General features: G+C 47.2%; 1 long non-coding RNA gene across 2 annotated transcripts; it reads right to left on the bottom strand.

Annotated features, from left to right (window-relative positions):
- Positions 1-75,503: 75,503 nt before the first annotated feature.
- LOC132248887 (uncharacterized) lies at positions 75,504-138,474 on the bottom strand. Of its 2 annotated transcripts, none has more exons than XR_009460343.1 (4): positions 137,586-138,474; positions 134,636-134,748; positions 79,792-79,898; positions 75,504-78,587 (listed from the first exon to the last, which is right to left on the bottom strand). It is a non-coding gene; the product is annotated as an uncharacterized LOC132248887 (long non-coding RNA). The 2 variants fall into 2 exon arrangements; XR_009460344.1 differs by having other exon boundaries at positions 134,636-134,743.
- Between the last annotated feature and the right edge of the window lie 5,705 nt (positions 138,475-144,179).

Raw genomic sequence — 144,179 nt, 5'->3', positions numbered from 1 at the left:
GGTTGCTTCTAATTAGGATATTCTTCAGGGTTTTGCATGCATTTTTTTTTCCCCCCACACTGGACTGGCCCTAGCTTATCTAATAAATGTACTTATCTTCCCAGCTACCTAAAAAGCATTTTAACTTCATTATGTTTGATGTCTCTGATGGCAAGATGTTGTTAGGGCAACAAAGGATTTGCAACGGAAGCCTGGTAGGATTGTTACTAGATCTAAACACTGAAGTTTGAGAGAGAGAATCTTTGATCCTAAATTCAGCGTCATATAAATAATTGCAGAATTTTTCACATGAAGGCAAAATCTCTTTTCAAGCAACACTTTCAACTAAACATTTTATTTACTTTTCCAATCCAATTTTGTTTCAGTTACTTGATGTTAGTCTCCCACTGTAGATTAACAGCAGAGAAGAATTGTCTTGATCTCAAAATCTGGCCTAAGATATCCTCTGTTTGGATTTATTTTTATGCTTGGCCCTGCCCCTCCTAATGAGAAGGGCAAACAAAATACAAATCCTCATGGCTATTTTCAGGATGCTTTCTTCCCCTGTTCTTGTGCTGTTTGGAAACTAATTATAACATTTTATTCAACATAATTGCAAAGAAAAACAAGTCCCTAGACATAACCATGTCTGAATGTGTTCCTCTATTACTCCAAGCACCATCAAGCCCATTGTTAGAAAACTGTCTCCATGGTCAATTTTATTAAGGAGTTACCCACCATCTACCCAAAGGAAACTGGTAATTTTAGCATTCAGATGTCTTCAACATTACTGACCTTTGTGTGTTATGAGGCACTGGAACCGTTCACACGCGAGTCTGACTGCGCAGTTGTTACTATGCAGTCATTCAGTATTTGACTTAGCTAAAGCAGCTACTAAGTGACTGCAAAGGATGCACCATTACTGCACAGTCCCAGTGGTGCACGGGTCATTCCTCACCCTGCTGTGCAGTGCTACTGCACAGTATGGCTATGTCGCCATAGTGATGAGCTCGTTGCTACAGCAACATAGTGCTGGCGGGCTACTGCACAGTAGCATCACTGTCATGGTTTGTGCACAGTAGCATCATCGTCATGGTTCGTGCCTGCCAACACTATGTCGCTGTAGCAACGAGCTCATCACTACGGCGACATAACATCTCGTGTAGATGTGCCCACTGTTTCTTTAACTGGTATCACTTCCATTGAAGCCAGTGAAGCTGGATGGAAGTAAGAATAGCATTGCTTTGGGGAAGCTAATCTAATCTAGAGTTCAGACAGAAAGCTACATCCTAGAAGACTTGTTAGCCTTGTGCAGGTTCAGCGTGCTGACTAGCCAAGTCTCAAAAGAAAGTACAGCCCATATTATCAGTCATACTTAGGAAGGAAGAGGGTACTTCTCAAATCAGCCTGGGTATGTCTACACATACATTAATGCACCATTGTTACTGCTCATTAAGTTTAGTAATGCTAATATGTGGTACTAACTAAATGAGCAGTAACCAGCGCTACTGCACAGTCTTTTTGTGATGTGCTAATGCATGGTAGAATTAGTCTATTGTGCATTAAGCGTCTCATGTGGACACACCCCTTGAGTCCAAACCTTATTCAGAATCTACGTTAAAGCTCCTATTGGCTTTGCAAGCAAAGAAAGACTATAACACCTATCAGCTTTACCTTCCGAGTGGAAGCTTAGCAAGAGGTGCTCACTGCTGACATGGTCTTAAATTCAGAGAGAGAAATTTGGGTTACAAGGGGCATGTCTACACATGCTTTTATGAGGACTTAATGCACATTTGCCTAATGCACATTAAGGTGATTTAGGTGTACATTTACACATGCACACATAAAGCAAGTATCAAATTTATTCACAAATAGCTAAATTGCTTTAGCAAATTTGTAGACATGCTAATGCACATTAGTGCAGGTGTGCAGACTCACTAAGGATTGAAGATAGTCCCAAGGTAATTGGCACACACCATGTTAATACACATTAGCACGTCTACATCTTCACTAATGTGATTTAGCTATTCACACAAATTTGATACCTGTGTTATGCAGGTATCAAATTTAAGCTTGAATAGCCTCAAATCACAATGTTTAAGGCACATTAAGGGCATGCACATGTAGACACATGCCCTTAATGCATCTTAAATTGAGCTAATGTTCCTTAAATGCATATGTGTAGATGCAAAATAAGAAATGTGGATGATTTCATGTGTAGACATGAAACAAGAAATCATCTACACACTGAATTGTGGCAAGTATGGTCTAAACAGGAACTACAGATGCTTGTGCCATTACCTGGATTAGCTTTTTATAATTCCTCTGTCTCTCATTGGGTCAACTGCTTTTTCTCTCCCCTACGCTCCTTCTTCCCCCATCACTACCTTGAAGCTAGATGTCAGGAGGCACTACGTCACAGTCAGGGCAGCTAGGAGCTAGAACCAGCTTCCAAAGGAAGTGGTGCTTCCCCTACCCTGGGGGTCTTCAAAAGGAGGCTAGACAGCCACCTAGCTGGGTTCATTTGACCCCAGCATGCTTCCCTGCCCATGGAGAGGGTCAGACTAGATGATCTGCTCAGGTCCCTTCTGACCTGACCAACTATGAAACTACCTTTTGTATTTTAATCACTGCTTTCTATTTAGCACCTCTGCTTCCTGCAGTCCCCTCTCCTGTTTATGGAAGCTTACGCTAGGGGTCACAGCGGGGTCCCACAGGACAGCCATGATCTCCCTGAGGTGCCTCTCACCGTGCCAAGTCGGCCCAAGGCCGCCCTCAAATTCTTGCCCGCCACGTCTTTGATGTTTGTATATACTTGGGAGGCTGCCTCACGTCTCCTTGGGCACGGTTAGCTGGGACCTCTGTCTGCGTGTGTTCCTGGACCCCCTGGGGGTCTCCCAGTATGATGGGTGCTCCCGAGGCACCCTAGCCTTATGGGCTACACGTGGCTCCTACCAACCCCTAATACCACACCCCAAGCCTCGCTGATGGGATAGACGCTGGTATGTCTCTCTATAGATATACTGCCCATCTCTTGGGCCTCCCCTACATACTCTCACCCGCTCTCTGGGGCCTCCCCTGCTGTACTGCCCTCTCTTGGGCTCTCTGAGCCCACTCGGGGCCTCCCTATAATGTTGCCCCTTTCTGGGGCCTTCTCTATAGTGTCACCCCCTGTCTAGGCCTTTACAATAGTGCCCCCTCCTGGGGCTTTCCCTGCAATGTCGCCCAAACTCGGGCTTCTAAAATACAGCCCCCATCTGGGGCTCTCTGAGCCCCCTCTGGGGACTTCTCGGCAACGCCCCCTGACTCTCGGGCCCACCGCGCTGCTACCCCCTTCTCCCAGGGCTCACCGTGCCACTACCCCCCTCTCGCCAGGGCAACCGCAGCACTCTACCCTGCTCCGGGGTTTGTCGTAGCACTAGCCCTTCTGCAGAGGCTCACCGTGCCCGCACTGGGCTTCCTAATAATATGGCCCCCTCTCTGGGGCTTGCTGTGCCCTTACTGGGCTTCCCAATAATATGGCCCCCTCTCTGGGGCCCGTCGTGCCCGCGCTGGGGCTTCTCAAAGCTGCCCCTCTCTGGGGCTGGGGTCTATGCACCCCGCAAGTTGCGCCTTCACTGGCGCCGGCATTCCCATGCCACTGGGGTTCCCCCTTAGAATACTGCGCCCTCACTCAGGCGCCAGGGTCCCACCCCCTGTGGGTCCCTATGAGGCCTCCTCCAACCCCTATAGCCTCACCCAAACCACCGGTGTAATAGCAAAGCCTGATCAAGCCTCCTGGCTATAACTTGAACATAAAGCCTCCTGGCAGAACCATGGTGCTCAAATCTCTCAGAGCTGCCATCCTTCTCTCAGCTAGAGCAGTTCCTGCATTGCTCACCGCCTAGCTCCAGGAGCTGGAGCTCCTGCCCTTCTGGCTGCTGGCAAGGAACTTCCAGCCTGGCCTCGGCCCTGGGCTTTATAAGGGCCAGGCCCTGCCCCCTTCTGGCCAGCTGACTCAAATTAGTTGCCCTGGCAACCCGCACCTGTGGTTATGTTCTGCCAGGGCTCTCTCTCCCTGGCAGTTTCTACTCCCTAGGAGCAGAGCACCGAGGTGCCCTGCGACACTAGGCATCTCTGATTTAGTTAGTCTATGGGTGTGTCTACATGAGACGCATTAGTGTGCATTAGCCTAATTTAATACACATTAAGGGTGTGCATGTACACGTGCAGGTCCTTCATGCAGATTTCAAACAGCAAATTAGGCTACAACATGCACCTTTGCACAACTGAAACCACTACCACAAAACCTACAGCTTACCAAGACCCCCCACATACTTCTCCCCTTGGGAAGGGGATCAGACAACACACAAGTAATAGATGCTGTCACTTTGCTTGGTGGACTGCTGAAAGATGGCGGGATGATAGGTATCAGAGCATGAATGGATTAGACCAGGTTTCACACAGCAAAGAGGGGACTGTTCATGTCTTCCTGGCTCTCCCCACTTCCAGCTGCTAAGGCTAATTCTTCTGCATCAGTTGCAATGGTTGCTGGAGGGGTGTACAGGACTGTGACTGGGAGGGGAGTGATCAGTGAAACAGTCCTCCCAACAAGAAGTGATTAAAAGTAGGGAAATGATTTTTACCCTTAAAGACGTAACAACACTTTATTACGCTTTCCCCACAGAAACAAACTATGAATAAGTTGGTAAACTATTTTTATACCCCCAAAATATTACATTAATATGCTGGTCATGTCGGGGTTTTGCTGTAACTGTGATTGTCCAGGGAATATGCGAAAGAAAGCTCATTTGAAATAGCTCATTTCAAGTGAGCATCAAATACAATATGCCCATTTGAAAGCTTGTCTGAGTCTATCCCAACCCTGCAGTTGGTCCAGTAAAAGATATCACCCACAGAAATCCTTGACAGGTACATTAATGAAGATACTCAAAACCTCTAAAGTTCCTTTTCAGTCATAACTTTTAAGGGTGGTGTGAAAAGGAGAAAAGGAGCTGTCCCTTTATTTCCTTTTCTCTGTAACATAGAAAGAAACCAGTCAATACTTTTCCTGGAGGACTCCTTTGTAGACTATAAAATTAATAAGGTGATCTCATCAGAAATGAAAACCCATGGAAAGAAAGATTTTTTTTTTTATTATTATTCAGCTGCTTAACATTTTCACTTTTCTTAGCACTGATGTAACTCAGACTCCTAACTCACACGTGGGAAAAAAGTTCTTTGTGTAATAGTCCCCCTACATATGCACACACAGATTTCAATTAAAAGCTGAGAACAGCCTTTTCTAATCCCAGAAAAGACAGGAGCTTATATTCCTGATGTTGTTCATCCCCAAAGCTAAAAGATTCGAGAGTTTATGAGCAACCGTCCTTAGGAATCATAATTCCCTTTTTCAGGCCGTCTGTGTACATCATAAAGCCACAAAAAGGGTGTCCTTTCTCTTTTCCAAATAATCTCTAATTAATGTAGTTATATTTATTACATGCAATTAAAAATATAACCTTGGGGCTTGGACACAGCAGAGATATTCAGTCTTGAGCAGTCTTATCAAACTTATTTTCATTGCTTGATTTTCAAGTACTCTGCTTATTAAAATTCATTTCTTGAAGATACAGTATTCAGTTTCATGAAAACAGTTTCTAAACGAAATTAATTTAGCAAAAGAAAGAAACTGTTAGAACATATCACATTTAAGAATATGGCTAACTGATCTGAATAGTCTTTTTTTTTCTAATGGAGGGAGGCTTGATGCAATCTAATTAAAAAAGGAGTCAGCCAGACTTAATTTATTTAATCACACACAAGACATTTGTCTGCCTGGCACATCTCAAGATTTTCTTCTGTGCTTCTGATTTTCCAGGAAGTAACTATAAATGTCACATTTATCATAACCGCAGGAGATTAGTGAATGTTGTTTATACCCTTTGAATCCTTCTTGCTTCACCACAAAATGTCAATTCTGCTTTTCAGCCTGATCACTTTGAACCATCTCTCTCCTCCATCAACTTTGTTCACATTGTGCGTGCTGCAGGATATATCCCACGAAGCATTACTTTTTTGCTCTTCCTGAAATTTGTGGCTTCCTCTTTAACTAAATGAGGTAAGTTTACAAAATGTTCAACTCCAAGTTGTAGAAAAGCAATGTAAAACATAACCATGCTATTTTCTAATCAACTTCTAAAGAGAATGGAGGCAATAGGTGTGATATAAGCTGTTACAAATCCATTCTTCTGTTTCTAGATGAAACCTATATTTAAACTTTTTAACAGCGCTCTGGCTTCAAAGACTTGTACACTTCATAGGCTTTTTGGGATGGCGGTTTTGGTTAGGTCTTCTATAGAGATGGGACCAGCTGCAAAATCCAAACCTAAGTTTGGACACTTATAAACAGCCCACATAGATATCCACATGGATGCAGATTTGAAAGTGCCCCTCAGCACACCAGGCCTGCCCCCAGTGTATAACATCTTAGATATTTGTGTTAGCTTAAACAAAACCAGCGATGGGGTGGTCAAGCCAGGACACAAAGGCTGTGTGGAGGAAGAAGTGTTGTAGCTGAAAAGGTTTCCAAATAGAAAAACAAAGTCATATTCCAGATGATTTAAAACAACAACAACCATGAAACCTCATAGCAGCTAAGGATGACGAGTGTTACCACAACCCGCAGCTCCTTCCAAGACACAAAGTCCCATCCCAGGAAACGGCCGCTGGTGTTCATGGTCTATGTCCAAACTGGCATGGCACAACTCTCGGACATGTTACTTGGGAGTGTAAGACAGAACGAGCTTCTTCAAAGTGCAGAAGGCCAGAAGTGCAAGCCAAATACCTGAGAAAAAAAAGGATTTGTATATTAGACAACATCCACTGAAGTTACACATCTAGTACTGTGATCAGGGAGGACTACTTTGCTAACTCATAGACTAATTGATAGGTGAATAATGGCTTTCTTGAATATACTGTATAACCAGATATGGCTGGAAGCGGTGACATCTCATGGGACATCTTGTAGGACAGATCTTGTACGCAAATCCTTCCTTATGCTTCTCCAGGAAGAAGAGATAATGAACCAGCAGTGATGAGAAGAGATGGATGATGCAATCAATGTATGGTAATTCTCTACCCCAGAGGAGCTATTTAAAGCACAACACAACCTTGGCAGTTGCACAGACAAAAATGACACTGGATGAACTGACACTTGTTCCCAAGCACGTGTCCTCCCCCAGCATGACGCTGATGTAATTTTACATGTGAACATAGATAACATTTCCAACCATGGCACTCAGTGGAAGTTTGTCAGTTGGTATTTGGAGGAAAAGAGCTGGCAACATCGACCAGCAAGTGCAAGAGTCAGATGACCTCCGCTCACAATACAGACATCGACCAGCACACCATCCTCTCTCATCAAGAAATAGCTATTTGTCCTCTGCCACACCATTGATCACATCACTGGCATCATCCGTAACTACCCTCCAGCCAAATAAAAAGTGTGAGAAACTAGGCAACAAAGCTGCTGAATGGAGCTGTGAAGGGAGCTCAGGAGGTCACATCTAGTCCAACCCCCTGCTCCAAGCAGGACCAGCCCCAACTACATCATCCCAGACAAGGCTTTGTCAAACCAGACCTTAAAAACCTCCAAGGATGGAGATCCCACCTCCACTCTAAGTAGCCTGGTCCAGTGCTTCACCACCCTCCTAGTGAGAAAGTTTTTCTTAGTATCCAACCTCAACTTTCCTTGCTGCAGCTTGAGCCCATTGCTCCTTGTCCTGTATCTGCCCCCACTGAGACCAGCCCAGCTCCATCCTCTTTGCAGCCCCTCTGCAGGGAGGTGAAGGCTGCTATTCAATCCCCCCCGGTCTTCTCTTCTGCAGACTAAATCAGCCCATTGCCCTCAGCGTCCCCTCACCAGTCATGTGCTTCAGCCCCCAACCATTCTCTATTGAACTAAGTTTTGATTCAATACGATTGTAACTTGTTATAAATTCCTGAAATGTGTATCCTTAAAATATCAGCAGTGCATGCTATGAATATTGGATTTATGCTAATTATTTGTGCAGACAGGCATCTTTTGATAACAGAAATTAAAGTAACATTCAGAATGAATCTACAGCTGTATACTACATTTTTCCTTCATATCACATACCCCCAGATAAGACATGACCTTGTTTTTTTGGAAAGCAGACTACAAGGAAGTAAAGATTTTTTTCCTGGCCTAGAGCTGGCTTTTTCATGAAGAAACTGTGCTATAAAGTGACTGCCAGCTTCTCTGTCCTGCTCTGTATCTTCTTGGCAGGAGGCACGCAGTGGTGTCCCGCAGAGTTCGGTTCTTGGCCCCGTGCTGTTCACATCTTTATCAGTGATTTAAATGAGGATGTGGAAAGCAGGCTGGCCAAGTTTTGGGGTAATACTAAGTTATGGGGAAAGTGGTCATGCTAGGAGGATGCGAATGTGAGCAGATGTGGACAAGCTGAAAAGGTAAGCAGAGAGGAACTGGATGCAGCTCAACAAGGATCAATGCAAAGTGTTTCATCTGGGGAGAAGTAAGTAACCAGCAACATGAATATAGGTTAGGAGGAGATTTCATAGATGTCATAGACATTAGGGCTGGAAGGGACCTCGGAAGATCATCGAGTCCAGCCCCCTGCCCAAAGGGCAGGAAGTCAGCTGGGGTCAGAGGATCCCAGCAAGATAAGCATCCAGTTTCATCTTGAAGGTATTCAATGAAGGCGCTTGAACAACCTCCGGCGGCAGGCTGTTCCAGACCTTGGGGGCTCGGACAGTAAAGAAATTCTTCCTTATGTCCAGCCTGAAACGATCTTGTAGTAGTTTATGACCGTTCGACCTAGTCGTCATCCCTTGGGGTGTTCTGGTGAACAAACGTTCCCCCGGATACTGGTGGTCACCCCTGATAAACTTGTAGGTGGCCATCAGATCACCCCTGAGCCTGCACTTTTCCAGGCTAAAGAGCCCCAGGGCTCTCAGCCTGTCATCGTAGGGTCTGCTTCCCTGACCTCTGATCATGCGCGTGGCTCTTCTCTGGACTCTCTCAAGCTTCTCCACATCCTTTTTGAATTGTGGAGCCCAAAACTGGACGCAGTACTCCAGCTGCGGCCTCACTAAGGCCGAGTACAGGGGGAGAATGACGTCCTGGGATTTGCTTGAGAAGCATCTATGGATGCAAGCCAGCGTTTTGGTCGCTTTACTAGCCGCAGCATTGCACTGTAGGCTCATGTTCATCTTGTGGTCAATGATGACCCCCAAGTCTCTTTCTTCCATAGTGCTAGCCAACATAGCACTGCCGAGCCTATAAGGATGCTGCGGGTTTTTTTTCCCAAGGTGGAGAACCTTGCATTTATCAGCGTTGAACACCATCAGATTCTCGTCCACCCACTTGCTGAGCCTGTCCAGGTCAGCCTGGATCACCCGCCTGTCTTCTGGTGTGGATGCTTTGCCCCAAAGTTTGGTGTCATCGGCGAACTTGGCCAGTCCGCTTCTGACTCCAGTGTCCACATAGTTAATGAAGATGTTGAACAGTATGGGTCCAAGGACAGAGCCCTGGGGGACTCCACTGGTCACAGGACACCACGATGAGTGACTTCCATCAATTACTACCCTCTGGGTCCGACCCCGGAGCCAATTTTCCAGCCAGTGGATCGTGGAGGACCCAAGGCGACAATTGGCCAGTTTCTCCAAGAGACGATCATGGGACACCAGATGGAAGGCTTTTTTGAAGTCAAGATATATGACATCAATCTCATCTCCCTTGTCCAGGTGATAGGTCACCTGGTCGTAGAAGGAAATGAGATTGGTCAAGCAAGACCTACCCGCAACAAACCCGTGCTGGCTATCCCTTAAGATGTTGGCGTCAGCCAGTCCATTAAGGATGGCCTCCTTAATAAACTTTTCTAAGATCTTCCCCAGGATAGAAGCGATGTCCTGGCCAGCACCTCGGGGACCTCGGGGTGATGGTTGGTCACAGGAGGAACATGAGCCGCCCGTGCGACTGTCGTCAACAGAGCGGATAGCACACCGGGATGCATCAGCCGATGCATCATGAGCAGGGCTAAGGAAGTGATACTTCCTCTATACTCAGCATTGGTGAGCCCAGCTGAAGGACTGCGTTCAGGTTTGGGCACCGCACTTCCAAAAAGATGTGGAGAAACTTGCAAGGATCCTGAGAAGTGCCACACAAATGATTAAGGGCCCGGAGGACAAACCTAATGAGGAAAGACTAAGGGATCTGGGACAGTTCAGCCTGGGGAAGAAAAGACTGAGCGGGGATTTGGTGGCCGTCGATAAGTATGTAAAGGGTGAATATTGGGAGCTGGGATAAAAACTGTTCACTAGGGGAGGACAAGGAGAGGACAAGGAGCAACGGCCATAAACTGTCAGAGGATGGCTTCAAGTTGGACGTAAAGAAGAGCGTCTTTACGGTAAGGGTGACCCGAATCTGGACCAGACTTCCCAAGGAGGGGGTGCAGTCCCCAACCTTGGATTTCTTCAAGAGCAGACTGGACAGACACCTGGCTGGGATCATTTGATCTCAGCCGTATTCCTGCCCAGAGCAGGGGCGTTGGACTTGATGACTTCTTGAGGTCCCTTCCAGACCCTCATTTCTGAGTCTGATTCTCTGTCCCAGGAGTGGGTGCTGAGGCAGACCAGTGTTACCCCTTTCACAGCTGCTCTAATTTGGCATCAGTTTTTGATATGTTTTATCCCATAACAAGGATATGGGAGATATCATAGAAATCATAGCGAAGTAGGGTTGGAAGGGGCCTCCCTTGGTCATCAAATCCAACCCCCTGCCTCAGGTAGGATCGTCCCTATCCGAACCATCCTATACAAATCCATAATCACACCTCTTAGTAAAACCACAGTTAGACGCGGGAGCGGCGAGAGACGCGCGGGTGAAAGCTCACTGCGCCCCCACTCCCCCAAAGCCCCCCAGAAACCCTCCAGCAGCCGCGGAGCCCCCCACTGACCCCCAGCGCAGCCGGGGTAAGCGGGGCCCGTGGAGAGAAGGGGCTAACCCCTTTAGTGTGTGTCTGGGAGGCGGCAGCTGAGTGGAGCCGGGCCGGGTCAAGCCCCGCCCAGGCCCCTACTTCGCCCAGCCCCCCAGGGAGCCGCACGACTGGAGCCACACGAACAGGCTGCACAAACAGGCGCGCTTCTCTGCCGGTGCGTGAGTTAGCGTGGAGTTCGCGCGGGAGGGAGTGCGGGAGGGCGCCGGACCCTGCCTGCGCACTCCCCAGGGTAGACAGTCCCAGCCGTAGCCAGCCTACCAGAGGCATGACACGGATGGGCACGCGCCGCACCCCGAGGGTCCCCTCAGGCTCCGCGGCCCCCCCCCTCCGGCACCTCAGAGACGGCCACCCAGACGGAGCCCCTGATTCCGGGCTCCACGCAGACGGAGCCCCTGGCTCTCAGCTGCGGGGGCTGCCTGTCCCTTTTTCAGGCTCTGGGAGCCTGGGAGCATGGCGACCTCCCCTTGTGGGTTCTGCTCCCTTTTGGGGTCTCTGGCGCGCCAGCTGGAGGAGCTCCAGGCCACAGTCCAGAGACTGCGTGCCATCAGGGACTGCGAGCAGGAGATAGACTCCTACTGCCAGGCCCTTCTCCCCCGGGAGGCAGAGTGTAGATCACAGTCTCCCTCCAGGCCAGAGGAGGACTCTGGGACCTCCTGCTGTGTCCAGCCAGGGGCACGGACCACGGTGCTCAAGGGCCCTAAGGCCCGCCGCACCAAGGCCCCTCCCCCGCCAGAACTGAGCAACAGGTATGCACCTCTTGCTGCCCCAGCAGAGCCTGCTGAGTTGCCGGCCCCCACAGGCAACATGGGCCTAACTGCAACTCCCGCCCCTGCTCTCCCCAAGACAAAACGTAAGGTGTTTGTTGTGGGAGACTCCCTCCTGAGGGGGACGGAGGGGCCAATCTGCCACCCTGACCCCTTAGCCCGGCAAGTCTGCTGCTTCCCAGGGGCCCGCATCCGGGACATTGCGGAGAGGATCCTCAAGCTCCTCAAACCCACAGACCACTATCCGATGCTCCTTATTCATGTGGGCACCAATGACACGGCTCGGAGCACTCCCAGCTGGGTCATGAGGCGCTACAGGGATTTGGGAGCGGGGCTTAAGGGTCTGGGGGCACAGGTGGTGCTCTCGTCGATCCTCCCAGTCTCAGGCTATGGGCTGAGAAGGGACAGGAGGATCTATGTGTTCAACCAAAGACTGCGGCGCTGGTGTCGTCAGGAAGGCTTTGGCTTTCATGACCACAGCCCGCTCTTTGGCGAGAGAGGCAGCGAGCTGCTGGGAAGAGATGGTCTCCACCTCTCTCCCCTAGGGAGGAGGCTCTTCTCAGCCAGACTGGCTGACCTGCTCCACCGGGCTTTAAACTAAGCCCGCTGGGGGACGGGGGCACTACCGCCACTGCTGGCCCGCTGAGCAATCCTTGCAAAGCCAGCGGATCACGGCACTCAAGGGAGCCCACCCCAGCCCCAGCCCTGGTAAAACCTGTGGGCAAGGAAGGAGCCCCCCGGGGGGCACTTGTCTGCCTGTACACAAATGCCAGGAGCTTGGGGAATAAGCAGGAGGAGCTCATCCTCCTGCTCAGTGCAAACAATTACGATGTCATAGGGATCACGGAGACCTGGTGGGACTCCACCCATGACTGGACCATGGGGATAGATGGCTATACCCTGTGCAGAAGGGATCGTGTAGAGAGAAGGGGCGGGGGTGTAGCTCTCTCTGTTAAGGAAAGCTACGCGTCCCTGCAAGCCGATATTGGCGACCAGGGTGGACAGCTGGAGACCCTCTGGGTTAAAATCCGTGGGGAACACGGCACAGGGGACACAATGGTGGGAGTCTATTACAGACCTCCCACCCAAAGTCCTGAGCTAGACCAGGAGTTTGCCCAGGAACTGGCTGAGGCAGCTTGCTCCAGGACCATGGTTGTCATGGGTGACTTCAATTACCCAGACATCTCGTGGGAGGATCGCTCAGCAAAATCTGAGCGGTCGCAGAGCTTCCTCTCGTGCGTGGATGACCTCTACCTGACTCAAGAAGTCTATGGGCCAACGAGAGGCAAAGCGCTGCTCGACCTGGTGCTGGCTACTGGGGAGGACCTAGTCGGCGACCTAGTGATCGATGGGAAGCTGGGTGACAGCGACCACGAGCTGATCACCTTCACCATCCGCCGAAAAGCTGGCAAGTCAGTCAGCAACACACAAGTCCTTGACTTCAGGAAAGCCGACTTTGACAAGCTCAGGAGGCTTGTCAGTGAGGCCCTAAGGGACTGTGACCACAGGGAGAGGGGAGTTCAAGAAGAGTGGTTGCTCCTCAAGGGAGTGATCCTCAATGCACAAACTAAGTCTATTCCATCTCGGAGGAAAGGCAGCAAGAGGGCACAGCAGCCCCCCTGGCTCTCCAGGGACCTAGCAGACCTCCTGAGGCTAAAAAGAAAGGCCTACAAAGGATGGAGGATGGGAGTCACCTCCAAGGAGGATTATTCTGCACTGGTCCGGTCCTGCAGGGAGCAGACCAGGAAAGCCAAGGCTGCAACTGAACTCCAGCTAGCTTTGAGCATCAAGGACAATAAAAAGTCCTTTTTCAGATATGTGGGGAGCCGGAGGAAAAGCAGGGGCAACGTTGGGCCCCTGCTGAACCAGATGGGGCAACTGACAACTGATGCCCAGGAAAAAGCCAACCTATTAAATAGGTACTTTGCATCGGTCTTTCATCAGCCCCATGGGACGCCCGTGCCCGCTACAGGGCCGGGAAGTCCAGGTGAGGGTGATCCCCTGCCCTCCATTAATGCTGACTTTGTGAAGGAACATCTTGAGAAGCTGGATACCTTCAAGTCAGCCGGCCCTGACAATCTTCACCCCAAGGTACTCAAGGAGCTGGCGAGCATCATAGCCCAGCCTCTAGCGCAGATCTTTGAAAACTCTTGGCGCTCTGGTGTAGTGCCCGAAGACTGGAAGAAGGCCAATGTGGTGCCTATCTTCAAGAAAGGGAGGAAAGTGGATCCGGCTGACTATAGGCCCATCAGCCTGACTTCTATCCCGGGGAAGATCTTAGAAAAGTTTATTAAGGAGGCCAAAAACTGATGCCAATCTGAGAACACTGAACTGTTCCCCTCCCTGATTTTTGAGAGAGAAGCTGGAAGTCAACTTATAGCACAGCATCTTTATCCATCTATGCCTCCATGCAGTGAAATTCTGGTGAAAAAAAATAATAATTTCTCCACTTAAGACACACACCTCCACTTTGGAGGCCACAGATGTGTGAGCAAATACAGTATACAGTATATTTGCCTGAAGTGTAAACAGAAATACTTAAGGGTCTTGTGCCCACACAGAGCTATTTTCAGAACCCAGCCCTAATTTGTTCATTTCTCTGGCCTTTTTTCCTTAAATGCCATGGGAAATATTTGAAACTTGAAGTATTCTTATGTGAAGAATAAGCATTTCTTGAGAAAAATAAAATGAAAAATGGTTATTTAGGTTTTTCTGGGAGAAGCTGAATGTAACTTTCTTTAACAGCATGCCATTTTGATCAGCACAACAGAACTTGACAAAATCAACATGAAATGGATTTAGAAGGGGTGGATAGGTCACAAAGTGTAACTTTAAACAGAGAATTATCAACAAGCAGTTGCATGTCAATTAGAGTCCCAAAGGGATTGATACTTGAACCTGTGCTATTTAATATTTTAATCAATGACCTAGAAGAAAACATAAAACCATTACTAACCAAGTTTTCAGAGGACACAAAGACTGAGACTGGGGTAGGTAAACAAGAGAAGAAGTCCCTGATACAGAGCCATCCTGGTCTCCTGGTAGGTGGGAAATGAGTGAGCATGCATTTTTATATGCCAGCTTTCTTTCTCCAGGAACAAAGACTCTAAAGACTAGGGACATTACGGTGCAGGGCAGTGACTCAGAAAAGTAATTTGGGTTCATGGGGAATAATCATTTGAACTCCAACTCCCAGAACAATATTGTTGTTAGAAAAGCAAGGGCAAATCTTATGATATATAAGCTTGGAAACACCATGCCAAAGTAGAGAAATTATATTCCTTCTGTATTAGGCATTTGTGCATGACTAGTGGGATGCTGTGTCCAATTCTGGTAACTACTGGAGAAGGTGCATCTTTACCCTTCCTTCCCATTTTCATGTACATAGTGTAAGACAGATGCTGATAAAGTGAAGAAGGTTCAGAGGACAACTGTGAGAATGATGAATATATTGAAAAGTTATGAGCAGTGAAAGACTTAACCTCTTTAGCTTAGCAAAGGGGGTTATATAATTACATGAGCACAGTCTATGTGTGCCTACATGGAAAACAGAAAGTCAATAATGGAAGGCTCTTCAGTCTATGAAACAAAGATATGACAATATCCAATGGTGGAAACAAAAGTGCAACATTTTAATACTGATAGCAGCTGTGGTGCCCACCTGGCCATCTGCCTGGCACACCATGCTGCTCCACCTCTCCACTGGACTCTTGCCCAGGACTTTTGACCAACCAGCCAGATCTGGCCTATGAATCTGGGAGTGTCCTTGGCAAACTGGGAGGTGTGGTAACCCTAGTTAAAGAAGCTGTTATGGTCACCCTAGTTAAAGAAGACTTAAAATGAACTTAGTGTTGTAGGGAGGGGAATATGGCAAAAGTTTGCCTGAGTTTGGATGGGTTGTCAAGCTGACATAGTCAAGGCATGCCAATTTGGGGAACCTACAACACTGCACACAGGGGTGCTTGCATCAGGATTGGCCACCTATGACTCCATCTCAAATGACTAGGTGTCTATTTACAACAAGACCAACTGGGGACAGCCTTCAGCCCATGTCTAGAGCAAGGCTCACACTGTTGGGACCCAGAGGCCTTTGGGCCTGGTTTTTAACTCTGACACTTAGCATAAGAGAATTAGCACAAGCACGCTCAGCTGCTGATTTAACCTTGGCTCTAAACAGCTGCAACTCATCAACAAGTTCTGGCATGTAATATGCTTGACTGTGACCTGTTCTTGATGAAGAAAAGGAAGTCTGGAAATACCCTGTCCAGGTGACCAAAATCATAGCAAGAAGTTGGCCAACCAACATAAGGAAATTTGGCTTGGGAAAATAAGAACAATAAGTAGCAAAAACAACTCCCACCTAAGAATAAAGAAGAGTACCTAATGTTAGGGTGACAATATTTGAATCTTGGGGAGCACTGGATTTGCAGCTGAATACAGGCTGTTACCTGTGGCCTAGCAGAGCTGCTGACCACAAGGCAGAATGATATATTAAAAGTATATTGCAAGACACTTAGGCAAGCATTTTTCTAATAGTATAGTAGTGTTGTAAGATGTATATTTCATTATGTATCATTAAGAGATAGAGCAGAATTTGCTTATGAATGTTGATGCTAAACCAGCCATTTGCTTATACTAAGTAACCATCTTAACTGTGTCAACCATTTTCAAGTGAGTCTGTGTAAGTCTGTGTGCTGTGAATGAGGTGAAGTCTTAGGAATGTGGAAGATGGTACAACATGGGACTGAAAAACAGATGGGAATGTGAAGACAACACGTAACTGGTAACAGAGTCCAAGATGAACATATGGGAAAAGGTGAACGGTGATTGGTGAAGAAGCCTCCAATATCTTCCAGGCTTTGGTCAAAGTCCAAATGACTAAGAGAAGCAGGAGTCAAGGTCTTAGACACGTGCTTATAGCAAAAAGGCATGTAAATGAATGAAATGCATAGGCAATTACATGCTAATGAAGTAAGCACTAAACAGAGGTGGAGTTTGAGATGGGAGGAGAAAGGGGTGGAACAAAGGAGGAGCAAGGGTGGAATAAATGGTAATGAGCATGAACCAGAAGTGGAAAGAACAATTGTTCAAGGTTGCTCCCCATGTTCACAGGCTGTGTGTTTGTGAGGGAGCTCGCCCAAAGCTGTCTCCAGTCTGAATAAAGCTGTTGTGAGCAATGTGTGCTGGTGTTTGCTCCCTGCTTGCTCTGGCTAATGAGTAACAGGATCCATGAGCAATTGGATTGTCATCTCCCTTGTCGTTGGGCACCGCATGGAGTTGGGGTCTAACATCTAAGACTAGAAAATTCCAGTCAAGGTTATGGCAAGCAGAAGTAAGCTTATCAATATGCATTATAGGGAATGGCTTCAGCTAATATGATAAGAAAGGCAGTAATGATAATAAGGTATATACGAAAAGGAACTGGAAGCCCTCCCCAGAACACTCCTGAAGAAAGCCAGAAGACATCTGGTCATTGAGCCAAGATCCTGCACAGACATCAGACATAGGAGCTGGGAGCTTCGAACAAAACCTCAGGGCCTGACCGACCAGTGATGTCGTGTTCATTATAACTTGGGTGGTGAGCATATTGTACTGCTTTAGACTAGCTACAGCATTAGAATTGTAACTTCTGAGCATGCTTTATTTAGTATTTAGAATTGGTACTGTTAGGGTTCAATAAACTTGCTTATAGTTAAGGATAATCGTGTCTTAGTCTCCATGCCTGGTAAAAAGACCCGTAGCGCCATTGGACATAGCAATAATTAGAAAGAACTTTGTAACAAGGAGGGTAATAAAACACTGGAACAAGCTTCCCAGAGAGGTGGTGGAGTCTCCATCCTTGGAGGTTTTAAAGACCCGGGTAGACAAAGCCTTGGCTGGGATGATGTAGTTGGGGCTGGTCCTGGTTTGAGCAGGGGGTTGGACTGGACGTGACCTCCTCAAGTCCCTTCCAGCCCTCATTTTCTATTAGTCTAACACTTAAGACTGAAGACCCATAACAAGACTTTGTCTCCTCAGCTGCTGGATCCTGTGTTCCTGGGAGGAGAGAATCTTAAATCTGTTAATATTTTTCTCTGAATTTAGATAAAAATGATACCAAGATAATAAAATCTGATCCAAACTGTTTTGTTTTTGTTTTTGTTTTTCCAGAGAACTGGGGAAGGAGCCTTCTTAGCTTTTAAATGAAAAGTTTAGAGAGAGAAAAGTATTTCACAAGAAGTCTCTCCCTCTCAAGTGTGCATTTAGAGTCCAAATTAAAGCAGTGTTAATAAGAACTAAATTCTATTGCTTCCATGTCTTCTTTTTTGCGATATCACCCTATTCATTTGCCAGTCAGTAAGGAAGGTCTTAAGGGAAAATATTGATCTAAGTCCCGGTGATGGTGGTTATTCAGGGCTTCTGTACATGCTACAATGAAGAGACAAACTCTTTTTTGTCCTTTTCATGATTCTCTGAAAATTATAACTGAAAAAAGTAACTTTAGAGACTTTGAGTATCTTCATGTTAACGTTCGTTTCCAGAACTGGTCAAGAACAGATGGCCAGACATGATTCATCTTATTTTATTTTTATGCAATTTTCCTTGTCTGTATTTTTTTGAGTAAAGTCTGCCTAAATGATAGACTGGATTCTAAGAATAAAATCTCCTCTTAATATGCTTATGCTTCTATAGTTGTCTAATCAAGTGCTGTCCATGTAAATAACAACCAGTGAAAATTCATGAAAGTTGAATTGATTTTCAACTTCTTGTTTTCCCATTGTACTGATGAACAAGCAAGTTATGCCATGCCCCACTATCCTGGCTGATGGGGCTCAGTGAAAGCAGAGATCATACTAACTGCTTCATTTTATGGGGAGAACAATACCTTCAAACGGGTAATCTATTCTCTTCTTGTAAATCCATTACTGTTTCAGTTAGCTGAACCAGGTAGGTACATATGCTAGCCTGAAGTCAGGCAGAAGGCCAGGGAGGGTGACACTTTATAGACTAGCTCATTCACAGAAACTAAAGCTTTCACAGGTTACAGCCACTTCATCAGATGTTATCAATATGATCTGAAGAAGTAGGTTGTAACTTATGCCTCTTTGAACAAGTTGGTCAGTGGATGTGATGTACCTTGATTTTAGCAAGGCTTTTGGTATGGTCTCCCACAGCATGCTTGCAGGTGAGCTAAAGAAGTACTGGATGAATGGACTGGGAAGGTACTACTAAGGAAGTACTGGGCTGGATGAATGGACTGCAAGGTGCATAGAAAACTGGCTTGAGCATTGGGCTCAGAGGGTAGTAGTCAACAGCTCGATGTCTAGTTAGCAGCCAGTATCAAGTAGAGTGCCCTGGGGTCAGTCTTGGGGCCGGTTTTCATCAATGTCTTCATCAACGACCTGGAAGAGGGGATGCAGCACACCCTCAGCAAGTCTGCAGATGACACCAAGCCTGGGGGGAGTAGTAGATATGCTGGTGGGTAGGGCTAGGATTCAGACACCTAGACACATTGGAGGATTGGGCCAAAAGAAATCTCCTGAGGTTCGACAAGGACAAGTGCAAAGTCCTGAACTGAAGAGTGAGCAACCCCCTGCACCGGTGCAGGCTGGGGGTGACGGGCTGGGCAGCAGCTCTGCATAAAGGACCTGGGGGGACGTGGGACAAGAAGCTGAACAGGAGCCAGCAGTGTGCCCTTGGTGCCAAGAAGACTACTGGCATCCTGCGCTGCATTGGTTGGAGCAAAAATATTGCTAGCAGATCAAGGGCAGTGAGTCTTCCCCTCTATTCAGTGCTGGGGAGGCCACATCTGGAGTTGTGTGTCCAGCTGTGGACCCCCCGCTATAGAAAGGATGTGGATGAGTCCAGCAGAGGGCAATGGAAACGGTTGTGGGCTGGGGGACAGGACTGGTGAGGAGAGGCTGAGGGAACTGGGCTGATTGAGTCTGCAGAAGAGAAGACTGAGGGGGATTGAATAGCAGCCTTCACCTCCCTGCAGGGGGGCTGCAAAGAGGATGGAGCTGGACTGGTCTCAGTGGGGGCAGACGACAGAAGGAGTAATGGGTTCAAGCTGCAGCAAGGGAAGTCGAGCTTGAGGAAAAACTTTCTCACGAGGAGGGTAGTAAAGCACTAGAGCAGGTTAACCAGAGAGGTGGAGGAGTCTCCATCCTTGGAAGTTTTTAAGACCCGGCTCAACAAAGCCTTGGCTGGGATGATGTAGTTGGGGCTGGCCCTGCTTGGAGCAGGGGGTTGGACAGGATGTGGCCTCCTTCCAGCCCTTCCTTTCTGTGATTTTATGATTTTCTTTGCTTCTATAAGATACCATGCTGCTCTCCCTTCTGCCTGACTTCAGTTAGTTATGAGCTTCATCCTGAAATGCTTTATCACCTGAGTTGCCCACCAACCTGCTACTTCTTATAAGGGTACCCAAAACGTACCAATGTTCTCTCCTGACCTAAGCTCTACTCCTGTAGCGACACAGTCTGCCCATCTAAGCTGAACTGATCCCTTTGCTACAGAAATTTCTGCTTCTCACCAAGCTGACTGCCCTAAAGAACTGCTCCACTTTTACCCCGGGACTGTTTCTGATCCCTACTGAGATCTTGTATACCATAACGCTTGTACTCATTTCCTCCCGTTCCATAGTGCAATACAGGTACAACAAATGCATGAGGGATTTTTTTTTTTTGGTAGGTTTTTTTTGGATTCGATTCAATCCATATTGTCTATGAAACAGTTCGGGGTCACTTGTTTGCATGCATGAAGCTTTCCATTTCTCTACACTTGTATCACCCTAGAAAACTTGCGATAAATTTAACTTTAACCCTCTTTTCTTAGAGGGAACAAAAGTGAGGGGCAACATTTCTCCTAAACCAATGGAGAAATTTAATCCTTCACCAATCCCATTGTACCTGTCCTGTATCCATTTGCCTTTATGTTTTCACAGCAGTTACAGCTCCGCCGTAGGCATCTTACTCCACGTACTATGATAATACAGAATTCACATCATTCTGTTACCGAGCACTGTAACCAGGGCATTTTTGAAGCACAAGGATGTGGCCTAGCATTTCATTTCTCTAAACCTTCACTCTCATTTCCATTATTATCTGTTCTTACAAAGCCATGTCAACAACCTCTGACTATTCGGCATTCCCGACACGTGAAAATCGGTTTCACCGGGCTGGGTAAATCACTGCAGAGTCCGGCCCCCAGCTAGCTGAGAACTGGAAGAGAGAAATGGAGCAGAATGGGGCGGGAAACCCTTTATCGTGCATATGACTGCTCGTCTAATTATTGATGGCGCCGTTTCACATCCATGAGCAGTACAATTCTGGAAGTCTGCAGATGAACTCCACAATGTAAGAAAAGAAATATGTGAAAAAGGAAAAAAAAAAAAGAAAAGAAAAGTATGCCAAGTTTTTAGCTAAATAACTTCTGCTGAGTGGGTTGCTCCCTGGGGAGGTAACTGCCATTCAGAAAGTTCTGCGTCCTTCAGACTTTCAAGTCTCTGATTTGCTGGGTACAGATGTTTTACTTGCCTCTTTGGAGAAAAATACAACAAAGAGGCACTGGACTTCTATGATGTTCTCTACTACCCTGACAATGAACTGGATGCAATGATAAATTCAGATCGAAAAATAAACAATTATATATGACAGACAATCTGTCTGCGGTACAGCACAGTAAACACGACGTTATTGAGTGTTTCACAGCACACTGAATTCCAGCTGATGAAAATAAAGTAATTCAACCAGCTTCTATACACTCTGGCATAAACTAGTTAAAACAATTTGCCTCTTTGCACTAGAAAATATAAGCAATGAATAGAAAATTATATTAAAAATTTATATAGTGTTTCCTTGCTAAGCTTTACATGCATTATAATCATATCATGAGATCCACTCTGATAGCATCGTAATACTAAATAAGTAGGATGACTCATCTGGCATACAGAAGAGCCAAGAGCTTGTGGCACTGTATTATTGCAGCCCTGTTTATAAGCTGTTGCTTCCAATCATAAATGGCAGCAATGCTCACTGAATAAAGGCAGGGACTGGAACATGGGATGCAGTTTTCAGACTTGGCACTGTACGTGGACTTCCACTAAAGTATTCATGATTTTAGCCTTTAGCAGATAAAATTAATTACCATCCATAATTAATCTGCCCTGTAGAATCCGGTTGTTTAATAAACATGGCATTTATTGGGTATGCCCTTTGAATTCATACCATAGGTTTTGTTTACTGGACAGTTAAATGTATGGAACAAAATCAGTACCTTTCATAGTGTGCCTATGATCTGATCACCTTTAAAAGCAGACTCAAAAGGACTGTGGGCTTTAAAAGCCAGTTGTATTAATCTTGTCACTCTAAGGATGGGGTTTCTCAGTCACCGCCGTGGCACAGGCATTCATCTCATTAACAAGTTTAGGGACAGCCACCTTATTCCAGAAGAAAACAGCCCTGAAGGAACATGGCTTTGTGAAGGACCAGGTCCTGGTGCAGAGCTCTGTGCATGCAGACTCTGATGAACGCTCCCCAGGCACAGCAGAGCTGGGATGCATCTGAAACCCCCGGAAAAAGCAGAAAACCAAGAAAGACACAAATACAAACTGCAGGTCACAACTCTGGCACGTCACAGATCTTTGGTCGAAAGGAAGGAGAAAACCCCTATAAGACACCTCCTCTTCTTCCCCTACCCCACTGTATGATGCAGGAGCAGAGCGGTTCCCCAGCCTGCAGCCCCAGAGGAAATCCTCATGCCCTTGTGCATGCACCACCCCACTTGAAGCCCTGGCCCTGGGACAGGTGTGGTGGACACGTGACACCACTGCAGGCTCCAGGATAAAGTCCTCAACTAATAAATAACTCTTAAAAACCACAGGCCAATGGTCACAGGCTCCCTTCCCTCTGCCCACAAGAGCCCCCTTTGCTGCGTGGCAGCAGCATCTCCTCATCTGCAAAGGGTCCCATCTTCCTCAGCCTTCTGCTCCCCATCACCCCTTCCCCCTCATCTCTCATCCTAACCACGAAGGGATGACTACTTATTGGTAGCATTTGCTTTGTTGGTCACTATCTATCCGACCACCGCTCCTACCACGAAGTAACTGACCCTAACTGCAGTGAGAATGACAGAAAGTAGCACAAGTAGGGGGGGAGAAGGGGTGGGAGGTGTTTAGAAACCCAGCCTTTGCTGCTTGGTCAGAAGCTGACAGGGGAAAAAACCCTGGAAACATTTGTCCAAGAACAAGTATATTTTTGTCAAACGGGAGAAAAAACTGCAATAAAAAAAAAAGAGGAAAGATTCAGCCCAGGCTAAAATTTCAGCACTCCTTGACCTTTGCCTGATGAACACTTCTGGTATCACTTAATGTAATGGATAGAAAAAGATCCTTGGAGGTCTCTGCCAGCCAAGACAGCCCATGCCCCTTGAGAGTGCACCATGGAAGAAAGGCCTAGAGGAAGATTAGGAGCAAGAGGCCTCAGATTTCAATTTCCATCTACACAAAAAGAGGAAACCAGAGCATTTTAGGACTTGCTGGGCACATCTACATGTGCACTAATGTGCTGTAATTACAGCACATTAAGTTTAGTATCTATAATAACAGGTATTAACTCAGTGCACTATAATGAGCACAACAGAGCAGTAGTGCCGGCGCACACCTTTTACATCATGCTAACGTGCAGTAGATTAATCTTACTGTGCGTAAGCGCATTAGCAGCACACCTTTCGCTGTGACGCTATAATACATAGTAGAATTAATCTACTGTGCTTTTAGCATCTGACATAGATGCACCCACTGAGGACAATTACAAATGAAGTTTTTAGCAGCAATAATTCTTGTCACACGTCCCCGGTCAACACTTCATGCCCCTTTTTCATGAGCACAATACCCTGGTTTAATACAACAGCATCCCTTGTAGTTTTCTATACAATTACTTCTACTTCCTATCTCTTTACTTGCTTTATGACCCATGCTATACCATGCACCAAAGTTTCCTCCAAGGTGTCCCGAGTGATGCCCAGGTCTCCCTGCTCCAATTCGCTCCATCACTGTCCCAGGTGCATCGCGTTTTCCAGCATTTACATTCCTCTGCTCTCTTGCTATTGAATCACCTAGCTTTGTTCCTTTCCTCCCGAGCAATTTCAACCACAGCTGACCTAAATAATATTATCACCTGCCAATTTACCACATCACAGTTCATTTCTTTTCCTGTAATTAATTAGTATGTTAGACAATAACGTAGCTAATATGGAAATCTCTGGGTCTTCCACTGTTAACCTTACTGCCATTCTGCAGTTGACCATTTCTTCCTATTCTGTGTCCTGGGGTTTTGCTGAAGACGTTTTGAAAGCCCAAAGAAATGGTCACCTGGTTCTCTGTTGTGCCTGCTTGTTCAAGTGCAAAAAAGAGTGATATTTCAGAGTAGTGGAACTAAATAGTTTGTTGCTGTAATCCTCAAGTGTAAGGCAGTGATAAGCCCATGCTGGTAGTATCCAGGACAAGCCAGCCTCCTTCATTTGAATAGTCTAAGGGCCTAGTTACACTTTGCACTGTGAGCCGCACAAATGTTGATTGGCTTAGTGCTAGCTTGCAGTCACACCTTCGAGTTGGGTGGCACATCTGTGGGGAGTAGCTGGGCCTTAATGTAACAGGAGTGGGGTTATGCGGATTAGAGATAATCCTGCCCTGGAGTGGTATAATGTTGAGGTGTATAATGGGTGCTTTAAACCATTTAAAGACTTTAACAAGTGGACAATCCAGGGGTTAAGAGCTCCAGGAGCTGCCCAACATTATCATGTAAAAAGACCCTAAGAGGATATTTTTGACAGATTATTTCCCCTGTCCATAGTTCCTCCACTCTGTACTCTGATATCCAGGAAAGGCTGTTACAAATACAAGGATTTAATTAACAAAGAAACTCAGACTTTAACTGCTTAAGTAAATGGCTATGGTGAATTAATGACAAGTAACAGATAACTGAGAGAACTGGGTAAATATACATCCAGAGATAAAGGACACATGCAAATATTACCAGCTTCTGGGCCATCGCTCTGGAATTAATGCAAGAGGGGCAAGGTCCTGCAGTGGTTACAGGGCCTGGGAAACTTGGGCTCAACATCCTGATATGCCATAGACAAGTCACCAAAACTTTAGTTACTTCCCCACTGATTTCAGCAGGAAGCCAGCACCTGGATAACTTGGAAGAGCTGGGTTAGTCTGTGGCCTAGTTCTCCTTCCGTAAGATGGCAATAGTGGCACTGCTCAGCCACACCAGTGTTTGAAGATAAAGATATTGGAGCTGGTGAAGCACTAGGACTCCGCAACACTGAGTGGAGGCCACATGAGTGCTTTAGACTACCAAGATGGACTGAACGAGACAGGCTGCACTCTGCACAGGTCCGGCAGAAAGGGAGGTTAATGAGCCACAGAAAACTTTCTGCAGACTTACAGCAGAGGCTGGTCATACACAAGTAATGCCTGATGGCCATTGTGAGAGCAAGCTCATTTTCAGTGCATCTACACATGCACATTTACTGCACAGTAACTGAAAATGACTATTCAGTAAGGGTGCACGTCTACACGCGCATGCCTGTACTGTGCAGTAAATATGGTGACTTAAGCCTACTTGGAGGGAAATTAGTTACTGTATCATGCAGGTATCAAATTTACACCCAATTAGTTACTGCACAGTAACGCACATGTAGACACTTTACTGCACAGTAGTACTGTGTATGTGGACTGACTTGGGACTAACTTTAGTCCCAAATCAGTCCACACACAGTGTTAATGGGCTTTAACAGCTGCAAGTGTAGATACTGTCCTAAAAACTGCTTACTGTGCAGTATCTTACTGCGCAGTGAGTTACTGCACAGTAAATGCACATGTAGATGCAGCCTTTGAGTCCAAACCCCACCTACCACATTACAATGGGCTAAATCTGCCAGAGGCAGTGTCTCGGGCAGAGAGTGGATCAAGAGGCCCTGAAAGAAAGTTTAAAAAGTGTCTGTGCTGCCCAACCTCAGAAGTCATCTTCACACGGAGAGAAACCATGGTTTGGTGAGTGGATCCTGAGCTTCTGTCTTTGTTACAGGTGCCCAGCGAGGGGAAGCTAGTCATGGCATCACCTTCCCACAGATGAAGAGCATCTACCAGAAATTCACAGGATGATCCAGGTTTCCCAATACTTATGTAAAATCAGCTGCAAGAAAAGGAAAAAGAAAAAAGAAAAATCAGCCTCTGACTCACAGGGAAAAAAGGCTAAAATGTATGAATAAAATGCTTGTACCACATCCAGTGATCAGCTGTAATCCCAGAACTAAATGTGTTTATATCCATCACGGTCTAATTATCAGTGGAGAGAAAAAGCCCCACAAACCTACTCTTATCAAGTGGTCCTAGCTCAGTGAGCTTTAAGCCTGTGATTTACTTTTATTTGACTTCCCCAGCTGCAGTGTAAACCTTTTGAAGTAGTTAATGACTATTTTAACAATTCGCATTGTTTTTCGAATGAATGTGCCAGGAAAATAACAATTTCCAACCTTTGTGCTTTGGATGCATCCAGCCAACATGCTGTAATATGTCATATAATTAAACCAGTCATTAAGGCTTTTACTAGATAGAAAAATCAAATCTCATGAGGCATCTGACCTTTTGAGCATTTCAGGCTTTCACACTTCAGTTACCCAGTTGCCTTTAAGATTGCCTATTAGTATGTGCCTGACTTTATAGGTTTTCTGAACAGTTTTTTTGAAAAGCAGATCTAATACCAAATAAATCTAATTCTAATACCCCTACTTCATATCTTTAATAATACAGAGTCATGAAAAACAATACAACCAAATTTAACTCCTTTTATATTTGCCCTAAAGTTGTAATTAATTCCTAACTGATATATGCGGGAGCGCAAAAAAAAAATTGCAGTCATTCATCCAGTTCTCTGTTTCTGATATTTTAAATATCCATGCTCCAGGGACCTTTGAATAAAGCAGACGACTTTCAGCATTGCCATCAGCACCTTATCATCATATTAAAGTCAATATAATATATTACCACTAAAACAAAATATAGCAATTCTTGCAGGTAAGCCATGGTCCCTGTCTCTGTGATCTTTATTTTCACTTTAGGATGTCAAAGATGCCCACAGATCCAATGTTACTTGGTTTCCAGCCCTAACCCAGGCAGGGTCTGAACATATGAGTTGTAGCCAATGTAAATGTAAGACCTGTGCCCCTCACTCCCTAGGGAACACCCTATGAATATCAATGCTAATATCTATATATGGCATGAAATAAATTAGAACAACAGATGGTATAAATATCAGTTCAAGAAGTGGCTGGATATATTTTGAGAGATGGAATAATTAGAGAAAGCCAACAGCAGAAAAGTTTTCGTTTCCGGGGGGGGGGGGGGGGGGGCGTATTTAGTGGCTTTAGAGTATTTATTTGGCTGTTTTGCAAGGGACTGATGCAAATTCCCCTAAATTTTGGTTAAACTCTACTTTGTCAGTAACAGCTGAACCAGAATGGGAATGAGCCCCTGAAATCTAAATCCGTTAAATTTGTACATCCTCAAGGACTATTTTAATAGACTAGGTCTTCAGTATTTGTTATCAGATTAAACAGCGCATTCAGTATGATCAGTTCTTGCATAGGCACAAATCTGTACTCTTCAGGTCTCCCTAAAGCGTGAAATGCAGAACGCGAGTCCCTGCTGCAAATAATACTCGCATGATTAATGACAGCTTTATATTACAGATCGGGGCTCACACAGGACAGCAGTATTCACAAACAGCAGACGGCTGGTGGTGGCATTTTTAGCGGGTAAATGGAGCCCTGTGCACCAGCGCTCCTTCCTCCCAGACCAAACATACCTTAACAATCACCCTCGACGAGTCCTAAAGCAATGGTTTGCTTTTTCCCCGTCCCACTTTATGTCTGGGTTAACCTTCGAGGAGGTCTTATACGATACTGTGGATGTTACAGGAGTCTGCCCGGACCAAGTCTATTCCTAATCTCTACTGGGAGAGATGATACAATTGTCGAGAAATGGGGCTGGAAGGGACCTCTGTAGGTCACACGTACGTCAAGGCAGGAGCATCCCTTCCCAAACCATCCCAGACAAGTGCTTGTTTAACCTATTCCTAAACCTGTACAATGCACCCTGCTGCACCGCTACGAGCACATGGTCGAAAAGCACCCCGAACACCCTCACCTGCTGCAGGTGAAGTAGGGGCACAAAGGCACTGTGCATGTTCTGCTACTGCAAGGTTGTTAAATACACTAAGAGATCCAAGTATGAAGAAGAAAGTCAATCCCCCCCTCCCAGCCTCATCCCCCGCACTGGTGCAGGGAACTGTTTCCTGAAGCAGGTGAAACCCCCCCTCCCTCCCTTCCCCTTCATGTTCAGAGGCATGTCCTCTCTGACGCAGACTCGCGTCCTGCTCCAATCCAAAAAGTGGGGTGCAGCCATGCCACTGCACCCCATCTGGATCCGCCCCAAGCAAGACCTCTAGCCACGAACCTCTGCGTTTGAGTCCAAGCACTGGCACGGCCCAGTCTGGGCTGCATCCAACACCCTCTGAGGAAGGCAAAAAAAAGCTGTGAGACCTGCAACAACAACAGGGGAAAATTGTATTTCTCTACTCAGGTGACACCCAGCAAAGCCCAGACAACTTTGGGGACAATCAAACACCCTCCATCATGCTCTGTGCCCTGGGGACAGCAAGAAGGATCCACACATCGGACCTTCTGCCTAGACAGTACTGCCCTGCCTGCAATCCCCCTCCACAATTTATCCCAGCTGCTTTAATCATGTCTATGGGGAGGCTCCCAATGGTTTCTCTTTACAGAGCTCTCCAGACAACGCTGCTCCTAGTTCACCCCTGGCCAGGGGCTGCCCAAACTCATCTTGAACCCCTCCAGCGAAGGACAGTCCACAGCTTCGCTAGCCAATCTGTTCCCCCGCCTCTCTCTTGTAGCAGTGAAAGGCTTTTCCTGTTATCCAGTTGAAACCTATTTTCCTGCAACTTCAAACCCTTGCTGCTCTCTACAGCAACAGAAGAAAAAGGTGTCCTCCATCTTCATGGCAGCCCTTCAGGTATTGGAAGACTACTATTGTGTCCCCTCTTAAATGACTTCTAGCCAACTGAACAAGCCTAGCTCCTTCAGCCCCTCCTCATAAGTCTTATCTTCCTCTCTAAGCTCTTTATCATCTTTGTCATCCACCTCTGGACCCCATCCAACTTCTCCACGCCCCTTTTAAAATGTTGAGAGCAGAACTGCACATAGTATCCAGATGGGGCCTAACCAGTGCTGAGAAAAGTGGCACTATTACCCCCACATATCTTGCACCTAATCATAGAGTCATAGACAATGAAGGCTGGAAGGGGCCTCAGGAGGTCACATCTAGTCCAACACCCTGCTATAAGCAGGACCAGCCCCAACTACACCATCCCAGTCAAGGCTTTGTCTACCCAGGCCTTAAACACCTCCAAGGATGGAGAATCCACTACGTCTCTGGGCAACCTGTTTCAGTGCTTCACCACCCTCCTCGTGAGAAAGTATTTCCAAATATCCAACCTCAACTTCCCTTGCTGCAGCCTCAGCCCATTGCTCCTTGTCCTGTATCTGCCCCCACTGAGACCAGCCCAGCTCCATCCTCTTCGCAGCCCCCCTGCAGGGAGCTGAAGGCTGCTATTCAATCCCCCTCGGTCTTCTCTTCTCCACACTAAATCAGCCCAGTTCCCTCGGCTTCTCCTCACCAGTCCTGTCCCCCAGCCACACAGCCATTTTTGTTGTCCTCCGCTGCACTCTCTCCAATGTGTCCACGTCCTTTCTGTATTGGGGGCCCATAGCTGGACACAGGACTCCAGATGTGACCTCCCCGGTGCAGAATCAAGGGGAAGGATCACTGCTCTCCATCTGCTGACAGCACTCCTACCGATGCAGCCCAGGATGCCGGTAGCCTTCTTGGCACCAAGGGCGCACTGCTGGCTCATACTCAGCTTATTGCACACTGTCCCCCCAGGTCCTTTTCCGCAGTCAGCTCCCAGCCTGTACCGGTGCATGGGGTTGTTCCAACAGAAGTGCAGGACTTTGCACTTATTCCTATTGAACCTCATAAAACTTCTTTTTGGTGCAATCCTCCAGTCTATTGAGGTCTCTCTGAATCTTAACCCTACCCTAATGCTTCTATTGACGCAGCCCAAAACTGCATGGGCCTTTTCTGCAGAGCCACGTCATACTGCAGACTCACGTTGAGTCCGTGATGTGCCAAGGTGGGGAGGAACGCTCCACCAGCTCATTCCACTTCGCGTCTGAGCAAGTGACCCCTGCTTTTTTCCTGGAGGCTGATCACAATTCTCTATACCCAGGACTAGCTGAGGGAGGTAGGGCCCTTCTGGGCAGAACGGAGAGGCGGGACTGTCACTTGACTCTTCCAGTCTTGTGCAGCGGCCTCGTTTGTTTAGAAATTACACCTTGGCAATAACAAATGGGCTGTGTACACCGCCTGCCCTTTCCACGCGCCAGGGCACAGCTTCACAACGACCAGGCGGAGAATTCTGCATTCGCCTTGTTGGACTTGCAGACAAGGGGCTTGGACAGCAAGGTCCCAGGTGGGGAGTGCTGATCCCCAGGCGTTCACCATTAGCATCTCTCATGTCCACTAGAGAACTGGACCAGGATCAGATGGTACAACGATGGGTCTGCCACAGAGGCAACAGTTTGATGGCTGTTCCAGCAAGTATGCCGACTCGTGCAACAAGTGCGGCACCAGGTAGGTCAGCATCAGTGCTCTCTTCGGAGCAAATATTAGCACCGGGTAATACAATATTCAGATCAGTTTGAGCAGAAACGCAGCACTAGAAATGTCCCCAGTGTGGCTTTTGAGAGTGAGAGTGGGTCTGAAGGAAGGTTAGGGTTACTAACCACAGTGAAAGGATTTCCCAGCCCAAATCATCTGCTTACGGAGCTGCATCAGGAAGCAGAGAAATAAATAATATGCCAGGCACAGAGTTTTGTTCACGGGTTGGCAAACATGCATCTAGCTTGACTGCAATTAGCAGTAAAGCACACACTCTTCCCCCATCAGTGGAGTATAAAATGTGTGCTTAGGAATTATTTGAATGGCCAGTGATTGATTTTTGGTTTTCTGCACCGCTGGGCAGTGAGTGATCTAAACCTTACCTTTTATTAACCTGTCTCTCCAGCACCCGCTTAATGAAGCAGGGGGATTGAAGTGAGCAACGAAAACAGAAGACTCAGTCACTCGCGGTGCGGCAGCTACAGGATCTTTTAGAAAGGTCAGCTTATTTCAAGCTACACTAGTTGACGAAGCTCAATGCGATTAGAAGGAAAAATGAGGAAGCATTCTGCTGTATAGATTGGATGCTGGAGCTCATTATAGCATGGAAGGTTAATGGCAGGCCACTTGACAAGAGAGGATTTAGATGCAATTATTAAATTATATTTAAATTGTCCTAGGCGCATAACAATTACTATATGTTTTGAGGGTTATGACAGCTAGAGAGTGATCTTCCTACAACTGAACTATTTATTCTCCTTGCAGTTATTTGTGGGAACTAATAGAAAGAAACTATTGAAAGAAGGTGAGTGATTTGTATTTCATTAGAAACAAGGAAGTTCGACGATAAATAAGATTGAGGGGCATCACTGAGTTTTACCAGCCACATATATAAACCCATAACTAGTCTAACTCCATCATTTTTCCGTGTCATCATAATTCCATGTACTGGAAAGTACTTCATAATTATCTAATAGGGACAATATTACAGGAAAAAACAAATAGGTGGCTTGATTTAAATATAAAAATGATAAGGGAAGGCTCTAAGATGGAAGACAGATTAAATAGGTAATTAACATTTGGTTACTTCATTGTTTTACACATGCATGGTAAATGCCCATGGTGAAATTGTGTTTATGAGTTATTAGTCATACTGCTATCTTGGGACCCATAACATAAAGAGATCTAAATTTATGATGCCAAAACGATGAGCCCTGTTCTTCAGCACAGCCACTGATCTGCCTATCATAAGACACTTGGTTCTTAGAGACATCTATTTTAATTGCTTCTTTTAATCTAGATTAGTTCCTCCATTCCTTTGACAAAGACGCTCTTTCCAAAGAATTGAAAAGAGCTTTCAGAGATGATAGAAAGACTCCTGTAGATTTGCCTAACAAACAGTCATTTGAATAGTTGTTGGTCATTTCTATGCAAAGTGGAACAGCAATCAAAGCTAAATGACTATCACCACCTGACGTAATCTCATTTTTTTTCCCCCTAAAGTGCTCAGAAAGACAATTTTTTTTCTTACACCCCTGGAAATTACAAGGTGTTCTGGGAATTGTAGTTATAGACCAGCCATGGATGACACTGCTGCTGGGGAAAGAAATGAGCCCCATTTTTGGCTGCCAGAATCACCCTTGGTTTTTTTGCCCTCCCAACACAGAATCATAGGAAATGAGGGTGGAAGGTTGCTCAGGAGGTCACATCCAGTCCAACCCCCTGCTCACAGCAGGACCATCCCCAACTACATCATCCCAGTCAAGGCTTTGTCTACCTGGGTCTTAAACACCTCCAAGGATGGGGTGTCTACAACCATATGGGCTTCACCAGCAAAAAATGGGGTAAAAGTTCCCCCAGGCAGCAGTAAACTATACTGTGACTATAGAGAACTACACTTCCCAGAACACCTTGCACTCAGTAACACACACTGCCCGTGCCACTGCCTACTGCTGCTCCTACTTGCTGCCTCCTGGGGGAAGAGTGGAGAGGACTTCTTTGGGCGCATTGTTTGCACATCTCACACCTCTGCTTAGGGCACCTCTGTCTTCTGCACCCCCAAAAACCTTCACAGACATCTTACTTGTGTAACGTTTGCATCCAGGAGTGCCTAGCGTGCAAAGCACCCCCATGCTGGGATGCCCGAGCTCAATATACATATGCTTATCAGCAAGCGAGGCTCATGCATTACCTTTGTGCCAGGAGAGAAGCCCTTCTCCTGGCACATACAGTCATTGGTGGGCTTTCTTGCCAGGAACTGGCTCTTCTGCAAGAAGTTAGATCAGATACACACCAGGAAGATCTCCCTTCTCCTGATCTAACTTGGACATCTGTATGCTTTTCTCGGGACAGAGAGATACCTAATATCCTGCAGTCCTCTGCTCTTTCAAGGCAGAGGGAGGGAAGGAGAACGCTGACTTTCTAATACCCTTCCCAGAAGTGAGCTGTCAGAGAGTCCTATGGGGTCCCTGCCTTGAAAACTTCTACCCACTCCTGCCAACCAGTTGAATGTCGGAAATGGGGGAGGTGGGCTCCCCCAGGGCTGGGACCCTCCTGGGCTGCCTCCAACAGCTGCTGCTATTCAGCAACCGCCGACTGCCTACTGACAGCCTGCCCCCCTCTCAGAGGAGAGGATGAGCTGCCAAGTATTGGGCTCCCTAAGTGCTAAGGAAGGACCCAGGGAGCAGCCCACTAGTGCCCTTGGCTGGAGAGCTCACCGGTGTAGCTCTGCAGCTGGGGGTCAAAATGCATGTGTGCTCAGTTCCCGGGTTATTTTTCTAGAAACAAGCACCTCTCCATGGTCTGTAGCTATGTTGGTGCATGATGCACCTACTCTTTGCATAGCTAATTCAACGGGGCCAAAGCCCGTGTCAGCATGAGAGCCAACATGCACAGAGCTAATGCTAGGCATCACGCTCCCTTGCACTGTGTAGATACCAGGGGTGCTCAGGACAGAGCTAGGAAAGGCCCCTTCCCCAGGAAACTCATTATCAAGGGGTTAGACAGGACTTGACCAAACCAAGAATGGCAAAACAAGAAGCAATGGCCTCAAGTTGCAGCAGGGGATATTGGGGTTGGATATTAGGAAAAACTTTCTCACTAGGAGGGTGGTGAAGCACTGGAATGGGTTATCTAGAGAGGTGGTGGGTGAAGCACTGGAAGAGGCTTTGCAGAGCGGTGGTGCAGTCTCCATCCTTGGAGGTGTTTAAGAGCCGGCTAGACCAAGCCTTGCCTGGGATGATGCAGTTGGGGCTGGTCCTGCTTGGAGCAGGGGGTTGCACTAGATGTGACCTCCTGAGGTCCCTTCACACCCTCATTTTCTATGACTCTAAGAAATGAGGGCAGGAGAAAAAGAAGGGCATGGAGACCTTCAGCCCTGGCACACAACGAAGATTTAAAGAGGGATGTGAAATAAGACAAAGGGGCCTTTGAATGGCACAGACCCTGCTGAGCCCGTGTGCTGTCACATTCACCTTGGCAGCTCGTCATGTAATCACCATGCTCATTAAAGCACTCAGTCCTGAGATGGCAGGTGACAGGGAAAGGCAACTGCTGCTTTGCAGAGGCCTCTGCACTACCTCCAGAGCCTCATTTTATTACCGATGAAGCCGAGAGGCAGACGACAGTCCCTCACTCTTCCTTGAAAACAAGCAGGAGAAAAAGGCTTGTCAGGCCACCCGTTTGCTCCCTTCCCTCTCAAAGTCTCACAGGCCACTTCACATAAATCATGAAACCAGATGCTCAAGAGCCTTCTGCATTTGGGGGCATTATCCAAAGCCCACCAAAGTTATATTATATTTCTATGGGCTGTGCATCAGACGCTAACACTGCTGGACTCATTATGCATTATGCCCATGTCTCTTCTCCTCTCCTTTTGGTTTGAGCGAGTGCTATCACTTTAGCCTTCATTTCTTCCTCCCTGTTGCATTCATTGCATCATGTGCTCTTACCCGATTACATCAATGGGATTGCAGAATAAAACAGAGCAAAGTATCCAAGCTCGTGTTTGCTCGGCAGCTCTAAAGGGCTCTGATAATTTCAAGGTCCTGAGAGAATCAGCTCTGCCGCACTATAATTACTTTTCCTTTTATCTGTACCTATCAAGTTTGTTATGCTTTTACTGACTAGCAAAATTTGGACTTTCCAATTACAAAGTGTTTCAATGCTTTTTAAAGAGAAGAAAAACATAAATCTCAGGGGTTGCGGTGGTGAATAAATCCTGCGTGTGTGTGTGTTGGCCTGCAAAACTAATCCGTGTGGAGCTGCAGTCAAACATCTCAACCAAATTTCCATCACTGCACATGCTCTATTCGTAAACAGGACCAAAGAGAAATGGGGAAAGTGAGCCAAACAATCACAGGTCTGGTAGCGTGTCCCAAGGAATATGCAAGGCTTTGGTACAAATTTGGAAGAAAACAATAATTAAGACACAGAAGCAAATAGAAAAACAGGATAAAATGTAAGATGGCCTTATCAAAGATAAGGTTGCGGCAGGCTAACCCTGTATCTTTCTTTGATAAGCTAACTGATTTTCGAGAGAAAGGGAACACAGTAGATCTAATTAATTTGGACTTGAGTCAACCATTTGATACCATCTAAATGATATACACTATATAAAACATAGAAGGGTTCGCGAGTGTAGCACACCGCTCCGGACACACCTCCTGTCTCTTCCCTTACACTTGGATTTTAAGCTCTTTTGGGGGAGACTATACGTTCACCCTGCATGGACAAGGCCCAGCACTGTAGGACTGGGCCCGGGGCTGGGATTTCCATGGGCTACCACAGCAAAAATAAATATGAATAATGAATATCATCACATATGCTTCCAAAGAACTGCTGTTTTGCTTAGCTCCCAAAGCCAAAATCCAGACGGCCGCTCGGAGGCAGAATTTTTTTTGTCCTGAGCATCTAGATCTAAGTCCTTTCCTCCAGATATCTTAGGGAAAAGAAATACTACATTTTTAGATATAAAATACTCATAGAAAGAGGGGGCTGGCAGGGACCTCAGGATGGCATAATTAACCCGACCCCTCTTGCTCAGGGCAGGATCACCCCTCACTAAAACTTCCCAGTCAAATACATGTCTAACCTGGTCTTACAAACTTCTTATGATGGAGAGCCCACATATTTAGCTACCAAGCTGCAGTCCATTGCCCTTCGACAGGGATTCAGCTATTTAATTCGTGAGCAGCAGTCCTCCATGCAATTTCCTCGGGTATCTTTTCCACACGTTCACATCACCCAGGACATCAAGGAGTAATGCTATTAGCAATGGGCTAGTCCTCTCCACGTGCCATCCATGCCCACAGGGTTTTGCACGCACGCTGCTAAAAAACAAGAAGCTGCTCAGCGTTGATTCCTCCGCCGTTTTTTAAGAAATGTATCCTTGGTTTTTTGTGTGCTTCAATGCATCAGGAAACAGCTAACCTTTGAACGGTCTTCAGCATGCAGAAGACATCGAGGTCTACCTACCGTTCTCTCGATCGGACCGCGTGACTACCAACGTGGCCCGGTGCATGAGTAGGATCAGACTGTGGAGGAACAGCTAACGAAGGCTGGAGCTCAGGAACAGAGAGGGGATGCTGCCAGGAAGACGAATGCCCTCCTGGAGAGTTAGCAGCCACGTTGCCATCTCCTGTCATTGCAGTCACACATATACTACTCAGCTGGGAGCTCAGAGGCTCCAGGATGCCCCATTCAAACTATGCTTTTCGGCTAGCGACAGCAATGCAGCAGACCTAGGCAGAAAGCCTCTCCATGCTTAGAAAACTCCAGCTCCAGCTGCTACAGAGCGCCGCAGCAGATCTTCGCAGCAACACGGGCTATTTCATGCACGTCAGTCTGGTCCTCCCCTCTGCACACAGGCTCCTGTGGATCTCCAAATCAAGTTCAAGATGCCAGGGGCGGCTGAAATGTCTGCAATTAAGGTCATGGTCAATGCCTGCGCTCCAGATGTCTCAGCAGGGCTTGCTGCAACGAGGGTAGATACTGCAGCAAGGGTAAAACCCTCAGGACTCCCAGGAACTAACGAGCATCGCAGCCCTCGGCACGTCGGCAAAAGTCACGTTGTCTAACGCATATGCGCAGCGATATATGTCTAGGACACGGCAGCATCCCCAAACCAGGCACTCAGCTCCACAGGTTTCTCCCCCTGGGGAGAGGAGAGAACAAACAGGTGACAGATGTTCGGCATATTGCTTCATGCATTGCAGAAGGTGCTCAGTTACTATGGTGATGGGCAGGATAAGCACCGATTTAGACTCCAGTAAATGACATTTCAGAGCAAAGTTGATCAGAAAGTTAGAGTCTGTTTCCATGAAAAGTGCTTCCCCCCCAACCCCCATCACTTCCCTGCCTTCTCTCCCCTTCTGTTTGGCAGAAAAAAAGGCAAAATGAGGGGAAGGGGTGCACAGAAAAGCAGAAATGGGGGTGCCCCAAATCTAAAAGCACATTGTATCGGCTTCCAGAAACCAAAGTCAATAGAAACGGTTCTGTTTCGCTCAGTATGCTAACATGAAACAAGCTTTCTGTGTTACGTCTTCAAGTTACTGCCAAATAAAAGGAGTCTCAAGCTCCGCGGGGACACGCTGCCGGCTCTGACACTGGATTTCCTACCTGAAGCAGGGCAAGAGATGGAGAGGAGCTGTGAGCAGAGGCAGCTTGCAGAGAGGACGGAGAAATCAGCTGGATGTGGTTTTGGGACTGCAGCAAGTATCGCAGATCTAGGACAGGTTTGCAGCTAGCTGCAGCATCAAAGACCCCACCAGCCACCTGCTGACCAGTGGTCCAGGCCACGGTGCAATGCAAAAGCACCTTCCAGGGGACTCAACGAACATGGATAGCAGAGTTCAGGGAAGGGAGGAGCAATGGCTGTGTGCAGTGATGCACCAACACCCATCTCTCCAGGATGGCCGGGGTCTCCAAGTGAAGTTGCACGTTTCCACTTCAGTCACCTCTGACGCTGCCACCCTGCCAGGTAGCCGGCAGGCTCCTCTCCCGCTGCAGCACGGGAGACCACAGCTTGCCCTCGCCAGTCTTCTCCCCTTCCTCCCAGCGCTACAAATATTGTGATGGTAGCAGCACCATCAGCCTTGGGATGGAGAGACGACCTTGCTGTATGAATAGTGAGGCCTCTCAGCAGTAAGATTCAGCCCAGACAAGCTCATCCCCATGACTCGTAGCCACCAAAGGGAAAGCAGGGGGTGAAAAAATGCTGGGACTAAAATAAACTATAAACCCTGGGACGGCACACTGCCCCGGGAACAAAGCTACACGCTCTCATTATGCATTCCAGATGAGGAGAGCGAAAGGAAAATTAAGTGTCTGAAAATTAGGTTGGTTTTTTGACTTATTGCTCCTGCAGCTTGCCAAAGGCTTATACTTAGTGAAGCATCCTGCTATCAGAGGAGAGAAATATGAATTATAACATCACCGATAGATGCACATTACTTTTGTAGCAGAGATAAAGGTGAAAGAATGAAATTAGATTATTTGCCTTTATCTCCACTGACACCAAGGGCCAGACGCTGTGGTTTTCAGTAGGCAGATTTGGCTGGGCTACAAAATACAAAATACCTCAAAGAAACGGGACGGGGGGTGTGGAAACCAACAGCGCTGTCTGGTCACATCGTGGGAAAAAAATCGTCGCTATGCAACACTTCTGGTAGGAAACCAGGCGATCACAGCTTCCACATGGGGATGGAGGATGAGACCTTTGGGGCATGGGAGAGAGAGGCTGCATTTAATTGGAGAAGGATTTGGCAAATCTGTGGTTTTTATACTACATGCCAGAAGAAGTTGCTGACTTCAGTTATCACTCAGACTTTCTCGAGCCCATTACCACCGCTGTGCACACTTTTACTGCCATAGACGGAGGCCAAGCCCTTGGGAGCAGCCCCATGCCCAGGTCCAGGGGCATGCAGGACAAGGATGCATTGAAGGATGAGAATCAAGATGTTGGCCAAAAAAAGCCAACCCAAAGCAAACATCACTTGCTTTTCACTTTGGCTGGTTATTCTCCTTCACTGCAAAGACCTTTGAAGCAGACATGGATGGATGAACTGTCCTAATTATGGGGTCATCTTCCACTTGTACTTTAATTTTCCTACATCCCCTTTCCATTGCCAATGCACTTCTCTAAATGCAATCAATGTTCCTTCAAAGACAGAGAGAAATGGGAAAATATGTGTTTCTGGGCTTTTTTAACATGATGACTTCTCTGTATCTACCTATCCCTCTATGTCCTATAGGGTGTAGTCTATAGGAAGCAGAAAAGGAAAATGAATATTGAGCGCTTCATTGAGTCAGCCGTCCCAGTAAAGAGTCCTCTTCCAGTAGGGTCTGCAATGACCCCTGCTAATGCTACCAAGACAGGTTAGAAAGAATATGTCACTATGATGTAAATACATTGTTTTGGGGTTTTTTTAAGTGACTTAAAAGAAGGATACGGGACGTTTAACGTGTCAGGCATCTTTGCATAGCAGACTTCTGAGAGGAGGAAGCCTTTCTCTACATCCCTCTGCACTGAACTTGTTAAGTGCGGTGCTGCACCTCCTTCTGAGAAACTGATTGCAACACAACACTTTCCAACACGAAAATTAATCCAAAAAATTAATAAATAATACCCACCCGCCCAACAGTGTTGTCAGATCACGCCGAGCTCTGCTGCGAGTAGGACCCCCGAGGACGGGGCTAGTGGAGGTGTACCGACATTTCAGATTCATAAGCCTCTGCTCCGAGGCCGAGGCAATCTGCTCTGTGCCTGCATGAATCCATCGCTCTCCGCATAAACTATTTTGACATTCCCGGGTTACAAAAACTTAATTTTTCAAAACTCAATTTTGGTCTCGAGAGAAAGAGACTGTTGGCAGGAAACACGATTCCTCTTTCTGGCAGTGAGAAAGACCTGGGTATAAATCAGAGCGGGGCCCTGTGATAGCCCCTTTGGAGGGCATCAAGTGAAGTGCTCACCACGGTGGGCTGCAGGCAGCAATGCCTCTCCTTGGGGTTAGCCTGCGTGCCTCCAGGGCGGGCACAGCCCCCGGGGTCTGTGTTTGTACAGCAAGACTCGTACAGCAAGACCCCGATCGATGCCACAGCCCCGCACTGTCACCATGAGCACTGCATGCATTGCTCGCTGCTGGACCACGGCTGGGCCTCTTAGGACAACTAATGGGATACCCTATAATTCACCCTTACTTGCTGCTATAACCCAAATGCACACACAGAGTTGCTGTCACGACTGATTGATGGCTAAACAGGGCCTTCTCCTGGTCCCCCATGCCTCACCCACACGTGCACACACTTCTGCAAGGCTACCCGGCTCGAAGTGTCGTGTTAGTCTTCCCGGTATACGTGCATGCTTATTTGCTACCAGCACCTAAGCTATGGCTGGCCTGGATGGTTATTCATTTTCCATCCAACAAAAAGGAGCAACCCACAGCACTGAAATCCTGTTGTATTATACAATACATCTGCTATAAAGATAATAAATCGGCCCTAATAATCCGCTCAGCTCTACAGAAGAACGGCAGTTAGCTAATAAGGCTTACAGACCCAGTTTTATACCCTCTGTTTCCAGGCGAGTCAAACTCTTCTTCAGTCCAAAGTATCACAGAAATGACCTTAACAAGGGCTCAAAGGTCAGCCAAATTGGCCTCTAGGCAATTAAGGTACTGCTCTACTATTTTTGTGGGGTTTTTTTAAAAAAGGAAACAAGGAAGGAAGGAAACAAGGGAGGAATGATATAAAAATAAATCATGTTGATATATGCTCAGACTTCTTTACAAAAAAACAGAAAAAAGAAAGAGTCAGTGTTGTATTGACTGTTGTACATTATTCCCTCTGGCCAGACATCACACGAGCCACAAAACTTAAGGCCATCAAGGAGGAATTGCACATTGGAAGAGGACTGGTCCGTACTGTAAGGCTTCTGTATGATTTTTCCACCCACCAAGAAGGGCTTTTAAGGCTGCGACCATGCCACATGTTCATATGTTTATGAATTGGCCTCTCTGAGGGGCCGAGACCCCAGTAGAGCCGGTCGACGCAAGCATGATGAGGCCGGGTAATAATTCCAGTCAAAGTCATCCAGCTGATCAAAACGCGCTCTGAGCTCTCAGGAAAATGAGAGCGAGCCGTCTGAAATGCAGGCGGGAGCAGCAGGGGGGCCATGCATCTGCAGCACAGAGTTCGGACTGGTCTCCAAGAGTGCTGCATTTTGAAGGATCAAACACATTGGCACTGATTAACAAAGCGGCTGAGCGTCAGGCTGCAAGCAAGCTGCTTTTTTCTTAAAAGGGAAAGCGAGAGGCGATCGAAATGGCCCGGCGTCGTTCTCTATGTTAAGATGCGACTGCTTGCTATTTTGACGGCTTTGATGTGTGGAAAAGAAACACTACAGCAGTCATTTAAGTGCTTATTTCCTGCTCCCTCTGCAAGGGGTTGGTGCACTTGGAAGAGATGGGAACAAACAGCTGAGCTGGGTGTGCAATGAGCACCTCGGCTCTGCAAATGTCATGGCTGTTCTCCTGCCTCCCCTGGAAGGGAGCTGCTGGCCTTGCAAAGCAATGCACACACGTCTGATGGCCCCAGAGCTGGGTTGTGTGGAGGATGGATGTGGAGGATGCAGCCTGCAGGCAGGGCAGCGCCGTCTTCGGAGAGCCATGGACCACGCTCCAAGGTCTGCTCTTCGGGCCTCAGTCTCCTGCTCCGACTTAGCTGCACTTCAAGAGGCAAGTCTTGTGGGGCTGCTAGACACGCGCAGAGACAGACGGGCCTCAACGCACTATTTCTCCTTACTTAAAAGACCGAGTGCAGAAGAAGGCAGCTCTTCAAAATGTGCTTGCTAAGATAGCATGCTGCTAAGAGTACAAAACCCGCTCCGATTATCTCTATATGCATGCTTGAAGTTAATACTTTATGGTGCTCAATAAAACGAAGGTATTAAAAAACACCAACTGGGCTCTCGTCGGGAGGAAATAAAAAAAATAAAACAACAACGGGGATCTTGTTTGGAAAGCTAAATAAATAACTGGGCTCTCGATTGAAAACTGAAGCATACTTTGAGGCAAAATAAATCCGGCTGTTTGCTCCCTCTCCACTTGGGAGGGGAGCCAGATACCCCTGGGTCTTAGGGCAACAAAGAGGGGCACGGAGGCCCTGGATGTGGTGGCTCTCACTAGCTCAGCCTTCACATGTTATGGCTTCCTGTGCAAGCAGCATCCCATCAGCTTTATCGAGTGAAGCACCCACCGAGGAAGAACAGCTCGGGTCTGACATGTAAGACCCTTCCCACCTCTGCGTCAGGTACCTCCTGCACCATCTCTGCGGAGGGTCGCGGACACCTGCCAGACGACGCTCCTGCCCACGGGATGTGTCCTGCTCCCCTGGGCAGAAGCGAGCTCGGGAGCAGAGGGTCATTTGCACTGAACAACTCCCTGCCTTGGGTGCTGTGCCTCCCCCTTTGGGAAATCCAGCCCAGATGTGATGGGGTTAAGGATACGGGGTACATGCAGCTCCCCACAGGAAAACTACCCATGCACATGCGTCTGTGCACACAGGTGTGCACGCATGTCTATAAAATGCAACCACGTGTCTTACAGGCACAGTCATTAACTGCCATCTAAAACATAGCGACTTTTGGAGAGAGGTGCCACAGCTATGACAGCTCTTGAAAACATCTCCCAGTCATCTAGGACAGGAAGCCAATGCCAGAGCCGGGGACATCGCAGCTGAGATTGGGAAGGCAAAATATTTAGTTAGCTAAATATACTATACCGAAGACCCACGAGAGATCTGTCTTGCATGAAACCATGGGCTTTGTCATGATAAAAACCACCGGATGCAGGTCTCAGCCAAGAGATCATGCATGGACATGGGCTGCCTGGTGCTTCAGCTCTTTGGGGTAATATTTCTCATTGTTAAGCCTGATATGAGGAGGGAGCCTGTGATATTTTTCTCTCTCCCACCTGAATACATGCTATTGAGACCTCTTGTCTCATGCACGCTCTTGTCCTCTCTCTGCTAGCATCCCTTAATGAATATAGAGAAGAAAGGTACAAAATGCAAAATCTCCCTGGCACATAAAATACGTCTGCCTTAGCAAGTGTGTTATTAGGAATTCTATTGCGTGTTATTTATGAGTCTCTCCCTCTCTGGTCTCTGTGTGTGTGTGTGTGTGTGTGTGTGTGTGTGTGTGTATATCTATAGATATAGATATAGAGATATATATGATATAAAATCTGTACATTTTAAAAATGCAAAACTCTAAAATGCAGGCAGAGGAGTCTGTCACTTCCAATGTGCGGAGTGCTCTGAAAAGGCAATTATCTGTCTGATTTCCAGCGATCACCTCACTCGGTGAATGCTTTGTGCTTAGTTGCATTGTCCTGGTGGGTTATTCTCTGTGCTCTGTATGGGTAAGAAACAGAGAAAGACTTTGGGCACAAGGAGAAGGCCGAACAAACCCCTAGGTGCGCTGGAAGCTTTATGAGCCAAGTTTCCAAGTGCCTCAGGACTCTGGACCATGACCATGACCAACAGCCTGCAAGGGGTTTGGGCAAGGCAGGCAGGGGACAGCCATGCCTATGGATCCCAGTGGGTTTTCATCATGAAATAAGTGCTTCACTGCTCAGCGTGGTCACTCTTCAGGTGGTCAGGTGGCCTGGACGCAGGCATATAGGTGTCTGGAGAACTTGACTGATGGAAACTTGAGCTAAGCGGCTGCCTAACGTGCTCATTAGACCACCCTCGGCATGACGTGCTTGACTTCCCAGGGTATCTAAATATCTAGTGGGGCAGGCCAAACCCACTGACATCACAAACGTGCTGAAGGACATGCTTTGCTTTACTTTGTTCCAAATATCTCGTGGTTCGCAAATGCACTTATGGCTTTCAAACCCGAAATGAAGCACTTGCTTTTCATCATACGGATCAGCCTTCCTAAGGCTTTTTTTTCTCTTTTAATCTAGTCTCACATCATTTCACACTCCTGGTTCACCTTGAACATCAGAGGACATGTAGACAATGTACTTCACAAGCATGTCTATCTAACCCTTGGCCCTCTCTTCTGCGTCAGTTCATCCGCCTGCCCCTTCATACACCGCTGTGCTTCTGCCGCTGCCCCTGGACATGCACACATGCTCAGTGCTACCTAGGCCATTTCCTTTCTGGGCAAGATTGAGCTTTGCTGGAGTCTGGGAGACACTGCAAGATTTTGGAGAACAGGCCTCTTCTGTGGGAACGACACTGTGATTTTAACTCCAGCAATTTTCCCATTAAATATGTTCAGAAAAGTCATGCCAAAGATGCCTCGTATCAAGCAGGAATGATTCATCACTCTTCATTCTCTAGTGCGTCGGCTCTTATCTATATAACTAAATGCTCTAGATTATTTTTAGTGAAAGAAAGCTCATTAAACCAGGATATATACAAACATATTACTCAACAACAAATTAATTCACTATACTCATCATTCAATTATACTCAAAATTAAGGACTCAAAAGGAAGTCTTCAAACATCAGCCTCTTTAGTCTAATGCAGGAAGCGCATTTCCTTCCTGATGAACATATCAGCTCTTCTCCTTTTACAAAGCCACATACATATACCAGGGGTCAGGTACAGGTTCCTTGTATTGACCGCGAAGAGGGGACCGGATGGGAAAGTGCACCGCGTTTCCTATTTCAGATGATTGAAGAGGCGCGTGGGGATTAGAAAGTGGGAATGCCACAGGCAACCTATGCTGAAGCAATAGGCCTGGTTGACTGAGGAAGGAGTTTAGTAGTTGAAGCTACAAGAACCTGTCGTGCCACATCCAGCCTTCATAAACTCACCTTGTTCTTGGTCATCTTCCGTTCTTGCCCTCCAGGAACATAAGGCTGCGCCAGCTTTCTCCGAAAAGGCAGAACACTGTCTACGTCCTGGAAATGAGAAGCCCCAGGAAACATCCTAAGCTATTAGGGAAGTAATTAAGTTTTTTCTTAATATAGATAGCACTGTAAGGAAGCATAATTAAAGTAAACCCTGCAACTCCTGGGTGTCGGGAGACTCGGCTTCCTGAGACCATGTGCTAATGAAACAGCACTGAGGCTTGGCGGGGAGAAGAGCCTCCGAGCTGGAGCTGCCAAAAAAGTTAAACAACAAGGCACGTAAAATAAGCCACTCCAGTATTATTCCACATTGTACATGGCCTTTTCCTATTTACTGTCAAGCCGTGTGACTTTTGTCTATTCGAGGTGCTTCGGGATTGAAACGAAGACACGCATTATCCGAAGAAGTCAAGTTTAATTACCTTTGATCCTAAACCCTGCATTTAGGACATCCGTGATTTTACTGGCGATGCCAGATACAGCAGTGGAAGTGCTAATTGGTCTCTTTAGGATGAGCAAGAGTTTGGGGGAGAGGGAGAGAGAAGAGGGAGATAAGAGGAGCATCTTCCTTTGTTATAATCTATGGGTGATGATAAAAAAATAAAATAAAATCACTCTTGCATTCCCTGCGGTCACGGGTCCTGAGTCCACAAGACACGTGAAGAGGCTGTTTCTCTATGCCATAGTCATTGCCAAATAAGTATTTTATTTAGGCATCATAATCTGTGGGGTTTTTGCCTTCCCCTGGAGCAGAGGGGAGGGGAGGGTATGGTCCTCTTCCTCGCATCTCTTGAGTATATTTAACAACTACATCCTGTCCGCGCAGAGGCAGGACATTGCCAGCGCCCCCGTCCCCTCGTCCCTCTGCTTCACCTGCAGCCAGGTGAGCTGTTTCGGGCACTGTGGCCGGGAGCTGGGTACGACGGCTTGTTTCCAAAGGGTTTATGAACAGGTTAAACAGGCTTTTGTCGAGGAGGATTTAGAAAAGGATGAGCCTGCCTTGAGCAGAGAGTTAGACTCGATGCGACCTCCTGAGATCTGCGCCAGCCCTGCCTTTCTAATACTTTATTGCAGATCCCCGCACCATTTTGACAAAATCAGCCCGAGCTACATCCTCAACGGATCCCATCCTCTTGATCCCCTTCCTACAGCTCTTCTGAGACAGTTTATCCTTGAGAAGTTTCGTAAACTCACTTTGGATCGAATGATCCCCTGAGAGATCCCTGCCAGATCCACTGCATTCCACTGCTTGTGAAGCCCTGAATGCAAGGAGGGGAGCAATTACTGATTGCTAGATCAGGAGTGTGAGCTCGGTGGAAAGGAAAGAGTTATACAAGCTAGGTCGGCACAAAAACAAATGGGAATGAACTAGTCACGAATAGATTTAGGCTGGAAATGGGAAGGTTTCTACCCATCGAAGCAGCGGGCTTGTGGAGTAGGAGTGGGTTTGATCAGTCTATTAATGACTGGGACCGGGATGAATGATTCAAGATGCTTTTTGGAGACTGATCTCCCTATATACTTGTACGTGTTTTGGGGCAGGGACCACCTTGCTGTTCTGTCCTTGTTCAGCAGCTAGCACCGAACCTGGTGAACATCAATTCATTCAATACCCAAGCACACTAATCGCTGTTTTATTGGGAGGAAGAATTGTTTCATTAAAACCTTCCCACTGTGATTCTTGTTAGCATGACGTTACAGTATTGTTGCATTCACCAGTTAGTCACAGATTTATATCTGCCTCTAGCAATGGGTTGTGCAAAGTTTCAAGAGCATGCACCACACTTTGGGTCCAGGCACCTGCCTATAGTTAGCGCCTCTGAAATGGTTTAAACTGCTGGTGGGAAAACATGGTAATGCTTTCAAGTCGAGGAAGAGAGATTTCACTGTGAATTTATTTTGTCCACACTTTTGTTACTGCAGGGTTAGTGATTTTCCACATTACGGAACAAAATCAACTCATCTTAATCACCTGCACCTTTTCAGTGAAGCTACTTGTGTGCATAAGACGAGCAAGATGCGGCCATGTCTTTTCCATCTCATCTTAGGGTGCTGTGAAAATAACTCGGAGAAGGGCCAAAAAAGCCATTGCTTTGAGCTCGTGTGGATGGCCTGCCCTTGGGAAGCCTCCGTCCAGCTGTGATTACAGCCTTCCTCTGGACAGCGACTCTGTTTCTTCGTGCTTCTCTTTTACCACCTGCACAAGAGAATATTTATCCACATCACAGGAAGCTTTGAGATGAGACGAATACATGCTCACATACTTTTTGAGATAGTCCAGTGGGAAAAATGGTAGCGGGTCACGAACAGAAATATGGACACATTGCGGGGTGGAGGTAGAACTGGCTGGGCATTTTCTATTTATATATTTATTCTGCAGTAATTCCAGCTTGCAAAACTCATGGGAAAGTGTTGATTTTGCCAGGTTGGGGGGGAGATGGGGTGTTTGTTTGTTTTCTAATTTTCAAATCAAATCAAATCATTCCCATTTGTCAAACTGATACCAAATGGAAACAGAATCTCCTTCTGACTTTCTCCTTTCCCGCTGGCATTCATTTCACTTCAGCAAGGACACATTTCACTACATTTGCATGCCCTTTATCTCTTATATAGTCATATCTAGTCGTTCAATGTGCTATAGCAATGTTTCTGCACTGGCTCAACTGACACAGTGTTTCAATCAGTCCTTGTCAAGCTTTTCAAATAAGGTTTTTCAGAATTTGTTCTATGAAACTTTTTTGAAATTTTGTTTGTTTTTTTTTTGTCCCAGTTCAAGACAAAGCCAAATTAGGAACCTCAGAGTTCCTCTTCAGACCAGAAGGCCATTTTCAGCCAAATGCCCATCAATATTTTATTTTTGTGGCACCTCTTTAACTCTTCTTCTTCTCAAAGTTAGCAATCTCAGTTGTTTCAGCCTCTCCTACTTAGAGCTATTCCAGGTCCAGACCATTGCTATGAATATGACAGCCTCTGCTGCCTACGCTCCCTTAGGACGGCCCACTTTCAGACTTGCAAGAAAACCAAACTTTGAAGTCTGGGAACCATGGCTGGCAATACAGACAAGAGTTTTAAATCACCTGCTGTGACCAGTCGTAATGGACAATCCTAGTATGTCATAGATTCATAAAGGTAAAGAACCCTAAAATACCTTTATTATGAAATACTGATGGACATTAACCATTACATTTTACACATCTGCCAATAGCTTATGCTTGCCTAAAGCATGCATTCAGATGGCAGGCAGTCAGGCCCTTGGTGGTGCAAGCGGACAATATCTAGACGGATCCAGGTGAGGGCCGCTAGTGCAAGAGTGATGTTGTAGTCGATGGTCCAGAAATTACGCAAAAAGTAAGGATTTCTTAGGGTGATGTATTTTATTGGACCAACAGTGTAGTTGGGAGAGAGTTAGACAAGGTTTTAAATGCAAGATTTTCTTCTTCTGGTTGGACCAGAACAAGCCAAAGCAGCATAGTAAGACAAAGTAAAGTCAGTTGCTCTGGAAATGTATGCGTCTGCCTATTAGTATTAGCAGGGCTTTCATCAGCTGGGTGGCTTTAAGCCAATGCCACAACAGAAATTCAGCCACACCAGGAAGATCCAGTCTCTGCCATTGTGAGATGCAAGATGCTGAGCTGGAGGGACCCATGGTCTGACCCATGTTCTTATTCCAGGACAGGAAGGAGAGACGTATGATAGATCAAAACCAAGGTTATTGATAGCCTTTGGTTGGGAACCTTACACCCACCTCGAAGAACTATTACTTCACTAAAGGTACTGCAGAGAAAGACCTGGGGCTCTGGGGGTTATGGTGGACCATATGCTGAATAGGAACAAAGAGTTGCCAAAAAAAGCCAAGAACATCCTGGTTGCATTAACAGGTGTCATTTCCAAATCAAGGGAAATGATGCTTCCACTCTCTTCAGCTCTGGTGAGGTCTCACCTGGAGTCCTGGTCCAGTTTTGTGCCCTGCATTCAAAAAGGAGACGGACAATTTAGAAACAGTCCAGTGCAGGGATACAAAAATGATCAGGGGTCCGGGATACAAAATGTATGAGGAAAAGGTGAAAGAACGAGGGTTACTTAGACTAGAGATTGCCCGGGGTGGGGGGGTGTTTGATAACAGTCTTCAAAAACTTGAAGGACGATCACAGAGAGGATGGAGATGGGCTTTTCTCTGTGGCTGTAGGGGACAGGGCTAGGAATGAGGGTCTCAAGCTGCAGCAGGGGAAATTTAGGTTGGGGATGAGGAGGAAATTTCTGACTCGGGGGGTGGTCGAGCGTTGGAATAGGCACCTAGAGAAGTGGGGGAATCTCCATCCTTGGAAACTTTCAAAAGTAGTTTGGACAGACATTTGGCTGGGATGGTCTAGTCTGGGATAATCCTGCCTGAGCAGGGGCTGGATTAAATGACCTCATGACATTGGTGATGTGTAGGGGGTGCATGCAGGTGCACGTGCACCCCCTACGACTGGCCGTGTTCCCCCTGAAAATGCCAGCTGCGAAACCTAAAGTGCTGGCAGAAGTGCACTTCCAACTTCCAGTTTTGCTGCTGGCTTGGCAATTGGCCACTGGGGGACTCCGCCCCCAGTCAGCAATTGGCCATCGGTGATCTGGCGCCCCCCCAGACTCGGAAGGCACCAGTCACCCATGCCTCATTCAGCCCTATTTTAACCCTATAATCCTAAAAGATGACCCTGCTGGTTGAGCTCTGCATGCCATTCAGGGGAAAAGGAAGACCCCCGTGCTCTGGCACTGGGAGAGACTCCTGGCCATAGTACCAGTAATAAAAGGGTGGCTCAGTAACACCAGAAATAGTTACAGAAATAAACTTCCCCTAATCTATCACTCCACTCTGAACAGATGCACCTTATCCATTAAATATAAGATAATATATGGACAAAGAGTAATTGCAAAACAGTAATTTAATCAGAAGAATGTTCTACCATCGTAAACCAGAAGAATGATGGCCCTTTCTACAATATAATTCATTGTTTCTGCTGCTTTAGATCATATGCATATCTGCTTAGTGGTTTTGTGGGATTCAATTTATACTATCAAATGAAACAACTGAGCACTCTGGTGAAATATGCCCTTACATAATAGTCAGCATTTGAAAGCACATTCCTCTGCATCGCTGATCTTTCATAAACCATCAGTCACTTTTTTTTTTTACAAACCACTGCCAAATGTCTCTTCTCCACTGGTTCCCTTCCACGTGCTGTTAAGAGCCTCCCTCTCACCAAGATGCTTACTTTGGTGCTATTATGCACCACCTCCCCATCCCAGTTTCATTGGAACTGCATTACCCTATTGCACATAAAGCACAATTTTGACTGTTTCCCCTCCCTTAGCTACCTAGCTGCCAATGCCAGCTGTCCCCAATAAAAACGCTCTCCAAGACTTTCAGGCTGATACCAAGTCTATGTGTGGCTTTCCATGATTACCATTTTTCAGATTTTAAACACCAGGCTAGGTCCAGACATTCAAAAAGCCCAAAGCTGAATCTAAGTTCTGCGGTTTTCTAGAAGTGACATAGTTTAAATCGGCAGCGAACAGAAGCCACATTTGCCCTTTGTGGGGGAATCTTAGACCAGATTCTGCCATTTTTAAACTAGTCTGTGTGTGCTGAACTTTTCTTCTGCTACGGGTATAGACTAGGCCTGCGCAAATAGGCAACTATTTGATTCAGATTCGGCTGATTTGTATTCGGCCGGTTCAATTCAGAGATTTGAATCACTTTTCTGATTCAATTCGGATGAATCAATTCGGAAAAGATTCAAAAAAGATTTGGCAATTCGGACATTCGGCCACAGGGTATAATGGGGAAATATCTATAACTTTGTTGTTTTGGGCTGATTTGGATTAAACTTGGAGGGGTGGTAGCCTCTGCTGAGGGCATGACGCCTACCAAGTTTCAAGGTGATAGGTGCAGGGGATTCTGGGAAACTGCACCTCAAACTGCTGACAAGCAAAACTCATGACATAGGTGACAGTGAGTGTGTGTTAAGGCACAGGGGGGTGAAAACTGCAGACCTGCTAGGCCCTGCTGCAGCCAAAAAGCCTGCCAGATGTCAAGGAGATAAGTGCAGGGGGAGTCTGGTTCTGGTGCCCTGCACCTCTGGCCACAGGCAGGCAAAACCCGTGACGTGGGTGCTTGTGGGACTGTGTGTGTGTTCACGTGTGCCCTTCCTGGCACTGGGGCCTCTGCACAACATGGCAGTGTGCCCCCATGAAGCCTCCTCCTCCCCTACAACCTCGGCCCGGTCCACCACTGTAAACGGCGGCAGGTCAAAATAACGTAGCTGGCTCAGCACCAGCAGCATCAAAGATACCAGACGCCTTTCTCTTTATAAAGGAATTGACACCAAGAAGTAAAGATGTTGTGCTGGATATATGTTACTCATGGTGTGGGATGGCTTATCTTGTGTTTTTATGTGTATATGTTTATTATAAAAAAAAACCCCAGACTAGTTAGAAAAATATATCTTAGGAAGCTTTCGGGTTGAAAACCCTTTGTCAGGCTGAGGAAGTATGTGCAGTTGGTGCGTCTCCTGGTCCTGGATGGAAGGAATAGTAAAGAAGTCAGAAGCTGGCCTGGCCTGCAACACAGGTAAGAAAGGCAGTCAGTGAAAATGGAAATGGAGGCGTCAGGGGGTGAGGGACAGGCTGGGATGAGGGGGAAAGGAGGATGTAGCAGCGGAGGTAAAAGTGCAGAGGTGCCTGGGGTGTCAGATGTCCGGCCGGGCACAGTGTGTCAGAATTCCACTGTCTAATCCAGATTGAGTCCATTCCCCTTCACTGTGGCTTAATACACACACGTGACATGAGTTTTGCTTGTCAGCAGCTTGAGGTACAGTTTCCCAGAAACCCCTATAGCTATTACCTTGAAACTTGTCAGACTTCATGCCCTCCACAGAGGCTATCATCCCTGTAAGTTTCATCTGAATAAGCCAAAGAACAGCAAAGTTATAGATATTTCATTGATTCCACATTATACCCTACGGCCAAATCTCCGAATCACCGAATCTTTTTTGAATCTTTTCCAAATCGATTCAGAAACTCCAAATCAATTCAGAAAGCCTAAAGCTTCTAGTGATTTGATTTGGATTCAGATTCAGCCTCCGAATCTTCCGAATCATCTCCGAATCCGAATCACGATCCAAAGCTTTGCACAGCCCTAGTGTAGAGTGGTTTTGCATGTCAAATGTCTGGTTCTGTTACAGGTATAGACCAACTTCTGATCACTTCTACCAGTGAAAGTGTAATGTCTGTACCTGGCCGAGGTGGGCATGAATACTTTCCCTGATGGGGAAACCCAAAGCTACCCTGAGCCAGAGATGTCTAGGGTTCATTGAGAAGTCCATGAGACAATACGGCCTTTGAACCCTACCATTCAAGGGTCTCTCTGTGGCAGTGCACACACAAGTTTTCACTTTTAAACATGTCAGGCATTGCAAACCATATAGAAACCAAGGGCCTAGTGGTACCAGGTATGTCTTTCTTTTGTAAGTTATTTTCCCTCTGTATCCAGTCCCCAAATGTTTACTTTTCATTTTGTCTTTTTGATACCCAGTTGTTGCTCTTTTTTTTTTTTTTTTGCCCAATAAAGTCAAGTACCACATGCTGTGCTGGATAGGAGCAGCAGTCCATCATGTCCATTAGCTTGGATGACAACAGAAAGTAATATGTGCTTCAGAGGAGGGTACCCCGACTGCAGGGAACTCTCATCCTAGCATTAATATCTTGACATGGGCTTGTATCCTAAACAGGAGTGTGTATAAGTCTCCCATAGATCTTGTTCATACATAATTTTTTACTATTAATATTCTTGTTTGTCCATTCAGCTTCTCTACATCACCTTCTGTCATTTTTACATACTTAGTCATTACATAATGAATGGTCATCTCAGTAAAAAAAAGAATGTCATTGCTATTGAATCACCCAATTATCTGCATTAAATATCAATTACTGCATTAATTAGTGCTGTTACTTCACAGCTTCTCACCAAGTTAAAGCAGAAGGCTACATAAGCATTTAACAAATCGCTCTCATTGAGTGAAATGCTCAGCTAAGGTCAGTCAGCACTGGTCCCCTGACTCCAACAGAAGCACACCAGTGTAGATGAGCGGAGGGTCTCACCCAGCACGAGCACTGGAGTTCCTGGTGCACAAAGCAGTGCTTTTCACAAGTAACAAGTGCAGACGGGGGACAGAGGAAGAGTTGGCCACAGAACCACCGAAGCCACAATCAGCTTCGGCTGAGACGACAGCAGGTGGAAGAGGACACTGATAAACGGGGTCAAACCACATGTCTGCAGCCCAGCCCATGCAGCCCTTCACAAGTGGGGCAAGGAAAGGACCAGCTTTCCTTTCCCTCAGAAGGCAGATAGCTGGCTGAGAGAATGGATGATGTCTCTTGAGGTTTCATGCCAACTTTGTGTCAGGCTGCTGGAGGAGAGGGTGCCCAAGCCCTACCTCTTCTAGACTAGGGAGGAGCCCTACAGCTTCTCTACCTCTTTGTGGGCTGTGGGGAACAAGGAAGGGGTGTATTATTTTCTATGCCTCTGACTTCATATTTTCTACTAACTCCAGGTACAGTCAAGCAAAGGAGGCTGGAAGGAACAGGGGCAGATTAAGATTCACTTGGGCCCTGGGGCCAGGCTTAACCTCCCCCCCACCCATGGCCCAGGCTCCCCTGACCCAACCCCTGCCCTGCAGCCACAGGCTCCATCCCCAGCCAGCACAGTGGGATCAGTGGCTGGACAGGGATGAGCTGCCCCCCCAGGTCCAGGGTGGGAGGCACTGCCACCCCCACCTGCAGGTCCACGTTGGAGCTGGAGCCAGGGACGTGGAGCCGCTGCCCAACAGACACATGTGGTGTGGACCAAGCTCCGGGGATGGCCCATTGCCCTGCCATGGTCATTTCAGCTGCAGCCGCACCCAGCAAATGGTGCCCAGCAGCCACGGTCCACCATGTTGTGCACACCTAGCCTAACCACTGGTTTTGTCCATGCCAAGGTGGGGCCCCTGGACCCAGGCCCATGCATTAATCTGCCTATGGGAAGGAAGCACACAGGAAGTGAAACAATGTCAAGGATCAAGGACTGTCCCTGTAAACACCCACGGTCCTTAATGAAACAACAGATGTGGGGGGATGCGAACTGGCTAGTGCCAAATCTGCCTAGACTGACTGCGTCTTCTCACCCCACTAAAGTAGTGTGGCATAGGGTAAGAAGGGAGTTGGTTGCCAGTAGGCAGCCAAGAGAGTCCCACTTAGTGCTGAGAGATGTAAGGAGATGCAAAAATAAAAAGCTTCTGTGTTCCTCCTCCACAGATGGAGGTTGCTGGACTGGGGTCAAACGTGCATCTTGCCTTTTGGTCCAGGGTTGCCAACCCTCCAGGACTGCCCTGGAGTCTCTAGGAATTAGATATACATCTCCAGGAAACTACTGAGAATCACCTGGGAGATAAACTATAGCATATTCATTAAAAGAAATATTAAATGTTGAATCCAATTTATACAGTAGTACGTTGGGTTTTTAAAAAGTAATATTAACGTGCATTTGCCTTCCTGGCAAAGTCTATGCACTGTAATCCACAGCTGATACATGTAAGTATGTAGGCATGTTCGTGTTGCATCACAGGCATGTTGGCATTTTGGAAACCTCCCAGAATAAATTCAAAATGTTGACCTGCTGAGGTCAAAAGTGCATCTTGCCTTTTGGCCATGGGACAGCACCCTATGATGAGGTAAGACCTGCATGCCCCAATCTTAAAGGCAGTTGCAATCTGAGTCCAGGACAGGTTTGCAAACTGTCCCTCTCAGATCTCCTTTTGGGCTGCATCTGAGGTCCAGCGCTCAAAAACCAACACATTCCTATAAGAATTTGTGAGGTCACGAACGATTTCATCTGCAAGTGTGAGTGCATTGAAAACAAAACTATTTAGTGGAAAAGGGTCAGCTTTTATGATTAGCCATTAAAAAAAACAAAAACATCAGGGTGTCAAGGTATCAATTTTGACACCTTAGAAACTTGAAAAAATAAGTTTTCTGTTCAGAAAGCCTTTTGAAATGTAATTGTCACAATCAAAAACAATCATTTTAACAATTTTTTTTCAATTAACCCCAGCTGAAATAGTTCATATTTTTCTTACACAAAACTTCTAGTGTCTTATGCTTTTGACAAAGTATAGAACAAGACATTTTTTCATAACTTCAACGTATTCCTAGAACAGGAACATAATTTCCAACCCAACTCTAGTGCTCACAGGATTTTGCCTTGTGATGACAGAACTTGATGAGACGTCTCTCCTGCGAGTCCCACTCTTCTGGATGGCAACTCCATCCCGCATCCAGCCACCCCACCAGTATGAGCTAACCAGTAACTCTCAGCCCAGTCCCAGTCTTACCTGGGCCCATTTCTACTTTCAATCAGGGACTGCAATATTCAAACGACATCTCAGTTCTACGAGGTAATCCATTAATTATAAATGACATGCAAATATCCCTGTCTGTGAATCCTCTGTGCAATGTTAAGAGCTGACTGAAAATGGGAATTTCCAACTCCCTCCCCCACAAAAAAAAATTAAAAATAAAATTAAAAACCTGGCATTGAAGCATTAATTTTCATCATTATTCACACTAAAAAAAAAAAAAAGCTAGATAGACTTTACCAACCATGACATTCAAAGAAATGTTATTGAGAAATGTCACAATATTTTGTTTCTGGCTGGCTCAACATTAAGAGATATTTGCTTCAAACGCTGTAGTGACTCTCTGCAGTTTTAGTTTGCCAGCCCCAAGGCCAACTACATTTCCCATGATACAATGTGGTTTCCATTCTGGTTGAGCTTTAGCTTCTGGAGGCTTTAGTTTGGCAGTAACTGAGCGCAGGGAAAAGGACTACTTAGAGCACAAGGGATGTCATGGCTTATGCAATGTGCACCGTTTCCGGAGACCTCAAGATCCATTATGAGACCATAGGGCCCTCAGGGCCCTAACGTTGGAAGATATCTTCACCACGCAGGACCAGAGAGGGGGACCCATCTCTCCTTGCTTCAGCATATATTTAACATGGCTTGGAATATGCAGTTTACCTTCCCACTCTTACCCCTTTTCTTGAATCTCTTCTTCCTTCCTCACATTATTTATTGCCTTCCTTTTCTTAGCTTTAAAAAGTGCCTGAATTATCTGACCAATACTGCTGCGAGCCCTTGACAGAAAGGGCCACTAAAAGCAATGTCTTAAAACATCCCACTTCTGGCTCAAGTTTTCCAGGTCTTGCTGTGGCTGATAGAAAGACAGGGAAAGCACTTGTTCTTTCTTATTATTTCCTCTCACTTTTTGTACACTTTACCTTGCCTTGTGTTCAGGATCACACCTCAGCAAACAGTCCCAGCCCATCTCCACTTGCCCTTTGCACGGAAAGGATAATTAACAGCTTAGATCAAAGAGTACATTTCCCCTCCATGCTAAAGGAATAAGAAATATTGTTACAAATCAAATCTTCATTTCCTTCATTTTCAGTGTCTTTACAACTAGGTTTAATAGTGATGTTGACATGGGAATTAATAGGCCAAAGTCCCTGTACTTCCTGTAGTCCCTTTTCAGATGTTTAGGATTGCATGGTGACAGTGTTCTTGGACCATATTTCATTTAATATTTTCTATTTAAAAAGGGGAAACAACATTATTTACAAAAAAAACTAAGGGTTTCTGGTTTGGATTTTGGAGAAGCCACATTTTCTGTTGCAGGGGTGGGAATTTCCTGACCCATTATAGCACCTGCCATTTCACTTAAACTAAACGTCCCTGCAGCCACTGGATCAGATTTTCCAACAGTCTTTACTTTATACTCTCTTTCCCAAATACCACATCCCTCCTGTTGTATCCTGCCACAAGGGCCCCCAATAGTAGGCCACTGCATAGGAAGGAATAGCTGAGATAGCCGTAAAATTGTCCTTATCAGCAGCCTCAGCCTCAGCGCTGCATGCTTCCCATACGGGGCAAATTTGTGACCTTCACTGTGTGTCTGTGCTGGTGCTCCTGCTGCTGCCAGCTGCAATGATCAAAAGGGAGCTGCCTCACACAATTTCAGCCTAAGCAGAAGCAGAGCATGCAAGTGCCAAGAAAGTGAGCTAATTGGTCAAAATCCCTTTAATACACCCCAACCAAAGAGGATCACCAGGAGATGAAAGCAGCTATTCTGTAGCACCGTCTTCTTGGAGATCTGTCCGGAAAAGGAAAGGCAAAGAAGGAAAATGTGTTGGCCTTACCTGGAGAGCATAATTATTCATTACAGGGAGAGTGCAATGCTTGTGCTATAGCCATAGCACACAACTTGTTAGGGCAGGAGCTGAAAAGAAGAAATCCATATGAAGAAGAGGAGCACTGGTCTTCAAAGGTCTGCCCTCTTCATCACCATCTCTGGGATTCCCATACCTTCCAGTTTCCTCCTACAGTAATGGGGAGGGAGGCTGGGAGGAGGGGATGGGAAGGGCAGGGAGATTTGTTCTCTGCATTTCTCCACTGTAGGACTACATGCTGAATGTAAGCTTTTAATAAAATGCATTTTTAATGAAAAAAGCAATATCAGTGACTTTCCCCAAAGAACGTAATAACCACAAATATTAAAAATCTAGTGCTATAAATTACATCTTAACTAGACAAAACACTTAAATAGTGCAGCAAAATGTACTGAAGCCCCCGCGGGGAAAGCGGTATTTCATAGCAACAGAAAGGCGGTGATGCCATCTTTTGATGATCTCTCACTGCTCTCATGCACACTTCTCTCATGGGGATGCAAACAGGCTCAGACTGATCCTGTGCCAAAAATGAACCTCAAAGCTGAGGTTTTTCAATCTGCTAGGGAAGGTTTAGAGAGGTTCCTCCACCCCAGCTGTGCGTCAGACTCGGGGAGTCAGGCTTCGAGCACAGGCCCCCGGCTGTATTTCTGTGGGACCATACGCATGAAGCTCACCCTTCCACTCGAGGGCAGCAAATCCTTGGCTGTATCCCCTCGCTCCTCAGGAGGAAGGGATTAGCCTGCTGGCCTTGCTGACATCAAGAAGAGCTAATGGCCACGGGAATACAAGGACGGCTGGATCAAGCTTGATTCATCCCCATAAACTACTGGGCATGGCTGGCCATAGTCTAGCTGTTGCATTTTTCCCTTGTTGGCCAACTGGAATCACCTACTGTTCTTGCTAAGCCATGTGAGTGCACCGGGTTGAATCAGGGATGGCGATGTATTACCAAGCCGACTGGGAGCCTTTCCCCCTACACTAATTCTCATATGACTAGTCAATCTTGCGAGTTTATGGTTAGACGCACACCAGACGCACACAACCAGAGCTCATGGTTAGACACACACCAAACTGGGCCACCGTAACGCCGGGCCTACCTCTGGTTTTGCAGCTGCCTCCGAATGCCAGGGGCTTTCACCATGCCATCACGTCAGCCAAAGCACCAGTAGGACAGTGCCGGTGCATGCAATAAAGCACAACAGAGGAGAGGCCTCATCCCCAAACTCACCAGAGTCAAAAGGATCCAGCTCTGGATCCACCCTTTGGATGCCTCTGCCGGCACTACCTTGATCGGACCTCAGAGACTGGCTCAGCAGGATGCTGCACACCGTTCAGCGGCCTCCATGCCAGCCCAAAGAGGAGCTCTGCTTTCCTCTCCCAAGCCCTTAACTCTGGCACTTGGTTACAATCCCATCAGGTTAGCTCTCATGAATGCAGGGACTCTAGCAACTGGTATTTGGCTTTGGTTAAAAAAAAAAGATGTTTTCTTTAATAGTCTAGAGATATTATTTTTTTCCCATGCCAACAGAAAGACCCAAAATGGGGGAGCAGGGAGATGCATTTTTCCATCTCCCATTAGAAGCTAGCTTTTTCTGGAAACACCATTGCCATCACCTCCCGAGCCCCTCTTCATGCTAACAAGTTTTGATTCGCACACTGGGACTCTACATAATTTGCATTAGTTCAAATGAAAGAGCTGCATTTAGCACCACGTTCTCAATCCAACCTCATGAAAGTCAGAGATGCTGATGAGAGTGAAGGAGAAATTAACTGTAGAAAAGGAGCTATTTAACTTGTAGAGGTTGAGTACAAAGCAGGGGAAGGGCATGTTAAAATCCTTTGCCCGAAGAATAAAAGTGTTGTCTCTGTTCCTTGGAAGTCCTCAGCGTGGCAAATTCTAAAAATAGCACGCTAGCAAAAAAGGAGAGAGATTAATGGTTATTGTTTCATACAAATGGGTAATCAGGAAGGAAGTAGCTCAAGCCCAGTATCTAAATTTAATTTAAGCATATACAAATCTACGCCTAATGATTCACTGGCAAATATATTCCATGATTAAATAAGAGATTGGATGTCAAGAAAGAAATATTTACTGACTTTCACCAGAACATCACGGGCAGCAGGAGTGACTAACACCCCGCTAGTAGCAGAGGGCGATTATTCTCCTGCATTATTGCCAAGTGCATTACTGCTTTGTACAACAATAAATCCCCAGCACAAAGATTTTACAGTCACAGATCGGTGCGTTGCACGTGGATCCGCACAGCAGACTCGTGGCCGTATCCCCTGGGATTCACAGGGACCCAGCTGCAAGAGCAAGGGCTACTCTTGACACGTAGAGGAGGAGTAATATGGCACATATCAGTCCCTCTTTGTGTGCATCCTTCACACCCTTTGCTAATGCCACTTAACTCTTGCCTGTGTAATTTGCCTCCTGGTAGATGCTGTCCGCAGCCAAAAGTGCAGCTTCAACTCTCCAAGGATTCCTCTTAACATGAGCACACACAGCAGCTCAGGCCAACCCTAACCCTACCCCTGATGCTCTAAAACCTATGAAAAACCCACTGAACTCCCTGAGACACCCTGAACTAGACCATGCTTCCCTCTTGCAAGCAATGAAACAGTGCTTAAAACAGGGGAACTGTATTAGTGTGAATGCAAAAAAGGACCATGGCTTTATTTGGGACACCCCACAGCAATAAAGAAGTATATCTGTGTGTTTTGGGTACACACTATGCAGGAGTGGGACCTTTCTAGTGGGGGGGCATGGCCTCTTCCTTGGTCTCTACAGCATATTCTAACAACCTCTGCAGCAGCAGGACGTTGGCTGTGGTGGTCCCCTTGCCTGACCTGTGGCAAGTTTGGGTTTGATGTCTTGTGTTGTGTCAGAGTTCACTGTGTAGTTTTGTAACGAGGTTGGACAATGGTTTTGTCTGTCTGGGACAGTATGGACAGGGCTGATCCAGCCTCAGGCAGGGGCTGGACCATATATGACCTCTGGAGGTCCCTTCCAGCCCCACGGCACTAGGATTTTATGGGTGGTGAATGAAACCACTCTCAGCATCTCTGAAGCAGAATTGTTTGGCAACCGCTATTATCAGGCCAACTTTAGAGTTGCAGAGATGCCTTTCATCACTGGTCTCAGAAAAGATTTTTTGTGCCTGGAAGATCATCTAACAGCTCTCCCAGCTATACAATTGGTCCAATAAAACATACCACTGAACAAACTATTGTTACAACAGCAGTACAGCACTATGGCAAAAGACTGACCTGGGCCTTATAGCCATGCAGAAACAAATCATAGGGATCTTCAGGAAAAGTAGCCCATAGACAGCATGTCTATCATGGAGAGGACAGTCCAGTCCTGATCCAGCATGGATACACCAGCACTATTTGGTATCTTTGGCAGTGGTCTTCCCCAGTTCCCCACTGACGATGTGAATGCCAAACAAATGCATCCCCTTGCCCCTGTCCTCTTGTGCCCACCTCACCTCATTCAGTTCATGGTGGTCAGTAGTTAGTAAACTCCCAGATGCCTGAAATGCAGTACACAGGTCTATCTCCACCTCCCTGAGCCTCCTGAATCGCTGCACAATTTTGAGCCCGTCTCCGCAGCCTCTCATCTGCCCCCGTGAGGCAGAAAGGAGAGGAGAGGAGAAGAGCGAGCATATGTCCCAAAGAGAGGATGCACAAGTATACAAATCCCAGTCACACTCTGGCTGGATCCAGACACGCAGGTATATGTGGTTTCTGGTGCTGCAAACCTCTTTGTAGCACCACAAACTGCATGAGTTGTACATTAATCAGTGTGCGGTGCTGCTCATTTGCGGCACCAGGGCAAAATTTCCCAGTAGTAAAAAAACCCAAAAAATTAAAAATGGTGCAAACCACATGAAAGTGGTGAGCACTGGGACAAACACAGACAGAGGAGTAGGCAACCCTGGGCAACCTGCTGTCCCATCTCTGTGCTGTGAACCCCACATGCTGAAGCAGCCTGCACCCTAGCTGGCTGGGGTGCAGGGTGCCTCGAGATGGGGGAGCAGGCATCCCTGGGCTGGCTGCACCCCTGTTTCTATGTGCCTCAATGCAGGGGCTCCAATGCAGAGCCCCCAACACTGAGGCACCCTGCACCCTAGCCAGCTGCTCCCCGCCTGGCTGGGGTGCAGGGTGCCTCAAGATGGGGGAGCAGGCTCCCCTATCTCAAGGCATACCGTGCCCCAGCCTGCTGCTCCATGGCTGGTTGGGGTGCAGAGTGCATCAGCTGCAGGGGCTTCATATGCTTCAACATGGGGGGCTCTGCAATGGACCCCCAATACTGAGGCATACAGAGACAGGGGAGCAGCCAGCTCTGGGCTGCCTTCTCCCCCATCTCCATGTGCCACTCCCCAGCTGGCCAGGGCACAGGGGATCTGTCCTCCGGATGTTTATTACCACTTTTCCTAGTTCTTGTTCCCATGATTAGTACCCAGCCCATCAGCTGCTCTGCACAGGGAGACCCTTGCTCTGCCTCGGTGAAGCTGCAAGGACCCACCGTGTAGTGGAGATGCCCAGCCCAGGTTAGAGAGGATAGCCCAGGGCTATCCCCAGGCTAGCCCCATCCAGCCCCCCCACAGCACGTGGAGCAGCGGGACAATGTGTCCTGCTGCAAAGCACGCAGGCAGAGGCATGCACTGAGGCACAAAGTAGTGGCACAAATTTGTGCTGCTACTATTTGAGCTGCTGTAAAGGCATGCCCCTGCTTACGCGGACCCGGCGTGAGTGTGAGAAGCAGTTGGTGCATGGGCTAGCCGACCCCATTGGAGCAGAGTAGATTAGCACCGGACTCCACATGGGGTAATGTGGCAGTTCTGCTTCAGGGCCTGAATCCAGTTCATTCAGAGCTGGCTCGAGTATAGTTACACACGCTGCATCGTGCTATGAAGGCAAACCTAGAGAGACCAGAACATGGGCCATTGGCCCCATAACACTGTAAATGGCTTCTAAAGTGTCTGTGCTCTCTGATTCCCAAAATACTCACAGTCACAGACAAGGAGGGCTGGAAGGGAGCTCAGGAGGTCACATCTAGTGCAACCCCCTGCTCCAAGCAGGACCAGCCCCAACTGCATCATCCCAGCCAAGGCTTTGTCTGTCCAGGTCTTAAACACCTCCAAGGACGGAGACTGCACCACCTCTCTGGGTGACTTGTACCAGTATTTTACTATTCTCCTCATGAGAAAGTTTCTCCTTATATCCAACCTCAACTTCCTTTGCTGCAGCCCATTGCTCCTTGTCCTGCCATCTGCCCCCACTAAGACCAGCCCAGCTCCATCCTCTTTGCAGCCCCCCGGCAGGGAGGTGAAGGCTACTATTCAATCCCCTTTCAATCTACTCTTCTTCAGACTCAATAATCAAGCATAATCAGGTTTTTCTGATATTGAAATTAAGAAAATTTAAACATTTTACATTTTCAAAAGATGGGAGAAAATGGGCAATATCGATGTGACATTCCCTCCTCACTTACTTTTACAACCATTTGTACGGATGATGGGAGATCTACCAAAATTTGGAAGACCTGGGGACACATTTCCCAAAAACGCTTCACAAGGAGTTGTCTGTCTTGCCCCCTGTACTTCCCCCAATGCCCACCCGTATCCACAAGGCTCAGCATCATGTCAAAATCGGCCAGAGTTTTATTGCCCAGCAAATGAATTCCTTGGGCCCATCCACGGGCTATATTCCTTGCCCAGAATTATGCAAAGAACAGAATTTGGGATGTTGAAAGATTTCCAGTGACGGGTCCCATGTCAGGTTTTATTTTATTTCATAGTTTATAAGGCCCTCGCCTGCCTCTCTTTAGCTCAGTTCCTCAGGGTTTCTCATACCAGAAGAAAAGTTGCTTTGTGTTTTTGGTGAGTGAGGATGGGAAGGAAGACACTTGCAATACCCATGTCGGTATCCGGATGCCTGGGTCTGCACTGGCTTTAGTGCCCGGTGGGCTGTCAAGGTCTCCATCCCCACCTGGGTACCAGAGATTGCATTCTCGCTTTGCCTAGTCTGCCTTTGTGCATTGTACTTCTTTAACAAGCATGAACTTCAACGTGGCACGCAGGACCCACCGGCATTTCGGGTGGGATTCAAGATGTTCTGATTGCCTGCAAACACAGGAGATGGGGATCAATGGCCTGGAAGGCCCCTTCCAGTTGTACATGCCTATGAGAGATGGAGAAAAAATGTGCAGAGCTGCATGAGCAAACCAGCCCACCCCCTGCCTGTGCTTCTCCGACTCGGGTGATGCTATTAGTATTTCAGCGACGGGAGCACTTAACGCACTGACAGATGAGGAAATTATATTTTGCTGCCTCCTAAATGACTTGAGAGAGGGCGCAAGGATTATGACTATCCCCAGTGTATATAGGAAATGCACTAAAATATACCTGGGCTAAGACAGGTGTCTGAAGAAAGAAGCGGGTGGTGGTCTTGTCATTCCAATTCAACATCTGCATAAAAAGCAAACAAGCCCTTTTTTGACAGCTGTTCTTCCTTGTAACATGGATCTCTGATTATTACCTTCCTGTGTAATACCTGATCTCGTCCCAGACCCCAGGCTGCCATCCCACTCCCTGCTTTGATCCTCCTCTTTATAGGCTTGCATGCATCTTCCGATGGCCAAGGTCTTCAGACTGACAGACGGCTCACTTGGAGGGTGGAAGTCTTGTGGCAGAGCGGGAGGCTGTTTTGTCTAGTTTTTGCATTTTCCTGAGCTTAAATTCTGCATTTTTTTTTTTTTATCAGTAAAAATACTTTCCTAAGACACCTCTTGGCATCATGAAGTTGGTTCCCCTGACAATTTCTTTAGATAGTTCATGATTATGTAGACAGGATTCATGGAGCAGCACTGCATGCGGATGTAAATTGTCCCGTCTTTCTGTTTTGCTCCCGCCTTTTGTCTCATCTGGCTCAGAAAGCTTTGGAGCATGGAGCGTGCGGGGCTCTGACTCGAACTGCCATATGGAGGAGCTTATGCTAATATGACAAGCGCTGTATGCAGCTCTTTCTTGTCAATACTTCACTGCTATAATATAATTTGTGAGCGCAGCCTTTTTGAAGCTACCGGAGTGTGGGCACAAGGATACGTAGAGGACTTGAGACCTGTATTACTTGGAGGAGAAAACCAAGCAACTCCCTGCCCTAATGAGCTCTCCCTAGAGTCACACAGTGTGTAAAATAAATACATTGTCTGCTCTGACTACTGGCATAGCACAAGCCATAGACACTACCCCACCAGGTCCATGGCAGGGTTTTGTCTGCAGCAGCCAGGTCTTGACTGGTCAAACTCTCCTCTCTCTGCTGGTATTGAGTGGTTAATCAAGGGTGTGCTGGCACTGCCAAGTCCAGGTTTTATCAGGGATGGGAGGTATGTATGGAAAGGTAGCCGTCTCACTTCCCCTGCCCCACAGAGTAGTTGTGACGTGGAAGAGGTGCCAACATGGGAGCTTGCTACAGACAAATACTGACCACTCTTGGCTTTGATAGCTCTTCCCAACAACATCCAACATGACCAAATGGTTGGTCTAGTGCAACAGAGAGTCTGCAAAAGCTTTAGTCAAAAGGCTCACGGCATTCACTGGATGTACTTCAAAGCCGCAATGTGAATCACATGAATGAGATGTGAATGGGAGGCATTTCGGAAGCCACACGGATAAAATCCAAATCATGAATCGTTCACATTAGCAAGTCTTGGTCTAAGACTTCTGTGCGCTGACCAGCCTGTTTTCAAAAGTTCATATTAACTGAGTCAAAACTGTGCATTTTCCTTCCAAAAGCTTGTCAGCTCAGACGATAAGGAAGCAATCTCTTGTCCTGCCATTGCATGCTTTCCCCAAACCAACACTAGGCAATCTAAGACAGGGATGGTGGAGGAAAGAGAGGCAGGAAAGACGTCTGTCCATCTGGTATGTTGAGATGTGCTACACGAAAGACACTTGAGAGAAGTTTGCTTTCCGTAGCAGCCGGCTGCCATTTACTCATCCCTGTCCCCTACTTCCCTTGTCGTTTTAGTAGCAAGCACCCATTTTGAAACCATTTCCAGACCCTTCTGTTCTCTAACTTTATAGGACTGAAGCCACTTGCTGTTTAAGGAAGAAATATTATTCCTACTGCTTTTGGTGCTGTATGCAGGTAGTATGTGCCAGGTCTCTTCTGGTCCCAGTTACTACATTCATGATCAAGCACTCCTTGATGCACCATTGCAGAGAATGCTGTGCAGTTGAAACCATGTTTTTTACAAGACAAAAATGCACAAGTCTCTCCTGAAAAAAAGAAAGTAGCTCCCAGATATTCTCAACAAGGCTGAAGGGAAGCATCTGCAGCTCGTGGATGCTATCACAGGTGTCAGTAAGTGGTGGGACCGGGGAGGTGAGGACTAGTGGGGATGGATAACCTGGACTGCCAGTAGGCATCCATCACCTGGGCTGGGCATCTCCACTACACAGTGGGTCCTTGCAGCTTCACCGAGGCAGAGCAAGGGTCTCCCTGTGCAGAGCAGCTGATGGGCTGGGTACTAATCATGGGAACAAGAACTAGGAAAAGTGGTAATAAACATCTGGAGGACCGATCGGATCTGGCTACCTGAAGGTGGGGTAAGTATCCGCTCTTGGAAGGGAGGTGGCTGAGAAACCGGTTACCACCAAAACCAGGGCATGGTCAGTAAAAACCACCACCGCTCTCTTGCATCGTGTCCAGTGAGGTGCGGAAACAGAACAAAAACGACACTAGAGACAGGTCAATGTTGAGCAACAAGGCTCATAAAAACATGCAAAAAGCACTTTTTCATACAGTGAGCAACAAACACAGAGAAGTACGTACCAGATGGGCCAGCTGTACCCCAGCAGTACGGATGGGTATCCTCTCCCTCCCTCCCGCCGCCCCGGGAATTTTCAGCCAAAAAACCCTTCTTCTCCCAGACTGGAGTCTTTAAAAAGAAGGATGGAGACCCAAAACAATTGTTTCATTAGGGAAATCTGATATTGTTTATTAGACCAACACAAATAAAAGGTATTAACTCAATAAAAGATGTCCGATTTACCCAAAGAACCTTGTCTGCCTATGTCCTTAGACCAACACGGCTACAACTGACACCCCTGCATTGGTTCATTATGAACTTTCGCTCGTTTGCATTCATTCTCTAGAAGCCGTGTGTCTGAAGCAACAAACCTCAGTACTTTTGACCCAAGTCTTTTCTGAAGTCACCTGTCCGCAGGTGTTGGTGCAGCAGAAGGCAACATTAATACTCACTGCCTGACTCTTCACCATGTACTAACCTTCAAAAAAACTACTTTTGCAAAGTAGTTTTACCTTTGCAAAGGTCATTCCCTCCACTGAAGTTTATCTGTTGGCTTCTCAAACCCCCCCCTCCCCCCCAACCACACAACCAGGTGGCAAGGGTATTACGATGCTCAGAAAAACCAAAGGAGACCAGTTGGAGTCTGTCTGGCTTGTCTGGACAGTAAAAGTCTGGGTAGAAACCCCTCTTCCTTGCAAGGACTGTGGGTGAATTTCTTTGCATGTGCAATGGTCAAATGATCGGATGGCTCCCACATGGATGTTTCATCTAGTTTGCATTTAAATGATTTGTGAAGGCTGCTCTCTCTATATTTAGGTCACTCCAGGTTTCCTAGCCAAGCTGTGTGCACGTGGGCACCAGACCTCTTAATGCAAGCATCCTCCTCCATGCACACACATTGCTCCCGTCCTTCTAATGGGAAAAGACTCCTTCTCTGATCACCAAGCACTGCTCCATCTTCCTTCCCGCTGGACTCCCAGATGTCCCAGACTTGCTGAAGTCTGCCCGTTGTTACAGCAGACATTAAAAGCCCGTGTCCAAAGCCGTACTTTGCATTTACCATTACTCCAGCCATAGCATCCTCCTTGGTATTTCTTTTAAGAGTTTGTCTTCAGGTCCCACTTGCAGTAAAGCTGCCTGCATTGCGCTCTTCCAGGTTGTGCAACGTAATGAAGTCCTGACTTCTCCATTTGCAGGGAGACTCCTTTCCTTCAGACAACCAGCCCCAGAGCCCTGTGCTGTAAAGAGGTGATTTAGGGTTGAAAATATTCCTGTGCTCTATCTTCAGGTACCATTTGGGCCTTACTTGTACTCCTAATGCTGTGTGTGAGATTAAAACCACAAGAAAAAGCATCCTTTCAGCTTTTCCATCTGAATAGAGATAGTCCATGGAGCCCTCTCCATCGCATCCTCACGAGGCCCAATTTAATCACATTTCTACAGGTACAAGAAAGCTCCAAGTCCTTTCCCCTCATGCTGGGAAAGCATCCTTTTTCTGAACATCAAATGAATTTCAAATGCTTGCCACATTTTAGTACGCACAGGAACATTCATAAAAGGTTGGATTTCTCCTGCATTTTAAGACTAAAGGGCCCTGATCAATTGGTATTCATATTTCTAGCAAAGCATTTCCTCTGTAAGACAGCAAACAGCGATATGTACCTGTCACTCTGCAAACTGCATGGGGAATTGCACACTGAAGCACCAGCAAGCCTGTGAACCCAAGACATTTGCCTTTATACGAAACATGGCACTCGCTACCTGACCTGAATTGAAAAAAACATTTCATTATTGATTTGTTAAGCATTGACAGTGTCTTCAAAGCTTTGCAAAGCTCAGATGAATACATGGCCTCTATTTCATGAAACTCACAATCTCAATAAATGACCTGGAAGCTTACAACTAACAACAGGTATCACATGGCTACCAGACACCCGGCAAAGCTGCTGCTGCATTGTATTACAGCACGGAAAAAAAAACTACTATACGAACGATTGAAGAGCCACGCAGTCTGGCCACGTACCTGGAGCCAACACACGAAGCCTATTTGGTTGACAAAGGTGCCTGGCAGGATGTAGGAAGGAGGGATCATCATTATGTTGTGCTTCCATATGGTAAAGCATTTCTGATTAAACTCCAAAACATGGACCAAATGGGTCAGTGGCTTCGGATGGAAAAGCTCCCTTGTAGCTGACACAACACACACTACTCCAGGGCACCTGCATGCTCCTTCCCCTCCAGCAGACAGCTTTTTAGCTATATGCCATCACATACATTTATGGGAAGGCACACTGTTTGCACCCGGGACTTATAGCCTCTGCATCAGCACTACATCAAAACTATGGTGCTAATCCATGTGGGCTAGGGAACGATTTGTTATTTGTATGAGAGAAAAGCATAGATTCGTGTTTTTAAACTCAGGATTGAACTGAGACTGCGGAGCACAGAGGTGAGAGCCGAGTCCCACCAAAGGACTTTGGTGTCCAAGCCCAAAATTCAGCCCCTGAGAATCCCTATGCAGGAGCCATCCTGCCCAAGCACCAAGCTGTAGGCCAGGCTCACGCTGCCCCTCCAGCCCATATAGCCTGGGGGCAAGGGCACCCTCCTGCAAGGGGGGAGTCGCGTGTTCAACTGTCCTCAGGCTAAAGCAGGATTTGACCCTTGGTCTGCCCCTCTGCAAGGGAAGCACTGGCAGACTCCTGCACCACACAGACAAAGCTGGCAAAGTACTGCACCGCATGGCGTTCACACCGAACCCTGCCAAAATGTGTCCAGTGTATGCCATCTCCACCATACCAGAGCCAAAAAAAGAACCCAACATCTATAGGGGCGGTCAAAGACTAAAGCATGCTCCCAACATACTTGGGAGGGTCTTTAGACAGAAACTTTCCAGGAACGTCTAAATAACACAGCAGTAAAGGTCAGATCCTGAAAAAACGTGCTAGCCAAGCTTGCTGGATCAACGTGGGGAGCTGCGGACCTCAGCTCTTGCCCCGGTAGCAGAGTGCTGTGCATCGCTCTGGCAAAGATCATCCCATGCACATCTTGCTGACACTCAGCTGCATGCAACCACGCGTATCCTAACTCCGCTCAAGTCCCCTCCCCTGGCTCCCCGTCCTTGCCCATATCACTCTCCCACGCATCCGGCAACTGATGATGACCTGAAAATTGGTCAAAACCATTCATGCTGCACCTTACCTACCCCTTTACCATGACCAAGTTATTCCACCCAAGGCCCTTCCTTCACGACGCCCCTTATGGAGCAACCTCCCTGACCAGGGTCTATTTGCAGATGGGAATGGGAATCACGGGAAGTCACAAACGAGTTCTTTGTGACACACCCCACTCGTTAACGTGCTGTCTTTGGATGATCATGGTGGGAGTGACCCTGCTAAACAGGTTTAGGACAAGCCAAAACTCCTGAGCAGCCAACATCTACTTCTGGGGCCTCAGTGCTAACCCATCGTGCACTTGTGGAGAGATGCAAACAATGCTGTACATCACATTGCAAAATTAAGAGGTGGATTAACAACTTTGATCTCAGCTAATGATGAGGCTATTCCTCATTAAATAAAATAAAAAAACCAAAAAAAACAAGGGAAGCGCTCCCACTGTAATGCTTCGTAGCATGGCGGCAGTACCACCACCTTCTCCTCTTCCTCGTCTTGGCTGCAACACTTCATCCTCAGGAAGACTTCATGGCTGTGAACCCCGGTGCAGAGACCTCCCCGCTACAGCCTGTTTTTATGGGCTTCATGCTCTGAAAGGGCCAAATGCTTCTCCTCACCATTTCCTGCAGTGTCTCTGATGGCACAAGGCCACATGGGTCCCATTCCCAGACACCCACTCTCCCTGTGCTGTGTATGAGCCTGGGTGCCCAATTTGGAGGATGCAACAAGACACCTAGGAGCTGGGTGCAGCCACTCCAAGATGAGGAGCCTAACCCTAAACCTCTCTTCTAGGTACCCCCTTTATCACAAGGAGGAACTACCTGGCTACGTCACTCTTGCAGTTACAAGGACGATAAGTTTAGTCCTCAAATTACTCTGAAAATGGCAACTGCCTCATTAGCAGAACATAGCCGATGCCTGAGGCACAAGCACTGGGTGGGCAGAAAAACGGCTCTGCTCACTCGTACCGTGGGGCTGAATGAACCAGTTGGGCTCACACCAGCCTCAGCAAAGCCCGTGAAATGCAGCACGTGCCGCCCCCTCTCTTCTTGGCAGACTTGTGGCATAGGATGGTGCTACGGAGCGACTGTTTCTCAGGCAATTACAGGAAAATGTTTTACGACCAGAGGCAACAGTCCTATAATTTTGCCTATGGATTAACTCCCCTCTCGGGCTGCATTGCAGTTGAGGCAACAGAGACAATCTGAGTACTCCTAGCGCCGAGAGGAGCAGAGGATGTTTCTGGGAGGATGTAGAGAAGCCAGGCGCATGTTGGGAAGAGGCATTGGGTGGGACTGTGGGTGTAAGGAGCCTGCCCACCTCCCAGCATCATCCTCTGCAATTGCAGACTACAGTCATCATCCCGCCTAGGACCCCCAGCAGCCTCCCCTACTCTGCACTTGTCCGCTGCCCACTCCCTCCCATTCCCCCGGCACCTCTCCCCTGCCCACCTTGCATTTGAAGCTCCAAGCAAGGAGCTCATTTCTGCATGTGCACCTATGCAGTCATGCCCCGTGCTCTTCCCTCGAGGAAGCGTGTCCATGGACAGGGAGACAAGGCAGAGGGGCGATGGGTGGCAAAGAGCCTCTGTGAGCAGAAAGCAGCATGCAACTTCTGGTGAGAGCCTGGAGATGGGAGCCTCGGCTGGGGGGAAAGGGGTTCGGTTCTTCCACACCCTTCTCTAGCAGGACCCCTATTCACACTGCACACCCCAAGGGAGGAGCCGTTCTGGGTCTCTCCGGGGCAAATCTGCCCCCTGTAACATCATTGCAAAGGGCCCGTGGGGGCGAGTCTCGACCCTCTTTCTCATCAGCAGGGAGACAAAGTGCGATGACAGGTAATGCACTTGCATTGCTCCCCGACCCTGCGCCTTGCTTTTAAGAGCCTTTCTCTCTCTATGACAGCAATTTCTACCACTAATGTCTGCCTCTGCCCCACTGAGCTCAATTAGCCTTTCTGCAATAAGCACATCCTGGCAGCAAGCAAGAGAGGAGGCAAAGGGAAGCAAGAGGAGAATTGGGAAAATTGGGTCAGAGAGGAGGAAGAGGAGGAGGGTCTTGCATCTAGCTGCAAACCAAGCCTTGTGTTTGCAGCTAAACACAAACAAGCCAGGCACCAAAGGCACTGGGTTGCAAGAGGTCCCAGTCCCTGCAGAAGGTAGCCCATGTGCTCTGCTTGGTGCCCCCTTCCCGATCCCGTTATTATCCTGTGACCTCACTTGTTTCCCTATTTTATTTTTCATTTGTCCCAAGGAATCTGTTGATGTGTCTGTAGTGGCCTCACTTATGAAGACAGGTTTATAGTTTTTTTGGTGGGCATTGGCCCACATCCTCCTTTTGGATGTGGGTCCAATTAGGCCTGTAAGTTGGAGGAGATGCACAAGATGCAAAAGGAAGCAGACCCCGATCGAAGCAGCAAGGCTGCTGAGCTCCCATGAATGGTTCCTGGTGTGGCTCTTTGGTATAGCTCCCACTTTGGCCTGACAGTGGGTTTTTTACCACGTCTCTGGGCAGCCACCATCCCTTGTCAGGTTTGGCATTGTGCCGCCATTCCCCCTTGCTAACACACCCCTTGGTCCTGCTCTGCCCAGGCTCTCATCCTCCTCAATGATAATTAAAAAAGCAATGCAAACCATCTGCTTCTTAGCTCTGCTGCATCTGCTTCTGTCCCAGAGGCCTGTGGAAGGGTATTGTCATACCCAGACACTTGCCTATGTCTATCCCAACCCTGCAGTTGGTGCAATAATAGATATCACGCACAAGAACGCTTGCCTCTAGCATATTGCTTGCATATTCAGCAACACCACTATAAAAACCAGGGCCATCTTGGAAGACCTAGACGGAACAGACACCAACACTCAACCCATGCTCCAGTCAGTCCCCCCCAGGCCTGGTTGTGTCCATAACAAGGACAGCGTCCTTGCCAGTGAGTCCCACTTCTGGCCACTATCCAACTTTGCACAGAAGCAAGTAAATGCCTGCCCTCTCCTCACATAAACCCAACAGAGCCCCTCTCCCCACAGGAGACACAGAGACAGAGAGCTCAAGTACAGCCAGGGGATGGGGGGATGGCCTTGGTGGGGAGTTTGCTACCTCCCACCAGGGTTTGAGGGGTGTGCAATGGGTGTTGGGGGTGCCCAGGAGGGGCAGACTGAGGCAGGGGCGTAGACATGCGGAAGGGACTCAACACTATCACTGGATGTGGGGACAGGGGACTGTTAGGTAAGAGCAGGGAGTGTCGCTGCCACTGTCTGTGGTAGCACGGAGACCCTTAGCAGATCCCGTGGCAGGTCCCTGGTGCCCACACTTGAGGCAAGTAAGGGACCGTGACAGACCTACCATGCTTTCCCACGGTGATGAGCCAAGATGCACTGGCATTGCAAGTCCAGCTGGAGAAGACATCATGAAGCCATCATAACCCACCACCTCTGGCATCGTGGCATTGCTAAATCAGGTGTATACTCCATAACTGGATCCCAGGTCTGCCCCCACCCCGAGCTGAATGCCTCAGCCACGGGCTATGGGGCCATGCTCCCTCCTTGGGCCCAAAGACCCTTTAGCTATCCCAGAACAGCTTCCAAAGGAAGGGTTGAGCCTACTCTCCCCAAAATATCCCACAGCCTGGGAGCGAACACCCTCTAGTCTTGGGTATGAGGAATCAATGCTCTACATTAAGCTGGAGGCATGGGGCCTGCTTTACGCCCATTTGAATTTGCCCTGGAAATTAGTATTAGAACCAGGATACATCTCATAGATTTCATAGATTTCATAGAAATCTGAGAGCACTTCTCTAATTCCCTTGCACTAATGCTACCTGATACACTAGTAACATGACGAGTGAGAAATCAGATTTGTATACAGGTCCACATCACGCATTAATGAATGTCGACGTGGGATTGCACCTCCAACACCCCACTCCCCACTTCCTCAAGGTCACAGTGAGAGCACCCATGCTCCAAGTTTGACCCATGCCGTAGTAAATCAGAGCTATGGCGAACTGTCCCCATACTCCACAATCACTCTGCATCCCGAGCAAACAGCCAAACAAAAGACATCCTCATGATATGATTCTGCAAATTAGCAAACTAATGCTTTCATCAGGCCAGCAGTTAAGCAAGCCCCAGAGCTGGGTGGGGTGCTCCACTGAGATCTGATTTAGAAGATGCTAAAATTAATCTTATAATTGGGGAGGGAGGGAAAGAAAGAGAAGATCTTTGCTCGTCTTCACAGAGCAGGAGTAGCAATCTGCAGAGGACCTTGCTCTTAAGGGAGTATTGCTGAGGCTGGGAGACCTAAAATTAGACCTACTGCTGCATTTTGATTTCTAGGCGAGTGCTGGCATATCACAGTTGCCTTTTGATTTTGCCTGCCAGCTCTGTCCTAGTTATCCGGCAGGATCACAGACTCATAGAAAACAAGGGCTGGAAGGGACCTCAGGAGGTCACGTCTAGTCCAACCCCCTGCTCACAGCAGGACCAGCCCCAGCTACATCATCCCAGCCAGGGCTTTGTTGAAATTTAAAAATTTCCAAGGATGGAGACTCCACCACCTCTCTGGGTAACCTGCTCCAGTGCTTTACTACCATCCTCGTGAGAAAGGATAGCAGTGCAGGTGAGGTTTCTCTCCCCAGCATGCAGGATGAGCGCCCTGCAATGCCTTGCCTCGGCAGAGACATCTCCATGCAAGCTGAATGAACACCTTTCCGACCATTTTGGGGCAAGGCACAGCAAGTCAGAGAAGCTAAACCAGCTCTGAACAAGCTGCTCAGACACATCCGTGTCAGCTGAGCACTCTGATCAAGCTAACGAGCCCTGCTGAGAAGCAGGCTTTATTACCATGATGCCATGCAGATATCTCTTTTGAAGCACAGTACATTTGAGGGGGTGCAAGAAGGGCAGCTGGCACCGCTGCAGTCAGCCCAACACCTGCCAGCCCTGATGCGTCCACTGCTGCCCGGGGCACAGGCCCCGGTAGTTGCATCTGGTCCCCGACCTCGCCGTGCACCGCATGCTCTTAAACTCAGAGCAAACTGGAAGGAAAGCATGGCACATGAAGGGACATAGCCACAGCTAAAGATCCAGAGACAGGATCACAAAAAAGCAGGGCTGGGAGCACCCTCATAACATCAGCTTGTCCAGCTCTCTGCTCAGGGCAGGATCTTCCCTGCCTAAACCATCCCAGCCAAGTGTCTGTTTGACCTGTTCTTGCAAGGATGCATCCTGTTCTTGCAAGGATGGAGATGTCACAGCTTCTCTAGGCAGCCTGTCTCAATGCCTGACCACCCTCAGAGTCAAGGGGTTTCTCTTAATCTCCAAACTAATCTACATTTTCTCTATTGCAATTTGAAGCCACTGCTCCTGGTCCTGTCCCCTGTGGCCATAGAGAAGAGCCCATCTACAACCTTTCTACAATTGCTCTCCTGGTATTTAAAGACTGTTAAAAAAACAGAAAAGAAACCTCTCAGTCTTCTCCTCTCCAGACCAACTAACCCTAGCTCTTTCAGCCTTTCTTCATAAGTCACTCTTCCCAGATCTCTAATCAGTTGTATTGCTTTCCACTGGACTCCTTCCAATCTGCCCAGACTGTTCCTGAACTGAAGGGCCCAAAACTGGACACAGGACTCCCGGTGAGGCTTCATGAGTGCTGGATAAAGTACAAGAATCACTTCTCTTGCTTTGCAACCAGGGCACGCTGGTGGCTCATGTCCAGCCATGGTCCACTCTAACCCCCAGGTCCTTCTCTGCAACCCCGCAGCCCAGCCAGTCGTTCCTCAATCCGTGTTTGCACCTTCAGCTATTCCATCCCTGGTGCAGGATTTTACACTGGTCCTTACTGAATCTCATTGGACATGGGGCAAAGAAAAAACAATTATCTTGTCTAACCTCCTAGCCAACAAAGGCACAAGGCTTCATTTGGCAATTTCTACATTCAGCCTATAATTTCTGGTTGACTTTGAATATCCCTTATAGAAAGAAATCAGTCTTCATTGAAAAACTTCATGCAGCAGAGAAGCCATCACTATCTAGGAGAGCTGCTCCCATGGCTAATAGCGCTCGCTGCTAAATATTTCTTCTAGACTGAACTTGCCCAGCTTCAGCTTCCCACCATGAGATCTTGTTCTGTCTTTGCTAGATGAAATAGTCACCTATGACCAGAAATCCTCTCCCCATATGGATCCATAAGGACTCTAATTATGTCACCCCGTCACCTTCTGTCGGACCAGGTCTATAGATAGCACCATAACAATGTTGTGATTGTTGCATTGCCCGGCAGAGAAGTGGGACATGATTATCCTCATTGTGGAGATTTCCTGGCTAGGGAGGATGGCATGAATCCATGATTAATTCCATCCAACTTGCATTTTGGGCTTGCCAATTTCCCATTTAAAAGCAGCAATAAAATGATAGGAAAATGTCCGTTTTTAGAGCAAAGTAAAACAAAAAAACCGCTCCAAAACAAACCAAACAAAAAAAACCAGAAAAGCCATTTGTACTCAAAATAGAATTTAAAAAAAAACAAAAAACATTTTTTTTTTAATAAAAAACAATTGTTAGGTTTCCCGGACCTTTTAACCAGATGCTTTCATTTTTCTGAGCTGCTAATACAAAAATACTTTTGAAAGTTGTTTTTCTCCTGTGATTCCCAAGATGCCCCGTGTTGCCTACGTTGCCAGCCCAGACACTGCAAGTGGGTTGAAATTGGTTGAAACTTCATTTGAAAGGAAAATGCCTTTATGACTCAATGAATAGTTTCCTGAGAAAACAGCAATTTTTCTCACGGTTTTTATTTTCTGAGGATTTTTTTTTTCCCCCTCCCAGGTTTCAACAATAAACACAAAAATCATAGAATTTTTTTTTTTTTAAGAAAAAACTTGAAAAATACAATAAAAATGTTGATAGAAAACAAAAGTAAATGAAAATCTTTGAAAAGTACTGCAGAAACGGGAATGCTTTTCCCAATCCCTGCTAAACTGGCTGCTCCCGGGAAGCCCCTGCCACCTGTGGACAGTCCCGCTGGCCTTGAGCAGAGCCCCAGACAGGCTGTGCGCCCACGTCTAGCTGGGGATCATGAACAGACATGTATAACCATGGCCCATCCCCTAAAGGGCCAGCCAGACCCAAAGACTGAACTCACGTTGATCTGGGGGAGAGTCCGGTGTGTCTTCTGCAGGCCAGATCCCATCACAGCACCTCACTGCACCCTCTTGCTCCTGTCTGTTCGTGCCTTATCTTAGCACAGATTTATCTGGATCAAATATCTTCCCTCCTCGTTCGTACAGAACAAGATAAAGCCCCTGTTTAAAATAATACCGTCCGCTTCAAATAGCTCAGACAGCTGGAAGAGCTGGGAAGTTGGTAATGAGAACAAAGCAGCAAGCAATCAATTGGGTTTTATTCGTTCGCTACTGTTTTGTATCAGCACCGATCCATGCAGCTAACCTGACGGGGGGAGCCTTTTGTATGGAAGGTGTCCCTAATCTGTGCCGAAATCCTCATCAACAAGACAGCTGCCAGCACCGTTTATTTCTGTCGCTCTTTCTACGCTTGCAGACAGCGTGTCAACCCTCCCGAGACGCGTGTTTTCCCTGGGAGCCCTTGCTACTACACAGAAGGGGACCCGCACAAGGACGGGACGAGGGTCTTGCCATCGTTACCAAACAGTCACTAGGCTCCAAAGCACGCAAGGAAAGGCAGAGCCAGGTCGCACATAAATATCCGATTCCAGGGAGCTCTGCAAGGCGTGCCCGCCAAGATGCCAACGGATAAATGCAGCAGCGGGTCCTTCATCTCAGCCCAGGCTCCGAACCTGGTTGCAGCCCGCTTAGGCCATCTCAGCTCCCGCAGGAGAGTTGCAAAGCAAAGGCTTAACCAGCCCACGGGAATGCCCCTGGGAAGCTCCCACCTGGCGTGGGGTTGAGTCTGACTAGACTGCACCCCGAACACGCAGTGAGGAGGAAGACCTGTTAGGAGATGAAAAGATTCAGCATCAACCAAGTGTCCACCAAAGGATGCCCATGCATCAGACCCAGATAACACCTCTTCTACCCTCCATTCCTCATTGCACATCAGAAGAAGATCCCTCGTAGAAGGACCTGAGTATGGTCATGGACCATGGTGGGTGTCAAATGCATTGCAAAGGAAGCATGAATGCAGCACAGGGCCACGTGCCTCAAAGGAGCCTTGACTATCTGGTGTAACCTGGCCTCTGGGACTCGGGGTATATGTGCACCACAGCATCTGTATGTCCTAGCTGGGATGACCCCAAGCAGGCTCCACTCACCTGGTGCTGCCGGCCCTGGAAATACCCCAGTGAAGACACCGCAGGGCAGTTGCTCTCAAGCACGCTAAGGAATGAGGTCTCGGGAGCTGCTGCAGAGGATTGACCCCAAAGTATCTCCAAGTTCGGGGCATGTTTCAAGACAGGGTGGCTGGCCAGTGCTCAGGGGCATCCCCGCCAGGAAACACCACTGTCTTGATACAGCCATGTGCCCAGTACTAAAGGAATAGGCGTAGGGCACAGGACCAACCAGCATGGCTTCCTGCCTGTCCCGAAGGGAGAAATCTCCTGCAAACAATTATACTGTCTTCCTGAGCCAGAGGTAAACACAGAGAGAGACCACAGTCAAGATATGAACCATGCTGCCGGTCTCTGCACAAGCACAAGCGTTGCTCAGGTCTCTCTCCATCTGGGATTTCGTTAGGCTTCATCTGGTACTCAATAAAGGAGGGTTGGGATTTTGTACAGAAAAGGGCCATGGATGGAAGTGAGCCTAGAGAACTGAGTATTCGACCCAGGCATAAAGATTTCGACAGAGCACTTGCTCATCAGAAAAAGCATCCTTGTCAAAACAGAAATGTGGCAAAGCAATGTGCCCATCCTGACTGAACGTCTCAAGGGGAAAAAAAAGTGAGAACGCGTCGTTTCAGCTTGCTTGTTTCACGCCAATACTCTCAAAATTCAATTTCAATTATTTTCAATGTCTATATTCAAAATTAGAAGTTAACTACCAAGTAATCTGATGGCCCTGAACTGAAAAGGATCACAATTTTCATTCCCAGGAATATGCCGGAGCGTTAGCCTTCCCCGTGGAACAGAAATCCCATTTTCCTGGCAGGTCTCCCGAGTATGATCAGACTGCAAATAATTGAGATGTTTAACTGAGTGCTGGGAGGCACAGCATGCATCTCATTTCTTCCCTGACCCTTTGAAATGATTCTGCAATGCTGCATGTGAGCGGTGTTACTTTAATTTATTAGCAGAAAAGCCTCAAAGGAGAACCTGCCGCAGTTGGCACAAAAATAACCTCGTTTGAGACACTGGCATCTGTTCTGCATCTAGTATCACACTTTGGAAGTGTATTTCCTTCCCCCTTTGTGAATTCTCAGACACCTATAGAGAAGAAAGGAATGGAAACCCCTCAAGTTTGCAGACTAAAAATCAACATAAGATAGAAAGAGTTTCCTTTTCCAGAGTTATTCATGAGACAAAAGCCAAACCAAAAGCAACACAATACTTCTAAGCATTTGCAGGGTCTGTATCCCAGGCAGAGAACAGGGTGCTGGGGTTGAAACATGTTGGGCAGAAGTTATAAGCATCCAGGTATTTTCACTCTGCATGCATTTGAGAGACCCGAGATCGGCAATTCTAGCGCTCTGCCGTTACTCTCTGTGCCACCTGCCCCGGATCCTCGAGAGCTGGCAAAATAAACCTAGTACGTGACCTCTGCTGTAAAAGCACACAGCGTGGCCTCGATTGCACCGCAGCCCCTGCGTTTGCTGTGTACTTAGCAGAGGTTTTTCATTTCATCCATCATGTACAACTCACTCCACCGGCTTTATAGTCAGGCCTGACGGTCCAGGTTCTCTTTGCCTAAAGAAAGGAATAGAAATGTATTTCTTATTGCTGTTGCTTTAAAAATTAGGCACGTTGGGCATGGCTTTCATTGACAGAACAGCACAAGCATCAGTGATTTCAGATGCGCGTTTTAAAAGCGTGTGCATGAGCGTGTGGGTGTGTGGACACATGTAGGGGTCTGCATATGTATTCCCTTTGAAGTCCGTGCTGATGCACGGTTATACTGGCTCTGTTCAAATGAGGTAAGTCAGCTTCCAGGGGGAAGTGAGATGTCTCAGCACACTTGTCACTTCCATTTTTCATCCCCTTTCCATTACACGCGTGCACTTCACAGCAAAGGCGTCTCATCTCCTGCGTTGCCTGGTTGCAGAGAGACTGTCAGCATTTTACTTTGCTGTCTCAGGGAAATGAACAGCAAGTGCTGGTCTTCCAGAAGAGACAGGGGCAGGTAACGAAAGGCAAGCGATGCACCTTGCCAAACCCCCATGTGCCACCTCCCCTGTTGCCGCAGTTAGCCCGCTCTCCATCAAAGGTTTGGGAAATATCTGCTCTGCTTGCCAGCGGGCCCAAACGGCTTCCTAAATATCTGAGAAAGCATGAGACAAGCTTGACTGTGTAGCGTCCTGATATCCATAGGCACACGGATATTTGGAAATACCATGTTTGGACAATAACACTGCCTTTCCCTAGGTTCAGGGGTCTCAAAGCCCGTGCATATGAACACATTAGCTTTAGCACTCAAGGTAATCTTAGCGGTTCTGGACTTGTTTGGCTATTCCAGTTAACAGTCTCACATCTTTATATAGATAACCTGTTTTGTTTTTCCTCTCTAACTTGAGGTTTGATTCTTTTTAGGTATGTGAGAAGTTTTAGATCCAAATGCTTTCCCTTCATAGGCCTGTAAATGAAACGTGAAACATTTACAAGACACCATATAACTGGTCGTAGTATCATAGTCCTACTTTCTTGGAATGGCCTAATTGTATCAATAGCCCCTGCACTGTAGACGTGTCAAAAAGGAGCCAAAAATAGTAAAAAGGAACTGAAATTGCTGCCGCGATCCACATGCTTTATCAAGCATGTCACTTCATGGAGGTTTAATTGTATCATTTTAATTAAGGAGGAACGTATACATTCCTTGACAAATTCAACCTTTCCTATCTACATAAACGAGTTATGATTTTTCTGCTATTGGAGTATAGCCAGTCCACGGACTTACGACACAATTGGCTCCTGAAAGTCTCGTCTTAAGTCGAAATATCGTAACTTGGAACCGATTTTCCCATAGGAACGATGTTATTGGATCGAGCGTCGGAAAGTCGAAACCTACATTGGAAAGTCGAAACAGGGTGTCAATTTATAAACGTCGTAAGTGCAGTTCGTCGTAACTTGAACGTCGTAAAGTTGTGGACAGCCTGTATACTTTATTTTGAGAGGTTGTTTTTCCACTACTGATAAATTTGTGAAGCATTTTCTTTATGTGTCCATGGGCTCAGCATTAGGGCCTGGATTTGTGCTGTTCAAATGTCGTTGGCTGTGCAGTGCACAGGGCACTGCATCATACCTTTCATGCTCAGAAAGGACTGAAGATGACACTAGATCAGTGAAGCAGTTTTGGGGGAAGGGATTGTAGAGTTAGATTGCCCCCATTTCTACGGCATCCACTGCTTGCTAGAGGCACACTTTCTAGAGCAGGGCCGGCAGAAGAAAGAAACAAGTAGGTCCTACTAAGAGCACAGACACATAACATGCTTAAACTGGTATAGTCTGCTAAAAGTGGAGCAGACACAGCATTTATAGTCGACACTGGTGCTAAATGAAACAGTCCCCTGGATGATAGGTCCAGGGCAGCCTCCACTCCTCCATACTCTTACCTAGGCAAATGCACTGAAGGTCTTGGCGTGATGGTCGCATTGACTATGGCCAAGTCCAAAGTCTAGTGTTCAATGTTTTCTCCCCTTGAATAGACTCAAGCGCTATCTAAATCACTCCTCTACCTTACTGTGGAAACTAAGCAGAATAAGCTATTTACATATGTCACTGTAAGACACATTTTTTCCAGTCTTCAAGTTATCATCATGGCTCTTTCCTGGGCTCTCATTTTTTTTCTATATGGTGGGCCCCAGAACTATAGTCAATACTTCATTATCAGTCTCACCAGGGCCATGTAGGGAAGTAAAAATGCCTTCCTACCTCTTCTCACTACTCCCCTGTTTTTACCTTCGGTGATCACATTAAGACCTTCTGCCAAAGCATCACATAGGGAGCCCAGGCTGAGTCGTTTGCCCATTATGACCCCTCAATCCTTCTCACAATTGCTGCTTTCCAGGGTCCATTGCCTTGTTTAAGGCAAGGCCTGCATTCTGCATTCATAGGTGCATATACTTGAATTCAGCTGTATTACATTTCTCTTGAATGCACCCAATCCAGACCACTCTCTCTGACGGCCTCGTCCTCACTGTCACTGACCCCTCCACCAAACAACATCACTGGCAAACCACATGAAAAGCCGAAACAAGGACACCTGCCTAAAGATGAGTATAAGGGACTAACACAAGTACAAAAAGATAATGGAAACAAACTGCTATGGTACAAAGTACAACTAGGAAGGGGCATAAAAGATGAATAGCAAACATATTTATTGGTACTTGAGAAAGGAGAGAGATGAAAGTAAGCAGAGATCTATTATTTAATGTGGAAGGAGATCAAATAATGGATGACAGAAAAGGCTGAATTATTAAAGGAGTGTTTTTTGCTTCAGACTTCACAATTAAACACAATTAATTTTAACAGGACCATAGGCCAAAATTGGGGAAGGACTGGCTCTTTACATAAGTTTAGATAAATGATATATATTAAAGTTAGCAGGGCCTGATGAAATTTACCCTACAATATTTAAGGAAATGAGCAAAGCAAACTTTGAAGCATTAGCAATTATCTTCGAGGGCTGCCAGAGAATAAGTGAGGAGCGCAGCTCGTTGAAAACCACAGTCAGACAGTAGTTAGCAGTAGTTTGCCATCAAATTGGGAGGGAATATCCAGTGGGGTCTTGCACAGGTCTACCCAAGCCATGGCTCCATTAATTATCATTATTAATGACTTCCACAGTGGCATGGAGAATAAGCTTATAAAAAAATCAGCAGATGATATCAAACTGGAGGGGTTACAAGCACGTGAGCACAGGGTTGGAATTCAAAATGATTTTGATAAATTGGAGGAACGATCGAAAGCAAGAAGCTGAGATTTAATAAAGACAAAAGGTGAAGTGCCTCTCTTAGGAAGCAGAAATCACAGGCACAAATGAAAACTGGGAGTTACTTTCCAGGCAACGGGTCTGCAGGAAAGAACAAGGAGCTCAGCCAGACTTGGAAGGAAATAAGAGTTAACAGGTTGAAGCTGTTGCACAAAACAGAAGTTCACTCTGAGATGCATGAACAGGATGGTTGTATATAAAACACAAAAGGAGCTTATCCCTAGGGTGACCATAATCATTTTAGGGAAATGGGGTAGGGAAATCTGGGACAGGGGCTGCTAGGGGGCACCTGCAAGCATGTGTGTGTGGCATCCCCTTGGCTCTGCCAGCCTGTGCTGCAATGGCCACTTGGCACCTCTCCCCACTGCCAGCACCCAGGTGGGGCGCAGTCCCAGGGCAAAGCCCAAAGCCACCCCCCTCAACAGGGGTCCCCAGCAAGTGGAAGGATGGAGGGACCCCTCAAGGCAGGGGTCTGAGCCACTTCCAATATCCCTCATCAGGGAAGCCCCATCCTGACCTGAGCTCCAGGTGGTGGCGGATGCTCCCTGGTCCCAAGTCTGCTGATCTGCGAGCCGGGAGTTGCTTGCCCAGTAGAGTTGTCAGGAGCCAGGTATATGCAGGCAAGGTCATGCCAATCCAGGGCTTCTGCTCCCATTTTCTCCAGGGAGCCCAGCCAATGGGCTGCTCCCTGGGTCCTGACTCCTGTGAGTGGATCGGCTTGCTCAGGAGAAATGCCAGGAGCTGAGCACGTGTGGACAGGTTCCCACCAGTCCGGGATTTTGCTTCAATTCTCTCCAATGGCCAGGATGCTGAGATAGCCTCCAAAATCTGGGAGTGTCGCAGCCAGTCTGGGATGTTGATGGTCACCCTAGTTATGCCAGTCTTGTCAGTGCTGCTGAGGCCTCAGCTGGTAAGGCCTCAGCCATCCCAAGGCGGGGCCCAGATTTCTTGAGGTCCTTTGCAGTCCTAACTCTCTTTGACATTTTACCAGCCACAATATTATATTTACCATATTTACTCAATAGAAGATAACCCTGAGAATAAGACAATCCCCTAATAATTAAATTCTATATATGGAAAATGTATAAATGTGTTATAATTCTCCAGGTAGAGAATCTAATTATTAGACGTTTGCCTTGAATTAGTCCCCTTCCCACTGCTACAGCAGGGAAAATAAATCTATGGTCGGGAGAAGAAAGTAGGTGGTCCTTTTCTCTCTGTTTCCCCCATTTCTTCCCCCTGGCAGCCCCTTCCCCCGCCCTTTGCTGTCAGATCCTGCACTCCCTGAGCACATAGAAGCAAGGAGAAAATTTGAAAACAATAAGCTTGAAATTAAACATGCTGAAGGAATTTTGCATATAGTACCCACGCACTTCATTTATTCAGAACAGATGTACATTTCCCTTTTTTTTTTAAACTGCTACAAGTTTTAGCATAGATATTCCATAAACACAGTTTTGAGCTATGCTTTGACATGTACTTATATGTAATACAAACTATGCATAATACTAGTCCAAAGCCAAAGATTTGTGATTTACCACATAGCTCATTGTGCTGGGCCCCACTAGAGTCTACATCATTTCAAGTCATGGTGACCCCAGAGCTCAACACTGCTCAGTATGTGTGTGGGCTCCAGATACCCCCTACAAAGGATTCATGTGCGAATTAGCACCCCCCTCCCCCGACTGGAACCAGGTGTTCAAAAAAATTATATGCAGATGAGGCACAGGGCAACCTGGTCCAGCTTCACCTAATGGGGGGCAGGGCCATGCTAATCATATGTGCCAGGCTGAAAGGATGGGTGACAAAGGGATTCCCCTGCATCTATATTCCATGTCGTGGCTCACTATGACTTGAAAAAGAGTCTGCACTGAGGGGTACTGCTCTTAATGGGCACTACCATTTGTCTTATTTGGATAGGCTACGCTAATTTATCCTTGTGGTAGGCTCCTATCAATATGTTTGTCCAATGTGGGACATGTGCTTTACAGCCATGCTCAGTGTTAGCTGTATTTAAGCAACTTTAGAGTTGGTTTGCATTGCTGAGCACATGTTGCTTTTGGCAGTAGTTTGATGATAGACAATGCCTTATAGGCTCGGCAGTGCTATGTTGGCTAGCACGATGGAAGAAAGAGACTTGGGGGTCATCGTTGACCACAACATGAACATGAGCCTGCAATGCGATGCTGCGGCTAGTAAAATGACCAAAACGCTGGCTTGCATCCATAGATGCTTCTCAAGCAAATCCCGGGACGTCATTCTCCCCCTGTATTCGGCCTTAGTGAGGCCGCAGCTGGAGTACTGCGTCCAGTTTTGGGCTCCACAATTCAAAAAGGATGTGGAGAAGCTTGAGAGAGTCCAGAGAAGAGCCACGCGCATGATCAGAGGTCAGGGAAGCAGACCCTACGATGACAGGCTGAGAGCCCTGGGGCTCTTTAGCCTGGAAAAGTGCAGGCTCAGGGGTGATCTGATGGCCACCTACAAGTTTATCAGGGGGGACCACCAGTATCTGGGGGAGCATTTGTTCACCAGAGCGCCCCAAGGGATGACGACTAGGTCGAATGGTCACAAACTACTACAAGATCGTTTCAGGCTGGACATAAGGAAGAATTTCTTTACTGTCCGAGCCCCCAAGGTCTGGAACAGCCTGCCGCCGGAGGTGGTTCAAGCGCCTTCATTGAACACCTTCAAGAGCAAACTGGATGCTTATCTTGCTGGGATCCTATGACCCCAGCTGACTTCCTGCCCTTTGGGTGGGGGGCTGGACTTGATGATCTTCCGAGGTCCCTTCCAGCCCTAATGCCTATGAAATCTATGAAATGTGTTTAGTGAGACTTTATTGTATGGTATTATCAGATGAAGAGCGTTTTTCCCTATGCTAACTGGGGGTGGAAGGAACCTCATCTTCTATTTGAGTAAATACAGTACTTCTGTATTGATCACTGATGGAACATTCAATCGTGTCATGATTAGGTCTGATTCCTGCAAAGAATGCCTAGAAACAACCCCATTTCAGTGTTTTCTTCCATTGAAACCTACTTTTATGCATCTCTGTCACTTGGCCTGTTCTTAATCTATTTTTTATTATGTCCATCACTGATATCACATAGCATTCTTTCTTTCCTCACAATGCCATGCCGAACTCAGCCCGATCAATGTGTTTTGTGATTTTCTCTGTGTTAAAATCAGATATTTGGTATGTTGTGCCTGTGCAAATCCTCTGGGAAATAAGCACTGTATTACCTCCTGTTCTATTTCATAGCAACAAAGGATATTGGCCAGTTCCCACAGATGGTTCATATCATTGCATTAGACAACAGTAGAAGACATGCATTTTGTCAAGATTTCCCTGCCTTGACAGTCTTCTAAACAACAGGCCATTTATAAAGCGGCCCTTCAAATAAATGCTACCACAGCCCCATATTTGCCTTTGTATTAATTAGCCCGCTAAAGTGCATGTGCTCAGCACTCTGGGGATTTGAATGCTGATGCTTTAAAAACACAAGGCAAAAGAATTGAGTAAAACTGGAATAATGCTGCCGAAGTCAGTGAGTGCAGTAACAGGAATCATTAACCCAGTATATTCAAGGCTCTATATTATAACAAATTATTTGTTGTCTTTGCAGAGATCATTTTGTTCCCCTCTTCCAAATCATTAAATGTTAAAAACCTTCTTGGGCATCCAAAAATATTCAAGGGCTTTCTTCAAAACCTGTCTGAATTTTCCTAGCATTATAGTCCTGGCCTCCTCCTTCGGACAACATACCTCTACTCTGGGAGTAGATATGACTTTTTTAAAGCAACTCACTATTATAAAATGGAGTGCATCCTGCTGGGTAGAAAAAATCCCTGAGGTACAAGAGAAAAGGTATGTTCTCAGCCCTGAAATTTAAATTAATCGTATCTTATTGGAATTTCCATTAGGGATTAGATGTTGATCATTTCAAAAGAAAATTGATGTTCTCGCACCTCTAAATGGCAGTCCATATCAATACCACCTGCATCCCGGTCACTATTTGTGGTGTGACAAGGGGTATGGACATCTGTTTGCTTGGCCTTTGTACCTAATGGATATTTTTTGATGATGGCACAAAGGTGACGAGGGATGACGTGCGTTTCCACTCAAAGAAAACTCAGAGCCTTCACAGAGATGGGCGTTTCATTACAGGAACCAACAAAAATTGACACCTACCAAGAAAGAAAAGTCCAAAAAGCTAAGTTTAAAAGAATCACGAATCTCAGCCTTTTGTAACTATATTTGCAGTCCTCTTCTTTCTGGTTTAAGGATCTCTCTCTCTCTTCCAATACCGCGGTTGCTGATTCAGATGTTTAGTGGGTGGTTGGTAACAAGGACATTGTGACATTCATGCTCCGATGCAATTCAGGGCACTGGAGAGACAGAGAGCAATTAAAGAAAACTAGATGACAAACTACTGGACATGACAGAAAGGAAATAGCTATGTTGGGTGAAAAGAAGTGTCTGCTGGGAAAAACCTGGTAAAGCAGAAAGATGTATTTCTAAGGGCATGTCTATACCGCCAGCACAGCGCTCTTGAGAATGCTGTTGAGATGCCCTTGCCCAAACACTTCCCATCTGCTTGTGCCAAACCCATAATGATGGGGCTATCCATTGTCACCAGCAACGGCACTCCCTCGATACAATGATGACAATCTTCCAATATATAGGGAATTCATCAGTGAGTCTGGAGATGATTAAGGAGGCTGATCCACATGTTCAACTGCAGATGTGGCAAATAGTTTCATAGATTTCATAGACATTAGGGCTGGAAGGGACCTCGGAAGATCATCGCGTCCAGCCCCCCGCCCAAAGGGCAGGACGTCAGCTGGGGTCATAGGATCCCAGCAAGATAAGCATCCAGTTTCATCTTGAAGGTGTTCAATGAAGGCGCTTGAACCACCTCCGGTGGCAGGCTGTTCCAGACCTTGGGGGCTCGGACATTAAAGAAATTCTTCCTTATGTCCAGCCTGAAACGATCTTGTAGTAGTTTGTGACCATTCGTCCTCGTCATCCCTTGGGGCGCTCTGGTGAACAAACGTTCCCCCAGATACTGGTGGTCACCCCTGATAAACTTGTAGGTGGCCATCAGATCACCCCTGAGCCTGCGCTTTTCCAGGCTAAAGAGCCCCAGGGCTCTCAGCCTGTCATCGTAGGGTCTGCTTCCCTGACCTCTGATCATGTGCGTGGCTCTTCTCTGCACTCTCTCAAGCTTCTCCACATCCTTTTTGAATTGTGGAGCCCAAAACTGGATGCAGTACTCCAGCTGCAGCCTCACTAAGGCCGAGTACAGGGGGAGAATGACGTCCTGGGATTTGCTTGAGAAGCATCTATGGATGCAAGCCAGCGTTTTGGTCGCTTTACTAGCCGCAGCATCGCATTGCAGGCTCATGTTCATCTTGTGGTCAATGATGACCCCCAAGTCTCTTTCTTCCATAGTGCTAACCAACATAGCACTGCCGAGCCTATAAGGATGCTGCGGGTTTTTTTTCCCCAAGGTGGAGAACCTTGCATTTATCGGCGTTGAACACCATCAGATTCTCATCCGCCCACTTGCTGAGCCTGTCCAGGTCAGCCTGGATCATCCGCCTGTCTTCTGGTGTGGATGCTTTGCCCCAAAGTTTGGTGTCATCTGCGAACTTGGCCAGTCCGCTTCTGACTCCAGTGTCCACATCATTAATGAAGATGTTGAACAGTATGGGTCCAAGGACAGAGCCCTGGGAGATCCCACTGGTCACAGGACACCACGATGAGTGACTTCCATCAATTACTACCCTCTGGGTCTGACCCCGGAGCCAATTTTCCAGCCAGTGGATCGTGGAGGACCCAAGGCGACAATTGGCCAGTTTCTCCAAGAGACGATCATGTGACACCAGATCGAAGGCTTTTTTGAAGTCAAGATATATGACATCAATCTCATCTCCCTTGTCCAGGTGATAGGTCACCTGGTCGTAGAAGGAAATGAGATTGGTCAAGCAAGACCTACCCGCAACAAACCCATGCTGGCTATCCCTTAAGATGTTATGGGAGGAAAGAGCAGATCCCAGTGATGTTGGGTCATAGCTGTTTTCTTTTGTCTCTTGTCTAGAAGCCTCCACAGTGAAGCGTGTTTGCTTGAAATGATCAATGCCTTATAGCACATCACGGTGTCACTGGGGACAATTCAGTGCTTGAGTTTCCCAGGTTTTGAGGTTAATATAGCACATCTGCAGATTGACCTTCAAGGTGTCCTTGAATCTCTTCTTTTGCCCATCTCTAGAGTGGTGGCCGTCAGTGAGCTGGCAGGATAGGACGTATTTTGAGCGCCAGTTGTCAAGCATCCTTGACATATCCTAACCGATGGAGCTGGTGCCATATAAACATGGCTTTGATGCTCATGGTGCTTGCTTGAGTCAGACTGCTGGCATTTGTCCTTCTGTCCTTCCAAATGATATGGAGAATTTTCCAAAGGCATCACTGATGGTAATACTGCAAGGCTTTCAGGTGTTTCTGATATACTGTCCAAGTTTCACACCCATACGGCAGGGTAAGAAGTATGGTTTAAGTCCTGATATCCTACGACATAATTTCAGAGACATCCAAAAGAAGCACTGGCAGATTTTATTCACCATTGAATATCATCGTCTATGCTTACTTTTTGGATAGGTGGCTACTCAGGTAGGTGAAATACTCAATAGTCTACAAGGATCATCCTCTAATTGTAGCAAGCGGAGGAGCAGCCAGTTAGTTGATTAGTAAAGTCTCTTGTTTTTTGTGAAGCTGGCAGTGAATCTATGAATTTCTTACTCTTCACAGAAGTGATCAACAGTGACCAGGAGTTCTTCAATTGAGTGGGTATACATGACAGAATTATTTGCATATTAAAGATCAGTAATGAAGACATTAGCTATTCTGGAGTTGGAAGGTAATGTGTTGATGCTAAAGAGAGTCCCGTCCATGCAATGCTGGATGCTGACTCCAGATGGAAGTCTATCAGCAAGGAGATGTGGAATAGCTGCAATACAGATAGAAAAGTGTGTTGGTGCAATCACACCTCCTCGCTTGGCTGCAGGTCTAACAATGAAGTATCCATCGTCCTGGCTTCTGAGGTCTCCATCTCCAGCTTGCTAGAGACTATTTTCAGGAAGTATTTTAAAGGCCACTTCACCTTCTCCTTCCCAGGTTTGGTGTGTGCTGAGGGGCAGCAAGTGGACAGGCTGCGCTTTTCAATGGTGTTCACCAAAACAGTGTCACAGAAGCCATGTAGCCCAAAAGCTACGTGCAACGAGTGTTGCGTCTGCAGATGCAACACGTCCTATCCTGCCAACTCACAGATGGCTCCAAGGACTGTACACTGGGATGGCAAATTGCAAATATCTCATTTAACAGTTCATGGGGCTGCCCCAACAGAATTGCCCCGCGTGAGATTTCTACCATTGTTTTACCTACCCCAATCTGTAATACTATAGCAACAGGGATTCAAAAACTTCCTGTGGGAAGTATGTCCCAATCTGTGAGACGTTGCTCAGAGGACACTTCCACTGGAAGTGGGAAATGGGCCAAATTCAGGTGCACCCCCCCCCATCTAGAAGCACTGTCTCTCCTTTCCCAAAGAGTCTTTGACTTCAGTGAATAAGCATGGATTGAGGTATGATTTGGTATGAGCTCGGGTCCTGGGGTCTGCCCTGTCGGTATCACGTTGCTGATAGTTAGATTCACAGTCCATAAACCAAACTGGGATCTTCTAGACCTCTTGTATAACTAAGCTATAGAGCTCCTCTGAGCTACTTTCTGTTTGAATGAGAATATGTCTTCTGGAAAAAAACAAACATCCATGCTTGATTTAAATAATTTGACAGCTGGAGAGCTGTTCTAATGGCTAATTGTACAGGCTGCTAAAAATCTGCATTGTATTTTGAGTTTAAAATTGGCTACCTCTAAGTTTCAGCAATGGGATCTATTGGGATGACAGTCATTTCCAAAAATAGCTCCTACTTTTCTTTTACTTGTGGGTTTATAAATTGCACATCTGAAGATCACCTTCTTTTTACCTTGAGTTTTTTACTGAATCTTACTACTGATTTTTTTTTACTACAGAAAACAACAGCTTTTCTTTGCTCTTCACTGAAAACATGGTCCGGAAATCATAAAAGTAGCCAGACATCGTATCTGACTTCACTGAAAGGCAAACTGACCTTTCCACAACCTCCCTGGTTGACAGTACAAAGTCAAAGGTTTATTATTCAAGGATTGGAAACAGTGAGCACACAAGGCATGCACTAAAAACAATAAACATAACCAAGGGGAGTTATTATTAATCCTTTCAACACTATTAAGAGAATGAGTGTCAAAGTATTTTATACTCAGTATTCCTTTGAGTAGGGATGGGAGCCCAGATATTCCTGTTGGTTGCACCTCTTTCTCTCGCTCTCTGTCCCCATGCACACTCAATCATCCTGGGCAAAGTGAAGCAGCTTCATCTGGAACCACCAAGAATGCTGGACTCGGTGGGTGTGTCTACATGTGCATTTACTGCACAGTAAATTACTGCACAGTAAGCAGTTTTTAGACCGGCATCTACACGTATTGGCATTACAGTGCAGTAATGCTGTATGTGCACCAACTCAGGAGTAAAGCTACTCCAAAGTCAGTCCACATAAACAGGAATACTCCACAGTAAGGTGTCTATACATGCCTTTTTGCACAGTAGCTACTCAGGAGTAAATTTGCTATCTGCATCATGCAGGATGCAAATTTACTCCCAAGTCAGTGTAAGTTAATACAGTGACTGTGCAGTACAAGTGTGCATGCGCAGATGCGTGCCCATGCTGCACTGTAATTTTTGGTTACTTTAGGTTACTGCGCAGTAAAGGTCCACATGTAGATATGCCGAGTGAAGCCTATAGCCAGTGGTTAGGACAATATCCTAGGAGGTGGAAGCTGCCCATTTGAGTCCTTTCTAGACAGGGGTGGCTAACCCATGGCATGCGAGGCACAAGTAATGCAGGGAGCTACTGGGTGTTGCACACCAGCCCCACACACTCAGCAGAAGTGAGTGCAGGTATGGAGGGAGGGATCAAAAATTGGGCATCAGAGCAGCACTCAGGGAGGGAGTGGGGCTTAACCTGTGGCACCCCCATCAGAAAGGTTGGCCACCACAGTCTTAGATGTAAGCGGCACCATCACTGCATCCTCCGCCAGCTACATCCTGTGGGCAGCCTACTGTGGCACGTTCTGGGAACACCTCCTGGACCAAACCCTGCCGAAGGTCTATAGGGGTGAAATGCTCATTGCTATTGAGCCTAGCTCAGTGTCTAGCAATGCCGAGGACCCCATTTTTTGAGCCCTTTCAAACTTTACTGTGGACAGGTTTGGTGCCAAAAGTCTTCAGGTGCCTCCTGCATACGGCAGCAGCCAAGCAGGGAGGTTTATGGATTAAAACGTTGCACTCGAGTGCCTGAAGTGGAAACCAGGTGACTGGTCCCAGTTGACTCCCTAGTCCTGAATGTTTTCATGCTGATGCTTGGCAAGACCAAGGAACCCCTTTCGGAGGCCAGGCTCCCTGGGAGGAGACTTCTGGCTTGCTCACCACACAGTAACTTGGCTACACATATTAAATCTGAGTAAGCGAAATGCTGTGATTTTAAATGCAGGAGGGAACGGATTTTTTTTTAAACAAACAAGCAGACCAAAACCAGAACCGCCATTCAAAGTAAACAGATTTCATCCTCTTCATTTGTCACCATCAATGGCTCGGTCCCTATCGCTGAGGTTTTCTGAGCTGTGCACAGCATGCTGGGTAAACAGTCACCGCCCGGTCCATCATGCCTCGTGCATCTACTACACAACACTGAACCTGCTTCTCCCCATCATAATGCACCATAAACGCTCATGCAACTTACTGCTCAATATCTGATGATTCAATCCATCCCTTGTAGTTGCTAAGTTATTAAATGGGAGTCAAAATAGTAAAACCAGCTCCCTGGAGCAGGAGCCAGCTTCTCCTTACAGGTGTTCCTACAGCACAACGACAACAGGTTCATGAACAGCTATCAAGTCTCTTAAATGCTAGCACAGCAACAGTCATAAAGATTAATGAAGGAGGAGAAAGGTACTGCTTTCTCCCTGACTTAGATTTTATATAGATCATTTTTCCTCCAATCTAAAATAGAATCGGTTAGGGGGAAAAAACAGAAAATTCAAATAAAAAAACAATGTTCTGACAGATCATAGATGTTAGGGTTGGAAAAGGCCTCAGTAGGCCGTCGAGTCTGACCCCGTGCCTGGGCGGGAAAGGGCCAACCCCAGTCAGGTGCATGCCCAGTATCCTCTTAAAGTCCCCCAAGGTAGGGGAGAGCACCCCCTCCCTTGGAAACCCATTCCAGAGTTTGGCAACCCTCACCATAATTTTTTTTTCTTAATGTCTAATCTGAATCTGCTCTCCGTCAGTTGGTGGCCATTGTTCCTAGTTGCTCCAGTAAATAGCATTGTTCCTAGTTGCTCCGGGGGGTGCCCTAGTAAATAGAGCATCTCCTATTCCTTTCTACTCTCCCCTGATGACTCTGTAGGCAGCCACACGATCCCCTCTCGAGAGACCCAGGTCCCTCAGTCTCTCCTCGGAGGACTGCCTTGCACGTCCCTGACCGTACGAGTGGTCTCCTCTGGACCCTCTCAAGCTTTTCCACGTCCCTATTGAAATGCAGCGCCCAGAACTGGACGCAGTACTTCGACGGCGGCCCGACCATTTGGTTTGGATCGGTTTGAAATGTCAAGAGAAGCTGTCATGTTGCCACTTTTCTACATAAAATGTAATTTTCCGTTTCAGGGGGGTTTTTTAAGCACAATTCTCTGGGGAAAAAAAGTGACATTTAAGTCAAATCAAGATGATTTTTGTTTCAGTAAGAAGTTTATTTTTATATGAACATTTTTCCACAAAGAAAATGTGTTTTTTATTTACAAAGTCACATTTTTAGTAACTTTCTGTGTAAAAGGAAAAAAAAAAGGTGACCAACTCTAAAAATACAAGTAATCTACACTGATAACACAGGATTTACTCTTTACATATAATATATAGCACCTGTGCAGGGGGTGGGGGGAAGGTTTTTAAAGTTTTAGGGTGTCCGCTGGGGAATCTGTCATTGTTTCTTACCTTGTGGGTTAGTTGTGAGTTATAGGAAGCTGCTCTGAGCCTTTCTGAATAGGGCAGGATCTGATCTAAATCTCCATCTTACTACTAATAAGAACAATAACACGTGCAGCAACAATAATAGTAATTTATACTTATTTTTCACACATTCTATGTCCATAAAATGTGGTCATCCATAGGTGAATTATTCTGATGTACCTTTCTTCAATTTACTCTTGGCAACCCTAGCTATTTGTACATCAACCAAATGATCCATGCTCTCCTTTCACCACCATCTCATTTAGAAAGCACAGAGTTTACTGCTGCAAGCAGAGTTGTAGGAAAAGTTTCGGACTATTTCTGGGACAGCCGAGTAAGATGCTTGGCCATTTTTGCCTCTCTACCCATTTCTCCTTGTTTCCCATATCTCTCTGACTCACCTTTTAAAGCAGTTTATAATTTTATTTCCCTTTGGCTGACAGTTCAAGAAATGAAAGGACACACAAGTTGTTCATACTACGAATTCATCCGTTCGCTCCCTGCCACTTTTAAAGTTCAATGGCCTTTTGGAAAACCTACAGCGAAATCTGGGATCTGATACTGTCAGTGTGATGGTGTGAGCTCTTCCCCAGTACAAACAGGGCTCATAACACAGGTCTGGCAACTTGACTTCCTTGCAATTTGAAATGAATATTAATAACCCACAGATTTTATACTACAGCCATGTTAGAAATGAAGCTCGGTGCCAGTCCCAGTGTTAGACTGCTCTCTCAGCTGCACGTGCGATGCAAACAGCAGCAAATCTCCCATGCCGCTATGGACTTCATTACCAGCGCTTTTTCTGAGACAACTACCTGCTCCATACAACCAGTGCTTAATAATATCACATAAGTCACAGCATGCGGTTCCAGCTCTATTCGCGCTGCTGCGTTACTTCCATGTCTATTGCTTGAAAGCACCGAGATGGTGAATAGCAACAAACAGCTTTGGAAGTCAGATGGCTCCGAAGGAGTTTGTGAAGAAATTACAAGCATTGGAGACTGCGGGCTACAGAAAGCTATTCCATGCTTCCTGGACTCAAAAAAGATTCAATAAGCAGATGCTCGCAGAGATGGAAACCAAACTGAGCTGATGCAAATGATAAAAAAAAGAAGTAACTGAAGCTCTGTGGACACTTTACAAGAACAGAAGGAGACAGCCTAGGAAAGGATATAACAGGAGGTCCTGTGCCAGGGAAAAGAAAGACAAATCAGCCAAGGAAGACATGGTGCAAAGACACAGAAATCTGGATTACAGAAGCAATGCTGACAACAGACAGAGCCAGGTGAAAAGCATTTGTCCACCAAGTAACCAGCCCTCTGGATGAGGATGGTATTTGGTTATTTAGCTGCTATGCCCGCATTTCTAGAGGGAGCTCCTGCAGATTCATTCCAGACATTTGTTCTTCATTTGGATCCAACGATTAATTTTCAACCTGCAGCCCCAAAATAAACTGAATAGCGACATAAGACTCCCCAATGTGACTTTCTTTCCCAAACCTTTCATTCGTTGCTTAACTGGAAATTACTCTACACGTTCATTTTACTCTGATTTAATGAAACGTCATGCTGATGCATACAGCACAGTTCCTAGCTGCAAGGTGGGAAGAAGGAGCCAAGCAGGTCAGATCGGTTCACTTCAGCGAAATACAGAAAAGGGGAGGATCTCAAAATGTCCTTAGGGTTACATCAGGTGTGAGCAATGATCAGGGCCCCAATGTGGAATTTATCTTTTTATAATAAATTCACACATCTTCTCCCAACTGTGTCATCCCATATTTTATCTGTGCCTGTAATGTTAATAGAGAAAGGGTAATTCCTGCTAAACCCTTCCGTCCCATTTGGACATATTTCTGCAACACGTTATAAAAGGCCTTCCACAAATATAAGCATGGGATTCAGGAGGAATATATGTGTGATCTAGCTAAGACAAGCTTTGTGAAGACACTTAGGCATCTCACTTGCATTCATTTCTAGATATCAGGCAAGGAAAATCAGCAGGAGGTAGTAGCCCAAATACCTTTAAATTCTGGGCTGTATGTTTCACTATGGACACGTTGACTCTTACACGTAGGGCAACTGCGGTTCCCAACACGACTTTGAAAAAGGGATTGCTAGGTTAGACTTTTCCTTTTATCAGTATTTTGCTTATCAATATACGTGATAGATGAGTGACCCACTTCATTTACAGGGCTCAATTACACCAGCATAGAATATTGTAAATCCAAGGAAACTCGACCGATTTTGGGCAAGGTACTGTCCTGTCAATAGGCACTTCTGAAAAGCGTGTCCTGTATTCATATCACCAGTGTCATTGGTTCCAGCTCTTTTGGGTCTGGGTGTAAGAAGCTGGAAACACCACCTGAAAGACAGGTGCCAGGGTTGCCCATGAATACGAACCAGAATTAGCAAGAGCGTTTTGTTCATATGCATTCATTGTAGCACATGCCTAACAAAATACCTTTCTTCACCTTTGCAAATGGGGACAATGCAATGGGTTATGTGCACTAAAATTATAATAATGCTTTATGGTACTTTCAAGATTATAAGGTCTCCCTTGCTCCCTAAGGGGTGATTACTGTGCAAATCGAATGTATGCCTCGCTCTGTTGTGGAGGCCTCCTGTACGGCTGCAACCAAAAATATTCTGAAAGGCTTGCAAGAATAAGGCGCTTCCTTCACTGTAACTCAGCTCTTTGTGCAATGAAAATCAGTAGTTTCATGCAACTCTGCTGTATGTTGATCAGTCTCTTCTAAAAAGTGGGTGTGCTGTCATAATTAAACTGCCCTTAATAGGCTCAAGGCTTCCCACACACACCCTCCTAGGGTGCAACGACATGTGCTACTAGCACGGAGCAATAAACTCTGGTGCACACCGTTTATTGCTCCCAGGTGCGCTGTTTGAATATGCACCCAGGACCGCAGCACACTGAGCCAGGTCGGAGCAGCCCAGCTGGCAGGGGGTCTAGGGGGCCAGCCTGCCAGCCTGGGGCTGTTCTCACCCAGATCAATGTGCAATACTTGAAAATACGAGTACTAGCCTGCGGTGGAGTTAATTAGTTTACTCCATCTTAACAGCACTGCACGTGTACACAGTGACACTTGACTGTGGAGCTAAATAGGCAGTTCCACAGTAAACGTCTCGTGTAGACACGCCCCTGAGGTGCAAATGCAGAAATATGTAAGCTGGTATAAGATTGAGCATCCTGGAAGAGTCAGAGCAATGCCTCTTTGGCCCATTCCTAACTGAGCTTGTACAAACCCTCTCTCATCTTCCCCAAACCCAGACCCATTTGTTGGGAAAGAGTAGACAAAGGAAATACTAGGAGTATCTGATCCATGGAACGGGATAGCCTCAGGACCTGGTAGATAAGTGCGAACCAGCAATTCTCAACCAGTGTGCCATGACACCCAGGGGTGCTACCCCATCCTTGGAAGGGTGCCCAAAGGCATGATAAGCAGATACGGGCAGGCTCAAGTTTGTCCCTCCTGACCAATCCTCCACCTCCACTGCTTGGCCCCTCTGCAAGGAGGTAAGCACTGTAATGCATACATTCATTTTTAAAATAGGATGCTATTAAATCACAAAGATTATGGAGGGGTGCCGAGTTGATTGCAAGGTACCTTATGTCCAAAAAAGTTGAGAGCCATTGGTGTAGATGCTTTTTATCCTTTAAACCCTGTTAAGAAGAATTTGGGAGGGCACAGGGTAAGGATTTCCTTTCCCTGAAGTTTCCAAAGCAATCGGGGTCGGGAGACCACGATGGCAGCTGTCTTTTCTGTGGTCTTCCCAAACACTCCCTTTCACCTGAGAGAAGCAGCTGTCTTTTTGGGCACCCAACTGAGACACCTTGCTCTGATTTTTGGAGGTGCTGTGCACATGGAAACTTCATTGTCTTTGGTGGGTCCCGGAAGAGCTGTAAGTATCGAGAAGCTGTCTCAAGAAAAAGGGAACTGAGACCAACACGAAGTCATTGGCCATATTAGAAAACATTCACCGTAATGGTGAATGAGTGCCAAAATCTTTCTTCTGCTTGAGACACATCTCGTATTTTGGAAGGAAAACACATCGATCCCCATGTGCATGCCGTCATGTCGCAGATGACAAATGAGATGCCACAAATGCAGTTTGTAAGGAAGGCGCAATGAGTCACTGCTGTGGGACTCTCCTCCCCGCACAGTGACAACATTTAGGGAAACCTTATTTCAAAATATTTTATAGGGCTGAAGATGAGAAATTGCTAATACCGAGACATGAGAGTGATGACTGACACCGGTCCATAGACCACAGGATGTCGGAGATCTCATAAATTACCATGTGAACAGAGGAGGCAACTTCACAAGGCTGCAGCGCAATCAGTCACTAGGGCTCAATGGCTCTTGGTGCCGACAGCCCAGTAGACAACAGGCTGTCACGGAGGGCAAGAGCCCCTTCTTCCCTCTCCTAGTGCATCCAGCTTCCAAACCCTTGACCAAAGATTTCAAAAAAACCCTTTCAGGGGTTTAAAAAATGCCCTTTCAGGAAAGGCAGCCACCCTGAAGTCCTAGCTCCCAATGGTCCAGTAGAAGAGATGGAAAAGCGTGAGGCTTCTTCCAGTCTGCTACATGCAAGGTAAGATCAGGGGGTGCTTTTGTGCTAAGGGATGGGGAAGCATGGGAGGTTTGAGTAGGATCCTGGGAAAAAGAGCAGGTTCGATTCCTGGTTAAACTCAGGCTGGAGAAATCATTCATCCTCCTACCAGCCCCTGGAAATGGGGACTGCACTCTGTGGACCTCCTCACTACACAGAGCTGCAGGAAAATGTATGCTAGGGGTAGGGGAGCTGCAGAATAATGAGACCTTGCACAGCTAGCCCAGCAAAATGCAACAGGTCAGCGATTCTCCGATGGCGCAGGGGTGCACAGCAGCAGCATTTTGTGATGAAATAGGGTGCACTGAGGCACAGAGTCAAAAAAAGGCAATGGGTTTTATTTGTGATGGCAGAACTAGATTCAGAAAAATGCAGCTTGGGAAGGAAAAATAAAAAAGAGATCCTAGCTGGATGTCAAAACAGCCTTCATCCATGCATTAAAACAGAGCTGCTCTTGATCCCCTGCCTGCGCGACGAGGATGGCTGCAGACTCCCTGTCAGCTAGCATAGACGCAGGTGGGGCACAGTGTAGACAGGGCAGAGACAATCAATCTGCAACCAGGTCGAGAATATCATGCTTTTTAGTGGCAAGGGATTTGGTACGCAACATGCCCTTGCATGATGTCCAGCATGCCCTTACAGGTCCACCTCGGCCAGTATCTTGCTGTCGACCCTGGCAGTAGTGGATGCTTCAGAGGAAAAGCACAAGAAACAACGTGGAAGGATATTTCTGTTCTACCTCCCCATTAACAGCAAGCTGGCTGCATCCCTAGCTGTTGTGTTCACCAGCTCCTGATGGACATATCGCTATAAAACTAACTCCTTTGTGAGCCCATTTGGCCTCTGCAACAAGTTAATTGTGAGCTGTGTAAAAAAAGTAGTTCGTTAAGACGGTCTAAAACAGTTGCCTGATGGTCTCATTGGTTGCCCCCCAGGTTTTGTGTCGTGAGACAGAATAAATTAGTCTCCTAATCACTTTTGCCACCCACTCATGATTTTAGAAACCTCTGCCATGCCCTCCCTGGATATGTTCCCAAGGTGAAGAGTCCCAGCTTGGAAGCCATCGAATAGCCCTCATCATCTTTGCTGCCCATTTTCTGTGCCGCACCCAATTCCAATACATCCTTTGAGAGACCAAGTGACCACAGCTGCAAATGGTGTTGTAGATACGGGCACTTCTCGGGTTTCTAAAATGTTTTCAGTCTGAGTTTCAATTCCTTCCCAAATGATGATTAATACCTTATTTGCCTTTTTAGCTGCAGCAGCACATTCATCGGATGTTTTTGGAGAACGACCCACACAACTCCAATAATTGAAATGGAGAAAACATGCCAAAAACAGACTCATGATGGGCATTACAGATCTCCTCAGCTCAGCTGAACTTTCCTTAGTCATACATCTTTGACATCGTCAAGTTATTTTTAATATCTAGTAAGAAACCACAGGAACTTCGGGTGCGTTAAATCCAACCCCTGCATTAACCCAAGGGATTCCCAAAGTCACCACTTCAAACCCTCACACACAACTACAAGGCACAATACATGAAACACCCTGACCACCTTTCACATCCCAGAAGTGAAGCAGGGCAGAGGAGGGCCTGCTCCACGGCTTCACCACCCTCCTCGCGAGAAAGGTTTTCCTAATATGCAACCTCAACTTCCCTTGCTGCAGCTTGAGCCCATTGCTCCTTGTCCTGTATCTGCCCCCACTGAGACCAGCCCAGCTCCACCCTCTTTGCAGCCCCCCGGCAGGGAGGTGAAGGCTGCTATTCAATCCCCCTCGGTCTTCTCTTCTGCAAACTAAATCAGCCCAGGTCCCACATCGTCTCCTCACCAGTCCTGTCCCCCAGCCCCACAACCATTTTCATCACCCTCTGCTGGACTCTCTCCAATGTGTCCACATCCTTTCTGTCGTGGGGCCCACAGCTGGACACAGGACTCCAGATGTGGCCTCACCAGTGCTGAACAGAGGGAAGAATCACTTCCCTCCATCTGCTGGCAACGCTCCTACCAGTGCAGCCCAGGATGCCGGTAGCCTTCTTGGCACCAAGGGCACACTGCTGGCTCATATCCAGTTCCCTGTCCCCTGTCACCCCCAGGTCCTTTTCTGCAGAGTTGCTGCCCAGCCCGTCCCCCCAGCCTGCACCAGTGCAAGGGATTGTTTGGTCCTAAGTACAGGACTTTGCACTTGTCCTTATTGAATTTCTTCCTCCTACCCCAAATCTGGCTGTCAGTAAAACTGAGCAGAACAGCAAGACCCCCTAGTCAGGCATATCTGGGTGCTCTCATTTTAGCAGGAGCCTCAGCACACCCCAGTCCAGGACTTCCAGTCTCAGCGGTGGTCAATGCCCCAGTGCTTCAGAGAAAGTCAAAAAATCCTCCAACAAAATAAACAGGAGTCAATAGCATCCATGAGGGGAAGAAATCATTTCAAACACCAACAGGGGACCAGCAAAAGCTCTGAAATGTGAGATTACCGCAAGATTTCTGCACTACAAGGAAATCCCCTCTTTACCCCAGCATGGGGACTGCAAATACACAATTGCAATCTCAGGCACACGCTGATGACTGCTGAAGCGGGACGCTTCGTCCTACCACACCGTGACTCCCATGCACCTCTCTCACCCAGCCTCACAGTGATTCAAGTTCCCTGTCCCCGTAGCTTGGCTCGTATGACCACCCCGAAACCGCACTCCTTGAGAGCTATAGTTGCCTCCTCACTCAGCGTGGCCAGAGACTGCATGCAGCTAAAATAACACAGCTCGCAGCTGTAGTTTACCCTGAGTTTTCCAAGCATCATATAACTTCCTCTGCTTCCATCATACCATACATAAAATCCATGCTGAGTCTAATACCAACTGCCTCAGAGACCCAGGGTTGCAAACCAAAGTGCATGTGCATTATCATCCCTGTTTGCCCAGCTTGGCCATCTGCACACAGAGACCACCATTTAGTCGCCTGGTTGGCCATATCCCAGTCTGAATGTACACTCACTATAATTGCTTGCACAAATTGCATGCTGGTTGCTAGTTTAGTGGGCTTTTTCTGACATTTGGAAAAGCCAGGCCTGCTATCTTCTTTAATAATAATGAATGTTGATTAAGAAATGTATTCCCCATAATGTATAAGTTTAACTTAATTAGCAGAAAGGCTAAATTCCTGTCAAGCTTTTTGCCACTTCATTATTTAGCTGAGGATGGAGTTGGGAATACTTGCATGACAACAGAACAATTTATTTTTACTACCTCCATAAAAATGATGGGAAGGAAGGCAGAGCAAAGCTTCAAGGGGTCTTGAGAGAAGAGCGTTCAGGAATGAACTTGGAGGCAGTTCGAAGTGAAATGCTCCAATACTGACATGCAACCTAGCCCCTGCGTTCACATGGAGCAACACCGTGATACAGCTCAACAAGACCATACCCAAAGTTCAGCTTCTCCTCCAAGAAAGGAGGTTTAAGGGGAGGCATTCATAATGCCTGTGCCGCCTGCATTCATAATGCTGAAAAAGCAAATGTGGGGCAATGAGGAAGGTCTATCCCGTTAGTGTATGGAGATGCACCTTTTCTCAAGTGACCGGAGCATGGCCCTCATTTTATTGAGTCCCTCCATTCCTGGCTGACTCTTTTGAAGAGAGGACAATTTTACATTTAATTTAAGAACTGCTCACCAAATTATTGTGTGTGCACACATGTGCATGCATACATACACACATGAACTGAAGACACTACCTCTGCCTGAAGAAGGGTGCTTGTATGCAAAAGCTTGCAAAGAAGAACCTTTTCCCAATTATTTTCGTTGGTCTAATAAAAGATATCAGGTTTATCCAAATAGCCTTGTCTACACACACACACACACACACACACACACACACAGGTACTCCTCACTTAACCTTGTTCCAGTTAACGTTGTTTCATTATGATGTCGCTGCTCTGTTAGCGAGCATACTCGTTTAAAGTTGCACAGTGTTCGGTTATAGCGTTGTTTGACCGCCGCCTGCTAGTAGGTAACTACTGTGACGTAACTGGATTTGTTTTACATCATTTTGCTTAAAGTTGCATTTTTCAAGAACGTAACTATAACATTAAGCAAGGAGTAACTGTACATGTGCGCATACACCCACATATGGATATATATGTATATACATATATGCACAGACATAACTACACATATATATACACATACATAACACATGTGTTTTTGTGTGCACACATGCATATATATATAAAAAAGAGAAAGAAAAGTGTCACATCCTTTATATATCTAGATATCTATATATCTAGATATATATATATATATAGATATCTATAGATCTATATCTATATATATATATCTATATATATATATATCTCTAGATCTATATCTATAGATATCTATATATATATATAGATAAAGGATGTGACACTTTTCCTTCTCTCTTTTATATATATATATATATATATATATATATAAAGGATATGACACTTTTCTTTCTCTTTTTTATGCATCTTCCTTATTTCCATTTAGTTCACCATTTTATGGTAACAACTGAAAATATTATTAATATATATTATGCGTGATTGTTGTAAATATTATGCATGATTGTTATGGAGGCAAATAAGTGGCTACATATTATTAATTATGTTATGCATGATTGTTGTGGAGAATTTATATATATATATATATATATATATATATATATATATATATATGTGTGTGTGTGTGTGTGTGTGTATGCCTCCACAGCAATCATGCATAATATGTATCAATAATATTTTCAGTTGTTACCATAAAATGGTGAACTAAATGGAAATAAGGAAGATGCATAAAAAAGAGAAAGAAAAGTGTCACATCCTTTCTGACAATATTCAGGAAAATGAGGCATTTGCATGAAATCAAACCAAATCATCTTACTCTATGTTGTCCACATGGAGAGCATCAAGGTAGGGTTGCATTAATATTCCAGTCAACACCCCTGCCCTGCCCCTTTCCTCACAGCCCCTGCATATAATAAAGCGATATCTTGCTCAAGGAAAAAATTGATGGTGTTGATTCATGATTCTGTATTTTGGAAAGCAGTGGACTCCAAAAGGGCTTAAGACTTTGGTGAACACCAACCAAACACACACTCCACGTGTGATGCTGTAGCTAAGAGGATGAGACGCTCATACAGTGTCTCAGGAAGGGAATTTGAAGTCACTCTTTTGGATACAGACTGCCTGCTCTTTCCAATTAAAGCACAGCTGGAGGTGGCAGGGGAGACCTGGGCTGTAGGCTCGCCTCACCCCAGAGAGATTCATCCCACTTCAGGAGGGTGCCACAAACCCCAGGCTACAGGCTAGGCAGTGGGTGGTTTCCAGTCCTACCCCCGTCCCTCGTTATGAATTGACATTGTACTTCCACTGCATAAAAAAGAAGGAAAAAATGGGGAGCTGGGAACGTAACCGAGCCCTCACCTCCCAGGCAAGTGCCCCAAGACACCTAACACTCGCTCCAGGCTCTTCCTTCCTGGCCCCTGGAGCACTGCTTTCCTTTTAGCCCGGGGGCCAGGCTTCATCCTAGCCACGCCACCAGCCTGCTGGTTGAGGTGCACTCCTTGGAGCGGGGCGATGTCAGTTTTAGCCCCCTCTGTCTAGGTCAGCCTAGACCCCCGCTCTCCCACATCTGAGGTTCGGCTAGAAATGCACCTCCTGCATGCAACCGCCTTCTAAAACGAGAACAGTGGTCCATGGTCCGTCCCTTCAATCGGCAGCTGGAGAAGCCATCTAAGGACCACTTTTCTGAGCACCTACCTCTATCTCCACTCTGCATTGCAGGGTAGGTACCTCCACACAGCTCCAGAAGCCACTGTGGGGGCAGGTGCCCACCAGGTCAGCATTGCAGCACCTAACTACGGGGGGCACACACCTGGTATTGGCTTAACTCACTTTTGAAAGTGGGACTTCATCACTTCAATCCCTTATGCTTGGCATTGCTTTAAGAGCCTGCTTCTAACTGCCTTCACAATGCTGTTCCTCAGTCTCCTTGTCCTCCATCTGTAAAATGGGGATAACAGCAACGTTCTCATTTATGGGGCTGTCTTGATAATAAAACTGTAGGGACTGCAAAGCACTCGTGTCATATAGTAATGAGAGGGCATATACCGGTAGTTAGCTAAGATAGACTGGTTATATGCAGAGATCCAAACTCATGTATGTCAAGGAAATGGTAAAAGTGGCTTCGATACAGAGCAACTCCAATACGTGCTGCCCACGGCTGAGAAGAATGCAAACTGGATGGGTGGAGGGTAAAGAGATGGAAACCAGGGGTAACACAAACCCTGTGAACATAGCAGGCCGGGTCAGCCTTAATATCCATGCCAAGATAACGTTTTCCTATGGAAAGGCAAAGAAAAAGTATATTCAATAAAACAAGATGTAAGAACCAAAGGACACAGCACGTGCAGACTGGAAGGAGTTAGCACGATATAAAATAGAAATGGGAAGCATTTCCCAAGCAAACGAGAGGGAGCTCACTTAATCCGTGCGCCAATGAGGAACACCCCATGCTGCAGGTGAAAAGATGCCAGTGCAAACGGCCGGGGAAATACAGAGAATAAAAGAAAAAGCAGGATGCAAAAGAGAAACCACCCGGGGATAATGACACAATAGTCAGAAGCAATGTGAAAATGAGCACGGAAGGAAAATCTCAGTATTAACAGATGGCATAAGGCAAACAAGGAGTACTTTTTTTAAAGTAAATTAAGCACTGAAGAGCAATGCAGGAGACCGCTGGTCCTGTAAGAGCTGCAGATGGACGGGAACTCAATATCCGAAGCAGCACATATTGCTGGGTAATGAAATCTAATCTGCGTTTCCGATACTCACCTGCCAGAAATAGGTAAATTTTCTAGGGGAGGGGACCAAAAATGAATACAACTGAAGGCCACAGAATAGAAGAGCTTTAAAAGAAACCCCAAAGCCAGGTACAGACATTACACTTTTACCAGTATACGTGCTCTGAAACCGATATTCCCAGAACAGACACACCCTTAACAGAACGGACACAAACTGGTTTAAAAAGGCAGAAATTGGTCTAAGATTTGCCCCTCCCACAAGTCTAAGAGAAGGCGGGCAACAAAAGCACTAATAAGGAAGATGTTTAAGGTCTTATCAGCAGTAGGACAAAAGTCCTATTTAAAAAGGGTTCAAGGGAAAAACCAGGAAATTTGGGGACTATCAGTCTATAAGCAGCACTAGAAAGCCAGTAGGACTATTGACCAGGTACCAAATAGGCCAGGCATGTAGTGGAAGAAGCTTACAAAACCTCATTAACTCCTTTGAGAAAGTGGCCACAAGGAATGAAAAGGTCAAGCAACGATCTCAGTTATCCGTCTACGTGCCGTCAATATAGCAGTGCATGTGAAACTCATAAATATGTCGTCTTCAGGAGTTTTAGCAGGTTATACGTCCATTTTGTAGCTAAACATTACGGGTTAAACAGTTATTCAGTGGATCCTGCGGGAAGGACTGGAGTAGTACATCTTCCCAGATGATCTGGACAACATCAGTCCTGTCTGATCCATGCACTACAATAAAGATCTGAAGATGGGACTAGGAAATGAATCTGTCAGTGTCTGAAAGGGATACAAGGCCAGTACCTGTGGGTACCACATAGGAGGGGAATGCTCCAGATGGCCTTGCTTATAGGACGACACTTTGCAAATTATGGTGCAGAGAAAAGGGGTTAGCAAACTAAAAACATTGGTAGATAGCCACATATGAAATGAGACTCACGGTCCTATCTTGGGGCCAAGGATACTGCACACAACACCCTAATACAAGGAAACCCAGTCTTATTATTTTATTCCCAAATGCACCACACCTGGCCCTACTAAAAGCAGAAAGTCCCTATCGAGTCTGCACCAGGAAATCATGGACTGGAACAGATGGAGAGAAGCTGCATTCATTTGTTGCTGGTGGTCTAATTGTATTAGACACCTCTACAATGGTGCTTAAAAACAAGTGGTCAAACACAAATAGTGCCAGCCCCAAGCAAACGGTTTGAATCCCAGCACCAGGAATAAACTTCCCTGCCCCCTTTAACCTGGACCTGGACCCATATCATGTACCTGGTGCCAGGATTCATCTCCCAGCAACATTTTTAGGATCATGGCATAGTAGGGCTGGAAGGGACCTCACAAGGTCATGTCATCCAGCCCCCCGCTCAGGGCAGGAGCATCCCTGACAAGACTATCCCAGCCGAGTGCCTGTCTCAACTGCTCCGGAAAAAGCCCAGGGAATATTTCCACAGCCCGTTGCAATGCTCGACCACCCTCAGAGTCAGACAATTCCTCCTATCTCCAACCTTCATTTCCCCTGTGCAACTTGAGACCATTGCTCCCAGGCCTGTCCCCTGTGGCCACAGAGAAAAGCCCATTCCCATCTTCTCAATGTGGCCCAGTTCTTGCAAGTGCCCGGCTATTGCAGCACAAAGCCGCTGGCAAGCCGGGCTCCCTGTGGCCCCGGGAGTCTGTTTAAGGGCCCAAGGGCTGCCTTGAACTTGGGCACGGAGCACCTTGGGTTTGCACCATTGGGAGGGGAACAATACGGGACGTCAGAAAATGAGCAAAGGGCAGGGCTAGGAAAGCTGGGCGCTGTCCCGAGGCTGGGGGAGGATGTGACCAGCTTTGCACCCGCAGATCGAACCACCGCTTAGTACTTAATGGTGTGCATGGCTTCAGCAAAGAGAAACTTCAGTGAACAACAAAGATCCTGTCCCTGGATGTGGCAGGAAGCGTGTTTTATAGACCGCTGCCAGGTAACATCATTCACGGGGATTTTTCAAATCCCTTCAATAACCTGCCAGATGACACACTTTGCTCCAGCTAGAGAGACTCGCAGTAAGATGAGGGATGAAATAATGGATAAGGACCTGCATGGAAAAAATGCACACCAGAATTAGGCCGGCCAGAAGGGGAGAGGATTAGGGTCCCCCAAGGGTCACATCTCAGACTCCTGTTATAACTTTATATATAGATGTCCTAAATCACCAACTAAATTAAGCTGCATTTGTCCTTCTTGACAGCTGAGCACCGGGGGAAGTTGTGTACATGGAACAAGCCATAAAATTAGAGGCTTTAGCTCTCCTGAGTTACCGGATCACACATCATGTTAATTAATCTCATATTTGACTTTGGAAATGTTTCCCATCTGGCTTGTAGTTATACTCTTAGGAGTCATTAATGTGTCCTGCTCTCCGTCCCAATCACCATTTCCTTTTGCTTGGCATTAATTTCCAAGGAGCTTCTGCAGCATTATGCGTGTCCCTCTGCAAATCCCCGTCAAGGCAGGCTCAAGTGCAAGGAGAGCGGACGGCTTTCTGGCAGCGGTACCGATGTGCTAAGTCATCTCTATCATCCTCACAGGATTTCTAAGGGTTTTTGTTTTAATGATAAAAACAATGCCCGGCGTGTGCTCACATCAGCCAGTTCCTTCCAACTGAGCCCCCTTTCCTTAACTGATGTCAACGTGCCGTCAGCTCCAACTTCAAGTCCCACTTATTTCTGGGCCCAGACACTGGTAGGAACCGTGTGTACTTCACCCCATCCAGCTCCATCACACAGTGATACATCCTAAGGCTTTGTCAGAGGAATTTCCTCTCAAATGAAGATTTGTCAATAAAAGACTATTTCTAGCCAGCCCCCTACATCTGCTTATTCTGAAAGATCCATCATCAAATGTTACATCCTTAGGGTTTCCTACAGGACTTTCCTCTAATGAGAGAGCTCGTCGATAAGGTCACTTTTTAGCTGTTCTTTCCAACACTTTTGCAAAGATATAATTGTCAGGATGATATAGATTTATTTGGCATCCCCTAGCTCGCTCTGAGAAATTACCACCGTGGCTTTCTATCAAACACATGCCTCCAGCCAAATTGGCCTTCTGAAATTTTATACAACATTTATAAGTGAAACCATAGGATGCAGTTTCTCCCCTTTCATGAACTTTGCAAACATTACATGGAAGAAGAATTTCCAAAGTTAGAAAAATGAAAGTACAAATCTACTATTTTTTCCTGGACTATTCTTTTGCAATTTCATATGAGAACTGTCCAGAAAAAGAAAAAAAAAAGGAGAAAAATAGTATCTTAGCCTGATTTTGTTAACATTTATTTTAAAAGTCAATGATAATTAACTTCAGCTCCCTGCAGGGGGGCTGCAAAGAGGATGGAGCTGAGCTGTTCTCAGTGGGGGCAGATGACAGGACAAGGAGCAATGAGCTCAAGCTGCAGCAAGGGAAGTTCAGGTTGGATATTAGGAAAAACGTTCTCACTAGGAGGTTGGTGAAGCACTGGAGCAGGTCACCCAGAGACGTGGTGCAGTCCTCCATCCTTCGAGGTGTTTAAGACCAGTCTAGACAAAGCCTTGTCTGGGATGCTGTAGTTGTGGCTGGTCCTGCTTGGAGCAGGGGTTGGACTAGATGTGACCTCCTGAGGCCCCTTCAACCCTCATTGTCTGCAATAATGGCAGTCCTTTATTTCAATGGCATTGCATGGGGGTCCCAAGAATGACTGGTCCACTCATTATACATCAAGAAGCTTCTTAAAGGAATACCATGCTGGGACCTGAGCTCCTTAGAGTCAGATTTGATGACCACTGCTATTTCAAACAATAGCTTGAATGGTCTTAGCTAATAACACATATGTATCTTGTGACCCTCACAGAGCGAAGAGAGAGGAACAAACACTTGAAGAATATTTTCTCTTAATATCTGCTTAACAAGCATTGAAAAGTATGGGAGCTAGAGGGGACAACTGGGCAAGAACAGACCTGGGATCTGTCCCTGATGCACCTGCATCTCAGTCATCACCATCAGATATTCAGGGTGCATAAGATGCATACAAAGATGCATAAAGAAACCCATGGTGGACGAGTGGGGAAACATCTGATCGACTGATTTCATCCTGCCAACTGGTGCTTGGCTAAAGCCCTGATGAGTGATGGATGTCTATGTTTTCTTTCAAGCATGTATTGACCATAGGAACTGTGAATGGCCAACTGTGAATAGCCACAAAGGTCTAATATGCTTATGAATCCTAGCCTCTGTGATGCCTGAAGGCAAGGAGTTCTGTAGGTTAAAGTATATAATTAGCACCATGTATATTATTTTCACTATTGATAATAATTCTATAAAGCCCATTTAAGCATTTCCTGCTCTTAGTGGGCACATCTACATATTCATTAATATGCCTGAATTACTACGCAGTTAGTTTAGTACTTCCTTAATGAAGTATTAACTGAAACTGCACAAGAGCACCAGCGCACGTTTTTTTAGTGGCACTTACTAAGCATTAACCTAATATTACTATGCAGTAGGCTATTAGCATGGGTTTTTTTCCATGCCACGCTACTGTGCAGTGTTATTAGGCTAATGTGCAGTAAGCATCTTGTGCAGATGCACCCAGTATTAAGCATATTGTCTGCCCTACCATTGTTCTTACACTACAAGGATGGCTATAAACACGCCCAATGCCAATATTACTTCTCTACCCTTTATTATCTTGCATGCAGTGCAATGCTTCCAAGGGTAAAACATCCCTGCAGCGTTAAGTCAGCTTATCTACTCAAGGTATGGTACTTCTTTTTAGGTAGCCTAGTGTGAATGAAAAAGGCCAGGCTGCAAACTAGCCCAAGGGGTTGTGGGAAGACATTGAAGGAGCAGCAGTACCCTGAGGGAGCCATCCCATGTGCATGTGCGCACAAACCAGAAGTCACAGAACCGTAGAAAATGAGGGTTGGAAGGGACCTCAGGAGGTCACATTTAGTGCAGGGATGCAGGACCAGCCCCAACTATATCATCCCAGCCAAGGCTTTGTCGAGCCAGGTCTTAAACACCTCCAAGGATGGAGATGCCACCACTTCTCTAGGTAACCTGTTCCAGTGCTTCACCACCCTCCTGGTGAGAACATTTTTCTTAATATCCAACCTCAACTTCCCTTGCTGCAGCTGAAGCCCATTGCTTCTTGTCCTGTCACCTGCCCCCACTGAGACCAGTCCAGCTCCATCCTCTTTGCAGCCCCCCTGCAGGGAAGTGAAGGCTGCTATTCAATCCCCCTCAGTCTTCTCTTCTGCAGACTAAATCAGCCCAGTGCCCTCAGCATCTCCTTGCAAATCGTGTGCCCCAAGCCCTGAACCATTTCTGTTCCCCTTCACTGGACTCTCTCCCATGTGTCCGCATCCCTTCTGTAGTGGGAGGTCCAAAAATGGACACAGGACTTGTGATGTGTCCTCACTAGGTCACGTTATAGCAGCTGAGGAGTTGGCCTCACTTGACTATTCTCCTGTGCCCTCCAAGCCAACCACCATGGGGAACACGCACTGCCATGCTCATGGCTTTTTATGCAGGAAAAGCACATAGTTGAGGGCCAGCATTTGAATTATATAGCATGCTAAATCTAGCAAAGAGGAGCTCAGTCACGTAGCCCCTCTCAGTTGTCTCACCTGTCAAATGCAGAGTCCCAGTCTTTCCAGCCCCCATACTCCGGGAGTCTTGTCATGCCCTCAATAATTTCCATTGCATGTAGCTGAACTTCGTGCCTTTCTATTGCACTGTTTTGCACCAGAGCAGGGGTGGGCAAGATGCAGCCCACCAGACAATTTAATCTGGCCCACGGGTGCCCCCCAATTAACTGTACCCCATCCAGCGCTTCCACCCATAAGGGTGGGAGTGAGGTGCCCACATATATACCCCACACACATTGCCCCCACACACACCCACATCCCCTCACAACTCCCCCCACACACTCCACTGTACACACCCGACACCCCCATCACACCCCACACACACAATACAGGGGTAAGACTTTATGTTTGTGTTCTTGTACAATCACCTCTATATACAGTAAACAAACACAACTCATAAGAAAATATTTTTGTAATAAAATTAAAATATCTTATAGTAGGTGTTTGACTTTTAGTTTTGTAAGATTTTTTTTTTTCTGGTTCCAAAATGACAACCCTCCCCTCCCAAAAGGAGCATTTCTGGGGGGCAAAGGGAGGGACTTCTGGTGGCAAAGGTCAGGGCTTAGGGTTGCCTCAAGATGGCAATCAGGGGGTGGGGCAACTGTCAAAGGGCAGGGCTACTCATGCAGCTTTCAACAGCTCACCAAAACTCATTTAGCGGCCCTCCAGTCAAAATAATTGCCCATCCCTACACTAGAGTGACCCAACCTGAACATACAAACGACTGGAGTGCTAAGGGTAGGAAGCCCCATTAAAATTATGAAAAATTCTTAAAATTAAGACATATTTCATTAATGGAAGTAGCTCTATATGTCAAGGTTTAAAAAGGCAATACAAAACTTCTTCCTTCAATAAGGTCCAACCTCATTTCTCATGCTGGCGGGGAAGATATCCTCATTGTCCCTGGTAGGTATCCTGGCTGACGTGGTTGACATGGGCATGCCTGTTTTGCCCAACCTGAAGGCCTGAAGGATACTGAACAAACATTGCTCAGATAAGCAAGCATTAGAACCGTTTTCTTTAGCTGCATTTGGGATTCCCCCACCCAATTGCAACTAACAGTCTATTCAATAGAGGGTCTTGTTCCACCCTATTACCTTAATTAACGTCATGATTAATGCTACCTACGGTGATTGCATTACAGCAGAATCTAACTTCTCCAGACACAGACCAGGACTGGTCCTTTGACCCTGGCTGACTTCCTGCCCCTGGGGCAGGGGCTGGACTTGATGATCTTCAAGGTCTCTTCCAGCCCTAGCATCTCTGAATCTATGGATCTCTGCTAGGGGACCTACAAACACAAAACAAAGAACAAACCCTGCCCCAAAGAGCTCCTAATCTAGACATGAAATGAGACCATAGCTGGTTACAGACAGGAGGGAGCAAAAGGAAACAGCTAGAATATTAGTCTTAATGACAGACAATGGCCATCGCATACCAGCACCCTAATTTTCATGAAGGGTTTTGTTGGCCTTTCAGCAACGGAGAGTTTTAAGGATGGACTTGAGGAGGGTGAGGAAGGATCGCTGGGGATGTTTACTGGAGTTCCTCTTCAACATCCTGGGAGAAAGCATTAAAGTCCTTGCCTGAAAGATGAAGTAGACAGAAAAGGCCGGCACTGTGGGCTGATCAGAGGTAGGGCCTGACCCACTCAAGACTGAATGAGGCTATGAAAGACTTTGAAATTAAAGACATGCAGCTTCTGCTTGGTGTCACACAAAGGGGGAGTCAGAGGTTGGATGCAGAGGTGGGGGGGGACACATTAAAGGAAATTATGCACCCAGAACTCTGCAACAATATTAACAGCACGTGGTGGCACTGGTCAAGGGCAGAGAAATGCATCCCTGTATTTCAGTAATCAAGATATGAAAGAACGAGACCATGGGCGAGAGCGGTAGCAGGGTGAATAGGAAAGGCTCTATGTTAGAATGGCTACAGAAAAGCAAACTGTAGACTTGGATGGGAGGACATGGAGAGGAAGGTCCCAGTTGAATATGATGCCCAGATTACAGGCTTGAGAGGAAGACAGACTGGTATTATTGCCCACAGTGACCAAGAAAGGAGGTAGTGGGGAGAGCTTGGGTAGGAGAGAAGATCGAGAGCTGAGCTTGGGGGACCACTACAGAATCTGAACATCTTTCCCATAACCACTACCCATCACGCATGGTCTGCTCTCCCTCCCCAGGGGCAGAACTGCATGTGCACCACAGTTCATTATGGCAGGATTTTGTTTGGAGGAATTATTTTTTTGGCTGCCTGTGCTGCTGTACATGCAAATGTACACGCACTTCTTGATGCAATGCCCCCTTCAGATGCTGCTATCCCATAAGCAGTATCTCTACTCCGGGTGTAATGATATATCAGAGCAGTTGTAACGCAGCAGATAGCCAGGGGTATTACCATCAAGTGGTGGATGAGTCTTTTGCATATTTTGCAGTGCCCAGGAGAAGTGTGCATGAAGGTAATGCATTAAAATACATGCAGTACATAACATATGATGTATTCCAATAGCAGAGCGAATGCCACAAAGACCAGGTCACATAGAGACACTGAAGAGCCAAGATATCATTTTGAAAAGTGCCCATTTCCAATAGTGACTACACCCTTCAGAGCAGATTGAGCCAAAACTCATGGCAAGCTAAAATTGCCCAATTTTAGGATTCAACAGCTTACAGAAGAGGCCAGGCAGGTCGGCACCATAGAAACTGTGATTGCCTATGAAAGCTCATGTCTCTTTGAACTAGTTGGTAAAGTCCCACCCTACCCTGCCTTCTGTCTGAATTCAGACTAACATAGCTATCTACCTCCACAGCAGCTCCAGGAAGAGGGGGAAAAACACACCTTCCACATTCAAAAAAAAACAAGAGACAATTTCAAGAAGTCAGAAAAATCCTACTGCCTACTCTAGCACTTGGGAGCACATTTTTTACTTCCTATTTGAATAAGAGAGGCTGAGTAGGTGCTCTCAAAACTGTATGTTCAAGGGTCAAAGCACCAGGTACCATAGGCAGGCCCCATGCAAAGCCCTGGCGGCATAGCTCAATTCTTCCACGCTAAATTAAAGCAACCCAACTGCTCTTGGACTTCTTGGACCTGGGGTGGTCTTTTGAAATAGCCACAGTTCCACTTAAAAAGTTATTAATCTTTAGGAAAATTTAGCCAAGGAAGTACCTGGAAGATTTTGCCCTATGGGCTGATAACATCTGGGCACTCTTGCTCCCTGAACCAGTACTAATGAGGTGAGTGCAGAGGCTGATGAGAATAGCATTCATTATTCATCTAACTCTATTCTGCCCAACAACAGCATTTCAGTATAAGCCACTTCGGTGTTTCAATTGAATCTGTAAGAGAAGAAGCAAATCCCCGCAGACCACAGATGTGTCCCTAGCAGACGGTTTCTTTCAAAAGTCATAATCAGAATTTGCATATAAAAGCAGAAGTGACTTCAAATTGAGCTGGGAACCCTAATTGAAGGCTGCCTATCTGCATGGCAGAAAATGTCTTATTATTTGCATGGTTTCTTTTTAAGCTTGAAAAACAGAGTTCCAGAGTCACATTCAATCACTCTAGCAAAATTGTTTCAAGTAGAAGAAAAAAGTCTGGATTTCTTCTGAACCCCAGCTCGCACTTCAAACACTCTCCCTCTCTCTCGTTTTCTAAGGGCTAGTTCAATGAAATTCTCAAGTGATTTGAACACTACTAGGCAGTCCCATCTTACATATCTCTGCTAGCTGTCCATCACTGAGGATGGGTACATAAAAGTTGGAGGAATCTAAATGCTGCAAATCCATCAAGCACCGTTTCATGTCTTTAAAGTCAGCATTGCCATTCACAACTTTTCTTGTTTGGGACCGAGCACTCAGATAGTTGCTGCTTTAGCACAGTTATGCCTCCTTACATCTGGCCTCCTCCTTTCACCTTTCCATCATTTCATCAACACGCTTTCATGTCGATACGCGCGGCAGCATTCATACTTGGGGTACTTTTCTGCAAGCCTTCAACTGTGTATTGAAAATTATCCAAAATAACAATTCAATACCAAGTGTCTTGAATATTATCCAAACCAAACAAATCTTTAAATATGCAGCACATCGAGCCATACCTCAGAGATGGGGGAAGGTCCATGTGTTTTAATGGCTTGGACGGAAGGGTAGAGTGATTACTGGTCGAGTTTCCAACTGACACAAAAGTAGGAAGGTCTGCAAATACTTCGGGTGATAGAATACTGTACTGAAGGCACTGGCCGACATCATTGCACAGCCACTGGCGGGAATATTCGAACGCTCGTGGCGCATGGGCCAAGTCCCGGAGGACTGGAAAAGGGCCAATGTGGTCCCCATTTTCAAGAAGGGGAGGAAGGAGGACCCGGGCAACTATAGGCCAGTCAGTCTCACCTCCATCCTAGGCAAAGTCTTCGAAAAAATTATCAAGGCTCACATTTGTGAGAGCCCAGCAGGACAGATTATGCTGAGGGGAAACCAGCACGGGTTTGTGGCAGGCAGATCGTGCCTGACCAATCTAGTCTCTTTCTATGACCAGGTTACGAAACGCCTGGACACAGGAGGAGGGGTGGATGTCGTATACTTAGACTTCAGGAAGGCCTTCGATACGGTATCCCACCCCATACTGGTGAGCAAGTTAAGAGGCTGTGACTGGGATGACTGCACGGTCCGGTGGGTGGCGAATTGGCTGGAGGGTCGCACCCAGAGAGTCGTGGTGGACGGGTCGGTTTCGACCTGGAAGGGTGTGGGCAGTGGGGTCCCGCAGGGCTCGGTCCTTGGACCGATACTCTTTAATGTCTTCATCAGCGACTTGGACGAGGGAGTGAAACGTACTCTGTCCAAGTTTGCAGATGACACAAAACTGTGGGGAGAAGTGGACACGCCGGAGGGCAGGGAACAGCTGCAAGCAGACCTGGACAGGTTGGACAAGTGGGTAGAAAACAACAGGATGCAGTTCAACAAGGAGAAATGCAAAGTGCTGCACCTAGGGAGGAAAAATGTCCAGCACACCTACAGCCTAGGGAATGACCTGCTGGGTGGCACAGAGGTGGAAAGGGATCTTGGAGTCCTAGTGGACTCCAAGATGAACATGAGCCGGCAGTGTGACGAAGCCATCAGAAAAGCCAATGGCACTTTATCGTGCATCAGCAGATGCATGACGAATAGGTCCAGGGAGGTGATACTTCCCCTCTATCGGGCGCTGGTCAGACCGCAGTTGGAGTACTGCGTGCAATTCTGGGCGCCGCACTTCAAGAAGGATGCGGATAACCTGGAGAGGGTCCAGAGAAGGGCCACTCGTATAGTTAAGGGCCTGCAGACCAAGCCCTATGAGGAGAGACTAGACAAACTGGACCTTTTCAGCCTCCGCAAGAGAAGGTTGAGAGGCGACCTTGTGGCTGCCTTTAAGTTCATCACGGGGGCACAGAAGGGAATTGGTGAGGCTTTACTCACCAAGGCGCCCCCGGGGGTGACAAGAAACAATGGCCACAAGCTAGCAGAGAGCAGATTTCGACTGGACATTAGGAAGAACTTCTTCACAGTTCGAGTGGCCAAGGTCTAGAACGGGCTCCCAAGGGAGGTGATGCTCTCCCCTACCCTGGGGGTCTTCAAGAGGAGGTTAGACGAGTATCTAGCTGGGGTCATCTAGACCCAGCACTCTTTCCTGCCTATGCAGGGGGTCGGACTCGATGATCTATTGAGGTCCCTTCCGACCCTGGCATCTATGAATCTATGAATCTATGAATAAAATTCAAGGATACCTTGCTACCTTGCGCAGCTGGACAAGGAGCAAACTGAAATTCAAGGACAACTATGAAGTGCTCCACATATGGAATTAAAAACAAATACACAAGTACAGCAAGGAGATAACAGTTTGGTGGGATGCTGATGGAGAAAAACCTGGGGATTATAGGAGATCACAGACTGAACCTGCCTCAGTGGTGCGATGCTGTCTAAATAAATTAGGCTATATTAGGTTTCAATGCAATATTAGGTTTCATTAACAAGAGTAACGTATGCAAAACACAGGAGGTAATAGTGCCCCTCTACCGAGCTCTGGTTAGACCGTCGTTAGGCACCTTGTTTTAAAATGTCACAGTGAAACTGGGGAAGGTCCAGAAGATGATAAAGTGGTTGCAATGCAAGTCAAAGCAGATTTAGACTAAATCTCAGGATAAACAGCCTAATGGTATGAATAGCAGGACACTGGAACAAGCTGTCTAGGGAAGTTGTGTCATCTCCTCCCCTGGACGTTTTCAAAAAGAGGCTGAATAGGTTTCTGTATCAGATGGTTTAGGACCAGTCAATCCTGCCTCTGGGCATGGGGATAAAGAAGATGACCCCTTGGAGTCCTTTCCCACCTTGTGATCCAAACAGGACCATCCCCAGGTGCAATGCCCAGGATGTGCACGGTGCGCTGGGGCAGTGCTTCGGGCTGGTACCGCCTGTGCTGGATCACAGGGGAAGGATCCACGGGCCTGATCCAGCCTGTAAGCCGCCTTAGGCAAACGCTTAGCATCAGCAAAATCATTTTGTGCCTTGATATAACTAAAAGCAAAGCAAGTGAGTCACATTTTAGGGTGACCTCTTTATAACACGTCAGCAAGAAAGCTAAAAGAGGACGTGGTTTAGCTGTCCAGGACAACAGGATGAAGACAACAGCCTGGCAGAAAGACGACCAGTGTAAAAGGCGATGGGTCAGTATTTATGAAATAACCATAGATGGGACATATGCTAGAGAACTGTAAAAAAAAGTATATAAAAACCTGGGAAAAAACATAAAGCTTGGGAGAGTGGTACACAGGAAACAGAAAGAAAAGGAACAACAACTACTCGAACCCCGGTGTTGTGACGGACGGCTGGCCAGCTCAAATCACGATCTCCATCAGATGGCGTGTGTAAGAATATCTATATCTGCGGTTGGGGCTTGCTTAGAAGTTGGGTGTTACCTTACTTAAATATTGGTGTTGCTTGCATGTTCAATAAATTAGGATTTGAGACTGGAACAGTCTTACCGATCGTTTCATTTCCATTCACCCCCCCCCCCCCCCCCAACTACAGAGGCAGATCAGTTTGGCAACCCCAAGTTAAAGCAATGGTTTTAAGGAAAGTCTGACCATCCGGGTCAGAAGTAATATGAACACAACCCCAAATGTATAATATTAATTTGGAAAAAAGAGTATGAAGAACAAGGCAGACAGGGTTCCTTGGGTGAATTTGATATCTTTTATTAGACCAAACCAAATAGTTGGAGAATAGTTACTAAGCAAGCTTTCGGGTTCAAAAACCCTTCGTCAGGCTAAGGAAGTTTCAAGAGATTTTGATCTGTCGTGCATGGAGTGGATCCAATGAGAAGAATTCATGAGAAACACAAGAATTATAGGTTAAATATAACTAGTGTAGCAGCACTTCAGTTCTGTAACTGGGCTGTGAAGGATGCCTTGTGAAGGTAGAAGGGCTTCTGCCCATTGAGAAAAAAAGAAAAATGTGGCTGTTTCCTTCGCTTAGAGCAAAAGCAACGTATGGGACCCCAAGGTGGGAAGGACAAGCCAGGGCAAAGCTTGCAAAGATAAGGTTGCTCACCATCCTTTTCAAATATACAGAACATTGTTTTCTTAACCATCAAGATTGCTGTCATTGCATTTTCTGAGAACGGAGATGACTTGGACCGTGCCTGAAGCCACATACATTTCAGATAGCACCATGGAGGCAAAACATCTGAATTGACTCAGTCTTTTTTGTTGTTGTTGCTCTCCTCTACAAATGAACAGTGACTTTATGTCCATCGCCAACAACTTATTGGGATTTCGACCTGTTCCCCGCATTGCCCCATGGCCATCAAGTGCTACTTTGTTGTATCACAGATTCAGTAATCATCAAGTGCTCCCTACCGCAGGAAGGCATCCTGGAGGGACGAAAGAAGAGGTCCTCCATCCTCACGCTGACAGGTTTCCTCTACGGATGGTGATGCTGCGGATGGCGAAGTGACCCCCGCCGTAGAGGGCTCCCCGGGGCTGGCGGCCAGGCCACGAGTATCTCTGCCTTGCATTCCCTCTGTGACCCCAGACACCACAAGGCCACGCGATGAGGTCCAAGCAAAATTGCCTGTCGCAGGCTGAGGCTGACCTTATTTTAACTCAGGGCTGTCCAGTTTATGGCCTGCAGGCCACATGCAACCCAGCTGCCTCTTCCAGGCTCCTGCTCGGCCGCAGCTTCCAGCATCGCTCCGGCTCCGACAGCAGCCCAAATCTCCGGGCTCTAGCAGGAGGGTGCCCATGAGCACACGCATTGCAATGGGGGAGAGGGTCAGAAATCGTGCACCCACAATGCAGTGGGGAAGGAAAAGAGTAGGGAGGGAAATGCAATCACACACCATCGTGTTGCAGTGGGTGCAGAGGGGGCACGTGCTGCAGTGCGGGGTGGGATGCCCGGTGCAGCAGTCGTGGGGGCAGGTAGGGAGAGGATTCGTGCAGCCCCCTGGCCTGTGGCTGGACGGCGGCTGCCAGGGGCTTTGAAGCTGGGCAGCCCCATTTAGCTGATCAACATACTCTTAAAACATGATGCATGGCTTGAGTATTTACTAGTTTAAACTTCTACCACCATACAAAATGCCTCTTTCTTCCAATCACCATACCATGGGGAATGGAAAGCAAAGATATAGTGCTTGTGTTACTTAGTGGTGATTTTTGCTAACTCATCTCTCACGACAAGTTCGTCTGCCCTGCAACTACCGCCAGATGCTATGGGTGGAAGGTGCTTGACCTGACCCCTTACAAACCAGGCCTCTGGTGGAGGATGTCCTGGCACTCCCCCTGGACACACGCAGCCCAGAAGGTCTTTTCCAGGATGGCTGGACTTCCCTGGCTGGTCCTGCTCTGTTACTCTGGGAGGTGACAGACTGGTACAATGCATACGTTGCATTCTTCAGAGAGCAATCACAGTTGCTCAGTACGATAATTACTGTTCAAATACAACAGGCCAAAAAAATAATGCAATGGCTACGTTTCAATGCAAAATATCACACTCATTGGGGTCTTTGCACCAAACTTTGTCCAAATACATTTCGTCTTTGAAAAATTAATGTAAAAGAATGATCATGTTTTTAAACTTTTCTGAGAGGTAAAACTCACAGGCTCTAAATGCTTTGACATTTCCAATGGACCAGCAGTGGAAACAACAACAAAATAAAGTAGGTCTGTACAGTACCCTAATCTTGAAGGTCTTTAGCCAACCACGTGCCCACGTGCTGACTTCAGGCATGCACTTGAGTGTGCTCCAGTTTGCTTTCGGCAGGTGTTTCAGTTGTGTTGCTTTCTGGAGACTCTCTGGACAGCTGAATCCACCCTGCTCTGAACCGAGATGGACTTAAGTGCAAGGTTTAAGTTGAGCACAGGCTCAAATGCTTCCCTGGATCAACGCCTGCAATCTTCGAGAGACGAGGCGGCGAGCCACCCCGAGCACACGTGCTTGCAGCTCATTACCAATGCAGGTGCGACGCTCTGCCCTTGGCAGCTCCACAGACCTCCTCGTGTGCCAATTACGGTTATCTTTAGCTCATTAAACGAAAGCAAGCTCATTGTTATCTTCCCTCGCCAACAGCATGAACATTCCTAATTGGGAAAAATGTATGGCTGCTCCCATTTGCATTTTTAATTTCTTTCATGGAGAAAGAATTGTTTAAATGATCCTTAACTCTTCCATTCAAAAGGTTGCTTTTCAATTCCATTATCCAATATGCTCACCAAGCTCTTTAGATCATACGCATTATGCATGCGAGTTGTAGTACGGTATACATCAGACCATCCATCTCTACTCATGCATATAGCACAGGGGGGCTATTTATCCAATGGGGAATAATGCCAAACTATTTTTGTCTGGAGAAGTTCTGTGCAACTCCAGCTCTGGCACTAGCAGCTGCCAGCTTGGACGGGGCCCAGGGAGCTGCAGCGAGAGATGTGGAGGCCTCATGAGCTTTTTTTTTTGGATTGTGGAAGATGCCAGCATGCCTCTGGCACCATCCTGCCTTGGCCAGCACCTTGCAGTGTTCAGTACATCCCTCCCATTCAACCACTGCAAACTCACCACGAACACAAGCCATGCAGGCAGCTCCTACATTTCCCCCAGAGCTGCCTACCATGGTTTCTGGTCAATAGGGCTCCATGCAGACCTCACAGTCTCTTCCTAAAAGAGGCTCAGCTGCACCTCACTGACTCCCAGCTGCTTGCAGTTCACACATTCGCTGCTCCGTTGCATCTGGGAATCAGTGCCCACATCAGTCTGGCCGAGTCCCTTTGGGTACAGCAAGGAGCAGCAGGATCCAGAAGACTCATTCAAACCCTGAGGTCTACTTCTGGGGTGCAACACATGTGCAGCTGCAGCTTGATGGTGCATCCATGGGGCCTTTGCCATGGAGGTCTCAGGCAATACATAAGCCAGCGTCCTCCTCTCCTGCACACAAAGCAGCGTGTGTCCAAAGGTCACCAAATGCTCACTGTCCATTGGGAAGCAGCATCAGGCTGTCATGGGGTAGCAGTGCGGTGGAGAGCTTCGAGTACTAATATGGCTGTTCTCGCTTGACTCCATCATTTGCTGGAAAAGTGGATGTAAAATGCCTTTCTCCACACCACACCTGCACTGCAATAACTCTGCATCTGCTGTCTGGGTGCACCTAAACGGGTCGTTTTCCTGTGTGTCAATCCCAGCAATGTGCCCTACAGCTAAAATAAGGAACGTAGCTGGAATCACAAATACCTCTGCTTCTGGAAGCAAGGTCTTAAGCACTCCCGCGACAACTGGCGTATGTCAAGGGTGACCAACAGCCAGAAAGCTGCAGTGGCATCTATAGATCTCAAGTCATCCCCTCCCACCCACCCCCAAATAAAATAAAATAAATCATTGCACCCCCTGAATGAGCTTCCGTTAATAAGGTGGTAATTCCATTGTGGCATGCTGATGATACCATCGGAAATCATGACAGCAAAGTAATTGCACACTTGCATGTTCAAAAGTCACCCTCTTATCTGACCCCTTCTCCAATTAGCTCCAGACACTGATGAACCACAACTCACTTGTTTAGGTTTCTACTGTCTCCACATGCATTCGTTAAGGGGGATGAATCATTATTCGCATCCACTTCCACCCGTTCTGAATGGAGCGGCCACGCTGCTTGAGCCTCAGCCTGGAGGGACACTGCGCTGGGGACCTCCGCGAGCATCCATGGCTCTGTCACACCGAGGCTACATCAGCCAAAATGCTGCTGCTGATGTATTCAAAAGGCTGAGCTGGTCCCAGACAGGGGGGCGTTTGCTACGGTCCCTGTTCCTGAAGAAACCATTGCCCTGGGTGCCTCCGTTTTGCAGAGAGCGGGCTCTCTCACAAGCCTTGCCGTTCTTTGACAAAGGCCTATTGCCGTGGCTGCTGAAACGCCTGCAGGAAGCCTTTAAGAGCAGGGGCTGATCATACTTGCTCGCCGGCCAGCTCGCTCATGCATGCTCCTCGAGGAAGGCTGCATCTTCAAGGGGGGACCTGGATTCTCTGGTGCAAGCGGTACCGGGGGCTGTATCTGCCTCTGCACTCACCTGAGCATCCAGCTCCTTCCAGCACCCAGTCGGTGCTGGTCCATAACCCATCCCATGCCCCCACTCAACATGGCAAGACCAATTCCTGAATATCAATGCCCTCTGCAAGGCCCTGCATTCAATCCTCTCCAGCTGGGCACCCCGAGCTCCCTGCCAGGCACGCAGCAGGGGTGAAGGAGAAGGACGATCATGGCACGTGTCCATCTAGAAGCTGCCTGCATATTTGGGCAGGGAGATGGGAATCAAGGGCAGAAGTTTCTCATTAAAAAAAAACAGGTCTCTTTAATATGTCCCAAGAGTGCTTCAGTGGGGCAGGAATAAGGACAAGAATATCAACAGGGAGGCATTTGAAGTCTATTGGGAACCTGGCATGGAGCAACTTATCCCTTACAGGAGAGCTGAGCAGACAGCGCTCTAGCGCTGAAGCCACCCCTTGCAGCAAAAAAACATGGGCACAGATGACAGGATTATTATCAGTCTTATTCCTCTTGGGGAAACTGAGGCACTGGGAGGATGAAGTGACTTTCCCAAACCCAGACAGAAAATGTGTGCAGGTTGAATTTGTGCCTCTCAGTCCATGGCTGAAGCACTACCTCGTCCTTCCCCTCTGCATGGCAGGTCCTGGCTGTGATTGGGGATTTCTGCCAACCCTGCACACAGAAGTTACCAGTCCTGTAGCTGCACCGCCAGATCCCACTGATCGCATCCCTTTCTGCCTCTTGGCAAAAGCTTTACACAGGACAAAACACTCGGGCTTGCCCAGGGACAGGGTGGACGTGCCAAGGGCCAAGTGCACTGGCTCCGAGCATGGTCCACGCCAAAACCCAACACCGAAACAGGGTCACCGCTGTCGCCTGGCCGCGAGACAGAGCTACAGTAACCTGGCTACACGGCAGGGCACGATGCCCGCCGGGGGCCGCATGCCAATCGACAACTGCTCGGGGGCATTTTGCATTCAGCACCGCTCCAAAAAAAAAATCGAGACTTTATGTGGGCCTGAGATAACATTCTCCTTAATCCCTTGCCAAACTTCCTGAGCTTCTTAACGTGGAACATTTTTCTCCAGCTTAGCTGTGCAGCCCGGCCCACCTCGGGGTCCTTTCATGTCAACAGCACTGCTGGCATGAGTAATCGCATGGATGAATTTGCTCTTTAGCTCTCGTGCACATGCCACATCCAGCTGAAGTTCGGCGATACCTCTCCAAAGCTACGCCGCCAATGTGCTCGGCTAAGATAAAAAATAAATGAATTCTTTCCCTGTTATGTGAGGGTTTTTAAATGCCCACACTTCCCCCAGAAACAAAGAGGCGAGCTTGTTTGCAGAATCGGTCTCACGCACTCCCACAAACTGCAGCACAGGGCTGTTTCCCCTCCATTTTCTTTTAGATAAATGTAAAGCTCAAGACAGGAGACAAATGAACAGCCGAGACAATCAATAACCCACTGCAAGAGCATTACCTTGCACCGGCGCTGCTCATCTTATCTCAGGAGCTCTGAATGCACCACCTGGGTAGGTACGTGCCCAAACTCCAGCTTTGCCGAAGGGACGGTGCAAGGGGGTGGGTGGGTACCCCGTGATCAGCCAGGCCATTGCCAGGGAGGACCACGGCAGACTTCCTGTGAGCGATAAGGGGGGGCACAACTGGGAAGGCTCCTAGTCCTTGCAAAGCAAGGGCTCAACCCTGCTCAAATGTCCCAGATGGAAATGAAATAGCTCCGGGGCAGGGGCAGGCTCCAATCAGTGCTCAAGTCAGGCTGTTATGTTGGTGCTTGCCCCCACCCACTTTGCCTCTGCTTTCTATGCCCATGCCCCCTCTATATCCCCATGCTCTGCCCTTCGTATGGGGCTGACTTGAGGTGCAAGATGGGCCCGTGCTCTATGTCTCCCCTCCTCCTCACACTATTAGAGCATGATAAACTATGCCCCTTTCTGCACTTTGCACTTCTTTCCTTGGGTACTTCATGCCCTGTGCAGGGGGCGAGAGCAGCGCACGAATGCATCTCGCCACACCTTTGCTTCTCCCCCTAACATCTGGGAGGAAGAGCCTCCCTCCCCTCCTCACAGCAGCAGCAGCAAGCTCGGAGGGGGAGCGTGTTGCTTAGGGGGGAACTCAGCGTAGCTGCAGCATCCAAAGCTGCACCATCCAGAGATGCAAAGCATCAGCATCCAAAGCAGATTTGCGGCCTGCTGGGCGACATTTGTCCCCTCACAAGAGGAAGATGCGGGGGTCCTGGAGTAGGAGCCCTGCGGCAGATGAGGCTGGGCGGCATGAGAGCTCTCCGCTCCCGTGGCTGGAGATAACCTCACTCCGCTATGCCCAGGCTTTGCACTGCCGCTGCCCGGGAAGCGTGAGGACACTGGACCTGCTGTCGCCACAACCGACTGGACCGCTGTGCAGCCGCAGCCTGTGCCAAACCCTGCGTGCCTCGAAGGGTTTTGGTGCTCTCACAGCCACCACTACAGAGCACATGTAAACCCTCCCATTTTTCCTAGGTTCAGCTGCTGGTGGATTTTTCTTAAAACATTTTCCTAGACGGGCAACAGGATCTAAAATGGACAAAGCCTGGGGCTGCCTTTTTATGTGCATTCATGGTCCAAACTGTTGCAGGAAAATAGGCCCTCCGCAGCGATAGGGTAGCATGTCTCTGTCTGAACAACCTGCTGATATTAGCTAAACGGATGCAGACTTTATTCACGGCAGTATTTCTATACTGACATATCCCCTACAATCCAGAGGGAATCCCATTTTAATTTTACAGTGATTTAATGACAATATTACATAGAAAATTAAGAGTTCACTCTTCAATAGCCAGTATGCTTTCATCTGACTAGCAGAAAGTGAGCCTTCAATAATCATCCTTTTAACAGAGCTGACTGTGTACACTGTAAAGCATTTATACCGATTTATTGGCTTTAATGCAAAATGTGCACATGCGAAATCATTCACCAGCATGGCTGCTTTTTCACAAATTGGAAGGTCTCATGTGTACCGTGCTGATCCCGCAGAGCGATGCCAGTGTCCTCCCACCCTTACCTATTTAAACCGAAAATACAATTTCTACTGTATTTCCATGGTAGGTAGAGGTGGTGCATTAGGACTCGCACTAGGAACAGCTGCCAGTCAATGTGCAATACCAAAAAGAGGGGCACCAATCTGACAGTGCTCTCCCAGGTAGGTTCAGCGATATCATGGACCCAGGTCCTGCAGCTAGAGGACAGATGGCCTGGGAGCTTTGCACGGGCACCAAGGATGGTAAGAGATGCTGGTTAGAGAAGCTATAGCATCTCCCACTTGATGCTCTCCTAATACCCACCCGAAGATCAACGCCGTCCCCTTAGCTACAGCATCGCAGTGGGGGCTTGCATTCAGCCAGCCACGCACTGAGACCCCCAATTCATTTCCAGCATCACTGTGTTCTGGTATTCAGTGCCCCATCTCACCAATACGAGCTGCAGCACTTCTTCCTAGATGCCTGCCCTTGCATTTGGCTGTGTAAAAAAAAAATACATATTGTTCAGATGTTCCCACCACATCTAATGATGCAGGTAGGTCTGTATAACTGACCATCACTACTTGCTCTTCTGCAAATTTCTGTATCACCTGCAGATATGCAATTCAGATTTTCTTCCAGTTCAGGGCACATTTGCCAAGAACGGGATGCATGAGAAGATAGCATCACATTATTATTATACCGCATGCTGTTCATTTGCCATGCTTCTGTAGAAAATCAGCCATTTCAAGGTACATTCTTGATTTCAAGGGAGCAAAAAATTGCAGCACGATCAGGACGGTTAACCCTTCGGTTCAGGTGTTGTGCCAAGAATGCAATCGTCACGGTCCGTGCAGCCTGCTCTTCCTTGAGGAGAAGAGAGCAGGAAGTGTTGGCTAACCAGACACCAGTCTGCGCTGCTCTCAAATGGATCCTAAAGATGACATCCCAAAATCCAAAGACTCTGTGAAGTTCAAGGGCCCCATGAGATTTTCGTACCTGTGTCCATGTGTCACCCCTGAGTTTCAGGGGCGCACAGGTAAGCTCTGCACAGGATGCAATCACCGGTGACTGCCAGCCCACCAACTCTGCATCATCCCCACTGTTACCAGGGCTGACCGTGCACCAAAACCCACCTCCTTTTTCAAGCTGCTGTGGTTTCCTAAAGACACCTGAGAGGCACATTTCTGCCCTCCAATACCAGGAATTGCTGTGGGGACTGGAGAGCAAGAGCATTCGGCACTGATTAAAGAAACCCAGAGTTGGAAATGGAGTCAAACCCTCTTGCACCAGGGCATAAACCCACTTCTGGTACTTGGGGCTTAGCAGGAGGAGGGGATGGGGAGGAGATGCAGCTATCCCATGATCAGACTGCTCCTCCGAGACAGCTCTCGCCAGCCGCTCTTACTCACGGGACCCAGGCGAGATGAACTACGGGTCCAACAAGGGCAGGCAGCTCCACACCTCACCTGGCATGACTTGGATGGAGGATAAAGATGTCTACAGGTAGTGATCGCTGTTCACTAGTGAATAGAAATAGCATCTGTGTCTGCCGGTGAACTTTCCATAGCACGGTATTTCACAAGAGCCATCTCCATATCCTCCTTAGTGCACAAGTGCAAGCCTACGGTGGGCCTCCAATATTAGTCATTTTAGAGTATCCAAGTAAGGAATGGGAACGCTTGTTTTGTCAAATTTAAAACCCATGCATAAGCCAGGGCTCTTCTACATAGAGCTCGTCGTAGTATTTTGGGGGCTTGAGCTCTGTTGGACTCTGGCAAAACAAGTCCTTGGTTTCTGTATTTGTTTTCTAATTATTACTTAATTCCCTGGGTAGCCATAGAGAGGCAATTGCTTTCAAACCCAAATGTTTATAATTGGTCAAATGAGCGTCTAATGTATTTAGATCTTGTTAACTTTTCCTTTAAAAACAATGGGTTAAGCGAGTGAAGAGAAAGTATTTCACAAACCCCAAACTCCTCGCAGTCTCCCCCACCTCTGACTGTCACGAGCACAACCCGGTCACGGGGGATCAGGGCTGAGGGTCAACCATACCACAAGTCCAAACGGCAAAGCAGAGGGTCACCATATGGGGCATGAGTCCTAAGGTATCATGGCAGGGCCAAGACAGGTTCATGGTCAAGGTCAGGCTAGGCATCTGGATCTGGAGAGCTCAGAAGACACAACAGGGCAAGCGGGAAGGCAGTATTGGGGTCCAAGGCACGAACAGGGCACAAGGGTCAAAGGTTGGAGCAAGGCAGGAGGGTCCAAGGCAGCGGTGAGACAGGAGAGTTTGTGACAAAGGTGCTACAACTATTAGCAGGATACTGCCCCAGGACAAGGCAGGAGGGTTTTTACAGCCCACCCATCACGGACCAGTGACCTCCACTGGTTCCCCTGTGACACATGCTCCCCCATTAGGACCTCCAGGCCAGCCCTGGCTGGGCCGGACCCAGCACCCAGCACCCAGCCAGCTGCTTGGTGCTGCTGCAGCCCAAGCCATTGCCTTTGAGCCCTGAAGACCTGGGTTTGAGCTCCCAGCCTCCTGACACTCGTCCTGGGGAAGCAGACTGCAGACGGCAGCACCTTCCCCTGCACTGCAACCAAGGACACGGGCGCTCGTTGGAGATAAGGGACCAGATTCTCTTTCTGCTTCAGCCAATTTGCACGTTTCTTGCAGAGCCCAGGAGGCCGGCGTTGCATCTCCTGCCAGTGCTCTGCACACATGAGCCAGGCACTAAGGGCCAAGATGCTGGCTGCACTTCGGTCAGCATCCGAGCATGCACTGGCAAGGGCTACAGCCTAAAGTTTCAAGCTCAGGGAGTCTGAACAGCATCCAGGTGTTGTCTCTTTCTTGGGGTCTCCCAGCACCCCCATCCAAGGGCTGCCGCCTTGCCGTCTCTCCTGAGATCTGAGGTCTACAACCCGGCTCCTAACCCTAGAGTCAAGTCTCAGCTCCTCAGAGTCCCACCAAAGTCCACGCTCTCTCACATTCCCACCAAAAGCAGGTGCTTCCTGGGTAGGAATAGTGCTCTGTCTCTTTAAGAGAACATCTGGAGCCGTTTGCTTTTGTTACACAGACAGGCTGGGATTGCTGGGACAGACAGAGCTGAGCTCCAGCTGTTGTAAAGAGCTGTTTGCAAAACATTTGTAGAGTCTTTCTTAAAAATAAGAAACACTATTTGCTTTTATTAAGAAGGCGTGCTTCCTAACAGCATTCATCATTACACGGCAAAGGAAGTGAAGAGGACAATAAGAAACTGCCAAAGAGATGGAAGTATCTGAAAACCCTCCAAGGAGCTGAAACTCTCGGGTAAAGCTGCTGAATCATGAAAAAAGTTTAAACAACTTTGCACATATACATGCAAGCAACAGGGTATGAAGTAATGGGGGATGAGCAGAAAAATAGCTGTATTCCTGCGCATAGCCAGACCTGAGGCTGTTGATGTCTTTAATAGCATGCAGCTAAACTAGGATGAGAAAAACAGCTATGTGACTGTATTACAGAAGTCTGTAGAACATTGCATACCAAAAACAAGTGAGACATTTGAGAGAGACAAGTTTCATACAAGAATGCAAAAAAGTGGGTGAATCCTTTGAGGAATTCCTAACAGACCTGATGCTGATGAGCGAGGGCTGCAACTTCGGGCAGCTAACTGAGTCTATCATACGGGATCAGACTGTAATAGGAATAGCAGATTTGAACCTACAGAAAAGACTCTTGGAGGATGTGGATCTGACCTCAGACAAAGCAGTGAGTGCATGCCAGGCAGCAGAAGTTACTCTCCATAGTCTACAAGTAATGGCAGGAAAATCAGAAACAGCTACAGTAGACCAAGTAAACGGCAAGCAAAAGGACTATCAAGGAGAAAACAAAAAGCAAGCAAGGAGAGCTGGAAGAGGAATGAGGTTACAGGTGAAAGAGTACCAAATTGCAAGAAATGTGGACTCGAGCACCCAAACAGGCAATGCTCTGCACTAGGAGAACAGCGTGATGCATGCAAGCGATACAACCATTTTGCAGTCTGCAACTCGGAGCTGCAAACACACAGAAGACGCCAGATAATGGAAGGGTCGTTAATGCAAGATGGACACAGGCGCTTGGGTCAGTGTGCTTACAGAACTGAGTGTTGACCATTAAAACAAAGTTAAAGTTAAGTTGGTTCAGTTAAAACAAAAACCAAACTGGATCACTGGTAAAAATGTGAAACTAAGAGCTTACAATGGGAAGATGATTCCCACCAAAGGAGTATGTGAACTACAGGTAAATGTTAAGGATCAGATTGAACTGATTGTTTTTGTAATAGCCATAGGAAATACTATGCCAATACTGAGGCTAAAAACCTGCCGGGATTTGGATTGTATATATGATACCAAATGCCAAGGACACACTTGTAGAAGATCAATATTCTGATGCTTTTGAGGGCATTAGTAAATTGGAAACTGAATATAAAATGGAGTTGGCAGAACCCAATTATCCGGTCTTGCATGCCACAAGAAAAGTTCCTATAGCCATCAAAAGGAGACTAAAAGAAGAGCTGAACTAATTGGTGTCATTGAAAATAAGTGACAAAGTAGAAGAACCCACTGAATGGGTACATTCGTTAGTAATTGTAGAAAATAAAAATGGGACACTAAGATTACACTTAGATTCAAAAGATCTTAATAAATATGTAAAAAGAGAGCATTTTCCATTGCCTATGAGAGAGGATATATCTAGTGAAATGGCTGGTGCTAAATATTTTTCAATTCTGGACACATCCTCAAGATTTTGGCAGGTTCCTTTAGATGAAAAAAGCTCAGTGCTATGCACTTTTAATACACCATTTGGGAATACTGCTTCTGCAGGCTCCTGTTTGGCCTCAAATCAGTACCCGAAATCTTTCCCAGGAAAGTGCAGCAGATCTTTGATGGAGTATCTGGTGTCAAGGTGTACCTGGATGACATCTTTGTAAGGGGAAAAACCAAAGAGGAACATGATTTGAGGCTACAGAAAGCCCTCAACAGGGCAAGGGTAGCAGGACTGAAACTTAATAAGCAGAAATGCAAATTTAGAGTTAAAGAAATCCCTACTTGAGGGAGCAAATATCAGGACATGGGGTGCAAACAGATCCTGAGAGAATATGGGCAATATCAAACATGCCACCCCCACAAGATAAAGGAGGCTCCTGGTTATGGTCACCCAGGTAGGTAAGGATATAGAAAACCTCGCAGAGCACACCAGCAAACTGAGCGCGCTACTCCGTGGACACTGGATGCCAACACGGACAAAGAATTTGCAAAGTTAAAAAAAATATTGAAACAGCTCCAGTCCTCATGTGTTTTGACAGTAAAAGAGAAACCAAATTGTCCAGAGATGCCTCAAAAGAGGGCATTGGGGCAACCCTATTGCAAAGGTCTGGTGATCACTGGAGTCCAGCGGTGTGTGCATCCCCGAGCCCTTACAGAAACACAGATAGAGAAGGAGGCTTTGGTTCAGGTGCATGGGTGCAAAAAAATCATGGTTTTTTGTGGCAGAAACGGACCACAAACCTCTGGTCACCATTGCAAGAAAGAGGCTAGCTAATATACCTCCCAGACTACAGAGACTTTTTTTTCCAGTTACAATGATATAATTTGAAATTAGAATAAAAGCAGGCAAAGACCTAGTGATTGCAAATACTTTGTCTAGGGTGGCTGACAACACTGTTGCTGGAAAGGAATCTGACATTGTGCATGGAAATGGGATAAAAACATATTACCCGGTATTGGATGAGGTTACTGCAAAAGGTCATCAAAGCTATCACCATTGCATGGCCTGGCCATTATATACCAAGTCCATATTTTCAGTTTAGAGCAGAGCTCTCAGTGATGGATGGTGTTTTATTCAAGGGTCACAGGACAGTATTACCTAAAGCACTACAAGCAGATATGATTAAGCAAATACACGAGGGTCATCTGGGCATTGAAAAATGCAAAAGGAGGGCCAGGGAGGTGTTATATTAGCCACTCATGAGTAGTCAGATTGAAAATGCTGTACCTAAATAATTTTTTTTTTGAAAAAATCTAGCTGGTCTGATAAGAGAGATCACCTCTGCCACGAGCTCCGATTCCTTTTGCCTCTGAACCAATATGGCTACAACCTGGATACCTGGTGCATATCTGTGACATATGCCAAAAATACCAGCCTAAGAATAAGAAGGAACCAGTGTGAATAGACAATGATATTCAAGAGGCATGGTGCAAAGTGGGAATTGATTTGTGTGCACTAGCTGGCAAAGATTATCTCTTGGTTTTAGATTATTTTTCTCACTATCCTGAAGTTGCTTTATTGACCGACAGGACTGCACAGCAGATTATACTGCATCCGAAATCAATCTTTTCCAGACATGGATTTCCACACAGGGGTATGTCTAACAATGGCCCCCAGTTTTGGGGGCACACATTTAAAAAAATGTGCACAGGACTATGGTTTCCAGCATGTTGCATCGAGCCTGAGTTACCCACAGTCTAATGGGCTTGTGAAAAATGGTGTTAAAATAATAAAATGATTATTAAAGAAAGCCAAGGATTCGGGTGGTGATCCATAACAGGTCAGCTCCTCTAGCACACGGCCTGTCCCCTGCTGAGATTTTATTTAACAGAAATAGAGAACAAGGTTACCCGACACGCCTGACACTGATTTGCACAGGTATAAGCACCAGGCCACAGCTAAACAAAAACCATCCTATGACAAAGGGTCCTGGGCATTGCAGACCCTGAAGCCCAATGATGCAGGTCATATTTATTTAGAGTGGTGATGGCTGGGACCAGAAAGCATGGGTTATTCATAAGGTTGCTCCCTGATCTTATGACATATTGACTCAGGATGGACAGGGGTTTTGACACAAGAGGAGACATTTCCAACACATTCCTGCACAAGGGGAGGAGGATAGGAGGAGAAAGCAACTGGAGACTACGCAGGAGCAGACTCAGGAAAGTTGCTCAGAGGAGAACAGACCCCGCTTCGGTCACCGAGGGGCACCACGCGGATCAAACAGACTATGCTGAGCACCACAAACACTGACTGTTAGTGTTATAATGTAATTTCTTTTAAAAGATATGGTGTTAAAGTTGTGCTGCAGTTAGAAAGCTAGATGTTTGAAAAGGGGAGATGTGGGAATAGTGCGCTGTCTCTCGGATAGCTCTCCCACAGCCCCACCAAAAGCAGGCGCTTCCTGTGTAGGAATAGTACGCTGTCTCTTTAAGAGAACATCTGGAGCGGTTTGCTTTGTTATAGAGAAGGGGCTGGGATTGCTGGGACAGACAGACCTGAGCTCCAGCTGTTGTAAAGAGCTGTTTGCAAAACATTTCTAGAGTCTCGCTTAAAAATAAGCAACAATATTTGCTTCGATAAAGAAGGTGTCCTTCTTAACAGCGCCTGGTTACCAGTTTAATACTTCAGAAGAGGGAAGCCACAGTGTTTTTCCTATAGCATGAAGCCCAGGAACAGCCCGGTCCCTGCCCCAGGGGTCCCGGGGCTCAGGAAGGCAAAGCTCCCTGGGGCAGGGGGCTCGCCTTCAGCTCGAGCTGCTGAAGCTGGCCGGAGAGGCCGTATGCTTCACTTCCCTGCCCTGTCATGTCTTTCCTTCCCCTCCCTTCGCATTTTTCATTGAATAAATTATTTAGCAAGAGAAACATCATGCATCCACATCACCAGGTTTTGAAGCCCCAAACGACGGGCTGAAATGCCACGGAGAGATGACAGCTCCTGAATCAAGCAGCAACACGCGCTGCTTGCACGGTGATGCAAAGCAGGGTCCAGCCCCACGGGAAGTGCCCACCAGCCGCAGCGTTTGCCCTGGACCGGACTCCACGGCAGCACCTGCCCTCTAACCGTCCAGGATGTCAACGAGCCTTTCCAGGTGCCGGGGCTGTGGTGTCAAGTGAGACGCAGGCGGCACGGAGCAGAGGTGGAACAAGCAGTTTCTGTTCCCTGGAAAGCTGCGGACTCTGGAAATCAGTGCCCAGGGATGGCACCCCGATCGCCCACCCTGGAGATGCTGAAGGTGCAGAGCTCGTGTGCTGGTGCTCTGCCCAGGGGTGAGTTTCATTGTGCAAATGTTCACAACCGACTCCCAGGAGTGGACATCTTTGCCCACACCTGCACTTCCATCACCGCAGCACGCCCCGCACTGCTGGCACATGCACTGCATTGGGGGCTGGTAATTATTAATTTCCTCCCCTCGGCCTGGCTAGCATCAGTGAGCTAAACCCACAGCAGGCGAGACACTCCCCAAACTACTGTATCGACCCGGACCTCAGGCTGCCCAACAGATGACGTGAGTGTGCATGCACACGCGTGCGTTCAGTCGAAGACCGACAAAACGGGATGTGAAAACAATAAAACACGAGCCTCAGCCTTGTCTTTTCCCACTAAACTACCAAACAATTGAAGACAACGTGGAAGTTATTCAATTATGCATGTTGAAATGACCCAAACAAAAGATGCATTCGTGCAAACCAGGCAGACTTCTTTCACCTCTCCCAGGTGGCAGGTGCTGGTGAAGAGGTGGCCAAAGAAACCTTGGTACAACCAAATCCTTCCCAACTTCCAGCACAGCTGCTCTGGGAGGAGATGCATGGCTTCAATACAACCGACAGCTGAGAGGAGCAAATTTTGGGATGCTTAATTCTGGATGGGACCCTGCATGTCCAAGTCTAACTAGCTGTAGGAATGCCGTCAGATTCCTCCGTAGAATTTAAACTTCACTTACTACGGATCAGCTGGTCAGCCTCTCAGGATATTGGTAATTCTGCACTATTTCTTCATACCTAAGGCATTTCAGAGTCGATGCGATTCTGCGCTCCATCTTCTCAAGAGGAACTCTTTTTTTTTTTCCCCTAACCTTTTCCATCCAGGCCTAATTACAGCTGGTAGGCTGAAATTTCTCACATTGTGCTAGGACACAGTGTGCATTCACATGCTGTGCTTTTTTAAAGTGATTCTCTTTTATATCAATTTAATGCAAGGCAGAAGAATCACTGCAACACCTGCTCCATGCTGGCAACTCTCAGGATACTCGGTACTTTACAGAAACCCCCAGCTCCTGGAGACAGTTGCTAACATGATAATCTCAGCTTTCTTTGAAAAGTAAGTTGCCAACAGAACTGGCTGGGAACTGACATTTCCATTCGGTGGGAATTCTGAAATCTGGAGGAAAAGAAATCAATCCAAATCAGATGAAAAGCCAGCACTGTGCAACTTCCCGTGAGAGAGAAATCTGGAAAATGCCTACTGGGGTCTATCAAAACTTTTACATTTCCATAGTGTCAAAACATTTGTTTCATTTCAACTTTTCTATATCGTATAAAATCATAGAATCGTAAAAAATGAGGGTTGAAGGGAGCTCAGGAGGTCACATCCAGTCCAACCCCCTGCTCAGAGCTGGACCAGCCCCAACTACATCATCCCAGACAAGGCTTTGTCTACCTGGGTCTTAACCGCCTCCAAGGATGGAGACTGCACCACCTCTCTGGGTAACCTGTCCCAGTGCTTCACCACCCTCCTCGGGAGAAAGTATCATATCACATCATCTCACATGTCATATTACATTAGGTGTTACATGCATTGCATGCATAATGTTAAACATAATCGATAGAAAATCCTGTTTCCAATGATACAGCAGAAACAAAAAATGTTGACCAAGTGGAAATGAAACTTTCCAACATTTCCCTATTGAAAAAAAATCTCAAAGGCAACCTATTTTGCAAAACCTTTCCATTTAAATGACACTATTTTTGGAGGGAAGCTGTTCCAGCAGAAGTTGTTTGATCAACTCTCCGTTCCAGTCACCATGGTTGCAAAGAGTACCTTGAAATTGTGCCTGAAGTAAACCCCAGGTGTTCATAAAACAGAAGGCAAATCAAAAGTATTATTTTTTTAAAACAACATCATGGCAGGGAGGGTCATCTCAGGATTTTTTTAAGGTCTGGGATCTTTAACTGCTGCTTGCTTACCCGCTACTTTCCCACCAATGTAATGCACCCCCTCGTGCGAAGCATCTGTTCGGTAGGACGGGAGGCCGGCCGTTGTGCTCCTACATCCAGAGAAGTGGGGATCAGCATCTGTACTAACAAATAGAGAGGATAATGCAATGGTGTGAGGCATTACAGGTAAAGTGAGACTCAGGCCAGATGAGCTACTTGCTTGTGGTCGTGCGGAGTCTGAGACAGCGCTGGTCCCTGAGCCACAAAGACATCTTTTGTCCCGCATGAGATGAGGATGCACAGAGCTGCTTTTCTTTCCCCAGAAGCCTTGCATAGTCAAGCAGGCAACACTTGAGGGAACGATTAGGGTTAGGGTCTATCCTTAAGGCCTCTCTAGAGATGCGCTGGGAGAGCAGAGTGAGTTGTGCAGGAGCTGCTGCGAGGGGTGAAGGCAGTCTGCCAGTAGCAGTGCTGGGCTGCTTTCGGGCATGGATTTCCTTTGCATTTACCAGCGCAAATGTTGGGGAAGAGAGTTCATCTCTAACACTCTCAAAGCCAAACCTCCATAACGCCCCTTTGTGCTTGTGCAAGCTCACACCTTCCACTGGGCTAAATGGCTCCAACTGTGCATGCAAGGGGGTTTCCGCTTGCAGGGAGATGGGACCTGCCACCTCCTCTGTGATTCACTGGTTTGTGCCTGCAGCTCTCCTAACGACAGGCATGACCAGAGCTTAACAACCGCCACGGCATTCAACAGGCCCGGTCCGAACCACGGCAGCCTGCGGTCCAGGCTGCCTCGCTGCGGGCACCGTTACCGCAGAGCCGAGGAGGATCTTAGCACGGCGCATGCTGGAAGCACAGACCTCCACATCTCTTCCTTCAAAAAACCCAGGTCAAGGCCTGCATGCAACAATCTCCCTGGGAAATCATTTTAAAATAAACTTCCCATGCAAAGGCACGAGGCCGGGCAGTGGCTGCGTATGCCTCCTGTCTGCAGGATCTGTCCAGTAACCGGTTCCTAAATCTCTTATTGCTTGCCATGTGCTGGCAGCTGTGCTCACCCTTCGGCAGGGCTGTCGACTGCTGCAGCCGGAGCAAAAACAAGCCAGTCCCGGCGGGAAGACATTCGCTCACCCAGCCTTTACCCTGCGTGCTTGGCCAGCCACGATGATTGTGAGCACCTCTCGGGCAGACAGAGCATCATAAACCCGAACAAACAGGTGCAGTCCTGGCCCAGTGGGGAACACAGTAATGCAGCCTGCAACTGGAGCTGCTGAAAGATGAGCTGTGGGACCCGAGCCAGGGTTTACCCCTGAACTGTCTCTCCGTGTGGGTGCAGAGAAGGAGGCAGATGAAGTGCTCCTGCTGGACCAAACAGCCACATCACATCACAGAAACAAAGCAGGGAAGGGGACGGTGACTTCCCCACCTGCCTACTTGACTTTGGGCCAACTCTCCATCCACGCCGAGGGATGCAGGAGCCTCACAACAGGTCACCCTAAAGGCCAATGCCATCTCTGTTGGTTGGCAAATCCCGTTCACACCACATCTGTTCAGTCTGTAGTGTACAAGGGCTGGTGTTTTCCTCCGTGACACAGGCTCTGGCCTCCTTTTTAGTTGAAAGTGTGATGGGGAGATGCTTCTATCTCATTTACCTGCCTCGGCTCTACGTGCCCGTCAGCCGGGCAACATCCATGCAACATCCCGGAGCACAAAGACCCCAGCTCTCAGGGACTGCCAGCTGCACAGAGCACAAAACAGCACTGCTTCCACCACGCTTTACAGATGCCACGTGGAGAAGCTGCTGCCCGCCGTCCTGCATTGTCTCCTCCAAGCGCTTCCTGAAGGTTAATGCCCCCTCCTTCGTTATGGTCCATCAGGACTGGTCATTTGGCCTGGACCAGACTGCTCAAGTGAATGCACAGACTGCACTGCACATCACTGGGCACCGTGCTATGTGAGCTCTTATACCAGACCCATCTTGGTAAGACCTGACCCCAAACTCCCTGTGTACACATTCATGCATGTGCCTTAGATCCTGAGCATTTAGTTTAGTACAGTCAGGCCTTGATTTACACGGCGGTTACGTTCTTGAAAACACCGTACAAATAGAAATCATGTAAAAAGTTACCCAGGGTCTATGGGAAACAAGGGTTTAGGTTCCAGATGTGGCCGATAATTTGGCCAATAAATTCCTGTGCGTGCGTGCAGCCACAAGCGTGCAGCACGCAGACAGTGAGGAACCGAGCCCAGCAGTGTGGAGAGCTGTGTGCAGCTGGTAAGTCCATTGGGATGTAAGGGAAGGGGCACAGGGGGGCAAGATCAATGCCCCCCGTGATGGGGGAGGAGTGGGGCAGCGGCAGGGGCTGCCCAGCCGGGGCGAGGTGGGTGACTCCTGCCACTGCATGCACCCTGGGAGGGCCCGGGGGGGAGGTGCCCCTTGATCTGCACAGGGTGGGGTGGGCGGGCTGCAGCTGTGGGCTGGAGCTGGGGCTGCACCGAGCTTTTCTCAGTGGGGCTGGGTTCCGGGAGGGTGGCGGCGGCCCTCAGAGGGGACTATGGGTGGGGCTGCAGCCACCCCAAATTTCACCATAGCCTCCCCGCCATAGTCCCATTCGAGTGCCGCCACTCGCCCCGAGCTCAGCCCGGCTCAGCCCCTGCTCAGAAGAGCCCCACGCAGCCCCAGTTCCAACCCACACCTGAAGCCTGCCCCGCCCCACGCAGATCCAGGGGGCACATGCCCCCCTATGCCCTCCTGGGGGGTGTGCAGCAGCAGGAGATGCCGCCCCCCCCCACACACACACACACACTCCCCAGATGAACTGCGGCTCTGTCCCACACCCAACCTGCCCTGCCCTGGCAGGGCAGTGCCTGCCCCAGCCCCTGCCCCACTCCCTCCCTCACTGCGGGGGGTATTGATCTGCCCCCCCCATGCCTCTTCCCTCCCCCCACCCCTTCCACCACAACACAACACACTTACCGGCTACACTGAGAGCAGCATGGAGGAAACGACCAGCTGATCCTAGACGCATCTGCAATCATGCTGCACTGTGTAAAAGTGAGTCCATACTGTGTACAAAAATAAAGGGTCACAATTAATTAACCGTGCATAGCTGAAACCATGCAAAAACACGGTGTAAATCGAGGCCTGACTGTACTAACTAAATGTGCAGAACATGAAGTTACTGCGCAGTAGTGCTGGCACATGGTTATTTAGTGACGCTTACTGCGCATTAGCCTAATACCAGTCCACAGTAGGCTATGTGGCAGACTTACCATTGCAGCCCAGCCTACCCGGGCTTGGAGAATCTCTGCTGCGATTGGTGGAGCACATCTACCAATCAGGTAATTGCTGGGAGGGGCTTACCCCATGCCCTGCCTGTGGGGGAGGGGGAGCGAAGAGCCCCAGACCTGATTGAAGCCTACACTTTGCTGATCCAGCAGCACTCCAGGGGTGGAGCCTCCAGAGCGTATAAAAGGAGCAGCGTGCCCAGCACATGGCAGATGCATTGAGGGATGGAGAAGGGAGTGGGGCAAAGAAGAGCTGGCGTGAGCAGGCCAGCGGGGCAGTTCCAGTTGCCCTGAAGAGCCCCTCGAAGACGCATCTTGCTGGACCCAGAGCAGTGGATGGCATCCGTCCCTGGAGATGCATGGAGCGGTGCATGGGGCGAGACCCTGGGAGCTGCATGAGGCAGCTTGGATCTCCAACCACTCGGTGCATGCAGCGGTGCACGCAGCCCAGACCCTGGGAACGGCGTGAGGCCGCTCGGGTCTGCAACCCCTGGCACGCAGCCATGGAACCTGGTACAGATGGCGCTGCACGGAGGGTCCTCATGGACAGAGACCCTGGGAGGTGCACAAGGCAGCTTGGGTCTGTAACACCCCCCCCCCCCCCCGGTGTGCAGCTGGGATCTGGAGCCAGCAGTGCAGTCCGGCAGGACCTAGACCCTGGGAGCTGCACAAGGCAGCTCAAGTCCATCTTTTCCTGGCATGTAGCCGGGACACCCACCCATGCTCGGTGCACAACTGGTCCCAGGCGGGGACCTGAGCCTCAGAGCTGCAGAAGGCAGCCCGAACCCCCAACAGCGAGCAGCATGCAGAGCCCTTGGTGCCCAGAGTGGGGCACAGGCAGTGAGGGGGTAGGCGGCCCTGCAAGAGCCAGAGGCCTGCGTCTGCATCAGCAGGAGGAGCCCCTGCCTGGGTGACACAGACTCCACCTCACACAGACAAGCTGTGACTTACCAAGGAAAGGGTTCCCGCAGGGGAGGCAGCCCTTGGAGGGCACTAACAGATGGAGAGAAGGTGCCCAGTCAGGCCCAAGAGGGGCTGGGAGCATTGGTCCCTCTTTCCCCCCCACTTTGGGAGGAGTGTCAAGGCTCCCAGGGTGACACCAGGAAGGTGGTACTCTCAGGGGTGGTGACACTGTACAGTGTGTGTGCACCTGGTATTTTGTATTTCAATGCCATTTGTTATTTAATCCTTGTATATGGATTAAATATGGATTAAATATCATTTAGCTGAAATATCATTTAGCTGTTCAGCTGAATACCCTGTTAGTACTCTTCTTGTGGTTTAATAAGATTCATTGCCCGTTGCCTATATTTGAACTGTTTTATGGACTTACCTGTGTTTACCTGTTTCAGACCAGTTACTTACCTCTGCTGGGCCCCAGGCCCGTGGCTGGTGATATAATCTCCTGGACACCATAGGATATAATCTCCTATGTAGAGCATATACAGGGTGTTCATAAAGTCCTTGGGCACTTTTAAACTTTAATAACTTAGATTGTAGGTATGATTAAAAACAATCTGTAAATGACACTTAAAAGCAAATATATTAAAGTTTTAGGACAACTAGAGTACACAATGCTAGACTTCATAAGTAATAATGACTTTATTCTTATTTCAGATCCTTTGACAAATGAAAAACGGCTACCGTACATGAGAAGGTAAACTGTGTCCTATGGCTAGCAGAATTGAAGTGTGTATCAGCTGTAAGAAGGAAATGGTGTTTATGTTGAAGCATTGTATACTCCAGCTGTCCTAAAACTTTAATAAATTTGCTTTTAAATGCCGTTTACAGATTGTTTCTATCATACCTACAACCTAAGTTATTAAAGTTTAAAAGTGCACAAGGACTTTATGAAGATCCTGTATTGTATATATTCAATAATAATATTCTATTTGGATTTTGTATATATTTATCATTGTATATTAAATAAATCTGTATAGAGTTAAGTCATTTTTTGTCGTAGCCTGACTGTATAGGGAATAGAGGGATCTGGGCAACATCACAGCACTCCTGCCTGGCCACCCATCCTTTCTGACTGGAGAAGGGAGCACAGACTTGGGTGCACCCGGGTTGCAGCTATTAGCATGGTTTTGTGCGGTGGCATGCTACCGCACAGTCCTATTAGGCTAATGTGCAGCGAGTGTCTTGGGTAGACATGCCCTGTATGTCCTCATGTATGTTCTCTATATGCCTCTGCATGCTCCTAGATTGCACACTGCGAAGCCAGGGATGCATTTCCTTCCTCCGGGCGTCTCTGCCATGTCTGTTTACGTGGTAGAAGCATGTTGGGGCAGGTTATCTCTTGCCATTCTCAGTTGGGATCTTTAGCCACTATCATCATCAAAACTATAGTAGTAATTTTGGGCCGGTTTCTCCCTGGGAGACAGAGGGCTTTGCATCTGAGTGGATCCAGGCTCCAGCTAGCCTTAATCCCATTCTTTGTACTTCAACCCGTACACACTGGGGAAGCGCTTGCAGCTGTTGTTTGCCTGGATTTATTAGGCACTGAAGGTACTTTGCTGCTGGCAGAGAGATTAACACAGTATTCCTCAGATTAAAGAAAAGCGCTTTGAGGGTACCGGGAAATGCAGACGGAAATGGTGATGGTCTCCCGTGCCGCCCTTTTCCCTATTTCATCTTTCCTCCCTCCCATCCACTCTTGGTGCTTAAAGGTTCATTGACTTTGCACCAACTATCTGCTTGACATGCTGAGTACTTCTCCATCTCCTGGACGCCCCGCGCCCCTCCTTCCAGCAGAGGTGCAGTGCCTTCGCTCCGGCTGCCCTGTCAAGATGTGACGGCAGTTAATAGCTATCACTTTCATCACGGACATGCAGTTAAAAAGAAGTAATTGCTTTTAGCTTCCTAATACATACCCCTCTCCCCATTACAGCAAGAATATTACATCCAGGAAAAAATATCACCAGGAATTTAAAAGGGGCTTTTATTTGCTACCATCCCTTCTATAATATTCCAATGTCTTGAATGTGTCAAACCTTTATAACAGGGTAAGTGGACAATAAGCATCTGGAAATGACGTGGTACTTTGCAGAGGTAACAGATTGCACTGGAGGACAAAGAAAAATGATTATTATTGGGCTGAAATGGCTGCTCTGATGCATCTTGAAAGCTTTTACTTCCCCAGTAAAGCGTCCAGGAGGCCTGAGGCTACTTCTGTGTGGCTTGTACAATGCATGCGCTGACGGCTCTAGGTTCACATGCCTGATGTGGACCGGAAGTTCATCTTTGTCATGCCATACCCAATCAGGGCCAGTTAACAAAAGATTTATTAATGAGCTGGAAAAAGTGCAGCTACTCAGAGGAAGGCTGTGCTGCAGGATGATGGGGACACGATGTGCAGCAGAGACCTGGGGATGAAGTTCACTCCATCGCCTGCTCACAGCCTGCATAGGGAGCCTTCAAATAACATCCAACGGAGAGGACGGCCCCGTTGTGACAACTGCTGCCCAAGCAGACAGTAAGAGACACCCAGGAGATAGCTGGGTGACTGAAAATAGAAAAGATGGACCAACAAACTGTCCTCATGTATATTTTACAGGAGAAAAGCTCAAGTGAAGGGCGACTCAACCGAGACAGCAGCAGTGGCAGTCCCATTATACAAGGATGACAAGCCTTCCAGTAGAAACACCATCAGATAATCATTGCCTCCATGTAGGTCCGCGACTAGGGGCCTCCAATAATCACTCGTTCCTGCCTCCATCGCCACCCACCTGTCACTGTAGGACTTGCTATTGGAGGAGGATGCCCTGCATGTGTCTGTCTGCTTTTAACACAGGGATGCCTTTGCGCGTTGCAACCACGCAGTACTTCATGGGTGGAAAACTTTAATCCAATGGCATGGAAACCTAAGCGACCGGTCTTCTGCTGCAGCCTTCCTTCAGCTTGTTATGTAGGATTCCTCCTTCATCCACCTGTGCTGCCATTGAGGCCTTTTATTTTTATTTCTGGATCACTGTTCATCTGGAAACCTCATGCTCAACTTTGCTGCAATGGGTGACCCAGCCAGCATCACTCTTGGGGTCATTAGTAGCACACAAACCCCTCCACCATGTCAAGGTTGCGATCCGTGGATGATTCAACCAAGGACACACCGGGGATCAGCAAGAGAACAAAAGAACAGTGCCTAAGTCCCCTGAGTGCCAGGCAGAGCCCTGTTTTCTAAACCATCCTTCCTCTAAGTGACTACCAAAAAATGTGGGGTGGAACAAAGGTGCGCCAATGGGAACAGCTCATTTCCCCACTCCCCGTCCCCGGGGCTGCCAGCTAAGCTTGCTAGGAGGGCTGATGGAAAGTGAGCTTTGACCCAGGCTAGAAAGGCTGCCACCACAGAAAAGGAATGACAAAAAAACACCCGAGTTAATGAGCCCGATTTTGTTCATAGGGTGTCAGTCACTAGGCCTGCGTGAAGCGGCTAGTATTCTCTTCGGATTCGGACGATTCAGGGGACAGAGATTTGATTTGGTGATTCAAATCACCATCCCAAATCGATTCAGCTGAATCTGATTCGGAGATTCGGCTGAATCAGGCAGGCCCATCCCCCGCCCGCTCTCCCAGCCCGGCAATGGCTGCCTCGCCTGCCCCGGCTCCCGGCACTTGGAAAAAAAAGGCCGAACTCACCGGGTGCTGCCAGGCAGGGGGGCGATCCCCGCTAGTCCTCACTGCCCCACGCTGCATGGGGGGGCTCTGCCACAAGCCCCCCAACCTCCCGTGCTGTCCCAGTCCCCACTCTCCACAGCTGCCCCGCCCACCCCAGCTCCGGCCCTTTAAGGAAAAAAATCACACAAAACCCCCGAACTCACCAGTTCCTGCCTGGTGGGGGGGTTGATCCCCGCTGCCCCCCGCTGCCCCGTGCCATGTGGGGGGCTCTTCCATGAGGCCCCCAAAGCCCCGAAGCTGCTGCAGGAGCCAGTGAGTCTTGGGGGTTTTTTGGATTTTTTTTTTCTTAAATGCCCGCCGGTGGGGCAGGCGGGGCAGCCAGGGAAGGTGGTCCAGAGGCTTGTAGCAGAGCCCCCCTACAGCGGGGAGAGGTGGGGGCAGTGGGGATCACCCCCCGCACAGCAGCACCTGGTGAGTCTGGGCTTTCTTTAAAGCACCGGGAGCTGGGGTGGGCGGGGCAGCCATGAGAGGGGGTTGGGGGAGGGGACAGGGGTCCCCCATGGTCCCCTCTCCCCTCCTCTAGACCCCCTACCCTGCCCCCTACTTACCAGCTCCAACTCCGGCTCCAGCTCCCTGCTGTAGCGGGCGGGGACTGTCTGAATCATCGAAGCTCTCTGAATCTTTTCTAAAAATTCGGAGAGCTTTGAATCAATTCGACCCCTTTTATTGGTCCCCTAATTTGATTCAGATTTGGAGATTTGACCACCGAATCGGGCTGAATCTCCTTCAACTCGAATCAACACTCGAAGCTTCACACAGCCCTATCAGTTGGCACACACGCCCATTTGCACTGTCACTCACCAAGGGCTATTTCCAACTTTTGCATTGAATTTGCTGGAATGAGAGCACAAGGGAAAATAAATAACACCTTTGTGAGCCTGCATCAGCTCCCACACTCATAGAAAATTCAGGTTGGACAGGACCTCAGGAGGTCACATTCAGTCCAACCCCCTGCTCCAAGCAGGACCAGCCCCAACTGCATCATCCCAGCCAAGGCTTTGTTGAGCCAGGCCTTAAAAACCTCCAGTGTTGGAGTTTCCACAGCCTTAGAGCTGGGCAGAGCAAAGCATTCATGCAGTCAAAGAAATTAACTCTGCCTTCTCTATTACCAACGTGACCTCTATAATCTTTTTACTCATCAGTCATATAGGGGCTTCAGCGAACACAGGCAAGGATCCATTGGTTACAAGAACCTTGCAACTTCCAAAGTACTTCCCCTGCCCACCATACAGTTCTCACCAGAACCACCGTTGAAAATTCATAGACCTCTCAGCCCCAATTTTCAAGGGTACATCATAAAATGTGACACATGAGACCCCATTCCTGAGGACTGCTGATGAGAGGATGCTCCAGCAACTCTGGGCTCAGGGAGAACAAATTGAATCACAGAGACCTTGAAAAGCTAGAGCCGTCTTTCCACTCCTGTCCCGAGGAAAGGGAGCATCTGGTTTGGAAACAAAATTCTTAGCATAACACAATATGCAATAGATTCAAACAAACAAAACCAACAAGACACAAATGCATATGCTTGTGGCAGGAATCTCCTTGGCACAAACAGTTCAACATAGTTGACAAGCAATGGCATAGTCTCTTCCCAGGCTGATGC

Source organism: Alligator mississippiensis, chromosome 2 (genome assembly GCF_030867095.1).
Source record: "Alligator mississippiensis isolate rAllMis1 chromosome 2, rAllMis1, whole genome shotgun sequence".
NCBI classification, from domain to species: domain Eukaryota; kingdom Metazoa; phylum Chordata; order Crocodylia; family Alligatoridae; genus Alligator; species Alligator mississippiensis.
Note: the sequence above shows the minus strand (reverse complement) of the source record. Positions and strands in the feature narration are given on the sequence as shown.